Source organism: Heptranchias perlo, chromosome 5, assembly GCF_035084215.1.
Source record: "Heptranchias perlo isolate sHepPer1 chromosome 5, sHepPer1.hap1, whole genome shotgun sequence".
NCBI lineage: Eukaryota > Metazoa > Chordata > Chondrichthyes > Hexanchiformes > Hexanchidae > Heptranchias > Heptranchias perlo.
This window is the reverse complement of record NC_090329.1, coordinates 81,750,679-81,894,857: the sequence shown is the minus strand read 5'-3', so window position 1 is coordinate 81,894,857 and position 144,179 is coordinate 81,750,679. Positions and strand designations below refer to the sequence as shown.

At 43.9% G+C, this 144,179-nt stretch overlaps 1 protein-coding gene across 1 annotated transcript; it reads right to left on the bottom strand.

Moving 5' to 3' along the window:
- Positions 1-24,915: 24,915 nt before the first annotated feature.
- On the bottom strand, positions 24,916-122,038 carry scara5 (scavenger receptor class A, member 5 (putative)). The gene is made up of 9 exons (XM_067984742.1): positions 121,918-122,038; positions 116,435-116,580; positions 111,023-111,154; positions 79,052-79,726; positions 76,328-76,408; positions 75,183-75,287; positions 66,484-66,537; positions 46,754-46,945; positions 24,916-25,216 (listed from the first exon to the last, which is right to left on the bottom strand). The coding sequence occupies exons 2-9, from the start codon at positions 116,553-116,555 to the stop codon at positions 25,080-25,082; spliced, it is 1,497 nt and encodes a 498-aa protein (XP_067840843.1). The 5' UTR covers positions 116,556-116,580; positions 121,918-122,038; the 3' UTR covers positions 24,916-25,079.
- Between the last annotated feature and the right edge of the window lie 22,141 nt (positions 122,039-144,179).

Below are 144,179 nucleotides of genomic sequence, written 5' to 3'. Positions count from 1 at the left end.
CCTTTCACCTGACATCATTTGGAAGTGACGGGAAACCTGAACAGGTAGGTTGAGTTAATTTTATTATTCCGATACACAAAATATTAAGTACCTCAAGTATTTCAATGAGGTACATTGCCCTTTTAAGTATCGGCCCGCCGGCTTTAAGTGGGGGCCGGACTTCCTGGTGTCTGCTGTCCACACGCATACAAACCTGCCTGGGTTAAACCCAGAAGTGGGTGAGTTGAAGCTATGATGTGGTCTCGCTCCAAAAATCTGTTATTTTAACCTCCCACCTGCCCCCAACCCACTTGTTCTTGGGGGTTAAAATTTACTTCAATTAAGACCTTAGCTGTTCCAACTGGTGCCAAAATCAAGCCTCACCCCCAAATGGTGCCAAACCTCAGTTTCCCACAGTGATGCCCCTCTACTTTGCCCAAATGCTCTGCAATTCCACCCCTCCCCACTTAGTGCTGCCTAATTCCAGCCCTCCAGCTTTTCTCCCAAACCTTGGCCTTACCCCAGGTCACCCACTGTTTTTGCTGATTCCATCCAAATATTAATTATAGGCAGCTGCTCCTCCCTCTCACTCCTTGCTGGCTTCAACCCCCAACACCTCAGTTTCTCTCCCATTTGCAAGTGTTGCACCAGCTCCCACACATCTGCACCACCACATCTGTTGGCTGCCTGTTTGCTGTGTACCTTGGGTATTAAAAAAGGTAAGACATAGAAATTGAGCGCATCAGCAAAGGAATGTATATTAGAGCAATACAGAGACATTGGGAAACATACAAAGAAGAGAAGAAACAGAAGAATGAGAAATTTACAAAAAGAGGAAAAGTTGGATACCGACAGAGAGGTACAGGCATCACAGTGAAATAAGTGTGGGGAAGCCATGGAGAGAATTATAAAACAGAGCAGAAATGCACAGAAATGAAAGAAGCAGAGAAACAGTTATAGAAAGAAAAAAAGATTTGCATTCATATAGGGTCTTGTCAAATACCTTATACATTTATTATTTTTTAAATGTTATGACATGTAACCAAACACAACAATGATTCTGTAGGAACATCCCACAAACAGCAATGAGATAAATAACCTGTTAATTTGTGTTTTTTTTGTTGTATTGGTTGAGGGAGGGAATTTGGCCAGCACCTTTAGAACCTTTGAATAGTACCATGGGATCTTTAAGAATCACTGTAACACTGAAACAGATAGATGGGACCTTGGTTCAACCTCTTGTCTTCAGGACAACACCTCCAACAATATAGCTTTCCCTCAGTACTGCACTGGAGTGTCACCCAAAATTATAGATATATATAATACATTTGCATTACATGGTATAACATATAATGTTCCTGTCATAAGACAGCATATCCTTTGACTCACCAAAGTAACAGGAGATCTACCAATCCACATTATATTGGAAAATTAAGATATTTTTAACGTTTACTTTGTGATCTGCATCAGCCTTGTTTGCTTCCCAAGTAGGGTGAATGAATCATTGCATGTGTCAGTGAAAATGTTTGCTGCTGGGTTGTTGCCATGAGAATGTAGTTGCATGGATCCACGAGCCACGTATAAGTGTTTACCCAGCTGTTTATACCTAATTGCTGCAGTTACTCCATCACAACCTTCTGCAACTCAACCAAAACTCAAACTGGGCTTTAGGCCCAAGGCTAGGATTACTGCCAAAAAGGTAACTTTATGCCTAAGACAAACATTATAAAGTGTCTGTTACTAAATATGTTTTATTTTCCAGACAATCCAGTTCCGGGTTCTCAATTTGCCATTAGAGCTTTTCTTTCGAGTCTCTACGGGACAATCTTGAATGAATTTGTGCTTGCAAATAGCCCAGTTTTATGAGAATTGAACATTTGAACTGCTAAAAAATATACTTACATTGAGCCACTTGAGCACAGTAAAGAAAGCAAATACATATTTTTATCCCTTTGGTGATTTATTTATAGAGAGTAGAGAGAACAGTTAAAGCTGACAGAATAGGGCCAATTTTCTGAATTTGTGCTGCCATCGGGGAGCCTCATCCATTGATCACACATATTAGGAAATCGATGCATAGCCATTGGCTCCCCGCTGACAAATTGAGGACAGCAAACTCATGATTTCCTGATATGGGCAGCCGGCAGGTGAGAATCCTTGCCTGCTGTCAATGTTTCTCCCCAAACTATGACATTTCATGCATTTTTCACCAGAACTAGAATTTTTGTCATGTAATTTCTCTTAAAGATTAAAGAAACCTATTTTTTTTTCTAAAACCACCTGAGTCAGGCTGAAGGTTTAATACAAGTTTGTGGATCTCCCGTGGTATGATTCATGGGTAGTCAAGGCCTGGATTGTGGTTTCCGATGTTCATCATAGTCACACTGCAGCCTAAAAACAGCAGCAGTTTGCCCATCACTGTAATGCAGCAAATTTAATAAAGTAGCATATAATGTTTCTTACATAGGGTAAAATAATACATACCATACTGGTAATGAAAGAATATGCCTCATATAGAATATTTTTATTGTAATAGTATTGACCTACACAGGTGCCAGCCTTGGCTCAGAGGTCGCACTCTCACATATGAGTCAGAAAGTTCAAGTCCCACTCCAGAGACTTGAGCACATAATGTAGGCTGACACTTCAGTGCAGTACTGAGGGATTGCTGCACCGTCAGAGCTGCTGTCTTCTGGATGAGACATTAATCCCAGGTCCTGACCACCTTTTCAGGCAGATGTAAAGATCTCGCGGCACTATTCAAAGAGGAGGGGAGATCTCCCTGTGTCCTAGCAAACATTTATCCTTCAAACAACATCACTAAAACAGATTGTGTGATCATTCATCTCATTGCTGTTTGTCTGTGTGCAATTTGTCTTGTCGTGTTTCCCTACATTACGACATCATTGACAGTGAAGCGCATTTGGACATTGACTTCAATGGAAAAGAAAATCAGGCAGGGTATAAGACGGGCTTCTGATTTGCTAACCCCCATTTTGCGCTCCCATCCAAGAACAATTTCACTCCCAACGTTTCTATTTAATGTGGTAAACAACGTAAAAATGCTGGAAAAAATTAAATATCTTTAACTTAATATTTTTTCCACTGCTCTCGCCTCAAAGTTATTTGTAAATTTTTGCCTGGTTGTTACTCTAGATTTTGTAGTTTCACAGGAGCTGGGTGAAAACTACAATTCCCATATTTCATCTCTCTCACACATGTAGAATTTGTCAACAGGAGCTAGAATTCCTTTGTCCTTGGGTCCTGTTTGTCATGTGACAGAGGTTGCTGTGGTGCATTCTGGATGTTGTAGTTCTACAAGTAGTGTGGTGGTTATGTCACTGGACTAGTAATCCAGAGGTTTGGACTAATGATGTAAGTTCAAATCCCATCATAGCAATTTGAGAGTTTGAATTCAGTTTAAAAATAAAGCTGGAAATAAAAAGCTGGTAGGAGCAGTGCCACAGGATCTTTTACATCTGCCTGAGAGGAGCAGACAAGGCCTCGGTTTAATATGTCATCCAAAAGACGGCACCTCCAACTGTGGGGCACTCCCTCAGTACTATACTGGAGCGTTAGTCTTAATTATGTGCTCAAGTATCTGGAGTGGGGCTTGAATCCATGATCTTCTAATTCAGAGGCATGAATGCTACCACTGAGCCAAGACTGACACATAAGAAACAAAATTGTGCAGCTTTGTTGGCGATCTTGTCAATAAGAGTGCTGGTTTAAAAGAAATGTTTACTAAGGAAACAACTAATTCCCCAAAGATTCATAGTATTAACTTAATAAGGGATTATTGAATAAAGGGATTCATCATAGGAATTTAGATATTAAGAGACTTCCATAGTAATTTGAATACTGTAGATACTGTTAGGCTACAGTGTGTCAGCTGTGGCTCTGTTGGTAGCACTCTTACCTCTGAGTCAGAAGGCTGTGGGTTCAAGTCCCACTCCAAAGACTTGAGCACATAATCCAGGCTGACACTCCAGTGCAATACTGAGGGAGTGCTACACTGTCAGAGGTGTCGTTTCTTGTTTGAGATATTGAACCAAGGCCCTATCTGCCCTCTCAGGTGGACAGAAAAGGTTCCTTGGCTGTATTTGAAGAAGAGCAGGGGTGTTCTCCCTGGTGTTCTGGTTGATATTGATCCCTCAGCCAACATCTCTTTAAAAAAAAAACAAATTGGGTTTGTGGGACCTAGCTGTGCACAAATTGGCTGCTGCATTTCCTACATTACAACAGCAACCACACTTCAAAAGTATTTAATTGGTTGTAAAGTGCTTTGGGACACCCTAAGGTCATGTTATTAAAGGCACTATCATAAATGCAAGTCTTTCATTGCTATTGCACCTTGTAATTAGTCACCTTTTATTGAATAAGTGTTATGACTGGATTCATATGTTATTTTAAGATAACCATCTTTCATGGAGAGTTAGATTTGTACACATTTTGGAAAAAGCAACAAAAAGATTATAGGAGCAATTTCATTGAAACACAATACCATACTAAGACTATTTTAGTTATTTAAGTAGTAAGATACTTGCTGTATTAATAGTTTATAGATTTGTTCTGTCTGACACTTATCAACAGGCATAAACTACATTTATAATGAGATTCATTAGTTCATGTGTCAGCTTGATTCAGTTGGTAGCATTCTTGCCTCTGAGTCAGAAGATTGTGGGTCCAAGCCTTATTTCAGAAATTAAGCACATAATCTAGGCTAATAAATCCCTGCAGTACTGAGGGAGTGCTACATTGTCAGAGATGCTGTCGTTCAGATGAAATTTTAAACCAAGGCTTGGTATGCCTGTTATTGTGATTTATGTGGATGTTAACAATACCATGGCTCCATTCAAAGAAGACTTTGCAGTTGTACCTGTGTGTAGCCAACTTTGTTTGCTCAACCAATACCACCAAAAATAGATTAACTGGTCATTTATCTCATTGTTGCTTGAGGGAACTTACTGTGTATAAGTTAATCGCTGGGTTTGCCAACACAACAAAAGTGAGTGAACTTCAATAGTAATTCATTGTAAAATTACATGAAGCACTTTGGGATGTTTCTGAAAGACTTACTAAGGCACTGTATATAAAAAAGCAAGTTCTTCTTTCTTTCTGACCTTGGTCACCAAACCAAGATTGGTGTGGGGTATGAAGCTCAGTTCAGTGTCAAGCAGAACATTGGGCATGATTTTAACTCAGAAAAATGGTGGGTTGGGGGTGAGGGGGCAGTAAAAATTTTTTAAATATAAAACCCGCCTCCAACCCGCCCATTTCCGGTTTAACAGAGGTGAGACGAGGGGCGGGCAACCAACCCGATCTCAGGAGGTGAGTAGGTCATTAAAAGCTTTCAAGGAGGCTGCGGTCTCCATTTTAACAGACTTTTTGTTTTTAACCCCTTGAGGCCGGGATTCCCGGGCCTTCTACATCTCGCGATGTGAGAGGAGCCAAGAAGGACCGAAACAACAGGTAAGTGTCTTTATAGCACTGCATCTGGGCCCAGAGGAGCAGGAGTGCTTCCCCCGGGCACAACAAGCCTACCTGCAGCGACCCTACAAATGCAATCGACCGACCCCCTCCATGATTTCCAACCCCCGCCCAACGATCTCTGACCCACGTAATAACTCTCGAACTCGACCCCCCCAATGACTGACCCCCCCCTGATGATTGAGCCCCCCAGTGACCCCAGATCCACCCCAATGACCCCGATGAATGACCTCCCCCCCCCCCCAATGACTGAACCTCCCCAATGACTGACCCCCCCCCACAGTGACCCCTGGACCCCCCCCCCCCGACTCCCGTGACTGAGCCACCCCTGGTGACCCCCGACCCCCTCCATCTAACTCTTACCTGTTCACATCCTCTTCTTTCCTCTTCTCCCATCCGACTGAGGCCAACCTGTCAATCAGGCCAGCCTGTCGGGTGGGAAACCATCAAAAAAAAAAAGATGTCCTTACGTCAAAATCGTAAAGACATCCAGGAAACCCATGCTTCTGGGTTTCCCGTCAGGAATTCCACTCCCTTGCCCACTTCCCGGCTCCCCTATAAAATCATGCTCATTGAGTTTAGTCTGAGTGAGCATCCAGGGAGGGGGATGGAAACGAAAGCTCAGGCATGGAATTTCTGGCATGAGCCGAACATTATGGCTTCAGTTTTGCCAGTGTTAAGCTGGAGGAAGTACTGGCTCCTTGTCAACTTGATATCCAACAAGCCATTGAATAAGCACAAGTGGAATTGAAGGCAGTTGGTGGGTAGGTAAAGTTGGGTGTTGTCAGTGTTTATATAGAAACTGACCCCCATGTTTATGGATAGTTTAATTAGGTCATTATGTATCAAAGAAAGAAGGAAAGAACCTGCATTTAGAAAGCATTTTTCACATCCTCAGGACATCCTAAAATGCTTTGAAGAGTGGGTACGGCTGGTTATGTTGGCAAATGCCAAACAATTTGCACACAGCAAAATTCCACAAAGAGCCACTAGATAAATGACCAGTTAATCTGTTTTGGTGGTGTTGGTTGAGGGAGGAATTTTGGCCAGAGCACTGGGAGAATTTTCTTGCTTTTCTTTGAATAATGCCTTGGGATCTTTTATGGCCCCTTGACCAGGCAAACAGGGACACCTTTTATCTGCACCTCCACCAGTACAACTCTGTTTCAGTATTGCACTGATGTACCAGAGTAGATTATGCTCAAAACCTAAAGAGGCATCTGAAGCCTTTGTTGTCTGACTTGAAGGTGAATTGAGCTAAGCTCAATCTGCTAGTAAATGAAGTTGCAGCCCAAGATTTGAATGAGCCTTATAACTCAAGCCCTTGAGTGCTTAGTTTACTTCCTAAGGGAAACAAGTTTGAGTTTGAAGACTTTGTCGTCTAAATATAAGTGCTTTAATTGAGTGAATTTCAGCCATCTCATCTGGCCACTAGAGAGCAGTATGGTATTCTATTACAGAACGGAAGTGGGGGAAAAGGATATTCTGCTCATTAAAAATGCAGTAGCATTGATTATAGTTATGCAGAAAACTCTGACACACGCTATCCTGATATCCTGGTTGCAGTAGACGATATAGTGGCTAAAAGGCTGTGAATAAATAAAAATTGGCAAAATATGGTACAACATAAATCACCCGACACATACAACTGCTAAATCAAGCCTTCCATATTTTTATTAATATTTTGATTGAGCCTAAGTTAGCTATGAGTGTACCTGGGGCCAACCTGTTATATAAATAGAAATAATTTGCATTTATATAGCTCCTTTCACATCCTTAGGACATCCAAAGCAGTTTACAGCCAATTAATTATCTTTGAAATGTGGTTACCATATGTACTATATCGTATGCAGGCAAACGTAGCAGCCAATTTGCACACATCAGATGAATGACCAGTTTATCTGTTTTTTGTGCTAGCTGATATTGTAAATAGATCTCTTTCTTCAGTTTCGATCCTCCTCCCTTTCAAAACCACCATCATTAACCCCCTATTCAAAAGCCCACCCTGCATTGCAGCAACTCGCCAAGGCTTCTTCGACAGCACCTCCCAAACCCGTGATTTCTACCACCTAGAAGGACAAGGGCAGCAGGCGCATGGGAACAACACTACCTGCACGTTCCCCTCCAAGTCACACACCATCCTGACTTGGAAATATATCGCCGTTCCTTCATTGTCACTGGGTCAAATCCTGGAACTCCCTACCTAACAGCACTGTGGAAGAACCTTCACCACACTGATTGCAGCGGTTCAAGAAGGCGGCTCACCACCACCGTCTCAAGGGCAATTAGGGATGGGCAATAAATGCTGGCCTTGCCGGTGACGCTCACCTCTGTCCTTGCAAATGGCTGCCCCTTCTCCAACCTCCAACCTCGCTTTCCTCTTCAAAGTCCTTGAACATGTTGTTGCCTCCCAAACCAAATGCCCACCCTTCCCACAACTCCATTTTTGTACTTCTCCATCCAGGTTTCCATCCCTCCAGAGCACTGAAAAGTCATAAATGACATCATTTGTGACTATGAACATGGTACACGAACCCTCCTCATCCTTCATGAACTCTCTACAGCCCTTGACAAGGTCGATCACACCTCCATTGCCTCTCTTCCACTATCCAGCTGAGTGGCACTGCCCTCACTTGGTTCCAATCTTATCTATGTAGCCAAAGTATCTCTACCAATGTCATCTCTTTCCGCTCCCATATCATTACTCCATTATTTAAGAAAGGTGAGATAGATGTTAGTCTAATATCTGTTGTGGAGAAATTATTGGAATCTCTAATTAAGGACAGGGTGACTGAGCACTTAGAGAAATTTGAGCTAATTAAAGAGAGCCAACATGGATTTGTAAAGGGTAGGTCATGTCTAACAAACCTAATTGAATTTTTTGAGGAAGTAACTAAAGTAATAGACAGGGGAATGTCTATGGATAGTTTATATGGACTTCCAGAAGGCATTTGATAAGGTTCCACATAAGAGACTGTTAGCTAAAATCAAACTCATAGAATTGAAGGCAAATTATTGACCTGGTTAGGAGATTGGTTAGGTGTTAGAAGCAGAGAGTGGGATAATGGGTATGAAGTCAAATTGCAAGGAAATGACTAGTGGTGTGCTACAAGGATCTGTGCTGGGCCCTCAACTATTCACTATATTTATTAATGACTTAGGTAACACAATGGAGCCATATATCCAAATTTGTCGATGACACAAAGATTGGTAGCATAGTAAGTAGTGTAGATGGGAACATAAGATTACAAAGAGACATAGCATAGTTATGGAAAAGAACAAAGATAGATCAGGAATAAAAGTTCTCAATTGGGAAGAGGCCAATTTTACTAAGCTGAGATGTGATTTGGCAAAAGTGGACTGGAAACAGCTACTTAAAGGTAAATCAGTGTCAGAGCAGTGGGAGACATTCAAGGAGGAGATATGTCAGATCAAATATGTTCCCATAAAGAAAAAGGGTGTGCTTCCCAAATCTACAGCCCTCAGGATGTCAAGAAGCATACAGGGTAGGATAAGGCAAAAAAGGGAAGCTTATGCCAGATACCGAGATCTCAATACTGCAGAAAGCCTAGAGGAGTATAGTAAGTGCAGGGTTGAAATTAAAAACAAAATTAGGAAAGCAAAGAGGGGGCATGAAAAAATATTGGCAAGTAAAATCAAGGAAAACCCAAAGATGTTTTATAAAAACATAAAGAGCAAGAGGATAACTAAGGAAAAGGTAGAGCCAATTAGAGACCAAAAAGGTAACCTGTGCTTGGAGGCGGAAGATGTGGGTTTGGTTCTTAATGAATACTTTGCATCTGTCTTCACGAAAGAGGAAGGCGATGCAGACATTGTAGTTAAGGAGGAGGAGTGTGAAATATTGGGTGGGATAAACATAGTGAGAGAGGAAGTATTAAGGGGATTAGCATCTTTGAAAGTAGATAAATCGCCAGGCCTGGATGAAATGTATCCCAGGCTGTTAAGAGAAGCCAGGGAGGAAATAATGGAGGCTCTGACCATCATTTTCCAAGCCTCTCTGGCTACAGGCATGGTGCCGGAGGACTGGAGGACTGCTAACCTTGTACCTTTGTTTAATAAGGGAGAAAGGGATAGATCGAGCAATTGCAGACCAGTCAGTCTAACCTCGGTGGTGGGCAAATTATTGGAAAAAATTCTGAGGGATAGCATTAATCATCATTTAGAAAGTCACAGATTAATCAAGGACAGTCAGCATGGATTTGTTAAAGGAATGTCGTGTCTGACTAACTGAATTGAATTTTTTGAGGAGGTAACAAGGAGGGTCGATGAGGATAGCACGTTTGATGTAGTCTACATGGATTTCAGCAAGGCTTTTGACAAGGTCCCACATGGCAGACTGGTCAGAAAAGTAAAAGCCCATGGGATCCAAGGGAAAGTTTCAAGTTGGATCCAAAATTAGCTCAGTGGCAGGAAGCAAAGGGTAATGGTCGACGGGTATTTTTGTGACTGGAAGGCTGTTCTAGTGGGGTTCCGCAGGGCTCAATACCAGGTCCCTTGCTTTTTGTGGTATAAATCAATGATTTAGACTTAAATATAGGGAGCACGATTAAGAAGTTTGCAGATGATACAAAAATTGGCCCTGTGGTTGATAGTGAGGAGGAAAGCTGTAGTCTGCAGGAAGATATCAATGGACTGGTCAGGTGGGCAGAAAAGTGGCAAATGGAATTCAATCCAGATAAGTGTGAGGTAATGCATTTGGGGAGGGTAAACAAGGCAAGGGAATACGCAATAAATGGTAGGATACTGAGAAGTGTAGAGGAACAGAGGGACCTTGGAGTGCATGTCTACGGATCCCTGAAGGTAGCAGGACAGGTAGATAAGGTGGTTAAAAAGGCATACGGGATACTTTCCTTTGTTAGCCAAGGCATAGAATATAAGAGTAGGGAGATTATGCTGGAGCTGTATAAAACACTAGTTACTAGGGTACGGTGGCATGGTGATTATGTTACTGGACTAGTAATCCAGAGGCCTGGATTAATAATCCGGAGTCATGAGTTTAAATCCCGCCACGGCAGTTGGGGAATTTAAATTCAATTAATTAAATAAAATCTGGAATTTAAAAAAAACTACGATCAGTAATGGTGAGCATGAAACTACCGGATTGTCGTAAAAACCCACCTGGTTCACTAATGTCCTTTCCCAGTCTGGCCTATATGTGACTCCAGACCCACAGCAATGTGTTTCATTCTTAATGTCCCAGCAAGCCAACCAGTTGTAAAATCTCGCTACGAAAAGTCAGAATAAGAATAAAACTGGATGGACCACCTGGCATCAGACCACTAGGCACCAGACACGACAAAGGCAAACAAAGCCCAGTCGACCCTGCAAAGTTCTCCTCACTAACATCTGGGGACTTGTGCCAAAATTGGGAGAGCTGTCTGACAGACTAGTCAAGCAACAGCCTGACATAGCCATACTCACAGAATCATACCTTTCAGCCAACATCCCAGACTCTTCCATCACCATCCCTGGGTATGTCCTGTCCCACCAGCAGGACAGACCCACCAGAGGTGGCGGTACAGTGATATACGGTCAGGAGGGAGTGGCCCTGGGAGTCCTCAACATTGACTCTGGACCCCATGAAATCTCATGGCATCAGGTCAAACATGGGCAAGGAAACCTCTTGCTGATTACCACCTACTGTCCTCCCTCAACTGACGAATCAGTCCTCCTCCATGTTGAGCACCACTTGGAGGAAGCACTGAGGGTAGCAAGGGCACAAAATGTACTCTGGGTGGGGGACTTCAATGTCCATCACCAAGAGTGGCTCGGTAGCACCACTACTGACTGAGCTGGCCGAGTCCTGAAGGACATAGCTGCCAGACTGGGCCTGCGGCAGGTGGTGAGCGAAACAACACGAGGGAAAAATCTACTTGACCTCATCCTCACCAATCTACCTGTCGCAAATGCATCTGTCCATGACAGTATTGGTAGGAGTGACCACCGCACAGTCCTCCTGGAGATGAAGTCCCATCTTCGCACTGAGGACACCATCCAACATGTTGTGTGGTACTATCACCGTACTAAATGGGATAGATTCAGAACAGATCTAGCAGCTCAAAACTGGGCATCCATGAGGCACTGTGGGCCATCAGCAGCAGCAGAATTGTATTCCAGCACAATCTGTAACCTCATGGCCCGGCATATTCCTCACTCTACCATTGCCACCAAGCCAGGGGATCAACCCTGGTTCAATGAGGAGTGTAGAAGAGCATGCCAGGAGCAGCACCAGGCGTACCTAAAAATGAGGTGCCAACCTGGTGAAGCTACAACTCAGGACTACATGCATGCTAAACAGCGGAAGCAACATGATATAGACAGAGCTAAGCAATTCCACAATCAACGGATCAGATCAAAGCTCTGCAGTCCTGCCACATTTTTTCCTGTAATTTCTAGTTCCCTTTTCAGTGATTTCTAAGGTGACACACAAGCACCTCTATGAAAATGAGTGCATGCCAAAAGTTTTGGAGAGTATCAGATTATGGAAGAAATATATTTAAATTCTTATGGACTGATGCAACTTTTGTTGTTTTGGAAGAATTCGTAATATTAGTTCCTGGCTATGTGTTTTTTCTTCAGTGTAGTTATATTACTTGTGAATAAATGTCACTATTAGTTTTAGCCTGAATAATACAGCCTGACTGCATAGTGTTTTCTATCTTTCAAAGTGGACATCAGAGTAGAGTGGGCAGGGCTTTGGTGTACCATACCATAGGTTCCTCCATGTTCTATATTGAATACCTACTTTGGATAATTACAGTACTGTTAAATGAAAAGGCCCTAAATACTTTCACTTCTGTGATTTTCCATCTTGGTGGAATCCTGGTACATCTTCAGTGGGGTGGGAGATTCGCTCACCCCAATAACTCAACTTTGATTCAGAGCAATATTCCAAATAATGTCTGCAATCCCCCATTAGGGTTCATTGGGGAGTCCACATTGGCAGGGGGTGGGGGGGGGGGGGGGTTGGTGGAGAACTGGTATAATTCCAATGGCAAATCTGTCCAACTGTCCCATAAAGATGCACAGAACACTGAATATAGAACCATATCTTCTGTAATGAGATTTGAAAAGGCTCAGCTATATTATAGGCTATGGAAGGGGAGATGTTTAATGCAGTGACTCATTCTTCCCTGGCAGTTATGTTATAAAAATGAAATTAAATTCACAAGTTTTGACCTATGTATGATCTGATTCCCTCGTGAAATTTTTTTGGCTGAATAGTCAAAATCTTGGAGTAAGTCCCTTTTTGTTAATGATAATTTTAAGATGTTTTAAAACTTGCAATGGCCCAATGGAATGCAGAAGGCAAAGTGTGTGTGGATAATAGAGTATGAAAAAAAAACCAACGGTAAACACAGGTGCCTGAACGCTGCTCAAATTAAATAGCTACAAATTCTTAGGAGGCTATTTTCAGACTGGTGGGCACTTACTCTTATGCAATGTTAAGCATATACACCTTCCACCCAGACTCGAACATCATATATTCCAAATCTTCACTCACTATTACTGGGTATCTTAACATATCAGTCTACAGCTACAATAATCACAGTTAAGCATCTACCAAATAATTAGGAAGTGAGCACTTAAACCTTCTCAGTCACTGTAAAACAATTACACTATCAGATCTAATTGGAAAATGGCAAGTCAGCTACAAAGTAGCAGAAATTCAGAACCAGACTTGATCCTCCAACCTCTGTATCTGGAGGGAGGCCTAGGAAAAAAGTTGCACAGTAATTGAATAAAGGTCTACAGAAACAAAAGTACCAAACAGGATGTATTAAAAAAGTTCATTGAAATAAAGAAAATCAAAGATTATTCAAATGGCAAATCAGGAGATAAAGTAGAGGAAGGCAGGGAAGAGAATGGTAAAGCTCTTTATCCTGGAGCATTGGAAAGTGTGGCAGAAGCTGAAGTTGGCACCTCCAAGAATAATATTGGTAAAGATTGCCACCATGCATATTTTCCCTTGTAGAATAAATTGCACAATAACACTTTTGGGATTCATTAGTAGCAAAGTACAACACCAGTAGCAATTATCCATGCATACAATAATTATCAATATATATATCACCTGTACTGTTGGTGTTCTCATCAAAGTATTGGAACTAGTATGGATCCTTCATCTTGCAACAGATGAACTGCAATTATTTTTTTTATTCGTTCATGGGATGTGGGCGTCGCAGGCAAGACCAGCATTTATTGCCCATCCCTAATTGCCCTTGAGAAGGTGGTGGTGAGGGCCGCCTTCTTGAACCGCTGCAGTCCATGTGGCGAAGGTTCTCCCATAGTGCTGTTAGGAGGAGAGTTCCAGGATTTTGACCCAGCGACGATGAAGGAACAGCGATATATTTCCAAGTCAGGATGGTGTGTGACTTGGAGGGGAACGTGCAAGTGGTGTTGTTCCCATGTGCCTGCTGCCCTTGTCCTTCTAGGTGGTAGAGGTCGCGGGTTTGGGAGGTGCTGTCGAAGAAGCCTTGGTGAGTTGCTGCAGTGCATCCTGTGGATGGTACACACTGCAGCCACGGTGCGCCAGTGGTGAAAGGAGTGAATGTTTAGGGTGGTGGATGGGGTGCCAATCAAGCGGGCGACTTTGTCCTGGATGGTGTCAAGCTTCTTGAGTGTTGTTGGAGCTGCACTCATCCAGGCAAGACCATAAGAGACCATAAGACCATAAGAGATAGGAGCAGGCGTAGGCCATTCGGCCCCTCGAGCCTGCTCCGCCATTTAATGAGATCATGGCTGATCTGATTTTTACCTCAACTCCACTTTTCCGCCCTTTCCCCATATCCTTTAATTCCCTTGCTGATCAAAAATTTGTCTAACTCAGCCTTGAATGTATTCAATGACTCGGCCTCCACAGCTTTTTGGGGTAAAGAATTCCAAAGATTCATGACCCTCTGGGAGAAGAAATTCCTTCTCATTTCTGTCTTAAACGGGCGACCCCTTATCCTGAGACTATGCCCCCTAGTTTTAGATTCCCCCATGAGGGATAACATCCTCTCAGCATCTACCCTATCGTGTCCCCTCAGGATCTTGTATGTTTCAATAAGATCTCCTCTCATTCTTCTAAACTCCAATGAGTATGGACCCAACCTGTTCAATCTTTCCTCATAAGACAAACCTTCCTTACCCGGAATCACCTTCTCTGAACTGCCTCCAATGCAAGTATGTCCTTCCTTAAATAAGGGCACCAGAACTGTATGCAGTACTCCAGGTGTGGTCTCACCAGCACCCTGTACAGTTATAGCATGACTTCCCTGCTTTTATACTCCATCCCCCTAGAAATAAAGGTCAATATTCCGTTTGCATTCCGGATTACCTGCTGCACCTGTATGTTGACTTTTTGTGTTTCATGTACGAGGACACCCAGATCCCTCTGTACCACAGCATTTTGTAGTATTTCTCCATTCAAATAATATTTTGCTTTTTTATTTTTCCTCCCAAAGTGGATGACTTCACATTTTCCCACATTATATTCCATCTGCCAAATTTTTGCCCATTCGCTTAACCTGTCAATATCCATTTGCAGACACTTTGTGTCCTCATCGCAACTTGCTTTTCCACCTATCTTTGTATCATCAGTAAATTTGGCCACAAGACACTGTTCCTTCATCCAAGTCATTGATATATATTGTAAATAGTTGAGGCCCCAGCACTGAGCCCTGCGGCACCCCACTAGTTACAGATTGCCATTTTGAAAATGACCCTTTTATCCCGACTCTTTGCTTTCTGTTAATTAGCCAATCCTCTATCCATGCCAGTATATTACCCCCAACACCATGTGCTCTTATCTTGTGCAGTAATCTTTTATGTGGCACTTTATCGAATGCCTTTTGGAAATCCAAATATACTGCATCCTTTGGTTCCCCTTTATCCACCCTGCCCGTCACTTCCTCAAAGAACTCTAATAAATTTGTCAGACATGATTTCCCCTTCATAAAACCATGTTGACTCTCCTTGATTGTATTATGAATCTGCCACTACTTCCTTAATAATGGATTCTAGCATTTTCCCAATGACAGATGTTAGGCTAACTGGTCTATAGTTACCTGCTTTCTGTCTCACTCCCTTCTTGAATAGGGGTGTTACATTTGCGGTTTTCCAATCCACTGACCTTGACCAAGACCTTGCTGCATGCGGGCATGGACTGCTTCATTTTCTGAGGGGTTGCGAATGGAACTGAACACTGTGCAATCATCAACGAACATCCCCATTTCTGACCTTATGATGAAGGGAAGGTCATTGATGAAGCAGCTGAATATGGTTGGGCCTAGGACACTGCCCTGAGGAACTCCTGCAGCAATGTTCTGGGGCTGAGATGATTGGCCTCCAACAACCACTAACATCTTCCTTTGTGCTGGGTATGACTCCAGCCACTGGAGAGTTTTCCCGCTGATTCCCATTGACTTCAATTTTACTAGGACTCCTTGGTGCCACACTCGGTCAAATGCTGCCTCTGTGTCAAGGGCATTCATGCTCACCTCACTTCTGGAATTCAGCTCTAAAGTCCAAGAACAGTCAGTATGATATATCAGGTGTCAGACTTGGCTCAGTGGTAGCACTCTTGCCCCTCAGTCAGAAGGTTGTGGGTTTAAGCCTCACCCCAGAGACTTCATCTAAGCTGATATTTCAAGTGCAGTAGTGAGAAAGTGCTGAACTCTCAGAGGTGCTGTCTTTCAGATGAAATTTTAAACTGAGGACCCATCTCGGATGGATGCAAAAGATCCCATGGCACTTTTAGAAAAAGAGCAGGAGAGTTCTCCCAGTGTCCTTGTCAACATTTATTCCTCAACCAACATCACTAAAACAGATTATTTAGTCATTTATCTTATGGCTGTTTTTGGGACTTGCTGTGTTCAAATTTCCTGCTACATTTCCCTACATTACAACAGTGACTACACTTCAAATCTACTTCATTGGCTGTGAAGCACTTTGGGACATCCTGACATCATGAGAGGAGCTAATGAAAGTATGAAAGTATGAGGTGCGAGTTGGCTATGATAGATTGGGGAACTTTACTAAAAGGGATGGTGGTGGATAGGCAATGGCTAATATTTAAAGAACGTGTGCAGGAATTACAATAATTATTCATTCCTGTCCAGCGCAAAAATAAAACAGGAAAGGTGGCTCAACCTTGGCTTATAAAAGAAATTAGGGATAGTATTAGATCCAAAGAGGAGACATATAAAATTGCCAGAAAAAGCAGCAAGCCTGAGGATTGGGAGCAGATCAGAATTCACAAAGAGGACAAAGAGATTGATTAAGAGGGGAAAAATAGAGTATGAGAATAAATTAGCAGGGATCATAAAAACTGACTGTAAAAGGTTCTATAAATATGTCAAGAGAAAAAGATTAGTGAAGACAAATGTAGGTCCCTTACGGTCAGAAATGGGGGAAATTATAATGGGGAACAAAGAAATGGTAGAACAATTAAACACATACTTTGGTTCTGTCTTCACAAAGGAGGACACAAATAACCTCCCAGAAATGTTAGGGAACCAAGGGTCTAGTGAGAGGGAGGAACTGAAGGAAACCAGTATCAGTAAAATAATAGTGCTAGGGAAATTAATGGGGCTAAAGGCTGACAAATCCCCAGGGCCTGATAATCTATATCCCAGAGTACTAAAGAAAGTGGCCCTGGAAATAGTGGATGCATTGGTGATCATCTTCCAAAATTCTATAGACTCTGGAACAGTTCCTACAGGATGGAGGGTGACAAATGTAACCCCACTACTTAAAAAAGGAGGGAGAGAAAAACAGGGAATTACAGACCAGTTAGCCTAACATCAGTAGTGGAGAAAATGCTAGAGTATTATAAAATATTTGATAACAGAACACTTGGAGGGTATTAACGGGATTGGACAAAGTCAGCATGGGTTTATGAAAGGGAAATCATGTTTGACAAATCTACTGGAGGTTTTTGAGGATGTAACTAGTAGAATAGATAGGGGAGAACCAGTGGATGTGGTGTATTTGGATTTTCAGAAGGCTTTTGATAAGGTCCCACACAAGAGGTTAGTGTGCAAAATTAAAGCACATGTGATTGGGGCAAATGTACTGGCATGGATTGAGAATTGGTTGACAGACAGGAAACAGAGAGTAGGAATAAACGGGTCTTTTTCCAGGTGGCAGGCAGTGACTAGTGGGGTACCACAGGGATCAGTGCTTGGGCCCCAGCTATTCACAATATATATCAATGATTTGGATGAGGGAACTGAATGTAACATTTCCAAGTTTGCAGACGACACAAAGCTGGGGTGGAATGTGAGCTGTGAGGAGGATGCAAAGAGGCTCCAATGTGATTTAGCCAAGTTGGGTGAGTGGGCAAGAACATGGCAGATGCAGTATAATGTGGATAAATGTGAGGTTATTCACTTTGGTTGTAAAAACAAAAAGGCAGATCATTATCTGAATGTTGATCGATTGGGAAAAGCGGAGGTGCAACAAGACCTGGGTGTCCTTGTACACCAGTCGCTGAAAGCGAGCATTCAGGTGCAGTAAGCAGTTAGGAAGGCGAATGGTATGTTGGCCTTCATTGTAAGAGGATTTGAGTACAGGAGCAGGGATGTCTTACTGCAGTTATACAGGGCCTTGGTGAGACCACATCTGGAGTATTGTGTGCAGTTTTGGTCTCCTTATCTGAGGAAGGATGTCCTTGCCATGGGGGGAGTGCAATGAAGGTTTACCAGACTGATTCCTGGGACGGCAGGAATGACGTATGAGGAGAGATTGGGCCGACTCGGCCTATATTCACTAGAGTTTAGAAGAATGAGAGGTGATCTCATTGAAACATATAAAATTCTAACAGGACTAGACAGACTAGATGCAGGGAGGATGTTCCCGATAGCTGGGGAGTCCAGAACCAGGGGTCACAGTCTCAGGATACGGGGTATGCCATTTAGAACAGAGATGAGGAGAAATTTCTTCACTCAGCGGATGGTGAACCTGTGGAATTCTCTACCACAGAGGGCAGTGGAGGCCAAGTCATTAGATGTATTCGAGAAGGAGCTAGATATATTTCTTAATGCCAAAGGGACCAAGGGATATGGGGAAAAAGTGGGAACAGGGTACTGAGTTAGACGATCAGCCATGACCATTTTGAAAGGCGTACCAGGCCCAAAGGGCCGAATGGCCTATTCTTGCTCCAATTTTCTATGTTTCTGTATAAATGTGATTTCTTTCTTTCTTTGATTCAATGCTCCCCAACCAACACAAACCACAAGAACTGCTGTAGCAGACACCAGCATAGGGAATGAGGTACCTACACCTACATATGAAACAGGGTCACCTCCCCGTACGCACTCAGTTGGCACAAATATACATACTTTATTGGTCAAAAGTGAATTGTAGAGGACATTGTGTGTTCTGGGCATCACAGTGGAAGACTAGGTGGTATGGAGCCAAGCAGGTCAGTCTTCGAGATAAGAGTACTAGAGAAACAGCAGGATATTTACAGCACCATGATCAGCTGCATAGTTTGCCAGATTAGAGACTGGGATGCGACACCCTTCCTTCTCCCCTCCCCTGAGATCATTACTGTGCTGGCACTGTAGTTTACTGTAGGGAAAATGATATCTGACATTTTCTCTATGATTGAATCATCAATGATCAGGAATTTAGACACACTGACAACATTGCAATGAGTTCTTACTGTGTCTATGATGCAGTATTGACTAGCCAGGTGGCTTTGCAATCAGTCCTGGCGGATCTTGGGAGAGATTTAGGTAAAAAAATGACGCAAAAGTTGACAGAGTTTACAGAAGTCCATTGAACTCTCCCCAACCAAATCGAAAGCTGCAGAGCACTGTAGATGGTAACTTGGGTCATAAACGCATGAACTTTGGTCTCAAGCCAGTCATGATATTGAAGAGTCGAGGTCTCATATTCACTCAAACTCCACTTGAAGTCAACACACAAAATTGACCGGCACATAGTTTGGGGCAGAAGCTGGACCTCGTTGCACCCGTTTACGAGGACCAATTTTGGGGACCAATGTCATGTTCCCCAAGAACTCCTGAAAGACATCCAACATGTTTTTCGATCAGGCCATTTTTCTAGCATATGGGGGAGTTGGCTAAAGTGAGGTGTTAGGCTCCTTGCATATGCTGATGAAAGAGCCTAACTCTTGTTTTAGGATCCCTATGGGAAATTGGACTTGAGCCTGCTCTGCTCTGGTTTTCCAGATGTAGATGTGGCCCAGTAAGCGGCCGCCACCAAAAGGGTAAGGTTTTTTAGATTTAATGTTCCACACCACTACCGACGGCTGCTGCCAGACCATGATTGGCTCCCTCCTGCCTTTTGTGTGTATTTTTTAATTCATTTATTATTTTTTGTTCACCCTGCAGATTCCTGCAATGATCGTATTTTTACATTAAAAGAAACAGAAGACCATCAAAATGATTATCAAATTTTATTTTGCATTACCTGAGGTAAGTTTTCAAGCAAATTCTTAATCGGTGCATTGTGATTGGAAACTGCTACAGACAGTGAGAAACAGGGACAGCAGAGTACTTAGTTGTTTTAACTCTCCAGAAATGAAAACTGACTGAAGTATGAAAATGGCATCAGAAATGGAAAGAGATCAAAATCTTCACAATTAAACAAGTGTAATCTTCATTATAAAAAATTAATTTGGTCATAAAAAGATCCTGCTAATAGGGCATGTTCTGTAAAACTCTCCTAAGTTCTAAAAGTTGATAACAGACTGGCGCTTTCATCACTATCATTTCTGAATTGATCTCACTGCTATTGTAAAAGATTTATAATAAATCCCTACCATATCTCCCAAGACAAGATGGAAGGGGCAATTTTTATCTTTATGTGTAAAACAGTTCTATTCCAGTTTGCACTGCTTTACGATCTGCCAGAATCCCAAGTGCTAATAAGTTGCAATTTTTGTGTCTAATCTTATTTGCATATTGATTCACAATTGCAGATAACGGAAATTGCGTGCAAATCAAATCTAATGGGATGGGGGCAATTAAAGGGGAGTGCATAAAAGGAGGGGAACAAAATTAGCTTCTGGATTGCATTAAACGGCATCTCAACCCATCAGCAATCTTTGCCAATGCTGAAGGAGCATGGGATTAAGAAGTGGCAGGCAAGAATGAAGGGAAAGAGACCCATAGGTGCAGACATGTGTCTACTGATAAGTGATGGTGCAGCATAGGACTTGGCCTCCTCTTTGATGGCTGCTGAAGTCAAGTTGGTACTGCTGTGAGGAAGGTTTTCCTCTGTGCCACTCTACAGCACTGTCCTGTAGCTCAGCACTGCAGCATGCCTGTAAGAAGGTGCAGTCAAATTTCAGGCCACAGCTGACCATTACTGTACCTGCACATGTACAAGCTCTATGCTGCATTTCAGCTGCTGGTGTTTTTGTGGCAGATGGCAGAATTTGGCATCTTCCCCTCTGCTGATCCAGACTCTGAGAAGGCAAGTTACTACAGTCATTCCCTAGTGGGTTTGCCGGATTAGTGGCATCTTGACGGGTGCTGGCTCATGATCACACTGGCATACTATATTTCATACAATACCACGTAAAGCATGACAAGCTGTGACTGGGCGGCTTCTGAAAAAACTTCCAGCATAACGGTTAGACAGAAATTCATATCTTACTGTGATGCCACCAGGAGGTCTGCTGGCACAGCCGTTATTGGGAACAGGCAGCAAGCCCGAGAGCATAACTTGTGCAGCGTAACCTGCTTATCATCATTCCACTAAGCCCCTTTTACTATGAACATATCACATCAAATGGTTCCTGGTGTCAAACTCTCTGGTGCTAATAAAGGGAGCTCAAGGTAAAATCAATAAATAACTGTACCTGATACTAAGGCTCATAAAAGGCTAACTACCAGCTGGAAACAAATCCTCACCCAAAAAGATACAAAAAAGGCCTATAAACTTGCCTCGATTGTGTGTGAGCCTTTCAAATGCCCTATCTCCCACAGCCTGCCGGTGGCATGCAAATGAGGCCTAGGCTGCAAAATAGCTTGGGCCTCACGCTGGCAACGATGAGCAGGTGGCACAACTGTTGCGCTGACTTCTCACCCATTTTGGGCAGAGGTCAAAGATCACTCCCACTGAAAGGCAACCCTGATGATGAGTCTCAAACACAGATTCTAAACAATTGTAGTGTTACTTTTAAATTTCCCACTTTGCAGGTGGTTTAAAAATTTAGTTTTAATATCTAAGAATTGGAAAGGAGTTCATTTATTGCCCCATGCACAATATCCAAGATTCCAATATTGGATTAAGTCAAACTGAAGCAAAGTCGGTGCAGTGGTCCCACAATAGATAGATAGGTTGTCCAGTTTGGACACCTTTAATACTTTCTACTATGTCACATCACATTGCTGACCATACATTTTGGACTCAAAATATATGAATATTCCAAAAAAATAATTATTCACCCACTTATAAAGAGAATTTCTTGAGGTGAACTACCTTTCTTTAAATAACTAGCTGATCTTTTCTGGCATTGCTCATGGTTAATCTGATATTTACAACACAGTTATAATGTTAAGGTGTTGGGTGTTAAAAGTCTTTAATTGATCGCAATGCTACTGTAAAAGATTTATAATAAATCCCCAACATACACGTAAGACAAGAAATAACCTGTAAGGGAACGATAACAGTTCCGCATTGCACTAGATGCTAAATTATCTCGGCCTGGACATTGGATCATGACAGAATCGAAACACACTGCACGTGCCTCATGAAGCCAGTGGCAGAACCACAGAAAATTGATCTGCTAGCCTCAATAGGATAGTAGCGGCGATCTGCAGGCTCACTAGTCTCGAGGGTGGGCGAGGTTGGCCAGCTGAGACACCGGCCGAGGGCCTAAGGTAAATCCAGGAGGGGTGGGGCTATCGGGAGGGGAAGAGCCGGCAGTGGCCCTCAGTTTTAATGTGGAACTGGGAGGAGGACTCCTCTACAAAGTAGAAAACAGCCAAACACCTACTGTACCTGGCATGGTCCGAAATCTTTATGCAGCGACAGTGGTTTACACAGGTAACCCATCATGCTTGAAGGAGTGCGATGAAGAATGACTGTGGTAAGCTCCGAGACAGTAAAGGGGCTGTTGTCCCCGAAATCTTTATTTTTTCAAAGTTGAGTTTAAAATGGAATAAAGTCATTGCATCTATTTTTAAAAATGTAGCTTAGTCTGTTCTCCAATATTTATTTTTATTTTCTTCCCACACTTTAGGGCTTTATGCCACATGTCACTGCCTAGCTCAGAGGATTAAACAACAAATTTACTCTGAGGATTTTGGCAATTCTGCTCTTGATTCAGCTGCTGGGAAATGCACATGCCTAACCATCTACCCTCTCCATCACAGGTGTACCATGGCTGCAGTATATCTACAGGATGAAGTGTAGCAACTCGCCAAGGCTTCTTCAGCAGCATCTCCCAAACCCACAACCTAGAAGGACAAGGGCAGCAGGTGCATGTGAACACAACCACCTCCTAGTTCACCTGCATGGCACACACCATCCTGACTTCAACATATATCGTTGTTCCTTCATCGTTGTTGGATCAAAATCCTAGAACTCCCTGCCTAACAACAATGTGAGAGCACCTTCACCACACGGACTGCAACGGTTCAAGAAGAAGGCCCACCACCACCTTCTTAAGGGAAACTAATGACGGGCAACAAATACGGGCCTTGTCAGCGACATCCACAACCCAAGAATTAATTCTAAAAAGGGTAGCTCAAGCAGTCTAATTCACTAGTTTTTTATTTTTACCTTCCTCCTTTCAGAAAAAAACCCGCTTGACCGTTACCGCATTGTATGAGGTTCCGCACAAGATATTATTAACAAAAATGAAAGTGCACAGAATTGGAAACAACTTTGCAGCATGGGTGGGAAATTGGTTGGGAGCTAGGAGTCAGAGAGTAGGGATAAAGGGTACATACTCTGATTGGCGCAATGTGACAAATGGTGTTCCCCAAGATCTGTAGTGGGGCCTCAACCTTTCATCATATTTATCAATGATGCAGCTATAGAGAGTTGTATATTCAAAGTATGCAGCTAACACTAAGTTGGGAGGTACAGTAAGTAGTGCAAATGGGAGCAGGAAGTTACAAAGGGACATAGACAGTGTGAGCAAGATTGAGACAAATGGAGTTCAGTGTGGGGATGTGTGAGGTCACCCACTTTGGATCCAAGAAAGACAAATTGGAGCATTTTCTTAATGGTGAAAGATTAGCAACTGTGGATGTCACTGACAAGGCCCGTATTTGTTGCCCTCATTAGTTTCCCTTAAGATTGAGGTGTCCATGTACACAAATCTCTAAAAGCTTGTGGACAGGTACAAAAAATTATCAAAAAGACTAATGGAAGGGCTTTTCTCTCAAGGGGGTTGGAATACTAAGGGAAGGAAGTTATGCTTCAGTTGTATAGAGCCTTGGTTAGACCCGATCTGGAGCACTGCGTTCAGTTCTGGGCAGGAAGGATAAATTGTCCTTGGAAGGGGTACAACAAAATGAAACCAGCATTGAAAGGGTTAAATTATGAGGACAAGTTGAAGAAACTTGGCTTGTATTCCTTTGAGTTTGGAAGATTGAAGGGTAATCTAATCAAGGTGTGTAAAATGATAAAAGGATTTGATAGGGTAGATAAAGAGAAACTATTTCCCCTGGCGGGGGAATCCAGAACAGAAGGGCATAATCTTAAAATTAGAGCCAGGCCATTCAGGAGTGAAATCAGGAAGTACTTCTCCACACAGAGGGTAGTAGAAATCTGGAAGTCTTTCTCTCAAAAGGCTGTGGATGTTGGGTCAATTAAAACTTTCAAGACTGAGATCAATAGAGTTTTGTTAGGTAACAAGAGATATGGAGTAAAGGCGGGTAAATAGGGTTAAGGCGCAGATCAGCCATGATCGAATTGAATGGCGGAACAGTCTCGAGGGGTTGAACGGTCTATTCCTGTTCCTATGTTCTTATGTTCTAATAGCTGAAATTAGGAACTCGCCATGTAAGAAGCCATTGGCATAACTTGCTTCATCCTATTGCTGCAAGATATGTTGGAGGATCAGGATATTGCACCACTGCACTGCTAAATGTGGCTAATCCCACAAAAGAAACGGTGCCATCGTGTTCTGGGTAAGAACAAAATCACTTCATCAAACATGTTAGTGAATGGACTGACTCTTATTTAAGAAGCATCTGGGAAAAATAAATATTGATACGGCAAATTAGTGAATATAGATTTTGTTTGGACATATGGAGCACCAATCTGCCCCAGGATGTTCCAGCATACACACAAGTAACATTCTCAGCATCATTACCACCAATCATCTGCACATAAATCAGCCTCCCCCCCCCCCCCCCCCCCCCCCCCTGCCCCCCCAAAAGAAAAAAACCCCTTACAAAATCAAATAACTTTTCACACATAATATTTTTTGAATATAATTGTTTTCCACAGTTGTTGTGCCATAAAATGATAAAATTATGGAAAGTAGAGAATAAGTTTGCTTTTGATAAGGTTTTTAACAATAGAAAATAAATCAAAGCAAAAACAAGAAACAAATACCATTTAAAATGAACGATGCCCTTTAAATGATTAGGGGTTCCCTTTTTGAATCAGTCAATCTTGCAGATAACCCCTGCATCTTCTGCATGCCCACAGTTAGTCTTCCCCCATCCTGAGAAGTTGCATTGAAGAATTGTGTCCTCTGCTCCTGTACAGGCAAGATCATCCATCCAGATAGGGCCAGTACCTGCAAACAAACAATCAATTCCTTTTAAGGGGCAAGTGGGATTTCTTTAAATAATACTTTAAGTAAAATTTCTCTTTGCAGACATAAATGTAAATCAAAAAGGTCGATTCACCATCTAATACTTTGGGGTGAATAGTTTTGAAGATGAAATCATATCTTAAAAAGAAGGAAGACTGGAATCATAGAATCATAGAAATTTACAACACAGAAGGTCGCCATTCGGCCCATCGTGTCTGTGCCAGCCTAAAAAGAGCTATCCAGGCTAATCCCACTTTCCAGCACTTGGTCCGTAGCCCTGTAGGCTACGGCACTTCAAATGCACATCCAAGTACTTTTTAAATGCAATGAGGGTTTCTGCCTCTACTACCCTTTCAGGCAGTGAGTTCCAGACCCCCACCACCCTCTGGGTGAAAAAAGTTTTCCTCAGCTTCCCTCTAATCCTTCTACCAATTACTTTAAATCTATGTTCCCTGGTTATTGACGCCTCTGCAAAGGGAAATTGGTCCTTCCTATCCACTCTATCTAGGCCCCTCATAATTTTATACACCTCAATTAAATCCCCCCTCAGCCTCCTCTGTTCCAAAGAAAACAACCCCAGCCTATCCAACCTTTCCTTATAGCTAAAATTCTCCAGTCCTGGCAACATCCTCGTCAATCTCCTTTGTACCCTCTCTAGTGCAATCACATCTTTCCTGTAATGTGGTGACCAGAACTGTACGCAGTACTCTAGCTGTGGCCTAACTAGTGTTATATACAGTTCTAGCATAACCCCCCAGCTCTCATACTTTATACCTCAGCTAATAAAGGCAAGTAACCCATATGCCCTCCTAACTACTTTAGCAACCAGCCCTGCTACCTTCAGGGATCTGTGTTTTAAACCAAGCTCATTTAGTTAAATTGTTCGCTTGGAGGCAGACTGTACTCAAAAATTAGAGTTTGCTACAGCGAAGACCAAGCACAGCATTGAAAGGAGAGGAGTGATACTCAGTGCTTAAGCATATACATGCATTATATTTGAATCCTGGGGCAGGAATAAGAGAACAGCAACACAAATTGGAAGATGTGATTAAACTCAGAAGAATCATAGAATCGTTACAGCACAGAAGGAGGCCATTCGGCCCATTGAGCCTGTGCCAGCTCTTTGTAAGAGCAATCCTGTTAGTCCTTTCCCCCACTCTTCCCCCGTAGCCCTGCAAATGTTTTCCTTTCAAATATTTATCCAATTCCTTTTTGAAAACCACAATTGAATCTGTATCCACCACTCTTTCAGGAAATGCATTCCAGATCATAACTACTTATAGAATCATAGAAGTTACAACATGGAAACAGGCCCTTCGGCCCAACATGTCCATGTCGCCCAGTTTATACCACTAAGCTAGTCCCAATTGCCTGCACTTGGCCCATATCCCTCGATACCCATCTTCCCCATGTAACTGTCCAAATGCTTTTTAAAAGACAAAATTGTACCCGCCTCTACTACTGCCTCTGGCAGCTCGTTCCAGACACTCACCACCCTTTGAGTGAAAAAATTGCCCCTCTGGATCCTTTTGTATCTCTCCCCTCTCACCTTAAATCTGTGCCCCCTCGTTATAGACTCCCCTACCTTTGGGAAAAGATTTTGACTATCGACCTTATCTATGCCCCTCATTATTTTATAGACTTCTATAAGGTCACCCCTAAACCTCCTACTCTCCAGGGAATAAAGTCCCAGTCTGTCTAACCTCTCCCTGTAAGTCAAACCATCAAGTCCCGGTAGCATCCTAGTAAATCTTTTCTGCACTCTTTCTAGTTTAATAATATCCTTTCTATAATAGGGTGACCAGAACTGTACACAGTACTCCAAGTGTGGCCTCACCAATGCCCTGTACAACTTCAACAAGACATCCCAACTCCTGCATTCAATGTTCTGACCAATGAAACCAAGCATGCTGAATGCCTTCTTCACCACCCTATCCACCTGTGACTCCACTTTCAAGGAGCTATGAATCTGTACTCCTAGATCTCTTTGTTCGATAACTCTCCCCAACGCCCTACCATTAACGGAGTAGGTCCTGGCCCGATTCGATCTACCAAAATGCATCACCTCACATTTATCTAAATTAAACTCCATCTGCCATTCATCGGCCCACTGGCCCAATTTATCAAGATCCCGTTGCAATCCCAGATAACCTTCTTCACTGTCCACAATGCCACCAATCTTGGTGTCATCTGCAAACTTACTAACCATGCCTCCTAAATTCTCATCCAAATCATTAATATAAATAACAAATAACAGCGGACCCAGCACCGATCCCTGAGGCACACCGCTGGACACAGGCATCCAGTTTGAAAAACAACCCTCGACAACCACCCTCTGTCTTCTGTCGTCAAGCCAATTTTGTATCCAATTGGCTACCTCACCTTGGATCCCATGAGATTTAACCTTATGTAACAACCTACCATGCGGTACCTTGTCAAATGCTTTGCTGAAGTCCATGTAGACCACGTCTACTGCACAGCCCTCATCTATCTTCTTGGTTACCCCTTCAAAAAACTCAATCAAATTCGTGAGACATGATTTTCCTCTCACAAAACCATGCTGACTGTTCCTAATTAGTCCCTGCCTCTCCAAATGCCTGTAGATCCTGTCCCTCAGAATACCCTCTAACAACTTACCCACTACAGATGTCAGGCTCACTGGTCTGTAGTTCCCAGGCTTTTCCCTGCCGCCCTTCTTAAACAAAGGCACAACATTTGCTACCCTCCAATCTTCAGGCACCTCACCTGTAGCGGTGGATGATTCAAATATCTCTGCGTAAAAAAGTTTTTCCTCATGTCGCCTTTGGTTCTTTTGCCAATCGCCTTAAATCTCTGTCCTCTGGTTCTTGACCCTTCCGCTAATGGGAACGGTTTCTCTTTATCTACACTATCTAAACCCATCATGATTTTGAACACTTCTATCAAATCTCCTCTCAACCTTCTTTGCTCTAAGAAGAACAACCCCAGCTCCTCCAGTCTATCCACATAACTGAAGTCCCTCATCCCTGGAACCATTCTCGAAAATCTTTTCTGCTCCCTCTCTAAGGCCTTCATATCCTTCCTAAAGTGCGGTGCCCAGAATTGGACACAATACTTCGGTTGTGACAGAACCAGTGTTTTAAAAAGGTTCAACATAACTTTCTTGCTTTTGTACTCAATGCCTGTATTTATAAAATCCAGGATCCCGTATGCTTTTTAAACCACTTTCTCAACCAGTTCTGTCACCTTCAAAGATTTGTGCACATAAAGCCCCAGGTTTCTCTGTTCCTGCACCCCCTTTAGAATTGTACCATTTAGTTTATATTGCCTCTCCTCGTTTTTCCTGCTATAATGTATCACTTTGCACTTCTCTGCATTAAATTTCATCTGCCATGTGTCCACCCATTCCACCAGCCTCTCTATGTCCCCTTGAAGACTATTACTATCCTCCTCATTATTTACTACACTTCCAAGTTTTGTGTCATCAGCATGTTTTGAATTTGTGCCCTGTACACCCAAGTCCAAGTCATTAATATATATAAAAAAAAACAGTGGTCCTAGTACTGACCCCTGGGGAACACCACTGTATACCTACCCCCAGTCTGAAAAACAACCGGTTACCGCTACTCTCTGTTTCCTGTCACTTAGCCAATTTCGCTGCCACTGTCCCTTTTATTCCATGGACTTCAATTTTGCTGACAAGCCTATTATGTGGTACTGTTCAAACGCCTTTGAAAGTCCACATGCACAAAATTAACCGCATTGACCTCATCAACACTTCCTATTACCTCATCAAAAAACTCAATCAAGTTAATTAAACATGATTTGCCTTTAACAAATCCGTGCTGGCTTTCCTTTATCAATCTATGCTTGTCCAAGTGACTATTAATTTTGTCCCGGATTGTCATTTCTAAAAACTTCCCCACCATCAAGTTTAAACTGACTGGCCTGTAATAGCCGGGTTTATCCTTACACCCTTTTTTGAACAAGAGCGAGACATTTGCAATTCTCCAGTCCTCTGGCACCACCCCATATCGAAGGAGGATTGGAAGATTATGGCCTGCCCCTCTGCAATTTCCACCCTTACTTCCCTCAGCAACCTAGGATGCATCCCATCTGGACCAGGTGACTTATCTACTTTAAGCATAGCCAACCTTTCTAATACCTCCTCTTTATCAATTTTTATGCCATCAAATATCCCAACTACCTCCCCTTTTACTGTGACTTTGGCAGCATCTTCTTCCTTGGTGAAGACAGATGCAAAGTATTTATTTAGTACCTCAGCCATGCCCTCTGTCTCCATGTGTAGATCTCCTTTTTGGTCCCTAATCTGTCCCACCCCTCCTCCTACTACCTGTTTACTATTTATATGCCTATAGAAGACTTTTGGATTCTCTGTTATGTTAGCTGCCAGTCTATTCTCATACTCTCTCTTTGCCCCTCTTATTTCCTTTTTCACTTCTCCTCTGTACTTTCTATATTCAGTGTGGTTCTCACTTGTATTATCAACCTAACATCTGCCGTATGCCTCCTTTTTCAGCTTCATCTTTCTCTCTATTTCCTCATCCAGGGAGCTCTGGCTTTGGTTGCCCTACCTTTCCCCTTCATGGGAATATACCTAGACTGTACCATCTCCTCTTTAAAGGCCGCCCATTGTTTGATTAGAGTTTTGCCTGCCAGTCTTTGATTCCAATTTACCCGGGCCAGATCCATTCTCAACCCATTGAAATTGGCCCTCTGCCAATTAAGTATTTTTTACTCCAGATTGCTCTTTATCCTTTTCCATAACTAATCTAAACCTTATGATACTATGATCACTGTCCCCCTAAATGTTCCCCCACTGACTCTTGCTCCTTTTGACCCACCTCATTTCCCAAAACCAGATCCAGCAAATGCCTCCTTCCTTGTTGGGCCGGAAACATACTGATCAAGAAAGTTCTCCTGAACAAACTTCAGAAATTCCTCCCCCTCTTTGCCCTTTATATTATTACTATCCCAGTCTATATTAGGATAATAGAAGTCCCCCATTATCACTACTCTATAGTTCTTGCACCTCTCTGTAATTTCCCTGCAAATTTGCTCCTCCATAGTTGGTGGCCTATAGAATACAGCCAATAGTGTAATGGCACCTTTATTGTTTCTTAACTCTAAGCAAATAGATTCTGTCCTTGACCCTTCAGGGACATCCTCTCTCTCCAGCTCTGCAATATTCTCCTTCATCAATACTGTCACTCCCCCTCCTTTTTTTCCTCCCTTATCTTTCCTGAGCACCTTGTATCCAGGAATAACTTCCTTAATAAATAATTTCTAAAAACTTAATTTACATTATAGGAAAATGGAAACTAACAAACTTAATTAGAAACACACAACGCTTGTGCTTCGAGTTAGAAATATGTTTTCTGGAATATTTCTGGTCATGGTGACAAAATGTCAATGGCCTGCATAGAATTGCATTAAGTTATTACTGTTATCTGATTGTAATGAAAACTGAGTGTTGATAATCTACTGTTAACTCACAATGAATAGTTAAATGTACCTGGCAATGAAAGATGAACTAGTAACCCGGATTTTCCAAATTTGTCTTAAATTTATTGCCTGTATTCCGGTCTGTTGTTTGCTGATTTTCCCACAATATTTAATGCAAGAGTTCCTGATTCAAAGTGCTGATAGTTTCTGGGAATGGTAAACATAACTTTGCCTGCCAGATTTAAGACACTAGCATATTTGTCTGGAACAAGATCAGCACTAAATTGAATTAGTCCAAACTTGTCCAAAATGTGCTTCTTTCAGCCTTTTTAGGAAGTCACAAAGTTTGTGCAGTTTCGATGATTTCGACTTTAGGTCAATTTTAGGTTGCAGAATTCCATATTTTTTGGTGAGCACTCTTGTTTACTTGTCTGTAAGTAAAGTGAAGTAGACTGACAAGGAGTTACACAGTGAGTGAATCATGTGGAAACTCACTGCATGTGAGTTTTGAACTAGTTTTTAATTCTAAGGTGACCTGATTGGGTTCAGTTTTGGTTAATTCACTTAATATCTGAATTTTGCCCAGTTCATATACTTCATGTTTGCTGTAGCTGATGTATGTTTAGAAAAAACAATTGTGCTCCCAGCCACAGGGGCACAAAGTGGACCTCCACACAAGTATTTGCAATTTTCCTATGTCACTGCAAGTTCACCACCCCCCCACCCCAACCCTGTCACTAGGATCTTACTATGCACAAATTGCTTAATAACAACAGTGATTAAACTTCAAACAAGGTAATTCATAATATTTTGGAATGTCATAAGATGTATGTAAGTCCAGTTCTTTTTTTAAATATTTGAATAACCAGCGGTTGACAAAAATGAGCAAAATTCAGAATACAGTGCAATGTTATACTGGAAGAGTTTGGCATAGAAATTTGATGGCACTGTCCCTGTTTGTCAGGCACTAAATGGGCACCTAAGTTTCCAATATAGCGGGCAGGAAGTGTGTGCTAATTTAGAGCCAGAAGTGTGCAGCCCGCCATATTGGTATAGTCATAAAAATAGGCGTCCATGCTTGAAACAGGCATTAAACCCTATGCATGTGCAAATAAGGGGTTTAATGCCTGTTTGAAGACCCCTGTGCAAAACTGGGTTGCCCTAAATGAAGCTGGTGTTGGTCCGGATGTGTTCAGGAAAACTGGGTCTACAGGCAGTCTAATCTGCTGTATGTTGCCACCAAAAAGGTAAGTTTGTTAAAAATACTTACCTGAATGTAGAGCTGAGAGGTACAGGAGTGCTCATGATTATCTTTAGTATTGCAAGTCCAACTTTATCACATGCCTTCATTTCAAGTTTCAGTTTAGTTTTAATCTCACTATTTATCCATGAAGCTCTATACTTTGATGAAACCCCTTTTTACCTTAACAGGAATATATTATTTTTGTATTCTATGCATCACATATTTGAAGATTTCCCACTGATGATCTGTCAACAAGTTTGCTAACTTTTCTGTCCAGTTAATTTGGGCCAGATCCCTTCTTATCTTGCTGAACTTTGCCTTTTTCCAGTCCAGACTCTTCATTGTCCTTTTCTATTCTTACATTGAACCTAACTCTGCTGTGGTTGCTATTTCCCACTTGCTTTCCCACTCTCACATCAGTTATTTACCAGAATGAAATCAATTCTCTCCTTGTTGGACTGGTAACATACTCGAAACATACTCGACTAGGAAGCAGTCCTGGATGCATTGTAAAAATTGTCCCCTACATGCATTACCTATATTACAGTCACGATTGATAGACTTTAATCCAATAAAAGAAAAACAAAGTGACATTTGGATTTTTAGCAGACTATCAATTACCTAAAAGTTACCTCAACAGTTACTCTTCCACGTCCAATGTTCCCTACTGCTCCAGTTTACAAAGGCATTGTATCCTCCCCAACCCAGTTCACAGACACACTTTAGCCTATCCAACTGATCACTTTTCACAGAGACGCTAGCCTAGAAATTAGGCCATGTAGTGCCTGCAAAACAGGCACAACGCAACCTTCTAAGGCCCCAAAGGCACTGCCCACATATTGGGTAAGAACAAACAAGAGGTGTCATTTACCCATGCCTTAAGCAGGCGTTAGGCCCTTTGCAAATGCAAATAAGGTGCCTAACACCTGCTTGAGATCCCTGCTCCAACATTGGTTTGCCCTGAGGCAGCCAGTGCCATCGCGGGCTGTACTCAGGGAAACGAGCCCTACGAATGCCTGCAACAAAGAGTCCTCCTCCCAACCCCACATTAAAGGACCCTGCCGATCGCCGCTGCCCCTGGCCACCCCACCCCCTGGCCCTGAGATCTCCCACCCCCATGGACCCGAGATCTCCCATCCCCAATCTCCCCCCCACCCCCATAGACCTGAGCTCTCCCACCCCCAATCTCCCACCCCCATGGACCTGATACCTCCGACCCCCAGTCTCTACGGCCCCCCCAGCCGCGTGATCTCTGATCCCCAATCTCCCTCCCCAGCGACTCCAGGCCCCTCCGACCTCCACAACTCCAGGACCCCCTCCCGACCCGATACCAATCCTTGGCCCGATCCATGGCCCTGCATTCTCTCACCCCCCCTCAACCCCGATTGAACCCCAGGACCCACTTACCTGAGGGCTATTGCAATGCTAGCAGCAGCTCAATTTCTTCCTAGTCCTCTCCACTCTTCGCAGGTGGGCTGTCGTGCCTCGCCGGCTGTATGGCATCGGCCATTTTCAGGAGCGCCTCGGACCTCACCATTCTGGCAAAAATGGGCACACCCAAATTTCTAGGCTACTCTCTTCTCCAACCCCCTCAGTTCATTCTGGCATTCATATTCATCTCCCTCACCTATTCAATCTGGCATTCTTCTCCCCTTCCTACCTAGTTAAGCTGGTATGAACAAAATGGCAGTGATTTTCAGCTACGGGATATCTGTTTATCACCTGAGAGAGCACCAACATCTGTAGTCTGTTCCAACCTGTCGCTGCAGGAGAAGGCAGTTAGTGCTGAGATTTGAACCCATAATCTTCTGACTCAGAAGCAAGAGAGCTATCACTGAGCCACAGCTAACACTGAGGTGGAGTTACTGCACACTGGAGAGCAGGAGGAGGAAGAAGAATAGGCCCCTTGTTAGAGGTCTCTTCTTGTACTGTGGCAGGTCGTCCTCTGGTTGCACTGACCTGCTTCTCATGCAGAGACTGGTTGGAACAGGTTGTGGATGTTGGTGCCCACTCAGGCAATAAACAGGCATCCGGCAGTTGAAAATCACCACCATTTTGTTTATCCTCTGATACATTCATCTACAATGAAAACTGGGGGCATAATATGGTGTAATTTGATTGGATGCATTTTGATGTCGGACTGAGCCTGGACTGATAAAGGAATTTGTGCTTAAGGCACATCCAAAGAGCAGTGGTTTGTATGTCAGGTACAGACACAATGGGCATGATTTTAACATTGAGAAACGGGTGGGTTGGGGGCGGGGGGGCATTGAAAGTCGCAACCATTTCAGACCCGTCTCCAACTCACCCGCAACCCACCCCCAACCCGTCCATTTCTGTTTTTCACCGGGGTGGGACAAGGGGCGGGCAACCAACCCCCTCGCAGGAGGCGGGTTGGTGACTAAAACCTTTCAAGGAGGCTGCGGGCCTCCATTTTTACAGATTTTGCAATGTCAACTTCTGGGAACCGGGATTCCTGGGCCTTCTCCTTCGTGCCTCGTGAGAGGAGGCGAGAAGGGCCGAAACTGCAGGTAAGTGCCTTTCTGACACAACTTGTGGGCCGGAGGAGCAGGAGTGCTTACCCCAGGCCCAACAAGCCTACCTGCAGCGACCCCCCAATGATTGCGGCCCCCCCCGATCTCCGACCCCCCCAAAACAATCGCAGACCCCCCGATCTCCGACCATCCTCCAAAAATCGCGGAGCCCCGTGATGACCCCGACCCCAACACCCAACAATCGTGGACCCCCACGATGACCCCCCGTCCCGACATCCACCCCGTGACTAACCCCTGATCCCATCCCCCATAACCGACTCGCCCCTTATGCCCACCCGTGCTCACCCATGCCCCGTGCCCACCCATGCCCCCCGTGCCCATCTATGCCCACCCCCATCCATACAATCAAAGATTTACATGAAGACTTACCTGACTGCTCTCCTGTCCGACTGATGCCAGCCTGGCAATCAGGCCAGTCAGTCGGACGGCAAACTGACAATAAAAAATACATCCTTACATCAAAATCGTGAGGATGTCCGGGAAACCCGTACTTCTGGGTTTCCTGTCTGCAATTTGACCCCTCCCCCCCACCCCATGCCCTTCCCGGCTCGGGGTCAAAATCATGCCCAATAGGCTGAATGGTTTAACATTTCTATAATTCTATCAGAGCAATTTTATGAGTTTGCATCACTGATAGGGAGCCTAGCCTGCTGATTGCACATAGTGGGAAATTGATGGGAAATTGTGGGCAGTATGCCCATCACTTCCTGCTGTGTACTGCTGGTGGGTGAGGCTCCCCATCAGCAGCGTGAACTTGGACAATCGTCCTTAATAAGTCATAGCAAAACTACTAAGACATTTATGTAGGATGGTTCATGGTGTTTGGAATCCTCTTCAAAGTCTCAAATAAATGCAGACATCTGTGTTTAATCACAATTTCCTTAAAAGTCTTACAGCCAACAAATATGTATCCTGTCACCCTGACAAAGCCATCTGTGTAGCTAATGCATATCTTTTTTTCTAAGGGGAAGTAAAATGTTAATGACATATTTTAAATAGCTCTCACTGGTAATGTTTCTTTGGTTTTCTGTTTCAAACAAACTATATTAAGGGAAACATTTATAACAATTCCACTTAATATATTTAAATAACATTTTTGCTTCCCCTTTGCAGCATATTCCAATTTATATCAAATGTAAAGGTCAACAATGCTGCAGAACAATTTTTTTTTTGCAAACAGAATAGTATTTGTTCCATCTGTAGAAGAAAGAAATTGTGTTAATTTTCTTTCCTCAAACTGAGAGCTATATACTAACTGTATCTCATTTCATTTGCCCACAGGGACTATAATTATAAACTAATCGGAAATATGATGAGATATGAACATCCTTAACAATCAGCCTTTTCCAAATCTCTCTATTTCAATGCCAGATTCCCTTCTGGTAGATACGCAAACAAGTCCAGTTGATCACAATTAAGTGATTTCCTTTTTCGAGGAGGTGACAAGGAGGATCGATGAGGGTAGTGCAATTGATGTAGTCTACATGGATTTTAGCAAGGCTTTTGATAAGGTCAAACATGGCAGATTGGTCAAAAAAGTAAAAGCCCATGGGATCCAAGGGAATGTGGCAAATCGGCTCCAAAATTGGCTCAGTGGCAGGAAGCAAAGGGTAATGGTCGACGGGTGTTTTTGCGACTGGAAGGCTGTTTCCAGTGGGGTGCCGCAGGGCTCGGTACTAGGTCCTTTGTTTTTTGTGGTATACATTAACGATTTGGACTTAAATGTAGGGGGCATGATTAAGAAATTTGCAGATGACACAAAGATAGGCCGTGTGGTTGATAATGAGGAGAAAAGCTGTAGACTGCAGGAAGATATCAATGGACTGGTCAGATGGGCAGAAAAGTGGCAAATGGAGTTCAATCTGGAGAAGTGTGAGGTGATGCATTTGGGGAGAACAAACAAGGCAAGGGAATACACAATAAATGGGAGGATACTGAGAAGTGTAGTGGAAGTGAGGGACCTTGGAGTGCATGTCCACAGATTCCTGAAGGTAGCAGGACAGGTAGATAAGGTGGTTAAGAAGGCATATGGAATGTTTTCCTTTATTAGCCGAGGCATAGAATATAAGAGCAGGGATGTTATGCTGGAACTGTATAAAACACTAGTTAGGCCACAGCTTGAGTGCTGCGTACAGTTCTGTTCACCACATTGCAGGAAGGATGTGATTGCTCTAGAGAAGGTACAGAGGAGATTTACGAGGATGTTGCCAGGACTGGAGAATTTTAGCTATGATGACAGATTGGATAGGCTGGGGTTATTTTCCTTGGAACAGAGGAGGCTGATGGGTGATTTGATTGAGGTGTACAAAATTATGGGGGCCCTAGATTAGTGTGGATAGGAAGGACCTATTCCCTTAGCAGAGGGATCAATAACCAGGGGGAATAGATTTAAAGTGATTGGTAGAAGGATTGGAGCGGAAATGAGGAAAAATGTTTTCACCCAGAGGGTGGTGGGGGTCTGGAACTCACTGCCTGAGAGGGTGGTAGAGGCAGAAACCCTCAACTCATTTAAAAATACCTGGATGTGCCGTGACCTGCAGGGCTACGGACCAAATGCGGGAAAGTGGGATTAGGCTGGGTGGCTCGTTTCTCAGCCGGCCTGGACACGATGAGCTGAATCGCCTCCTTCTGTGCCATAAATTTTCTATGATTCTATGATTCTATAATTCTATGATACTGAGTTAGTATAGTATAGCAAGGACTAATTTAACTTGTTTTTGTCCCTTTCTACATTCCCATTCAGTTAATGCAGCTAATATATGAGTAATTAGAAATGATAAATATTAGAATAGTCTTTTACAACTAGATAACAAATTCTAAAAAGCTTTATTATCCATCTGGCAGTCCCTTCTACATCTCCTTTTTGGGATGTGGACTGACTGAAAATGGCAGTTCAAAAACGGTCTGCGTGTCAAACCCTTCTCCTTGGCGAAGAATGGAAATGGAAATATTAGTGTATGGTGGGGTGGGGGTGGGTGGGGCTTGGGCCTCTATCAATGTTGCACTTAAAGCATATCACTGGGAAGGATAATGAAAAATGTTACTTCAGTTTCATGGTATTCCCAATCTGGGAGTGGTTAATGCGAACACTTAAGAGGTAAATTTATGAAATTGCACTCCTTCACCTGCTAGGGAGCAAATATAGGGAATTCGGATGCAATCCATGATTTTCTGTTGATTAAAATTAATGGATAAATTCCCGATATGCACCTGGAACATGATTTCATAAAATGACTCTGAGACGTGCTTTCCCTAACCCATTTCACAACGCAATGCTGGGTAATGGGATTATTTTTAGTTTTAAAGTTTTATTGCTAAATGAATCAAATAACCTTCTGAATTTACGCAGGTGCTTAACTATATTGCTATATTATGCCAAAGCTCTGAAGGTCCATTTGGAGTAAAATCTGCATTAGACCTGTAATTCTGGCGGAAAGAATTGAAGCACCATAATCCCATGGCGGCCCTGGGAAGTGACAGTAACACAGGTGGAAAGAAGGAAAATCCTACAGGACACGGGCCCCACCCCACCTTGCCTCATTGGGCAGGGAAGGGGCAGGCAGCGGCAGTCACAGTAGGGGATGGGAAATCCTGGTCAGGGCTGTGTGGTGGCAGCAGGCCACGCTGCTCCATTTTCCTGCTATTTTGGGTCATGATCCCGCCCAATTACAGAGGAAATTCCCTCCAAAATGTCTTATTCTAATAAAAGATGCCTAGTTCTAACAGATCAAAACATTCACGACCGCAGTCAATGCTTATCTAGAGATTCGAAATAATCCATTGGAATTCAAAAGTAATATCTAAAAAACATTCCCATCTTTAGAAATACAGAATCAAAGGGCTCACAAAAATAATCTGGGCCATCGCCGCTGCCCTGGGACCCCCACCCTTACCTTGCTGGCGGGTAGGGACTAAACTTAAAGCCTCAATCTGGTGAGCTGCACCGGGACGCTGGTTTGACACCCCACAGCTTGTTTACCAGATTTAAATGTGGCTGGGGCCTGAAAATGGCGGGAGCCTCCTCACCGTTGACTGCTGGTCGGTTGCCCAAAAATCAAAATAAACCCAAACAAGTTTTAAGGGGCTTGCATCCTGCAATATTGCCAGCGAAGTAGGTGTGAAAGAATATTGTTGTGTTTATCAGTTCTTTGATATAAGTACACAGCATGTTGTACATCTAAGGAAGTATTATCTAATTGATGATCTAATTCTAAAAGAACTCAATACATAGGTTCCAGGATGGTCTGTGTTTGAAAACCCCACTCTGTAAGAGAGAGGTCCATCATTAGACAGAGGAACAATAGAGAGACCTGTAAACTAAAACTGTAAAAGTCCTGCCTGGAACTTTTCTTACTTTGAGATAATCCAGGCAAGGTTTATGCTGACTCTTATCCGAGCTTCATATTTTATTGTCTGAGAAAATGCAGTAAATGTGAGGCAATGCTATGAAAAGGTAGATAGTGGGATTTTCTGAGAGAAAAAGCTGATGTTTGTAACATCATGGGTGCCAAGACCAGTAAACAGGGGGTAGGTATACTGTAATAATGGTTGATGTCTTGTACGTTTGCTATGTACATCGAGGCCTATGTGAAAGTTGCTGATATTGAGCTTTTCAATTTTTCAAGGGATAGGTCACCTAATTTAGATATAATTTAGTCAACTGCCTGGGTTTGTCTTTTTGGATCTCAAACTTTGTTCCAGTATGGGTTGGTAATTTCCTGAGAATTTCAAAATATTGAAAGTAAGTTCTGGAACATTGTTGGCCAACTCTAACCTGCATTCTGACTTGATAGAGTAGTGAATGACTACTTTGAAAGAAGGGAGCTTCCTGGTTTAAAAAGTTAAAGAACTCCTGGAGAGGGACTGTTCCAGTAATGTTGTCCTTGTGTCTATGATGTTTTATGTTACTAGCTTCTTTTTTTCTGGTCATAGTATGTATGAAGTTAAAACCAGGTGCACCCAGAGAAAGTAACTCATGTTGTTGATACTCGATAGTCCCAGAACAGACAATGGCCTTGATATTGCTCACCCTCCACTAGTGCATAGGTTAGGCAGAATCATGCAGTGCTATGGACCTTATCATATTTGTACCCCCTCCCTCTGTCTGCAGATGTCATTCTAGAGACATTAGCCATGACCACAGGGGATATCCCTGATCACCAATCAACCATACTGATACATGGTTCTGATCATCAGGGCTGGTATGTTGGATTATCATAAGAATTATCATGACAGCTAGGTAGTGATCATTAACATGCAGGATAAGGTAATAGGCATTATACAGTAGTTGGGTATTAATGGAATGAAATCCTTTCCTGTTAATAAAATTGATAGGCTAGTCATATTGAGCTTTCAAGACAACAATTACTCCCTGCACCTAAGGGAATTCTACCAGTCTGTAGAGTTGGACTGCTTAACTCTCTTTGTTTTGCAAAATGTAATGAACTGCAAGGCTCATTTAAATAGAACATTAGTGATGTTTATGCAGTGGCGACAAATACTGCCTGACTAATGTGAGAAAGGTCACCCAAGACTGCCTGGAAAGACTCAGTGGCAAAAAAAAATCAAGGCAATGGTTACTTTCACTGCTACAGATAATGCTGTGGCCCTCACTGAAGTGGGTTGTAGATCTTCATCTAACAGCTGGCACAACTCCCCAATAGCCTCTGGAGAGAAACGCAGCCTTCTGAGGTATCGATGAGTAGAAAAATCTCAGCAAGACCTTCTAGGTCTGTAAACTCTATGAAGTGGGTATCACGTTGGAAACAAGTGTCTTCTGTGATGCATTATTCTAAGTTCCTCTAATCTAGTCTCTTTCATGTCTTTATCCTTTTCCTCTTCATAACACAGGAAGAGAGGACTTCCCATTCGGAAATCCTTCTCCCCAGTGCCAAATTTTAATTTGTCCAATACTCACTTTAATGTCAAGAAACCTCTTCAGTGAAGTTGCATTGCACAAAATAACAAAAATCTCTGTCTTGGGAAAGTCATAGAAAGGTACAGTTAGGTTCACTAAAAGTGCCCTCGTGTATGCCCTCTCATCTCAAGCATACCCCTGTGGTGCTCATGCTGCCACTTACATTTTCCAATATTGGGTTGGGGCACTAATTGGGGAAAATTGAAGGGAGATCTTGACCATGTCCAACCACCCCCATTTACATGCTGGACTCAAGGCAGGCAGTTATCAGGACTGGTGGTTTTTGGAGAGGAGAATTTTGGGGCTTGATTGTGGCGGTGAGCACACCACCAGATTTTAGCATCTCGAAAACCCCCAAAAATGTGTGATATTTCAAAGGTAAAATTCTGTCCAACATTTCTAATACCTACAATACCATCGACATTTCAAAAGCGAATTCCTAGCGACGTGCAACAAACATGCTGCACTCATTACAGGCAAAGTTAAAAGGAGCCCACATGTCAGGAATAACAATGAGCTCCTGCCTCTGAAATTAAATATTAGAATAACATACTGCAGCTTTTTTCAGTTAGAAAAACAGACTGTGACTATTTCCTTCAATGTACAAAACAAAATCTGGGAAAATTCCTAAATCGGCCCTGCCAACTGGCTGTAGAACTACAAAAATACTAACCATCAAAAGTGAGATAGTGTTTAACATGTAAACAATAATAAGATATTTTAATTCCTTCATCCACCATTGGATCACCACTTTCCATCAAGCTCAACTTTGTAGCAATTTATAGGTCATCTTTGAAGCTGACTTCACACCAACCTAGGAATCTGTCATAAAACAGGATCTTTGGGGCCCTTTTTAAACTTCTAAAGCTGTAAGTCTGGATCAAATTGATACAAAATTATTACTCACATTTTCTGCAGATGTTTTTTCTGATCCATTAATGTATTAGTCACTGTATTTTTTAAGCAAGGTCGGCTTAGTACCCTTAGAAATTAAAGTGTACAAAATTCATTCAATTTTACAAAGGTGAATCAACCACGTGCTAACAATTACTGCTTGGTTTCCATTTTGATATGTGAAATACTGGAAAGAATTTCTCATTCTCTCCATAACAAGTTGTTTAACAAGATCCTGGAAAATTATTATTAACTTACTTTGTGTCATTATTTTGCTTCTTTTAGAAAATACTGATCAGTGTGTTTAATTCCCAGCATAAGGTACTTTTAGCGCATCTGTTAATGCCTTCACATAAATCCTGCCAGCTGTTTTGAAGCAGAAATGGAAATTAAAAGCAAAGACCTACTCAGCTATTGATTCTGAGATATTCTTAATGCAAGTTTCCCTGTCCTACAAAGTACAAATTACAAATATAAGAGTCCCACAGGAAATGAATTTTGTGGACCTTAATATAGTACCTAGTAGGCATGTGGTACTAGTGGGCATGGACTTCATTGACTGGGCTGCAGTTTAAAGGTAATGCAGAGGGATTATGAGCCATAACAATAGTGGGTATCTCTGGTCCCCCCGGATCCAGTTCTTTATTCACAAAGGTGTCTGCAAAAAACAGGGGCACTATTGACTGCTTCAGCATAAAATCATCATATGTGCTGCTGGGGAATCTAGCATCACATGCATAATCATATGGTGATAGTCACATACAAGCTGGACATTGACTCAGTAGAACTCCTCCACTCACTGGGTGGCTGCAAGCTGTTGAGTACCTCGGAAAGAAGGCAACCTGTGTGCTGCCACCCCTGCCTTTGCTCTGTGTGGCTTATCCATAGCATGTGGTGAATTTTACCCATCGTCTGTTTTTTAAATATGTTTGTAACTTTGAACAGTTTAACAATGCTTAAATATTTATGACGTTATAATAGAATCAAGCACCTCACTGTCAGACTATATGGGATAAAACACCAGCATCCCAACTCTTATAACTATTTGGGCTGAATTTTGAAATGGAGCCCGGAAGGGGGTTGGGGGGTCAATTTGAGGTCGGGAAACCCATTAGTACGGGTTTCCTGGGTGTCCTTACGGTTTTGACGTAAGGACGTCTTTTATTTTTTTTGTTGGTTTCCTGTCCGACTGACCGGCTGATTGACAGGCAGGACGGGAGACCCCAGCCGGGGAGAGGATGTCTGCAGGTAAGTCTGCAGGTAAGACTTTGTTTGCATGGGGGGGGGGGGTTATGGGTGGGTAAGGGGCATAGGTGGGCAAGGGGCATGGGTGGGCATAGGTGGGCACAGGGGTGGCGAGTCATGGGGGATGGGATTGGGGGTCAGTCATGGGGGAGGCGGGAATGAGGGTCATCGCAGGGGTCCGCGATCGTTGAGGGGGAGGGTCGGGGGATTGGGGTAGGAGGATCGGGGTCGGAGGATCGGATTGGAGGATCGGGGTCAGGGTCGGAGGATCGGGGTCGGGGTTGGGGTCCGCGATCAAGGGGAGGGGTCCATGATCGGGGGGGGGGGGACTCCGTGATCGGGAGTGGGGGTGGCGGTCAGTGCAGGTTGGTTTGTTGGATCTGGGAGAAGCACTCTTGCTCCCCCGGGCCCACAAGTTGTGCTTTTCTAGGCACTTACCTGCAGTCTCGGCCCTTCTCGCCTCCTTTCACGAGGCGTAAAACAGAAGGCCCGGGAATCCCGGCCCCCCGAGGTTGAAATCCGGAAGTAGTTAAAAATGGAGGCCTGAAGTCTCCTTGAAAGGTTTTAAGGCCTGACCTGCCTCCTGGAAGTGGGTCGGTCACCTGCCCCTCGTCCCACCCCGGTGAAAATCGGAAATGGGCGGGTTGGAGGCAGGTTGGGGGCGGGTCTGAAATGGTGGCAATTTTCAATGCCCCCTGCCCCTAACCACCTGTTTTTAACTTTTAAAATCAAGCCCTTTGTGTCTGACAAGATAACAACTAACTTGTTTTAAAGGAGCCATTCACAAATTGTATGAATTTTGTTTTCCACTACAATGAGGTTTTATTCTCACAAGTCACAGATAAAGTTGTTACAGGAATGAGAAATATAAGTTCATACTGATTCAATAGGGGTGTTCCTTTGGGTCTGAAATTGAGGTGAAAGCATCTTATTATAGCAGACTAGAGGTAGCAGTAGTGTATCTCACCTTACTGGATGCCCAAAGTAGAAAAGTGTTTCATTTTCCAACACTGACACAACCTCCCTTGATGAGCACAGAAGTTTATTAAAATTAATGGGGTATTCCATTAACATGATTACAATTGAAATCATTTAATGTGAGTGCAGCTCTATTATACAAATGTTACTATTATAAAACAAAGAGTATTACTGAGTCCCTTAATATTAATAGAAATATAGTGAAATGTTTGAAATACTGGAAGAGTACTAAAGAGGTAATGGTCAAGTGGGCATGCTTCTGCACACCTTCTGATCTTATCTCAAATTTAACAAATATGGTTAGTGGTCCATGAAGCCATAAAGTAAATGAATGACACATGAATTAGCATTGTAATCCCATCAGACCTATTCCCTTATCTGCTGTGTTTGTGCTCCAGGGAATTAAGGATTCCTCACAATGGGGAGATTAGCACAATTTTTGTCATTTATGGTGAGAAAATGGATACCTCTGCTGGAGCAAAGTTTCACCCATCTCACCATAAACATGTGGTTAAAATATCTATAGTACACTGAAATTCTTACATTGGTCACACAACCCATTGAAACCTGCTATGTAAACATTTCTTATGGGAATTCCAATGTTAAAATGTCAACACTTACCTATTATACTTACCTCTAACTATTGTCTCTCTCACCACTTGGTGGTGCTTTAAGGGGAATTCAAATGTTAAATGAAAACACTGACTAGTAATGACTCCCCATCATGCTACCTGGTACTGCTGTATTATCTTTTCCCCACAAAGTAGTCAAAATGCTTTCTGAAAAAATAACGACTGACATTTTTTCCTCATTGACTGAAATTTCTAGTATCCAAAATAAGATTTTAAACAAAGTGAAAAATTCAAAACAAAATCAAATACTTCACAATAACATGTTTAAATTTATCCATTGATTTGTCTTTTGTGTTTAATGCTTACATTAAAGTTTTTACTCTCCCAACAGCTTGGGTTTGGGCTTGATATCTTTGCTCAGGGCAGCAACTCTGTTAGCTGAATGCAAATTGTGTTGTCTGAGCATGTGCGGTATACTTAATTTACCAGAATGCATCACTATCATTTAGTCAGATGAACTGCTGGAATATTTTTCTTTGCGTTTACAAGTTTCTGCCCAGTTATTTTTCAAAATTATTTGAGAAAAGCAAGAAGAGCTATAGGACAAACTTCAAAAGCTTTACTCATGCAAAGTTTATATTGAGTGTTTTAAAAATAGCAGAGAGGGCTCATGTGTGTGTATGTGTGTATATGTATTTGTGTGTGTGAATAGCATTGTAATCCCATCAGACATTTCCTATTTGTGTGTGTATGCATATGTTTGTGTGCAAGAAAAGAAAAAATTAACATACTGCACTGATTGTACACTTGTAGCTTTCATTTTGTACCCTATAAGCTTCTGAAAGCATATTGAGGTAAAAAATAGTAAGCATTGTTCTTCTAATTTGAGTTTATTTTTTAAAACAAAACAGGAGTTGAATATGAAGCAAACAGTCTCTAATTCTCACCTGTACTTTGGTCAGTGAAAAATGTAAAGATTGTAATTACTGACACCTGTGAGACAGAATGACAGACAGACAAAGAGAGAGGCAGACAGATTCGTTTTAATTTGAGTTTGTTTTAAAAAAAACAAAGTTGAATTTTGAAATCAAACAAAGCTTCTTTGAGAGAAATAAATAGGGGAGGAAGATAGGATGGAAAAGGGAGGAGGGAAACAGGTGGAGTATAAGGGTGAGAGGGCCTCTGGCCTCTTAACACTTGTCCTTGAGGGGACCAAGTGGGAGTGAGAGTAAAGTGAAGGGTAAGGTGAGTGATAGTAGAGTGTGGGTGAGGGTAGGATACACAGGTCTGGTGGATAGTTCAAAGTGAAAAAGGTAAGGATAAAATGCTGAGAGTAGAAATAGTGATGGGAGTGATGGGGAATAGGAAAGAGAGGGGATGGTAAGAATATGAAGAGGTAGAGAATGTGATGGGAGCGAGAGGACGAGAGGAAGCATGAGTGATATGGGGAAGGGAATGAGAAGGAAGTCGCAGAGGGGTGCAGGCCACAACTATCCTGCAATCGCCACTAGGAAATGCAGCTTGCAGTCATCAGTGCTATCTTTCCATGCACAGCATGCTATTCTAACCACCATCTCCCACTTGAAAGAAAAGAAGAAAAGACAGAGGGAGAAGCAAAGAAAAGAGTTAGAGAAAGAGGAATAAAAGAGAAGAGAAAGAGAGAGACAGAAGCAGAAGAGGAAGAGGAGGGGGCAGAGAAAGGGACAGCAACTCAAAAGCAACAGAGACAGGTAGGAAAGATATCATATTCTCCGACCTAGCTCATTTAGTCGATATAATATGTGCCAGTTGGAATAAATGATGTTCAGGCTCTTTCTAAGACTGAAAAAGTAACCAGCAGTCTGGCCCCCTTCCTGAAGGATAATAATACAAGGTTTCCACCCATAAAAACGACAGCACACCCTTGTAAAGGAGAAGTAATCTAACCAGATAGGAAGCCAGGAGTAAACCCTACACCTTCCGCAGGGACCACAAACATTGAAAGCCAACCTAACTGCCCTGCCCAGATATCACTATCCTTGTGGCCACCAGCAAAAATCCTGATCCTGAAATGTTCGTGTGCTAATGTAAGAGTATTAAAACATATCATGTCATAGGATCATAGAAAAATATGCTCCTGCAAATGCACATTATACAACTCCATCATGAAACATGATTTTGATTACAAATCAACAATAAAGTGTGGCAGGGCAGGACTTCCACTTGCTGTCCAAAATCCCAGGGTCAACAAATTAACATATTTTGGACAGGCATTCACAATGGGGGCTTGACATAGAATCATAGAAAGGTTACAGCACGGAAGGAGGCCATTCGGCCCATCAAGTCTGTGCCGATGCAAGAGCAATCAAGCTAATCCCACTTCCCTTGTCGGGAACGGGAGTCCCATCTCCTCCTCTTACTCTGGTATCGGGAGGTGGGGGGAGGATGGAGAGGTGCCAGTGCCCCCTACCATAAGATTATCTCATTGGGCCAGAAAAGGGGCAGAGACCTAGCTGGGTTTCACCCCAAATTCCGTCCCCGCCCACATTATGTAATTTTTATGTTACAAAGGCACAGGAATTTCTAACTCAAATCTTTTTTGAGGATATAAATTTAAATGGAAAATGGTTGACCAAAACAGAAAACCCAATACTCATTTACATTTTCATTTTCTGAAAAATAAAATGTTACCTTGTCCAAATTTCTTTGCAGTATGAGTTTCAGAAGCTTCTTTATAACCAAGCATCCTGCAGACCACTTCTCCATCCTGCTTGTCCCATTTATCATCGCACACTGTTCCCCATAGCTTGTCATAGAAAACCTCCACCCTGCCTTCATGAGGTCCTGAGCCATTCACCAGTCTTATGACAGGTTCAATTTCTCCTAATGAAAACATGTATTAACAAACTGATTAACGTCCAACCAAGATAAATAAATCTCCAGGATCTGATGATTTCCACCCCAGAGTGTTAAAGGAAATAGGTCAGGAAATTGCAGATTCCTTGTTCATGAATCACAGAAAGTTAACATGCAGGTACAGCAAGCAAATAGGGAAGCAAACGCTATGTTGGCCTTTATTGCAAGGGAGTTGGAGTATAAGAGTAAGGAAGTCTTGCTACAATTTGGTGAGATCACACCAGGAGTACTGTGTACAGTTTTGGTCTCCTTACCCGAGGAAGGATATTCTTGTCTTAGAGGGGGTGCAACAAAGGTTCATTAGATGGATTCCTGGGATGAGAGGATTGTCCTATGGCAAGAGATTGAGTAGAATGGGGCTATATTCTCTGGAGTTCAGAAGAATGAGAGGTGATCTAATTGAAACGTAAAAAATTCTTAGAGGGCGTGACAGAGTAGATGCTGAGAGGCTGTTTCCCCTGGCAGGAGAGTCTAGAACTAGGGACCATAGTCTCAGGATAAGGGGTCAGCCATTTAGGACTGCGATGAGGAAACATTTCTTCACTCAGAGGGTTGTGAATCTTTGGAATTCTCTACCCCAGAGGGCTGTGGATGCCCATTCGTTGAGTATATTCAAAACTGAGATCGATAGATTTTTGGACACTAAGGGAATCAAGAGATATGGGGATAGGGTGGGAAAGTGGAGTTGAGGTAGAAGATCAGCCATGATCTTATTGAATGGTGGAGCAGGCTCGAGGGGCCGTATGGCCTACTCCTGCTCCTATTTCTTATGTTCTTATGTTATACATAATTTTCCAAAGCTCTCTAGATTCAAGAATTGTGCCCTTGGATTGGAAAATTCCAAATATCACTCCTTTACTTGGACGGAGAAGATCCAGGTAGTGGATGCGAGAAGGTAAGTCTTAGATTGGGAGGGGGGTCGGTCATGGGGCGGGGGGGGGGTTCAGGGTCGGGAGTCATCGGGGGTTTGGTTATCAGGTGGGTCGGTCACCGGGGTCGGGGTCACCGGGGGTGTGTCAGAGGCTGTTGCGGGGGGGGGGGGTTCGGAGATTGTGGTGGGTGGAGTTCAGAAATTGTGGTGGGGGGGGATCAGAGATCATGAGGGGGGTCAGGGATCGTGGAGGGGGGTCGGAGATTGTGGGGGGCTGTCAGAGATCGAGATGGGGGGTGGCGGTCAGTCGATCGCATGTGTGGGATCGCTGCAGGTAGACTTGTTTGGCCTGGGGGAAGCACTCCTGCTCCTCCGGGCCCACAAGCGGTGCAATAAAGGCACTTATCTGCTGATCTGGCCCTTCTCGCCTCCTCTCACGTAGTGTGTAGCAGAAGGCCCAGGAATCCCGGCCCCCAGGAGTTAAAAATAAAAAACCTGTCAAAATGGAAGCCCACAGCCTTTTTAAAAGCTTTCACTGACTGACCCGCCTCCTGAGAGCAGGTAGGTCACCCCGCCCTCGACCTGCCTCTGTTAAAACCATAACTGGGCAGGTTGGAGGCAAATTGGGATTGGATTTTAGTTTTTTTTACAATTTTTACCTTCCCACCTGCTCCTAACCCATTTGTGGGGTTAAAATTTAGGTCAGAGAGAAGGGGTAAAAGGAATGTTCTCTGATTGGTGGGAAGTGACAAGCATTCCCCAGGGATCTGTACTGGGGCCTCAGCTTTTCATCATATATATTAATGACTTGGATGAAGGAATGGAGAGAGTTGTATATCTAAGTTTGCAGATGACACTGTTAGGAGGCATAGTAAGTTGTGTTGATGGGAGCTAGGAAGTTACAAAGGGACAGAAACAGACTAAGGTGTTTTAAATTTGATAGCACCCGATAACAGGAACAAAATGGTTGGCTCGTTGGACTCATGCTACAATTGTGTATAGCGCAGATGCATCAGAATAATATTGGGGCTTAAAGGGTTAAATTATGAGGACAGATTGCATAAACTTGGTTTGTATTCTGTTGAGTTTAGAAGGTTCAGGGGTAATCTAAGCAAGGTCTTTAGAATGATAAAGGGATTCAATAGAATAGATACAGATAAACTATTTCCTCTTGTGGGGGAATCCAGAACAAGGGGACATAATCTTAAAATTAGACTAGGCCATTAGGAGAGCAGTTGGGAAACACTTTTTCACAGAAAGGGTCGTGGAAATCTGAATGCTGGGTCAATTGAAATTTTCAAGACTGATATCGATAGATTTTTGTTAGGTAAGGGTATCAGGGGATATGGAGCAAAGGCAGATAAATGGAGCTGAGATACAGATCAGCCATGATCTAATTGAATGGCGGAATGGGCTAAACAGCCTACTCCTGTTCCTAGATTTGTAGGAGATTAGCTTATCACTAAATTTCAAAAAATTCTACGCTCTCCTCTCTGCATCATGGCAACAAGGTTAGCTTGCTGGGCTGCTGCAGTCATAATTAAGGCCTAAACTCCTGAGGCATGATTTTAGCATGTTTCCACTGGCAGAAGGGTCAGTAACCAGAGGACAAAGATTTAAGGTAATTGGCAAAATCATAGAATCATAGAAAATTTATGGCACCGAAGGAGGCCATTCGGCCCATCGTGTCTGCGCCGGCTGAGAAACGAGCCACCTAGCCTAATCCCACTTTCCCGCATCTGATCCGTAGTCCTGTAGGTCACGGCTCTTCAGGTGCACATCCAGGTATTTTTTAAATGAGTTGAGGGTTTCTGCCTCTACCACTCTCTCAGGCAGTGAGTTCCAGACCCCGACCACCCTCTGGGTGAAAAAGTTTTTCCTAATTTCCGCTCTAATCCTTCTACCAATCACCTTAAATCTATACCCCCTGGTTATTGACCCCTCTGCTAAGGGAATAGGTCCTTCCTATCCACTCTACCTAGGCCCCTCATAATTTTGTACACCTCAATCAAATCACCCCTCAGCTTCCTCTATTCCATGGAAAACAACCCCAGCCTATCCAATCTGTTACCATAGCTAAAATTCTCCAATCCTGGCAACATCCTCGTAAATCTCTTCTGCACCCTCTCTAGTGCAATTACATCCTTCCTGTAATGTGGTGACCAGAACTGTGCACAGTACTCAAGCTGTGGCCTAACTAGTGTTTTATACAGTTCCAGCATAACATCCCTGCTTTTATATTCTATGCCTTGGCTAATAAAGGAAAGCATTCCATATGCCTTCTTAACCACCTTATCTACCTGTTCTGCTACCTTCAGGGATCTGTGGACATGCACTCCAAGGGCCCTCACTTCCTCTACACCTCTCAGTATCCTCCCATTTATTGTGTATTCCTTTGCCTTGTTTGCTTTCCCCAAATGCATCACCTCACACTTCTCCAGATTGAACTCCATTTGCCACTTTTCTGTCCATCTGACCAGTCCATTGATATCTTTCTGCAATCTACAGGTTTCCTCCTCACTATCAACCACATGGCCTATCTTCGTGTCATCTGCAAATTTCTTAATCATGCCCCCTTTGTTTAAGTCCAAATCGCTAATGTATACCACAAAAAGCAAAGGACCTAGTACTGAATCCTGCGGCACCCCACTGGAAACAGCCTTCCAATCGCAAAAAAAAGAACCAGAGGAGAGATGAAGATTATTTTTTTTATACAGCGAGTTGTTATGATCTGGAATGCACTGTCTGAAAGGGTGGTGGAAGGAGATTCAATAGTAAAAGGGAAACAGATTATATACTTGAAAAGGAAAAATGTGCAGGGTTATGGGGAAAGAGCAGAGCACTTGGACTAATTGGATAGCTCTTTCAAAGAGCTGGCACAGGCAATATGTGCTAAATGGCCTCCTTCTGTGCTGTATGATTCTGTGATTCTATGAACTGCTGTATCTCTGAACTAACTTTAACGCAAAAATAGAAATGAGGAAATTAGTAAAAAAACTCTGAGTCACTGCGAGTAAAGCTCTATTCCATCATCAGCTGGTATCTGCAGTTTCCTTTCCATACTTAAAAGTGTAAACAATCTTACAACACCAGGTTATAGTCCAACAATTTTATTTAAAAATCACAAGCTTTCGATTTTTAAATAAAATTGTTGGACTATAACCTGGTGTTGTAAGATTGTTTACATTTGTCAACCCCAGTCCATCACCGGCATCTCCACATCATACTTAAAAGTGCTAAGGAAAATGAAGCAAACAAAGCCTTGCTGGTTGAGGATTGATCTGCATGGACAACTAAACGAAGTACAGCCATTTACTCACAGTAAACTTGCAAGTAACTAATGCAGAATATGGCAAAATGTCAGTGCACAACACTGCTGGAAGTGAACATAACTGCACAATTTTAATCATTACAGCATGGGCTCATCAACTGCATCACCAGCACATGAACCACAGCAGTGTGGGAGGCTGTTCGTGTGCTGTGCAACTGTGCACCATAAAAGTACAATGCACATATTTATAGGAATTGAACTACATGTTGTTATATCTGATTAGTTGGGCTAAATAATTCCCTGGGGCCAGTTAGGTGTAATTTTCAGCAAAAGAAATTTCCTTTACAGCACATTAAAGAATAGCAAACTACAAAAAAAATCCAAGAAATGTAATTTTACTTAATGAATTATTAAAGTACTTATAATATGTGAATGCACAAGATATTGCAGTTTAAGTGGTGTCACAGTGCTTGTAGGGTGAATATTTATAGACTTTTGCTAGAATGTTTGAATTAGCACTTGTGGTTCTTTAACTTCTACATCTAAGTGCTGTTTTTACAAATGCACACTCGTGGAGAGTGAGGATCACCATCGAGAACTGTGCCTTCATTAAATCAGCCAGCTTATTTCTTTATGTACCTTATGCCAAAGTGCTCCCCCAGCTGACAGTGTAGAAATGTGGGCTAAAGGCTAACTAAGCTATTTATTGGAATTCCAGTCATTTGTAGCAGTAATTACCTCTAATGGACATGCATCAGCATCTGGACTATGACCTTTGCTGCTGTCACTGTTCGATCACTGCTTTCTGGTCCTGTGGGCTTGGGGAGTACTGCGTGCAGGATTGCACTCTGCGCTATAGGGAGGATGTTGACGTAACACAGAGGGTAAAGCATAGATTCACTAGGATGCTGCCTGGTATGAGGAAATATAAATATGAAGAAAGACTTGAAAAATTGGAGTTGTTTTCATTAGACCAGGAGAGATTCTGGGGTCATTTGGTGTTTAAAATTATGAAGGGATGGGATGGAATAGATAGAAGCAGATTGTTTCCAGTGATTGACAAGTCTAGAAGGAAGGAACATATATATAAGATTAAATATAAGATATTTATGACAGAAAGCAGAAACATTTCTTTTTACACAGAGAGTTGTGAAGTTGTGGAATGCACTGCTGGAGTTAGTGATTGAAGCAGAGACTGTGTCAACATTTAAGAATACCTTAGATAGGTGGCTCAAAGGAGAAGGGAATAAAGCAATGGGAACAGGGCAGGTACATGGGATTAGAACTACTACTCATATGGAGGATAAACACCAACATGGACTGGCTGGGCCATGGTGTATGGCAGCATAGTGGATATGTTATTGGACTAGTAATCCAGAGGCATGGGTTAATAATCCAGAGAATGTTGAGTTCAAATCAGACCAGTTTGAGAACTTGAATTCAAAATTTTTAAAAATCTGTATCAGTAAAAGTGATCATGAAACTGTCAGAATGTTGTAAAAACCCAACTGGTTCACTAATGTCCTTTAGGAAATGAAACTTGCTCTCCTCACCTGGTGACTGCAGTCCCAAACCAATGTGGTTGACTCTTAACTGACCTCTGAAGTGGCCTAACAAGCCATTCAGTTGTATCAAACTACTTTCAGGGAGAAAGTCCACCACCACTCAGGGCAACTAGGGATGGGCAATAATTGCCAACCTTGCCAGCGATGCCCATATCCCAAGAATGAATTTTATAAAGTCTGTTTCCATGTTGTAATTTCTATGTAATTCTATGGCTTAGAAATTCCTCAGAGTTGCTGCCGTTCCATCGACATTACTTCACTGGAAGTGTGGCGCACGTACGTAAACGGGGTTTCTGCCACACTTCCAGCAAAGTAACACCTTTGGAACGGTGATATCTCCGAGGAATTTCCTGGCTTGTGTTTCAATCACTGCACCTTTCTGTTTCTGTGCTCTGTGGTTATAGTACATTCATTTTCTTCACTAAATATCTGGCTAAATGAACTGTCCATGATTTATTTCACTTAAAGCAACTTTACTTGCTTAAGAGGAGAGTTAAGATGATTATTAAAAACTTCTCTGGATTGGTTGGACATTTCCAATCATCACAACAGATTCAGAAAGCATTCAACAAATCGGGGAAAATGTGATTTTTACTATACAGGCACATTCCTCCATTGCTAACCTGGCTGATGTGGACTATTAGTTTCTTTGAAAAGAGAAAGAAGAAAGAGCTTGATTTTATATAGCACTTATCATGTCCTCAGGTCATCCCAAGATGCTTTACAACCAATGGATTATTTTTGAAGTGTATTTACTGTTATGTAGGCGAATGATTCTACAAACAGCAAATGAGTGAAGGACAAGATAATCTGTTTTTAGTGTTGCTGGTTGAGGGAAGAATGTTGGCCAGGACACTAGCAGAACTCCTTGCCCCTCTTTGATTAGTGCCAAGGAATCTTTTATGACCAGCTGAGCAGGCAGGCAGTGCCTTGGTTTATCGTCTCATTCGAAAGTCAGCACCTCTGACAATGCAGCACTCCCTTAGTGCTGCACTGAAGTGTCAGCCTAGATTATGTGCTGCAGTCGATAGTGAGGATTTAACCCATAATATTTTGAAAGTGTTACTAACTGAGCCAAACTAACACTAACAAAATATGTGAGAGGCAGATACTTCCATGTGTGTTGTCTGTATAAATATGCCAAATATATTGGTGGAGAAATAGCCCAGGTTCACACTAGTAATAGGGTAACATTCCAATCCAATTCATCACATATACCCAAACGCTATTATTACCAGTGCTCATGGCTGATCCCTGTTCAACATATAGTCCATGCTAGAAGACCTAAGTGGTAAATGTGGATTATTTTGATTGTGTGGGAGTTCCTGGCAGGGCTTTACAGCTTGTAATTTATGACTAGCAGATGGCACTGCTGGAAGCACTTTCATTTACTAGTCAAAGCAGCCCCACAGGGCCCCTTTACATGATATCACGATGAAAAAATCCACATGCCACGTTACAAATCCAGCCAAAGTGGGCAGAAAGGCATTATAGATGTTTAACAAATATCGTCAAAACATGGATTGACAGTCTTCATAATAAAACATTCAAAAAGTAAGAAAGAAATAATGAAGCTTTTGGGAAGAGTATACAACTTGCACTTGTATAGCGCCTCTCATGTAGAATAATCACCAATCTCACCTCATATAAATACTTCAAAAAAATTTCTTATTTTGCTTCAATATTGTCCCTGCCCTGTTGTTCCTACCATACCTTTTGATCAGGGTGAGCAATCATACGTAGTTTAACAAGCTTTCTGGGTGCAGAAGTATTTTATTTCAATAAGGTGGGGCCCATTACAAGATTGCTAATCATGCAAACAGGTCAAATTGATATAATTAGCCTTAAGTCATTCAGGACAGAGCAGCTTGTTGCCACTGGATTCCATATCCACCACCTCTATCACTGGTGCTCTGTGGCTGCAGTATGTGCTCTCTATAGGACACACTGCAGAAACTCACCAAGGTTACTTTGACAATACCTTCCTCCCCAAGAAGGATAGGAGGATTAATGTTATGAAAACACTATCACCTCCAAGTTCCCCTCCAAGTCACACATCACCTTGATTTGAACATATATCACTGTTCCTTCATCATTGTTGGATCAAAGTCCTGGAATTCCCAAGCTAATACCATCATGGCAGCACCATCAGCGCAAGAACAGCAGCAGTTCAAGATGAAGGCCCACCGTCACCTTCTCAGGGCAACAAGGGATGGAAAATAAATGGCCTTTCCAGTATTGTCCTCATCCAGGGAACAATTATGAAAAAGAAAAAAAAAATCTAACCTCCCAATTTAGAAATAACCAAATTAATCCTCCTTGTTAAAGTTATTTTTCAAGGAGTCTTCAATTTTATCAGATGTTGTGGCAAAGTGAGTGGAAGCAAACTCAGACATACATAAATGATCCGGACTTGGGAATTGATGGAACAATATTAAAATTTGCTGATGATACCAAATTTGGGGGTGGGGGTATGGTATGATAAATTTTGACAATGTAATTGTTCTGCCACTTCAATAATTGCCATCAGTTCTCTTCCTGGCAACAAGATAATGGCCCGAATTTGAGGGCCTCCGTCCAACAGGAACAGAGTAATGATGCTCCAAAAATCATGGGGAATCACTTAATGGGTATGGGGAGCAATAGGAGGCTGTGACTAGGTGGCTCATGTGAAGAAAAGCAGCTGCACGGACTTGAAAAAGAGCTGATTCTGGAAATGAAAATCAGAGTTTCTATAATGGGTAGCCTATCCACAGTGCCAGTTTTACACCCTGGTGGCAAGTTGAAATTCGATCCCACTGATACATGTATCGCTTCTATTCTTGACTACAGTCTCCACATAGCCATCATACGTTTTTCCTCAACTTTTTTCCATTTTCTCCCCTTTTCTAAAGCTGGTGACAGCCCCGTTTGTTATCTCATATAAATGGCTGTTCTTGATGTGGAAGCCTAGACGGTAAGAATATGTAGGACACTTTCCAATGGGTGCAATTCAGCTATACCCAATCCTGTCCTCACTCAACACTATCAATTGTTTACTACCCTGTTCCCACTTCCGATCTGCCACCGGCATTTTCGTTAGGGCCTTCACAAGGTCAGCTCAGTGCCTGCCTGTTTCAGGCATGAGCCTACATGTAATATGCTAATTGGGCCCTACGACGTACATAGGACCCCAACGCAATTTTGTGACATCAGTGGGCAGAGCGTACAGCAACAACAGCAACTTGCGTTTATGTAGCGCCTTAGACATAGTAAAACATCCCAAGGCGCTTCACGGGAGAGATTATCAAACAAAATTTGACACCGAGCCCAGAGAAAGCATGGGAATCCTCTCCAGTGGCCCGGTATAAAGGAGCAGCGGAGAGGGGAGAGAGAGCAGCCCAGAGAAAGCATGGGAATCCCCCCCAGCGGCCCGGGCGTATAAATCATGGGAATCCCCCCCAGCGACCTGGGGATATAAAGCACAGGAATCCCCTCCAGCGACCTGGGGCTATAAAGCACAGGAATCCCCCCCAGCGGCCTGGGGATATAAAGCACAGGAATCCCCCCCAGCGACCTGGGGATATAAAGCACGGGAATCCCCCCCAACAGCCCGGGAATATAAAGCACAGGAATCCCCCCCAGCGGCCCGGGGGTATAAATCATGGGAATCCCCCCCAGCGGCCCGGGAATATAAAGCACAGGAATCCCCCCCAGCGGCCCGGGGATATAAAGCACGGGAATCCCCCCCCAGCGACCTGGGGATATAAAGCACAGGAATCCCCCCCAGCGGCCCGGGGATATAAAGCACGGGAATCCCCCCCAGCGACCTGGGGATATAAAGCACAGGAATCCCCCCCAGCGGCCCGGGGATATAAAGCACAGGAATCCCCCCCAGCGGCCCGGGGATATAAAGCACAGGAATCCCCCCCAGCGGCCCGGGGGTATAAAGCACGGGAATCCCCCCCCAGCGACCCGGGGATATAAAGCACAGAATCCCCCCCAGCGGCCCGGGGGTATAAAGCACGGGAATCCCCCCCCAGCGACCCGGGGATATAAAGCACAGAATCCCCCCCAGCGGCCCGGGGGTATAAAGCACGGGAATCCCCCCCCAGCGACCTGGGGATATAAAGCACAGGAATCCCCCCCCAGCGACCTGGGGATATAAAGCATGGGAATCCCCCCCCAGCGACCTGGGGATATAAAGCATGGGAATCCCCCCCCCAGCGAACTGGGGATATAAAGCACGGGAATCCCCCCCCAGCGACCTGGGGATATAAAGCATGGGAATCCCCCCCCCAGCGAACTGGGGATATAAAGCACGGGAATCCCCCCCCAGCGACCTGGGGATATAAAGCATGGGAATCCCCCCCCAGCGGCCCGGGGATATAAAGCACGGGAATCCCCCCCCAGCGACCTGGGGATATAAAGCACAGGAATCCCCCCCCCAGCGACCGGGGATATAAAGCACGGGAATCCCCCCCAGCGACCTGGGGATATAAAGCACAGGAATCCCCCCCAGCGGCCCGGGGATATAAAGCACAGGAATCCCCCCCAGCGACCCGGGGATATAAAGCACAGAATCCCCCCCAGCGGCCCGGGGGTATAAAGCACGGGAATCCCCCCCCAGCGACCCGGGGATATAAAGCACAGAATCCCCCCCAGCGGCCCGGGGGTATAAAGCACGGGAATCCCCCCCCAGCGACCTGGGGATATAAAGCACAGGAATCCCCCCCCAGCGACCTGGGGATATAAAGCATGGGAATCCCCCCCCCAGCGAACTGGGGATATAAAGCACGGGAATCCCCCCCCAGCGACCTGGGGATATAAAGCATGGGAATCCCCCCCCCAGCGAACTGGGGATATAAAGCATGGGAATCCCCCCCCAGCGACCTGGGGATATAAAGCATGGGAATCCCCCCCCCAGCGAACTGGGGATATAAAGCACAGGAATCCCCCCCCAGCGACCTGGGGATATAAAGCACAGGAATCCCCCCCCCAGCGACCTGGGGATATAAAGCACGGGAATCCCCCCCCAGCGACCTGGGGATATAAAGCACAGGAATCCCCCCCAGCGGCCCGGGGATATAAAGCACAGAATCCCCCCCAGCGGCCCGGGGATATAAAGCACGGGAATCCCCCCCCAGCGACCTGGGGATATAAAGCACGGGAATCCCCCCCCAGCGACCTGGGGATATAAAGCACAGGAATCCCCCCCCAGCGACCTGGGGATATAAAGCACAGGAATCCCCCCCAGCGGCCCGGGAATATAAATCAGGGGAATCCCCCCCAGCGACCTGGGGATATAAAGCACGGGAATCCCCCCCCCAGCGAACTGGGGGTATAAAGCATAGGAATCCCCCCCAGCGACCTGGGGATATAAAGCACGGGAATCCCCCCCCAGCGACCTGGGGATATAAAGCACGGGAATCCCCCCCCAGCGACCTGGGGATATAAAGCACAGGAATCCCCCCCCCAGCGACCTGGGGATATAAAGCACGGGAATCCCCCCCCAGCGACCTGGGGATATAAAGCACAGGAATCCCCCCCAGCGGCCCGGGGATATAAAGCACAGAATCCCCCCCAGCGGCCCGGGGATATAAAGCACGGGAATCCCCCCCCAGCGACCTGGGGATATAAAGCACGGGAATCCCCCCCCAGCGACCTGGGGATATAAAGCACAGGAATCCCCCCCCAGCGACCTGGGGATATAAAGCACAGGAATCCCCCCCAGCGGCCCGGGAATATAAATCACGGGAATCCCCCCCAGCGACCTGGGGATATAAAGCACGGGAATCCCCCCCCCAGCGAACTGGGGGTATAAAGCACAGGAATCCCCCCCAGCGACCTGGGGATATAAAGCACGGGAATCCCCCCCCAGCGACCTGGGGATATAAAGCACGGGAATCCCCCCCAGCGGCCCGGGGATATAAAGCACAGGAATCCCCCCCCCAGCGGCCCGGGGATATAAAGCACAGAATCCCCCCCAGCGGCCCGGGGATATAAAGCACAGAATCCCCCCCAGCGGCCCGGGGGTATAAAGCACAGGAATCCCCCCCAGCGACCCGGGTATATAAAGCACAGGAATCCCCCCCAGAATAACTAGGGCGCTAGATAGGGCTCTAAACTAAAAAGTGGGAGGGAGGGTTCGGTAAGAGTAAATTTATAAATCTAAAGGGAAAAATGTAAGGATTTGGATAACGATAAGCAGAGTGTGTCAGGAGGGACACACTCTGCTTAACGGTAATAGAGCATCAGTGAATAAGATCAAATCAGGGAAAAATAGTAAAATGTTAAAATTAAAGGCGCTTTATCTGAATGCACGAAGCATTAATGGCACAAATAGAGATAAATGGGTTTGATCTAGTAATCATCTCTGAGACATGGTTGCAGGGTGACCAAGGTTGGGACTAAATATTCCAGGGTACTTGACTTTTCGAAAAGACAGACAAAATGGAAAAGGAGCGGGGGCAGCTCTAGTAAAATAATAAAGGATGACATGAAGTAGTGAGGAAGGATCTTGGCTCGGAAGATCAGGAAATAGAATCAGTATGGGTGGTGATAAGAAATATCAAGGGGAAGAAAACATTGGTGGGAGTAGTTTATAGGCCCCTAACTGTAGTTATACTGTTGGACAGAATATTAATCAATAGATAAGAGTAACTTGTAACAAAGATAATGCAATAATCATGGGGGACTTTAATCTTCATAGAGACTGGGCAAATCAAATTGGCAAAAGTAGTTTGGAGGACGAGTTAATGGAATGCATTCGAGACAGTTTCCGAGAACAATACGTCGTGGAACCAACCAGGGAACGGGCTATTTTAGATCTTGTCTTGTGTAATGAGACAGGCTTAATTAGTAATCTCATAGTAAGGGATCGTCTGGTGATCATAATATGATAGAATTTCATATTGAGTTTGAGAGTGACATACGTAAGTCGGAAACTAGAGTTTTAAACTTAAATAAAGCCAATTACACATTGGTATGAGGGGCGAGTTGGCTAAGGTTGATTGGGAAATTAGATTAAAAGATGTGACGGTAGATAAGCAATGGCAAACATTTAAAGAAATATTTCATAATTCTCAACAAATATATATTCCACTGAGAAATAAAAACTCGACGGGAAAAGTGATCCATCTGTGGCTAACCAAAGAAGTTAAGGATAGTATTAGATGGAAAGAAGAGACTTATAATGTTGCCGAGACGAGTAGCAAACCTGAGAATTGGGAGAGTTTTAGAATCTAGCAAAGGATGATCAAAAAATTGTTAAAGAGGGAGAAAATAGAATAGGAGAGTAAACTAGCAAGTAATATAAAAACAGATTGTAAGAGCTTCTACAATTATGTAAAAAGGAAGAGAGTAGCGAAAATAAACGTGGGCCCCTTAGAGGCTGAGACAGGAGAAATTATAATGGAGAATAAGGAAATGTCAGAGACATTAAACAAATATTTTGTATCTGCCTTCACAGTAGAAGACTCAAAAAACATACCAGAAATAGTGGAGAATCAAGGGTCTAATGAGAGTGAGGAACTTAAAGTAATTAATATTAGTAAAGAAACAGCACTGGAGAAATTAATGGTACTAAAAGCCACCAAATCCCCTGGACCTGATGGCCTTCATCCTAGGGTTCTAAAAGAGGTGGCTGCAGAGATAGTGGAATCGTTGGTTGTGATCTTCCAGAATTCCCTAGATTCTATAATGGTCCCAATGGATTGGAAGGTAGCAAATGTAACCCCGCTATTCAAGAAAGGAGGGAGAGAGAAAACAGGGAAGTACAGGCCAGTTACCCTGACATCTGTAGTCGGGAATATGCTGGAATCCATTATTAAGAACGTGGTAATGGGGCAGTTAGAAAATCATAATATGATTAGGCAGAGTCAACATGGTTTTACGAAAGGGAAATGGTGTTTGACAAATCTATTGGAGTTTTTTGAGGATGTAATTAGCAGGGTAGATAAAGGGGAACCAGTGGATGTAGTATATTTGGATGTTCAAAAGGCATCCGATAAGGTGCCACACAAAAGGTTGTTACACAAGATAAGGGCTCATGGGGTTGGGAGTAATATATTAGCATGGATAGAGGATTGGTTAATGGACAGTAAACAGAAAGTAGGAATAAACGGGTCATTTTCAGGTTGGCAGTCGGTAACTAGTGGGGTGCCACAAGGATCAGTGCTTGGGCTTCCGCTATTTACAATCTATATTAATGACTTAGACGAAGCGACTGAGTGTAATGTATCCAAGTTTGCTGATGATACAAAGCTAGGTGGGAAAGTAAGCTGTGATGAGGGCACAAAGAGTCTGCAAAGAGATATAAACAGGTTAAGTGAGTGGGCAAGAAGGTGGCAGATGAAGTATAATATGAGGAAATGTGAGGTTATTCACTTTGGTAGGAAGAATAGAAAAACAATATTTATTAAATGGTGAGAAACTATTAAATGTTGGTGTTCAGAGGGATTTGGGTGTCCTTGCACACAAAACACAGAAAGTTAACATTATGGTACAGTAGGCAATTAAGAAGGCAAATGGTATGTTTTTTTTTATTCGTTCATGGAATGTGGGCATCGCTGGTAAGGCCAGCATTTATTGCCCATCCCTAATTGCCCTTGAGAAGGTGGTGGTGAGCCGCCTCCTTGAACCACTGCATGCAGTCCGTGTGGTGAAGGTTCTCCCACAGTGCTGTTAGGTAGGGAGTTGCAGGATTTTGACCCAGTGACAATGAAGGAACGGCGATATATTTCCAAGTCGGGATGGTGTGTGACTTGGAGGGGAACGTGCAGGTGGTGCTGTTCCCATGTGCCTGCTGCCCTTGTCCTTCTAGGTGGTAGAGGTTGCGGGTTTGGGAGGTGCTGTCGAAGAAGCCTTGGCATGTTGCTGCAGTGCATCCTGTGGATGGTACACACTGCAGCCACAGTGCGCCGGTGGTGAAGGGAGTGAATGTTTAGGGTGGTGAATGGGGTGTCAATCAAGCGGGCTGCTTTGTCCTGGAAGGTGTCGAGCTTCTTGAGTGTTGTTAGAATCATAGAAAAGACACAGCACAGAAGGGGGCCATTCGGCCCATCGTGTCCTCGCCGGCTCGAAGAACAACCAGGTGCTCATTCTAATCCCACCTTCCAGCACCCGGTTCATAGCCCTGCAGCTTACAGCACTTTAGGTATAGGCCCAGGTACTTTTAAAAAGCGTTGAGGGTCCCTGCCTCTACCACCAATTCGGGCAGCGAATTCCATACACCCACCACCCTCTGGGTAAAAATGTTTTTCCCCATGTCCCCTCTATTCCTTCCGCCAATCATCTTAAATCTATGTTCTCTAGTTCTTGAACTCTCTGCTAGGGGAAACAGGTACTTCCTGTCTACTCGATCTGGGCCCCCCGTAATTTTGTACACCTCAATCAAGTCACCCCTCAGCCTCCTCTGCTCCAAGGAAAACAACCCCAGCCTATCCAATCTCTCCTCGGAGCTGCAATTTTCAAGCCCTGGCAACATTTTTGTAAATCTTCTCTGCACTCTCTCCAGAGCAATTACGTCCTTCCTGTAATGTGGTGACCAGAACTGCGCAGAATACTCCAGCTGTGGCCTTACCAGCGTTTTATAAAGTTCCATCATTACATCCCTGCATTCATATTCTATACCTCGGCTAATAACAGGGAGCATTCCATATGCCTTCTTCACAACCTTATTTACACGAACTGCCACCTTTAGGGACCTGTGCACATGCACTCCAAGGTCTCTCACTTCCTCTACTCCTCTCAATATATTCCCGTTTACTGCGTATTCCCTTTTACTGTTTGCCCTCCCTAAGTGCATTACCTCACACTTCTCCAGGTTGAACTCCATTTGTCACTTTTCCGCCCACTCCATCAACCCATTGATATCTTTTTGGAGTCTATAGCTATCCTCTTCACTATCAACTACGCGGTCAATTTTTGTGTCATCTGCAAATTTGCCAATTATGCCCCCTACATTCAAGTTCAAATCATTAATATATACCACAAACAACAAGGGACCCAACACTGAGCCCTATGGCACACCACTGGAAACGGATTTCCATTCGCAAAGACATCCATCGACTTTTACCATTTGTTTCCTGTTACTAAGCCAATTTTGGATCCAATTCACCACATTTCCCTGTATCCCATGGGCTTTTGCCTTTCTGACCAGTCTGCCATGTGGGACCTTGTCTTACTAAAATCCATGTAGACAACATCCACTGCACTGCCCTCTTCAATCCTCCTTGTCACTTCCTCAAAGAATTTAATCAGATTTGTAAGGCATGACCTTCCCTGAACAAATCCATGCTGACTATCCCTGATTAAACCATGCCTTTCCAAGTGACAGTTTATCCTATCTCTCGGTATTGATTCTAATAGTTTGCCCACCACCGAGATAAGACTGACCGGCCTATATTTGTTCAGCCTTTCCCTCGTACCCTTTTTAAACAATGGTACTATGTTTGCAGTCTTCCAGTCCTCCAGTATCTCCCCTGTATCCGGTGAGGATTGGAAAATGATCCTCAGAGCATCCGCTATTTCCTCCCTGGCTTCCTTCAATAGCCTAGGAAACAATCCATCCGGCCCTGGTGACTTATCACCTTTCAAGGATTCCAGTCCCTCTAGTACTTCCTCTCTCGTTATGTTTAGCTTATCCAATATTTCACACCTCTCCTCTTTAACTACTACGTCCGGGTCATCCCGTTCCTTTGTGAATACGGGGACAAAATATTCATTTAAAACCCTACCCACATCCTCTGCTTCTACTCACAAGTTACCCTTATCATCCCTGATAGGTCCCACCTTTTCCTTAGCTATCCTCTTGTTCTTAATGTACTGATAAAACATCTTTGGGTTTTCTTTAATCTTACTAGCTAATATTTTTTCATGCCCTCTCTTTGCTTTCCTTATTTCCTTTTTTACATCATCCCTGTACTTTCTATACTCCTCTAGTCTTTCTGCAGTATTTAGTTTTCTGTGACAGTCATAAGCTTTCTTTTTCTGCTTTATTTTGCCTCGCATACTTCTAGACAACCAGGGGGCTCTAAATTTGGCAGTGCCACCCTTTTTCTTTGAAGGGACGTGTCTGCATTGTACCCATAGAATTTCACTTTTTAGGGCCTCCCACTGGCTTGCCACTGATTTCTCCTCAAGTAGTTGTGTCCAGTCCACTTCTGCCAAATCACCTCTAAGTTCTGTAAAATTTGCCTTCCCCCAATTTAAAACGTTTACTCCTGATTTAACTCTGTCCTTTTCCATAATAAAATGCTAAAACTAACTGAATTGTGGTCACAATCCCCAATATAGTCACTCACTGTCACTTCACCCACTTGCCCAGCTTCATTTCTCAGGACTAAATCTAGAATTGCATCCCCTCTTGTTGGGCTTGTCACATACTGGCTAAAAAAGTTCTCCTGGACACCGATCAAGAATTTTGCACTTTCTGTGTCCCTCACACTGTTTGAATCCCAGTTGATGTTAGGGTAGTTGAAGTCCCCTACTATTATTGCCCTCTTATTTTTGCACTCAGAATTTGCCTACATATTTATTCTTCTATCCCCCTTTTGCTATTCAGGGGGCTATGGTACACTCCTAGTAGTGTGACTGCCCCTTTTTTATTTCTTAGCTCAACCCATATGGCCTCAATTGATGATCCATTTAGCATATCATCCCTTCCCACAACTGTAATTGATTCTTTAGCCAATAATATTGGAGCTGCACTCATCCAGGCAAGTGGAGAGTATTCCATCACACTCCTGACTTGTGCCTTGTAGATGGTGGAAAGGCTTTGGGGAGTCAGGAGGTGAGTCACTCACTGCAGAATATCCAGCCTCTGACCTGCTCTTGTAGCCACAGTATTTATGTGGCTGGTCCAGTTAAGTTTCTGGTCAATGGTGACCCCCAGGATGTTGATGGTGGGGGATTTGGTGATGGTTATGCCGTTGAATGTCAAGGGGAGGTGGTTAGACTCTTTTGTGTTAAAGATGGTAATTGCCTGGCACTTGTCTGGCGTGAATGTTACTTGCCACTTATTAGCCCAAGGTCTTGCTGCATGTGGGCATGGACTGCTTCATTATCTGAGGGGTTGCGAATGAACTGGACACTGTGCAATCATCAGCAAACATCCCCATTTCTAACCTTCTGATGGAGGGAAGGTCATTGTTGGCCTTTATTGCAAGGGGGTTGGAGTATAAGTATTGTTGCAATTGTACAGGGCTTTGATGAGACTACACCTGGAGTACTGTATACTGTTTTGGTCTCCTTACCTAAGGAAGGATGTACTTGTCTTAGAGGCGGTGCAATGAAGGTTCATTGGATTGATTCCTGGGATGAGAGGATTATCCTATGAGGAGAGATTGAGTAGAATGGGCCTATACTCTCTGGAGTTTAGAAGAATGAGAGGTGATCTCATTGAAACAAATAAGATTCTGAGCGGGCTTGACAGGGTAGATGCTGAGAGGCTGTTCCCCCTGGCTGGAGAGTCAGGGTAAGGGGTTGGCCATTTAGGACTGAGATGAGGAGAAATTTCTTCACTCAGATGGTTGTGAATCTTTGGAATTCTCTACCTCAGAGGGCTGTAGATGCTCAGTCATTGAGTATATTCAAGGCTGAGTTGGATAGATTTTTGGACTCTAATGGAATGAAGGGATATGGGGACCAGCCGGGAAAGTAGAGTTGAGGTAAAAGATGAGCCATCATCTTACTGAATGGCAGAGCAGTCTCAAGGGGCCAAATGGCCTACTCCTGCTTCTATTTCTTATAAGGAGATATTAGGACAGTTGACCAAAAACTTGGTCAAGAGGTAGGTTTAAGGAGTGTCTTAAAAGAGGAGAGAGAGGTAGAGTGGCGGATAGGTTTAGGTAGGGAATTCCAGAGCTTGGAGCCTAGGCAACTGAAGGCACGGTCACCAATGGTGGAGCGATTAAAATCAGGAATGCGCAAGAGACCAGAATTGGAGGAGCGCAGAGATCTCTCTCGGAGAGTTGTAGGGCTGGAGGAGGTTACAGAGATAGGGGCGAGGCCATGGAGAGATTTGAAAACAAGGATGAGAATTTTCAAGTTGAAGTGTTCCCGGACCAGGAGCCAATGTAGGTCAAAGGACTGCTGCAGGCCCAACAGAAAAAGGTAAGTACAAGTTTTGTTATGATTTTTGTTGGGCCAGGAATAGCATGATTGTTCCTGTTGAGCCCACAAAAAACTTCTGCCTCATTTCTGGCCTGTGAGCCAGTAGTAAACAAGTAAGGCCCAGTCCTCAAAATAGCGTGGGCTTCTTGGCAAGGACTTTGGGTGGGTGGCGTGAGCTCTCCTCCCGCTGCCCACCTGAAATCTGGCCAAAGTTAAAATCACACTAGTGTCTTTCTACAGTACAGAGAGACCACCTATTCTTATCCAACCAATCTGGTTGCTTCAATAGGCACATTACCACTTCTATGTCTAGAATGAATATATCTTATTTGATGAAAAAGCTACTGTGACAAATAAAGGGATTTTGTCCCATTAGGATTGTATGTATTTGTTTTTTAAATTGTTGTAATCCACAGTTAAAATGGATTCTGTTCCATTAATTTTAAAATATCTACTCATACCAATTTGTTTTGTTGGAGCCTTCTTTGATCTAGGGTATAATTGGAGGACACTGGAGCCAATATTCTGGTAAATGATGGGATTAGATTAGGTGGCTCATGTGGAGAAAAACACTGGATGGGCGAAATGGCCTGATCTGTGCTCTAATGCTCTATAATTATACAGTAAGCTCTACCTCAGCACCGTGCAGTGGGTGTTTACTACCACTGCATTTTTTAAAAGAATGATCCACTAAGGCACTCACCCTTCTCACCCTTCTCCCCCTTTTCTCCTTTTCTTCCTCTGTCACCTCTGCGACCTTTAAAAGAAATCACAAAAAGCATAAGTCTTAGCAAACAAGAATGTTCATGTTGTAAACTGAATGTAAACTTGCGCTTCCTATGCTATCGCCAGCAATCATAAGACATGTTAATGATAAAAGAAAGAATTAGAAATTACCATGATGTTGAAAAGATGTTTGTTTACCATGGGTTTTACCTTGCTGGTGATTGTTTTGGCATGAGGTGAGGCTTAGTACTAAATTATTACTGACTTGTAAAATTAGACCCCAATGTATCCACAACATTTGTTGAATATTGCCGTTAGTTGAGTAGATTTTAAATAAGTCGGTTATAAGAAAATAATGCACAAAATATTAAATTATGTTTAAAAATGACACTTATCTGCATCAGTAGAATGAGCAAGAGTGTACAATTCAAATTTCAAGTGAGTATTCTGAACATAGAAGAGTTAATAACAATAGAAATGGTCAATCATAGCATTGTTGCAGTTTCACCAACGAGTTAAATTAGTCAGATAAATTGTTCAGTTCCTATGAACATTTCTTGTAACAGCGATTTATTTACCTCAAATCAGTGGTGGTGGAAAACTGCTATATTGAATTCAGATGAATAAAATTAAGTATATATTATCTATCAGCGACAAACAGTGTGTGCAGACAGTGATAGGTACAACTCAATCTTTAATACAGGGCAGAATATAGATTTAAAAAATACACCTTGAGTTTGAAAAAGCCACAGATAGCTCAGGGGAAGGGAGTGAATACATCCAAGTGACAAGTAAATTGAAATGTTTGTTGTTGAGATTTAAGTTTCAACTGCCATTATGGGAGTTGATTCAGTGTTATTGCACACAGCACAAACAGGTCACTATATTACCTTAAGGCACTGAGTGACCTAGTTAATGCTTGAATGTGTATAAGTAATTGGCTGAGAGGAAACAGGGTGTCCAGATAGGAGCGTGATGTTAGGCTAGGGGATGTACTACGTAGAATGCTGGGCCTCTCCTGTTTCTAATGTTTTTAAAAATGATTGTTTTGTCTGTGTAGAGCTAAACCTGGTAGAGATTTTTCATCTCCGTTCATTTTCCTATAAACGTAATGATTGTTATGACGGAGGGAGGGAGTCCTGTGACAAGTAACCCAATGGGAAGCCCTGCCAGTAGACAGGCCCAGTTTGATATGGATAACAACCTTGATAGGAATCCATTGTTGGAAACTATGGCTAGGGTTTTCTGGTGTGTGCTTACCAATCCACGATTTTTCTATCCATTAAATGAATGGTGGAAAACTGAAGGCTGGCAAGGGCACAAGTGGAAAATCCCAGCCCATTCGTCTTATATCAAGAACTGGTAAATTCAAAGAATTGATCGTTAGGAGCAAACTTGAGGATTAGTATATGAAAATAACCTAGTAAAAAGGACTAAGCAACCCATAACTCATATAAAAGATAGCAATCATACAGAAACTCAAATGGTTGATTATCTACGAAGCTCGTGGGCCAGATTGGATATATCCTGGAATCCTTAAGGAATTAAAGGAGAGTACTTAATGGTGCTTTGGTTGATATTTTTCAGAATTCCATAAATACTGGAATCATATCTGAGGACTAAAGGATAACAATTGTAGGTCCTATATTCAAAAAGGAATAAGGCACACACCTGGTAATGACAGGCTGATTAATCTAACATCAATACTGGAAAACTGGTTGAGGACATTCTATTTATGAGTGTTCTGATTTAGGCTCTCTCCCAATACTTTTTACTCGTGCTTAACGCAAAGGTCAGCTTCCATTGGTAAAGATGCACTGCTTATTAATCAAAACTTGTTCGTATGTGCAAAGTATCTGATGAACAACAAATCTTTTTACTGTTTGGAAATAGCTTGCTGATACAGTTCTCATGCCTCTAGATTAAAGGAAAACTACCACAATGGGTGAGTTATCTCACTTTGAGCCAGTCTCTTACACACTAACCAGGATTGAGCATTCCCAACTTTCTCTCAATACTGTAAGATTCTCAAAATTCACAGATCCCCCAAAACTCGGAGAAAAACCCTAACAAAATGTACCTTTTCCCTGAGTATGGAAAACTTTGGCTATTGACTGAAATCCTAAGATGGAAGGATAGGTGAGAGGTCACCAGACGAATCCACAACCCACACGTGGAATGTGGGAGAATTTACTGCTTCAGACATGTCTCTGTTTTAATGCAAAACAGAGACATCGCCTGAGGAAGGGGGAAGACCCCGAAAGCTTGTGGGATTAAAAATAAAATTGTTGGACTATAACTTGGTGTTGTAAAATTGTTTACAAATGCAAAACCGACAGCAGGGGGTCGACACTCAAGGCCATTGAAAGAGGTAACTGCTCCAGACATGGTGGGGCCATGCCTTTGTTTTAATGCAAAACCCATCAACACCTAGGACGTTGGATACAAAAGGAAGCCTTGTGTGACAAGCTCTAAAAATCGGAATTAACAATGACCCATCGGGAGAAGCAATTGCAACATGATGAGGGACCATCAAAAAGCCATCAAAGATTCTTAAGGACTTTGTAAGAACTGTTTAAACAGACATGAAGTGTTTTTTTAAAGTGTCGAAGAACATTGTAAGAGAGGTTATTAGAAGTGGAAACTCGAAACCCCTCTCTGGCTCTCTCTCTCTCTGGCTTGCTGGCTCTGGTGGGCTGCTTGTCTTGGTTCTGCCTGTGTCAGGAAGGAAGGGCAGCTTCCAGCGAACAACAAAGAAAGCAGTTCAACAGGGAAGGCCAGCAGCTCTAGAAGCAGGCTGACACACAAGAAGAAACCAGAGCAACAGCCCCAGTGACCATCGAACACCTCGCGGCAACAAGGGCCTTACGAAACAACCAACCGAATATTGCCACCAACCAACCGGGTAATATTGGGCCACCGCGACCAAAGAAAACCAACTCGGGAGAAAACCGAAGATCCGCAAAGTTTCCACTCTACAATCTATTTCTGACTTACCTCTGGGTGAATTACTGTCAAGGATTCGTTTGGTGAGCATTATCCCTGGTCCTTTAGAGTCCAACTTAGCTAGTACAGTGGGATTGGGAGGGGTGAGGTATCTTTCTACTGTAATTTCCCTCGTGTGTACCGAAGTGTTCCCCATTTTATTAGAGTGTTAAAATTGTTGTGTTGTATTTTCTCTCTTGAATAAAGGTCAAAATTTCTTGCACTAAAACCAGTTGTCTGCTGCACTTTGTCACAACCCCCAAATAAGTCCAAGGTCTAGAACCCAGGGAGTGGGAGCGATTCGGACCGCTCAGAAGTCAGAGGTGAAGCTGACACACACCACCACCCCCTACAATACAGAGAAACAAATACAGCAAAAAATCTCTCCAGTCGCAATCGCAGAAGCCATTTTAAAAATTGTAACAATACCATTGCAGCTACAAATTGCTATAAAATATATCATGATGTGGAGATGCCGGTGATGGACTGGGGTTGACAATTGTAAACAATTTTACAACACCAAGTTATAGTCCAGCAATTTTATTTTAAATTCACAAGCTTTCGGAGGCTTCCTCCTTCGTCAGGTGAACGATGTGAAAATGAAATCCTCGAAATGAAATCGCATTTATAATTCACAGAACAATGCTTGGTGAGTACAGACAGTTTTTTCAACTGCCCGTTGCCAAGGCAATCAGTGTGCAGACAGACAGGTGTTACCTGCCAGGTCTCACAGAATATACAAATCACCAAAAAAAAACAACAAACAAAAAAAAAACAGAGATAGAGAGGTAGAAACATAGAAAAGACAGCAACTGACCCGTTATATTAAAAACAGATAACATTTGTTCGCTGGTGGGGTAACGTGTAGTGTGACATGAACCCAAGATCCCGGTTGAGGCCGTCCTCATGGGTGCGGAACTTGGCTATCAATTTCTGCTCGACGATTTTGCGTTGTCGTGTGTCTCGAAGGCCGCCTTGGAGTACGCTTACCCGAAGGTCGGTGGATGAATGTCCATGACTGCTGAAGTGTTCCCCGACTGGGAGGGAACCCTCCTGTTTGGCGATTGTTGCGCGGTGTCCGTTCATCCGTTGTCGCAGCGTCTGCATGGTCTCGCCAATGTACCATGCTCTGGGGCATCCTTTCCTGCAACGTATGAGGTAGACAACATTGGCCGAGTCACAGGAGTATGAACCATGCACCTGGTGGGTGGTGTCCTCTCGTGTGATGGTGGTATCTGTGTCGATGATCTGGCATGTCTTGCAGAGGTTACCGTGGCAGGGTTGTGTGGTGTCGTGGACGCTGTTCTCTTGAAAGCTAGGTAATTTGCTGCGAACGATGGTCTGTTTGAGGTTGGGTGACTGTTTAAAGGCGAGTAGTGGAGGTGTGGGGATGGCCATAGCGAGGTGTTTGTCCTCATTGATGTCATGTTGAAGGCTGCGGAGAACATGGCGTAGTTTCTCCGCTCCGGGGAAGTACTGGACGACAAAGGGTACTCTGTTGGTTGCGTCCCGTGTTAGTCTCCTGAGGAGGTCTATGCGATTTTTTGCTGTGGCCCGTCGGAACTGTCGATCGATGAGTCGAGCGTCATATCCCGTTCTTACTAGGGCGTCTTTCAGCGTCTGTAGGTGTCCATCGCGTTCCTCCTCGTCTGAGCAGACCCTGTGTCTTCGCAGGGCCTGTCCATAGGGGATGGCCTCTTTGACGTGGTTAGGGTGGAAGCTGGAAAAGTGGAGCATCATGAGGTTGTCCGTGGGCTTGCGGTAGAGTGAGGTGCTGAGGTGCCCGTCTTTGATGGAGATTCGTGTGTCCAAGAAAGAAACTGATTCTGAGGAGTAGTCCATGGTGAGCTTGATGGTGGGATGGAACTTGTTGATGTTATCGTGTAGTCTCTTTAGTGATTCCTTGTCGTGGGTCCATAGAAAGAAAATGTCGTCGATGTATCTGGTGTATAGTGTTGGTTGGAGGTCTTGTGCAGTGAAGAAGTCCTGCTCGAACTTGTGCATGAAAATGTTGGCGTATTGGGGTGCGAATTTGGTCCCCATGGCAGTTCCGTGTGTTTGGGTAAAGAACTGGTTATCGAAGGTGAAGACATTGTGATCCAGGATGAAGCGGATGAGTTGTAGGATGGCGTCCGGAGATTGGCTGTTGTTGGTGTTGAGTATTGATGCTGTCGCAGCGATGCCGTCATCGTGGGGGATACTGGTGTATAGTGCCGAGACGTCCATCGTGGTGAGAAGTGTTCCTGGTTCAACTGGTCCGTGGGTACTGAGTTTTTGTAGGAAGTCTGTAGTGTCGCGACAGAAACTGGGGGTTCCCTGTACGATGGGTTCCCTGTACCCATCGTACAGGGAACCCCCAGCTTCTGTCGCGACACTACAGACTTCCTACAAAAACTCAGTACCCACGGACCAGTTGAACCAGGAACACTTCTCACCACGATGGACGTCTCGGCACTATACGCCAGTATCCCCCACGATGACGGCATCGCTGCGACAGCATCAATACTCAACACCAACAACAGCCAATCTCCGGACGCCATCCTACAACTCATCCGCTTCATCCTGGATCACAATGTCTTCACCTTCGATAACCAGTTCTTTACCCAAACACACGGAACAGCCATGGGGACCAAATTCGCACCCCAATACGCCAACATTTTCATGCACAAGTTCGAGCAGGACTTCTTCACTGCACAAGACCTCCAACCAACACTATACACCAGATACATCGACGACATTTTCTTTCTATGGACCCACGGCAAGGAATCACTAAAGAGACTACACGATAACATCAACAAGTTCCATCCCACCATCAAGCTCACCATGGACTACTCCTCAGAATCAGTTTCTTTCTTGGACACACGAATCTCCAACAAAGACGGGCACCTCAGCACCTCACTCTACCGCAAGCCCACGGACAACCTCACGATGCTCCACTTTTCCAGCTTCCACCCTAACCACGTCAAAGAGGCCATCCCCTATGGACAGGCCCTGCGAAGACACAGGGTCTGCTCAGACGAGGAGGAACGCGATGGACACCTACAGACGCTGAAAGACGCCCTAGTAAGAACGGGATATAACGCTCGACTCATTGATCGACAGTTCCGACGGGCCACAGCAAAAAATCGCATAGACCTCCTCAGGAGACTAACACGGGACGCAACCAACAGAGTACCCTTTGTCGTCCAGTACTTCCCCGGAGCGGAGAAACTACGCCATGTTCTCCGCAGCCTTCAACATGTCATCAATGAGGACAAACACCTCGCTATGGCCATCCCCACACCTCCACTACTCGCCTTTAAACAGCCACCCAACCTCAAACAGACCATCGTTCGCAGCAAATTACCTAGCTTTCAAGAGAACAGCGTCCACGACACCACACAACCCTGCCACAGTAACCTCTGCAAGACATGCCAGATCATCGACACAGATACCACCATCACACGAGAGGACACCACCCACCAGGTGCATGGTTCATACTCCTGTGACTCGGCCAACGTTGTCTACCTCATACGTTGCAGGAAAGGATGCCCCAGAGCATGGTACATTGGCGAGACCATGCAGACGCTGCGACAACGGATGAACAGACACCGCGCAACAATCGCCAAACAGGAGGGTTCCCTCCCAGTCGGGGAACACTTCAGCAGTCATGGACATTCATCCACCGACCTTCGGGTAAGCGTACTCCAAGGCGGCCTTCGAGACACACGACAACGCAAAATCGTCGAGCAGAAATTGATAGCCAAGTTCCGCACCCATGAGGACGGCCTCAACCGGGATCTTGGGTTCATGTCACGCTACACGTTACCCCACCAGCGAACAAATGTTATCTGTTTTTAATATAACAGGTCAGTTGCTGTCTTTTCTATGTTTCTACCTCTCTATCTCTGTTTTTTTTTTGTTTGTTGTTTTTTTTTGGTGATTTGTATATTCTGTGAGACCTGGCAGGTAACACCTGTCTGTCTGCACACTGATTGCCTTGGCAACGGGCAGTTGAAAAAACTGTCTGTACTCACCAAGCATTGTTCTGTGAATTATAAATGCGATTTCATTTCGAGGATTTCATTTTCACATCGTTCACCTGACGAAGGAGGAAGCCTCCGAAAGCTTGTGAATTTAAAATAAAATTGCTGGACTATAACTTGGTGTTGTAAAATTGTTTACAATAAAATATATCATATAGGGATTCTTCGGATCTGAAACAGTACAGATCTGGTTTTCCAAATGAACATCTAAAACAGGGAAAAATCAGCATTGCTTCAGAAGCAACAGGCCATGCCCCTCGACCACGGATTGATGGTGAATGAATAATTCCAATTCTGTTTTATTACATAGGTTTTTTATCACTGTTTTAGGGATTGAATTCTCCAATTCTGTCTGTTTATAATTAGGGCTGTTGGTTAATCCAGACTAAATAAATCAAATTCCATTTTTATTACATGGGATTTTGGGATTTTCATTGGTATTTTGGGGATCAAGTTATGCAATGTGATCCATTTGTGGAAAGTGTAAATCTGTGGCCTTGGCTTTACAAATCTGTTGGAATTCTTTGAAAAGGTAACTAAATAGATGTAATTTACTTGGATTTGCAAAAGGCATTTAATGAAGTATTAGTTTAGGAGGGAGGGTTAAGGGTCATTGAATAAATGACACATTGTCTAAATGACTTAACAGAATCCCAGAAGGTTGTGATCAATGGAAAGTGCTTTGCCTGGGAAAAAGCAACTTACTGTGTTCCACAGGGATCTGTTCTGGGACTCCTGCAATTACTGAATGATATGAAACACAGTGTATATAGTATTATTGTTAAATTTATTGATGAAGCAAAAACCTGTTTGCAGGTAATAAGTTGAAAAGAGATTAATTATTTTAGAGAAGCATGCACCAAGTAGATATTGCAGAAGGATTTTGATCTGGATAAAGGTAGACTAATGTATATATGAACAATGGTGAGGCCAGTTCTGGAGTTGTGGTCACCATAACCTAAAAAGGATATAGATGCAATAGGAATGGTTCTGAGAAGATTCGGCAGGATGGAGAAATGCCTAAACTTATTTCTGCTGGAGAATAGAAGACAGACAGCAGACGTGATACAGATCTTCAAAATAATGAAAGGTATAGATGAGTTGACAAAAAAAAACATTTCACGAACAATAAGCATAGCACTAGACGATATAGGTACAAAATCCACAAGCCTTGTGCAATTTTATGGACGACAAAAAACTTTCTTCCCCAACAGGACACTGGAAATGTGGAACAGACTCTCAGAGAAGGAAATTGAGCCAATTTGCTCTTTTAAGAAGGAGGTGGATCTATATCTGTTGAGGAGAGGATTGGGTTAGAAACATATTAATAGCACTGCTCAATCTTATTTCCAAGGGAGGTGGGGGAAGGAACTTATATTTCCTTCAAGCAGGCGATCAATAGATGGTCTGGTGGTGGGAGGGGGATGAGATCCATAATAGAATAATTATACATGGAGTTTGATTGGCTGAATGAATTTCTCACTCTTTCCTTTTTTATATCTAGTGCCTGACTCTAGTTAGCATCTCTCTGGAAAGCCAGCTGAATTTGGAAATTCATCACATAGGGAATATTCAAAGAGAACTACAATACCTTGGTGAAATGAATCAGAGCACTAATGTGCTACAGTGATAATGCAGCTATGGGTATGTATAGCTAATAACATACCCCACGATCCTTTTTGTCCCTTGACTGAGAATCCAGGTGCTCCACGCTCTCCTGGATCTCCTTTGAGGCCTTTTTCTCCAGGTTCTCCTGGCAGACCAGGTAACCCTAAAACAGAAAAATACAACAATGCCTGATTGTACTATATTTCTACCAACACAGGTTACATTTCTATATTGAAATAAAACTAAAAGGAGATAATATTACAAAGAGGAACATAAAAGGTGACTCATATTTTGAATGCAGCAATAAAGAGACTACAAAAGTGACACAAAATAAATAGGGATGATTTTACTTCCCTTGCGAGCCTCACTCCTGACCTTAAATTGAAGAAAGGTCATTAATGAAGCAGCTGAAGATGTTTGGGTCAAGGATGTTTCACTAAGAATTTCCAGCAGCAACTTCTGCCTGTCCCAAACATGGTCCCCTGTGTTAGGGTGGTGTGGCAGGGGGAAGGGAATCCTAGGCCAGGAGTTTCCTCAGTTCTGGCCTGGGATCTTCTGGATAGCTGGTCCATCAGGTGAAAGGAGACTTACCGACCTCCCAGCCAGTGAACGTAAAACCCACTTGGGGTGTAGTTCTTGGTCTTGAGTTGAAATCGTCCAGCAACTAACCTGTAAGTACTTCATGTCCCCTTTAAATAGTGCTGGTGGGGGGTCCTTCAAGCCGTTCAACGTTGTGTTCAGCTGTGTGAGGTTACGTAGGCTGAAGTGTGCAGATCCAAAATGTCTTCGGTGACTTCAAATCAGCGTTGCACATTGATTCGCGTCATGATCTCTCTACTCTACATGCTGCCGGCGGTTGTTAGACGCGCGCGCAAACCCCTTTACCAAGATGGCGTCCTGCGCACTTCCTGTCAGAAGTGTGCGCATGCATCTCGGACTCCATTTTCTGGACTTAGGTGTCCAAGTAGCACCTAAAAAACGGGTGCTAAATGACCAATTTCAACCCCAATATCTGTTTTTGACTATTATTAGAAGTGTCAGGAAATACTTTTCCTTTAATCTACTTTGTAAAATCTACAGTTGTGCAAAATTTGCTTTTGCAACTTTAGTGATCTTGCTCAGCTGATAAAGGCTTTGCCTAAAGAAGATCAATTCTTCAATATCATAATTTATTTCCTGCTCACCACTTTTTATTAGACTCACCTTCTAGTCCAGGAAATCCAGTGGGTCCTGAAGCTCCCTCCAATCCTTGATCACCTTTGTCACCTTTTGGTCCAGGAGGTCCTAAAATATTAAATACTCAATAAACCAACTGAAATGCAGTTATTTGACCTATGTAGGTAATTTTATTTCATTAGGGAATGTAAGAGGTTTAGACCTGACCGGTTATTTCAAAAATTACTGTTCTTGGATCTTTTTGTTACCCATTGAGTTCTCAAATTCTACATGTATATTGTAATATTACTGTAAATTAACATCCTAAGAAATGAAAATTCCTTTTGCAAGGCCCCGGATCACCAGTGGGGCCTCACATATAGCCAGCATATATCAGGTAATCACAGGCACATTTTCACCAATCACCAATTTAATAAAAAAGGATTTAACATTTTTTCTTTGTGACTTTGCTTTGATCATTTTTAATGTTTTGTCCCAACAGTTAATATTGATGGCATCATTGAGGAAACTGATATTGCAGTAGGACCTGTATTGCATCTTTTATCATCTTCAGCAGTTTTTATACATATCACCAAGGGACCATTATTTAATATTATATCCCTATCTCAACAAATCCTCCCTACATCGTCTGATGTTGAAGCTTTCAGTAATGTCATTGAATACTTTCCTTTCCATAACCACCACACAAACCACCAGCCAATCTATTCATTCATGCTTTATTATAGACCTTATATAAGGCACCCATGGTGGAATCGTGTTGAGGTACACTTTACCTTTCAAAGTAACTGTTTGTCAGTTGCAAAGTTAATGTTAGCACTTAACTTTGGCATTCTCCTTAAGTTTTGCTAAGTTCCTTTTATTGCCAAGTTTGTGGTTTCTAAAGAATGGTGAGCCTCCTGGCCTCAGGTTCATAAAGTGTAACTCTACTACTTGTAAAGTACCTTGTACTTGGCTGTGTTAGTCACTAACAAGACACAAAGGAACAGTGTATGAAGGAGTTAGTACAATATGTGGAATCCAGCATGGTATGGTTAAGGCGAAGGTCATGCGATAAATAAGCAAGTGACACAAACCAAAGATTAAAATTACTTCTACATACTAAAAACTTGTTCTCAAACTTCTTTACATTTTTATGTTGCTCTGGAACAGTACAATGTAGAGGAGGGTATATAAAGACTGCAGAGATTAATTTAAGGCTTCCAAGTAAGGGATTATGCTTGGTCACCGAGCAGTTGATTTTAAAGCGGCATTGAAGGAAGCCAGGAAGCAGGCAGCCTGTCCACTTTCCTCGCCCAGTATGGAAAGTGCTTGAGGAGACTCAACCAGGAAGAAGGGAGAAAAAAAACTTAAAATAATAGGGAAGTTTACATTCAGCAGCAACATAATAAATGCCTGTACTGTAAATTAAGTAAAACAAAATATGATTCAACTTTAAAATGTTTAGCTCATTGAAAATGCTTTAGCACTGATCATTGATCATTGAAGCCACGCCCATTTCACAGACATAAAATGGGCACCAAAGCTGCCAACGTGGCGGGTGGTGTGTGCATGCACATTCCACGCAAGAAGCGTGCAGTTTGCCATATTGGTAAAGGCAGAAAAATATTCATGCAGGGCGGCACCTGAGAAAGGCATTAGGCCATTTGCAAATAAGGGGCCTAATGCCAGTTTGAGGCCCCCATTGAACAGAATTCAGGAAATGTGTTCTACATGCGGCATGACCAACGGTCCTTAAAGGGACCGCCGGAGGCCGCCACCAAAAAGGTAAGTTTGTTGAAAATACTAACCTGGTTGCTCCTCCAGGCTCCACTGCAATGCTGAAAACTGTTGGCAGCACCACTTGGCCCACTCCTGATTGCCTCCCCCCTCCCAATTGTTTCCCCCCTTCTGTCAATTGCCTGCCCCCCTCGATCACCTCCTCCCTCCTGATTGCTTCCGTTCCTCCTGATTGTCTCCCCTCTCCTGATTAGCCCCCCTCCCGATCACCTTCCCCTCTCTACCGATTGGCTCCCCCCCGATTGCCTCCTCCCTCTCCTAATCACCCTTGATCGCCCCTCCCTCCTGATCGTCCCCCCCCTCCCGATTGCCTCCCCTCTCCCTATCACCTCCTCCCATCCCGATCGTTTACCCTCGACTCCAAATCACTTCCTCCTCTTCCCGATCGCCTCCCCTCTTCCCAGGACCTACCTGAGGGCCGAGGCTGATGACCCAGTGGCTCAAAATCCAATCCCGATTCACCAGCGAGCAGTCTGGGGATGCCCAGCATGTGTCCACAGCTTGCCCTGGTCTAATAGGACGTGCCTTGGGGGTCTACCCATTCTGACGCAGGTATCATTCCCTGTGTCCAATTGGCACAAACCTATTTCCGGGCCAATATTTCCTTTGGCTGAACCATGCTCTCCTTACCAGGCAGGGCTGTGCCTGTCTCCTGTGTTTGGTCATTGCCAAGACAGGGAGCTGTAGGTCCTCTGGTATCATATCCATAAAGCACTTCCTAATAGAGAAGCAACATGTGCTCATAAAGATACTGATAGTAAGTCAATCCAAAAAGGTATGTTCCTTACACAAGATGAATTAAGAGAAAACAAAATAAAATGAATGCTTCAGAGAAAAAATAATGATGGTAAGTTGAAGATATCCTTAAAATTGCTCGGTCATCTTTCGCCGTATCTATACTTACCTTTCACCAGGAGCATTCTTTAAATGGAGGAATAAAAGGTATAAGTGCATTAAATTAAAAACATCTCATACCCTGCACTAAGGTAAGATTTTTCAGAGTAAGAGAATGTTCCCAGTCCTTCAGCCTCAGGTCCTCTGTGACATTGCTTAGTGTGGCTACCTCATCTTTCAGTTGTTTCTCCATGTTTTGTTGAACGACTTTCAAGATCTTTGCATCTTCTGATACATTTGCTAATTGTATCTGAAGCTGCTGAAGGCTCATGCGGTGGAAGCCAATGCCCTCTGTGAAGGTGCCATTCACTCTATTTAGTGTCCAACGTACTTCCTTTATCTGACCACTCAAATTTCCTACATTTGATGTTATTTGTTTCAAGTTTGCTTGTTGGTGTTGGAGTGCACCCTGTGCACTGTTTAAACTTATAGACAAATTGTAAATCTCTTGTCTGTTTGTTGAACTAAACTGTTGTAAATCATCTTCTAAATCATTCACAGATGCATTAATGTCATCCATGCGTGCCTCGAAGCTCTGTGACTTGTTTTCCAGTCTGTGAACAGAGTTACTCAGTTGAAGCAATAAGATTGAGCAATTCTGGAAAAGTTCATGCAGTTTCAAAATATTATCCATGACATCTTCCTTGGGTGCCTTCTGCTCCATTGTTTGACGCATGTCTTTGAAGCCTTCACCTAAGGTTGTAACATTGTCTGTCAATATTTTCCAATCAGCAGATGGACGTTGATATCTGGGAACTGAAAAATATTAAATCAAGAGTTATGTAAAAACATCCTGCAGCTATTTGATCTTATGTTCCTTGCACAAAAGTTTCTTTAAACTCCAGATAAAAGTGAGTAATTTACAATTGTTTGTATATCAGTTCATCTAAATAGTTATTCAGCAATTCAGTCTTAAAAAGTGTATATTTTATACAAAACATTTAAACTTGTAAACACATTGCCGTCTCCAAAAGATTCATTTATTGTGTTCATTGAATTCATTGAAAATAATTGGTGGATATTTTATGCTTGGATGGGGAATTTAATATGATTTTTTGAAACATTGGATGAGAAATATATTTGGACCAAGTACAAGTATACCTAGGTATGACTTCAGTAGTTTTTCATTAGAAACAGGTGATTATATATTTCTGATAAACACGCTACCTCTTCTGGGTGACCAATTTAGTTGCAAGAGTTTTATTTTGCACAGCAATTTACTTGCTTTTTCATGCCATCTCTCCTGAGGTGGTGAGTTATGCTGGGATACAGTGCCACTAGTGCCAGAAGCCCTCTGGTGCCTCATCCAAGTGGCTATTCTTCATGAGTGAACCTAGAAATGAGCGTCAGTAGAGTACTTGAATGTTGGAATCAAACAGCCAACATTATCGTCAACAGATGTCAACACATTCACAGATATATAGGCACCGAGATAGTAATAAGAAATGGGAAACATGTCTTATTTTCTTGTTCTAGCCCAAGGACCCAGAGGCAAATTCTAGAGGGGGTGAAATTGGTCTTCGCCAGTAGCACGAAATGGGCTCACAGTGAATTGGCAATGCATTTTACACTGCGCCCTTTTCTTTTCCATTGAAGTTGCTATGAGCCCATTTCGCAATACTGGCAAAGGCCAATTTCACCTCCTCGTACCCTCATCACTCTCCTGGCTGAGATCAGCTCATGGAATATAGGCCAATAATTGAACCTGGGACCTTCTTGCTTTTGTGACTCAATGGTGGTTAAATTGGTTAACCCCCAAAACTGGGCGGAGGTATCTCACTGTCGGAGGCAGGGCGAGGCATTTGTCCTGCCTGAACACTCACCTCCGCCAAGCATTAAAAACCTGCGTTGACACAAGGATTGAATGACATTCGAACTTTCCACCAGCAGGGGGAGCCAGAATCTCTTAAAGGCAGGCTGTCTCTCTGACAGCCAGCCAAAATCACTTAAAGGTAGCCGGTACCTGTAATATGCTAAAAATAACAGTCTACTGTCTGCATGGAGTCTGAACAGAGATCAGACATTGCACACGTAAAACACAGATCCGATCCCGTCTCTATATTTACAAACTGTTGAGCTATTTTAAAACATTGAATAAAGGTTGCACACCACTAAATCCCACACCCCACCAATCTGCCAGTCCGAGTTTGTACTAAGCCTGCGAGAATGCGTGCACCAAGGTTCTCTGCTGATGCACTAGAGGCCTTGGTGCAAGAGGTGGACAGAAGGAGGGGCATCCGATATCCACGGAGGTGGGGTGGAGGTGGGTGGTGGGGGGGGCGCAAGAGACCCTCCAGACATATGCCCAAAAGACAGTGGGAGGCAGTGGGGGACGAAGTCAATGCCAGGCGCACAGCACCACAAACATGGATGCAGTGCAGGAAGAAGTTCAATGCTTTGACATGAGTGGTCAAGGTGAGTGAGGTCAACTGTCAAGTGGCATCTCCTACCAACTGCACCACGCACTACACCCCCCCATCACCCACATACCAACAAACTCTTTCCATCAGTGCGCAACTCTTCCAATCAGATGCTTCCTCTCACCCTTACACATTATCACTGTTGCAAGCCGCCCACCCACAACTCACAGGCCACACACACTGGCAGCTATTCAATCATGACAGGCATATCACCCAGACACACATCCCACTTTCTTGCAGGAGAAGGTGGTGCATGACAGGAGGCAGCAAATGACAGTGGCATTTAGCCCCTTGAGCTTGTTCTTCCATTCGCGAGATCACGATTGATCTGTGACCTAACTCCATATACCCACCTTAGCTCCATATCCCTTAATACCCTTGGTTCACAGAAATCTGTCAATCTCAGATTTAAAATTGACAATTGAGCTAGCATCAACTGCCGTTTGCAGAAGAGCGTTCCAAACTTCTGTAGAAGCATTTCCTAACTTCACTCCTGCATGTCCTGGCTCTAAATGTTAGGCTATGATCCCTCGTCATAGTGTTCAAGTATAGGAGACCTCCAAAAACAGTAACAAATGCATCAACAGCCAGAAGCCATAATCCAGCAACTAACCTGAAAATCCTGTAATGACCCTTTAAGTAGTGCTGGTGGGAGGTCCTCCAGGCACTCTACGACATGTTTAGATGGTCGTGGTTAAGACAATGCATTGAGTGGAGCGTTAAGTGTCAAAATGGTGTGTGTCGCTTTAAATCAGCATTGCACGCTGATCAAATGCATTTTCTCCCTACTTCGTTACTTCGTTCGTTACTTTCGCACGCGCTAAACCCTTTACCAAGATGGCCTCCGCTGCATGTCACGCTAGAAATGTGCGTGCGCATCCAAGACGCCATCTGGGATGTCCGGGAGGCCGCATAGCAGTGAAACAATGGGCATTACACAACCCAATTTAGCGCCCAGTATCTCTCCACAGTTTACTTCTTCCCACTGAATAACAGGGAAAGCCCCATTCCTGGGTTTTTTTTATTTAAAACTACTGGCTTTCAAATGAAACTATACAAATGCATTTATCTAAAATTCCTCCCCGTGCTATTTTAGTGGAGGAATTTACTCATTAACCATGATGTAATATCAAGGCTAATGTTTTTTTACTATTTTACTGTGGAAAATGGAGCAAGGTGGTCTGAACTCAAGGGATATGATTTTATCGGGGAGTCGGGAAGGGGGCGAATGTGGGCCGGGGGGGTGGGGGGGGGGGGGTTGGAATTCCCGATGGGAAACCCAGAAGTAAAGGTTTCCCAGAATTCCTTACGATTTTGACAGGCAGGCCTGATTGACAGGCTGGCCTCAGTCGGACGGGAGAAGAAGAAGGAAGCGGATGTGAACAGGTAAGTGTTAGATGTGGGGTGTGGATCATCGGGGGGGGGGATTGCTCAGTCATCAGGGGGCTGGGGATCTATAGGTGGGTGTAAGTCATTGGGAGGGGGGGTCAGTCATCAGGGTCATTGGGAGGGGGCAGTCATCGTTGGGCTCAGTAATTGGGGGGCTTAGTCATCAGGGGTTATCGGAGGGCTCAGTCATTAGTGGTCATCGGGGGGGGGGTCAGTCATCAGGGGGTCGGGGATCTCTGGGTGGGGGTCAGTCATCGGGAGAGGGTCAGTCATCGGGCAACTCAGTCATCTGGGGGCGCCTGGTCATCGGGGTGGGGGGGTTGGGGACAGGGTCATTGCGGGGGTCGGAGATCGTGTGGGGGGGTCATAGATCATTGGGGGGGGTTGGAGATCATGGGGGGGGTCAGAGATCATGGGGACGGCTTCAGACATTGTGGGGTGGTTGCTGCAGGTAGGCTTATTTAGCCTGGGGGAAGCAGTCCTGCTCCCCCGGGCCCACAGGCGGTGCTATAAAGGCACTTACCTGCTGTTTTGGGCCTTTTCGCCTCCTCTCTCGTGGAGTGAGGTAGAAGGCCCGGGAATCCCGGCCCCCAGGGGTTAAAAACAAAAAATCTGTCAAAATGGAGGCCAGCAGCCTCCTTGAAAGCGTTTAATGACCAACCCGCCTCCTGAGAGCGGGTTGGTTGCCCTTTTCTCGCCCCGCCTCCGTTAAAACCGAAAATAGGCGGGTTGGGGGTGGGTTTTAGATTTTTAGGATTTTTACTGCCCTCCCTGCTCCCAACCCACCCGTTTTTCTGAGTTAAAGTCATACCCATGGTCTTGACTATTACTAGACTCAGGTTGAGTCCTTAATTGATGTGTTGTTCTGACCAAAAACAAAGAAAACTCAATATTGAATGAATGATGCGTAAGAAATTGAGATAATTGAAAGAACGAGAAGAGGTAGGGAAATTGTTTCAAAATAGAAAGAGAAAGGAAAGATAAGCGAGCTATAAAATGAATAACCACCACCTGTAAATTGCCTTTCTGACATTTACATAATGTTTGACTAACCAGATAGAATTCTTCTGGACAATAACAGCAAGTATAGGCAGGAGGATATGGTAAATGAATCATTTTTGTTCTCTATATATGTAAATGATCTGGGCTTAGATATAAAGAGATATCAAAGTTCGTGGATGATGTCAAACTGGGAGATGTAACAAACTGCCTAGAAGAAGCAGGAGATTATAACATATATGAAAAGGCTTGGAGGATGGGTAGCTAAGTGGCAGATGTAGTTTCATACAGAAAAATTATGAAGTAATATACCTTGGGAAAAAGAATAAAGAATGGAAATATACCTTAAATGATAATTTTCTCAATGCAGTAAAAGGGCAAAGGGATCCAGGTTTGCAGATTCATAAATCCTTAAAAGTATGTCGACAGATTTTTTAAAAAGCCATGAAAAAGCAAATTAGATTTTTTAGTTTATATTGAGAAGGATTGAATACAAAAACAAAGAGGGTGATTCTGTACAAAACCGTGGTTAGGCCACATTTGGAATAAAAGGTATAATTTTACAAATTAGAGTGAGTCTGAATCCCCAATATACACCCTTGGGAGCATGATTTTATAAAATTATCCCATTGTGTGCAGTTCTAGGATCCTCACTTTAGGAGGGACATAATAGTCCAGGACAAGGTACAGTACAGATTTGTGAGGATGATAACATGGGTAAGGGGTCTGAATTACTAGGAAAGGCTAGAGCAACTGAATTTAGTAACTTGAGGAGCATTAAATAGAGGTGCTAAAATTATAAAAGGAATAAACAAGTTCAAAATAACTAATTTCCATTAAAACCTAAAGCAACAAAAAGAAGCTATGATCTCAAGGTAAGCCCCAGAGATCTAAAGTGGGAGATTAAAATAAACCTTCTCATGAAAAATTTTATTGGAATGTGGAATGTATCGCCACAGTGATGATCAATGCTAAACTTGATTATTGTACATTAACTACAGCATCATGCTTTCCTGCACATGAGCTATAAAATTATATAATTTTATTTTAAGAATTCTGATGACACACATGATTATAATCACTGCGATGAGATTGCAACCTTGGTCTCACCCACTAACATCCAATATTTAAAAAAAAGTAATCCCCCGTTTCTGGGTGGGAACGAGGCGGTGGTGGGCGAAAATGGAAGTCCACCAGTTACCACCTGTTCTCGCTTATGTCCTGCCCGCCATAATTTTGTCCTCCTAATTTAACCCTTTAAGCCCCTTGTGAATCTGCACTGCACCCCCCCCCCACCCCCACAATGACAATATATCCTTCCTGAGGTCCAGTGCACAGAACTGAACGCAAAGGCTCTGTACAACCGAAGCATCACTTCCTACCCTTGGTATTCCAGCCCCCTTGAGATAAAGGCTAACATTCCATTAGCCTGTTTGATAACTTTTTGTACCTGTCCACTAGCTTTTAACGATTTGTGTACATGGACACATAAATCTCTTTGCTCCTCCATAGTTTCTAGTTTCTCACCATTTAGAAAATACTCCGATTTATCTTTCTTGGATCCAAAGTGGATGACCTCACATTTCCCTACATTGAACTCCATTTGTCACAGTTTTGCCCACTCACTTAATCTGTCTATGTCCCTTTGCAACTTTCTGGTCTCATCTGCACTACTTACTGAGCCTCCCAACTTAGTGTCATCCAAGTCACTGATTTATATGGTGAAAAGCTGAGGCCCCAGTACAGATCCATGGGGAGCACCACTTGTCACATCCTGCCAATCAGAGAATGAGCCCTTTGTCCCTACTCTCCATCTCCTAGCTCACAACTCATTTCCCACCATGTCACATGGCTACCTCCAATTCTGTGCACATTCACTTTTGCTAATAAGTTCATCTATTGTGTATTTCAAGCATTTTCTGTTTTTATTTCAGATTTCCAGCATCTGCAGGTTTTTTCTTTCTATTTATTTTCTAGTTTAATTTCCCAAAAGATGCAAAACAATCTGAATATGTTTACATTTTTCTTTATTATTTATCTCCAAATGTATTAACATCTGTAAACTTAGAAAAGCTATTATTATGTAGCAAAAAGACCAATTACAGTAAGGCATTAAATTATATGGGGTCAATTTTCCTGACCTGAGGAATGCCCATTTACCAGTGCAAAGGCAAAAGTAAAGGAGGTGCCACCCATTAAATCAGGTCTTCACCATTTTACATTGCCAAAGCATTATCAGGGCTTCGGGGCAGGGTGGGTCTGGGTATGCAGATCTCTTGATCTCATATAAATGAGATGGAAGGTGGTGTTCCTGGCCTTATGCCCCTATTTCCTCTTCTCATGTTTATTGGACAATTATTTTCAGGCGGTCCCATAGAAACTAGGATGGAATTTATTGCCAGGGCCCAGCGGAATGGATGGTCTGTGAAGGTCCTAGGGTTAGCCTGAAGAGAAAAGATTCCGGTGGCCAGAAGCATAACTGCAATCATCTCTACAACAATAATAACATGCATTTATATAGCGCCTTTAACGTAGTAAAACATCCCAAGGCATTTTGCAGAAGCATTATCAAACAAAATCTCAGACTTACAGCCTGCCCTGCTTTCCAAAGTAGGGCCCAGGGTAGGAAATGGCAATGGCGGGAGGGGAGCGAGGGTGAGGATGGTATGGGGGGGGGGCGGGAAAATCAGCTCATTTTTTGTCGTGTATATAGAGGTGGTAGGATTAATAGTGCTTTTTATTCATTAATTAAATCCCAATTAATATCAACTTGGAAAATATATTCACTGGGAATTTAGGTTTGAAGCTGTTTTAAATTCCAATTCTCAGAATTCTTATTATTCATTAGAGATAGAAAGAACATCATTGCCTCTGCCTATATTTCAAGACAGGTTGACAGGATGATGAACTCTGAATACTTTGACAACGTCCACACAGTCTCTAGGGGCAATGTGAACTGTAATCATTTGACTTCCTAAAGTAAGTTGAATGTGTATTCTACATTTGTGGTTAGATTAATGGGTCACTGATTTAATTTAATGTTTTTATATGTTCATATTTTGCCAGATTGGAGCCAATTGCTTCAACACACTGGGAATCCTTTTATCCTCATAACCTATGGATTCTGATGGTCAATTGCTTGTGACCGAAATTGGATTACTTCCATTTTGACTAAGTGTGCTCCAGATAAGTACCAGAGCGTTAACTCATTTATTGGCCTCAGTTCAGTTAAGTTTTGACTAATGTGAAGTTATTTTTCAATATTGCATTTTTTTTCTGATGCTTACTGAGAAGCAGTTCTCACAAAGGATTTAGCCTCGTAACATTAACCTGCTTTTCTCTTTTCAGATGTTGATGCACCTGCTTTGTAGTTTCATCTGTTTCTGTTTTTATTCAAAATTTTTTTGCTAAAATTTCCAACAAGCTGCATCTGATCTACGTTGCTTTCATTCATACAATGTCACTTGAATGTGACAGTTTCATACTTAAATTAAAACAATGTAGATATAGATAACATCGTATGAAGTGGATTATGTTCAAACCTAACAACCAAATTATGGTAGTGAAAGGATTAAAGCATCATCATTTAGAGAAGCTGCAGTATCTCCTCAGAGAACTCCCCCTCTTTAATTCTGAGTGCTCCTCAACAACGAAATGTAAGAAAATAATTTGCCAGTCTGTTAGGTGTAACACATCCGTTCCCCTAGCCTGTCATATATTGTTAACTGTCACATAAAGATAATTTATTTCAGTTCAATAACATGACAGAGATGAAGTGAAAACAGGACTGACAAAGTCATTAGATCAGAGTGTCTCATTGCATGTACTATTTCGACTGCTAGACTATTCAGCTCCCTCACAATGTAAGGCTCAATAACATCTCCAGAAACCTCCTCGAAATATAAGATCCCAGGGACATCCCCAGTCACCTCGTCAACATATGACATCCTCAGTTATCTCTTCTATATATGACATCCTCAGTCACCTCCTCAATATATGACATCCCCAGTCACCTCCTCTATATATGACATCCCCAGTCACCTCCTCTATATATGACACCCTCAGTCACCTCCTCTATATATGACATCCCCAGTCACCTCCTCTATATATGACATCCCCAGTCACCTCCTCTATATATGACATCCCCAGTCACCTCCTCTATATATGACACCCTCAGTCACCTCCTCTATATATGACATCCCCATTCACTGCCTCAATATATGACACCCTCAGTCACCCCCTCTATATATGACATCCCCAGTTACCTCCTCTATATATGACACCCTCAGTCACCTCCTCTATATATGACATCCCCAGTTACCTCCTCTATATATGACACCCTCAGTCACCTCCTCTATATATGATATCCTCAGTCACCTCCTCTATATATGACATCCCCAGTCACCTCCTCTATATATGACACCCTCAGTCACCTCCTCTATATATGACATCCCCAGTCACCTCCTCTATATATGACACCCTCAGTCACCTCCTCTATATATGACATCCCCAGTCACCTCCTCTATATATGACATCCCCAGTCACCTCCTCTATATATGACACCCTCAGTCACCTCCTCTACATATGACATCCCCAGTCACCCCCTCTATATATGACATCCCCAGTCACCCCCTCTATATATGACATCCCAGTCACCTCCTCTATATATGACATCCTCAGTCACCTCCTCTATATATGACATCCCCAGTCACCTCCTCTATATATGACACCCTCAGTCACCTCCTCTATATATGACATCCCCAGTCACCTCCTCTATATATGACACCCTCAGTCACCTCCTCTATATATGACATCCCCAGTCACCTCCTCTATATATGACACCCTCAGTCACCTCCTCTATATATGACATCCCCAGTCACCCCCTCTATATATGACATCCCAGTCACCTCCTCTATATATGACATCCCCAGTCACCCCCTCTATATATGACATCCCCAGTCACCCCCTCTATATATGACATCCCAGTCACCTCCTCTATATATGCATCCCCAGTCACCTCCCCTATATATGACATCCCCAGTCACCTCCTCTATATATGACATCCCCAGTCACCTCCTCTATATATGATATCCTCAGTCACCTCCTCTATATATGACATCCCCAGTCACCTCCTCTATATATGACATCCTCAGTCACCTCCTCTATATATGACACCCTCAGTCACCTCCTCTATATATGACACCCTCAGTCACCTCCTCTATATATGACACCCTCAGTCACCCCCTCTATATATGACATCCCCAGTTACCTCCTCTATATATGACACCCTCAGTCACCTCCTCTATATATGACATCCTCAGTCACCTCCTCTATATATGACATCCCCAGTCACCGCCTCTATATATGACACCCTCAGTCACCTCCTCTATATATGACACCCTCAGTCACCCCCTCAATATATGACATCCCCAGTCACCTCCTCTATATATGACACCCTCAGTCACCTCCTCTATATATGATATCCTCAGTCACCTCCTCTATATATGACATCCCCAGTCACCTCCTCTATATATGACACCCTCAGTCACCTCCTCTATATATGACATCCCCAGTCACCTCCTCTATATATGACATCCCCAGTCACCTCCTCTATATATGACACCCTCAGTCACCTCCTCTATATATGACATCCCCAGTCACCTCCTCTATATATGACATCCCCAGTCACCTCCTCTATATATGACATCCCCAGTCACCTCCTCTATATATGACATCCCCAGTCACCCCCTCTATATATGCATCCCCAGTCACCTCCCCTATATATGACATCCCCAGTCACCTCGTCTATATATGACATCCCCAGTCACCTCCTCTATATATGACATCCCCAGTCACCTCCTCTATATATGACATCCCCAGTCACCTCCTCTATATATGACATCCCCAGTCACCCCCTCTATATATGCATCCCCAGTCACCTCCCCTATATATGACATCCCCAGTCACCTCGTCTATATATGACATCCCCAGTCACCTCCTCTATATATGACATCCCCAGTCACCTCCTCTATATATGACATCCCCAGTCACCTCCTCTATATATGACATCCCCAGTCACCCCCTCTATATATGACATCCCAGTCACCTCCTCTATATATGACACCCTCAGTCACCCCCTCTATATATGACATCCCCAGTTACCTCCCCTATATATGACATCCCCAGTCACCTCCTCTATATATGACATCCCCAGTCACCCCCTCTATATATGACATCCCAGTCACCTCCTCTATATATGACACCCTCAGTCACCTCGTCTATATATGACATCCCCAGTCACCTCCTCTATATATGACATCCCCAGTCACCCCCTCTATATATGACATCCCAGTCACCTCCTCTATATATGACACCCTCAGTCACCCCCTCTATATATGACATCCCCAGTCACCTCCTCTATATATGCATCCCCAGTCACCTCCCCTATATATGACATCCCCAGTCACCTCGTCTATATATGACATCCCCTTTCACCTCCTCTATATATGACATCCCCAGTCACCTCCTCTATATATGACATCCCCGGGTCACCTCTTCTATAGATGACATTCCCAGTCCCCTCTATATATGTAAGGAATCTTACAACACCAGGTTATAGTCCAACAGTTTTATTTGAAAATCACAAGCTTTCGGAGATTATCTCCTTCGTCAGGTGAGTGAGTGAAAGGTTCTCAAATCGCATATCTTATATTAGGCTGGGACACGATCACACCAATCAAAGGTATCGTTGGTGTTCAGACAGGTTAGCCACGGAAAACAGTACATCCCAGTATACTGAATACACAATGGGTCAGATTACAAAGCCAGAGAGAGAAAGAGACCCGAAAGGCAGAGAGAGAGAGAGAGAATGTCTAGTTGTATTAAAAACAGATAACTTTTTTTTCCTGCTGGTGGGGTTACGTGTAGTGTGACCCCACCAGCAGGAAAAAAAAGTTATCTGGAGTTCAGAAGAATGAGAGGCGATCTTATTGAAACGTATAAGATTGTGAAGGGGCTTGATCAGGTGGATGCGGTAAGGATGTTCCCAAAGATGGGTGAAACTAGAATAGGGGGCATAATCTTAGAATAAGGGGCTGCTCTTTCAAAACTGAGATGAGGAGAAACTTCTTCACTCAGAGGGTAGTAGGTGTGTGGAATTTGCTGCCCCAGGAAGCTGTGGAAGCTACATCATTAAATAAATTTAAAACAGAAATAGACAGTTTCCTAGAAGTAAAGGGAATTAGGGGTTACGGGGAGCGGGCAGGAAATTGGACATGAATTTAGATTTGAGGTTAGGATCAGATCAGCCATGATCTTATTAAATGGCAGAGCAGGCTGGAAGGGCTGATTGGCCTACTCCTGCTCCTATTTCTTATGTTCTTATATCTTTTTTAATCAAGTTTATTGGATGATCTGTTTAGAACTTTCAATCCTTTCAGCTCAAACATTCTCATGGATAATGTGAATAAGCAAAAATATTCTTAAAAAGCTCCTTTTTCTTCCTCAAAAAATTTGGTGATATTTGTCAGATTCAAAACACATAACAGCTGTTCCTGAGCTGCCACATGGAGGTGGAGCAGAGAGTGACTATGTTAACAGATAAAGACACAAACCCATGAATTTTAATTTTGTAATATAAAATAATGATATTTAACCAGTCACAGAGCTAGATATTTAAACTAACTGCAAGACAGCAAACTGAAGTCATCTTTTCAGCAAACTGAAGAGAGGGGAATATTCTTATTATTTCTGAGGCAAGAGTTGAGTGGTTTACTTTCATATTGATGATAATGCTGACACATTGATATTACACATTGGGTTAGAAATACTTAGCAGCTCTTTGACAGCTTATTGAAATAATGGGCTCGATTTTGGCGTCGGGTTTCGGGCGGGTTTCCAGCGGGGGGGCCCGGAAAATCCCGATATCCGGTCACGTGACCGGATCGCGACGAAATCCCGGCCATTTCCGGGTACCGCGCTGATGTGCGGGGCTGCGCGCGCAAGCCCCGCTGGTGGGAATCCCGCAGGCAATTAAAGCCAGCGGGGTTCCACTTGAGAGTACTTACCTTGCTTGTTGAGGTCAGTTAATGAGCTGAATCAGCTGTCAAAAGAGGAAGTGTGGGATTTTTGCTTCAAGGCAGTGAGCTTCACACACTGGGGGAAACAGTCTCTGTCCAACCAGGCGTGTTGCAGCCAGCAGCCTGTGGCAGGTGCCAAGGTGCACTCCACAGGGGACAGCCCTCACCCACGCAGGAGGCCACCGCGTCACATAGGGCAACCCCTGCCCCCCACCACCCCCCGCCAAGCCAGAGGACAGACCGACATGAAACCGCAGCCCCAGTCCGAGGAACCACCCACCTACCCTGCACAACCCCTCAGACCAACACCTGCCAGATGGGTGGTGTGTGGACACCCTCGGAGGACGAAGAGCATGACCAGCACCAGCAGCCTCACAGTCCACGCCGTCCGCCGCAGAGACGTGGATCCCCCCAACACGGTGTTGTTGCACGCCCACCTGCACAGCAGGAGGGAGGGCTACCGCAGAGAGAGACGCGTCGCAGAGGGCACTAGCCTCGCCACAGGGTCCACAGACCGAGGCGCAGCTCCCCGGACCTCTCCGAGCAGCAGTGCACAGGGAGGCGCAGATTCGCTCGACATCTAGTCGTGGAGATCTGCAGCCTCTTTCATGCCGAGCTGCTCCTGGCTGGCCCCAGCACCAACTGCTTACCTGTCGCTGTCAAAGTCACCACTGCCCTCCACACCTTCTCCTCCGCATCCTTCCAGGGTGCAGCCGGCTACACCGCCGATGTCTCTCAGTCGTCTGCGCGGACGAGCCCTGCAAATACACCTGCACCTACTCTGCAGTAACACGATGGGTGGCATCAGTGGTGGGTCCTCATAGTGATACCCAGGAGCGGGCATTATTGGACACAACGGACAGGATTCGCGGAGACATGGCAGTGGTGGTGTCAATATAATGTGTGCTGTTTGTTGCTCTGAAATTCAATATAGGTAACACCCATGACAAACCCTCAGACACCCTTGTGCACCCCCTTCATGCTCACGACACGTTTGCCTTACGCTGCCTACTGCACTTATGTGATGCATGCCCTGTGGCTGCAGCACAGGTGGTGGCAGGTTGAGTGAGGCTGGCCGTGAGGGAGATGCACGAGAGGGTGAGTATGGGATGGAGCAATGAGATTGTATGAGGATTGGGTTGCGTGTTAGTGGCAGGATGAGTACTGGAGAGGTGAGTAGGTGGAGGTAAGATGAGGATGGGGTTTGAGTGGGTATGAAGGGTGATGTGACAGTGTAGTGTTGGCGGTGCCGAAGGAGATGTGGGGTGGGGGCAGTGTTGTGGCAGACGGAGTGTAGGGGAAAGACTTTGTGTTCTCACTGCGGCTGACTTACTGCGGTCATTGCAGTGCCTCCTGCACTGTATGCAGGTGGGCCATATGTTGGTGGCGCAGGTGACACCCTCTGCCACCTCGAGCCAGGCCTTCTTGGTGGCAGAGGCAGGCCGCTTCCTCCCGCCCGCCGGGGGGAAGATCTGTGTCCTCCCCCTCCTCCTCACCCCATCTGATGATACCTAGGGTGAGGCATCATTAAACTGGGAGCAGCCTTCCCCCTGGGCTGCTCCATGCTGCAATTTGTTCCATTGGTTGCAGCATCTGTCAGTGAAGGACTGCCCCTTTAACTCGAGAGCCTCCAGCTGACAGATCGTACTGCGCATGCGCAGCCCGACCGACGCGCAGGCCAGCGCCGTGGACCCCGGAGGAGCAGGTAATTGATTCCTATTAGTGGGTTGCCTGCTACGATCGCGCGGGCAACCCACTAATTTCACCGAGCGTGTTGACCACGCTCCCGGAGGACCACCCGCTGGGAACCCGCAGGCCTGGTAAATTCGAGCCCAATGTTTTTTCAGCTGCACTCACTCACTCACTAAAGGGATTTTACAAAGTTGCAGTTAAATACTTAAGAACATAAGAATTTTAAGGAACAGGAAGAGGCCATTACGCCCAACAAGCCCATCCTTTCTGGAGTGATGTGAAAGGCAGGTCGCATTAACTAATGGGAATATGATAGCCACCACTCTTTAATAGCCCTGATTAAAATTAATAAAAAGTAAAATCGAATATAAACAAAATCACTTTCAGATGATAGCAGTGGAATACAGAAGACAGCATCATTCCAGTAAATCTCAGCTATCCGTGGCTTTAATGCACTTTCTATAATAGGGCACCTAAGACTGCACACAGCGACCTAACTGGGCCTAAGCCATGCCATGTGCAATTTTATCATTACTTCTTAACCATCATACGATATGCCCCTATTTAGAAAACCCCAAATTCTATTGGCCTTCCTTATGGCTTTATCTATCTGTAGTCACATGCTCAAGGAATTATGGGGGAGAAATTAGACCCTGTAGCACCTGTTGTTTGGACAAAGAAAGAACATTTCAGGATGCAATCTCTCGCGCCCGATCTCCCCTAGAAGTGCATTGGTTTTCAAATTGGAAGCTGGTGTCTTCCAAGTGTTCAAGGAGTCTGTCTGAAACAGGCATTTGGTGCCTTGAATATGCAAATCAGAACCAAACGCCTGTTTTAGGACCCCATTCCAAATTCGAAATCAACTGAGCAGAGTTTGTCACGCGAATGCTCCACCCACTTATTTCAGGTCTTCTGTGGCGTAACCAGCAATTCTGAAAGTGACCGCTGGAGGCCACCCACAAAAAGCAAAGTGAATTTTTTTATAGCTTCATTTCTATGGAGCCAGGAGGAGAAGGAGCGCTCTTCCTGGCTCTACAAAAATACTGTGGGCCACTGCCGGCCCACGTTCACCCTCCTCCCACCCCAGGACCGGCAGGGGGCTGAATTTCCTAAAGCCCCACCTGATGAGCTTTATCAGGACATCTAATTGGAGTCTGCAGCTCGCCGGTTTTATGCAGGTGAGGCCCGAGGACAAATGTCCAGCCGGCCTCAGGCCGACTTCTTTGGTGGTGCATTCACTTGCTGATAACCGTTTGTGCCAGTTCCTAGCTCTACTCCAATTTTTCAGCCTTTATATTTGAACACCTAGTCCCTCTGTTCACCCATACCCTTCAGCATTGATTTTATACTCTTACTCCATGTTTCTCTTTCCAAAATTGCCTCACACTTCATCTGTCACCTGTCTTGCCCATTTCACTAACCTGTCCATGTCTTCCTGAAGTATTTTACAGTCATTCTCGGTTTTTGCCAAACTCCCTACTTTTGTGTCATCAGCAAATTTTGAGATTGTGTTCCCTATACCCAAATCCAAATCATTTCTACTTACCGAGAACAAAGATGGACCCAGCGCTGACCCATGGGATACATCAGTTTCAACCCTTATTCAATCCAAAAAATGTCCATTTACCCTAACTCTTTGTTTACTATCCATCAAACAACTTTCTATCCAAACTGTTACAATTACTCTTACGCCATACACCTGAATTTTTATTACAAGCCTCTTGTGAAACATCTTATCTTTTGAAAATCTATATACATTACATCTACTGCATTCTATTCATCAAATCAAACAGTCACTTCCTCAAAAAATTCTATTAAATTTGTTAAACATAAGTTGCCTTTAACAAATCCCTGCTGGCGGCAAAAATACGTTCACCAAGCTGGCGGGTCCTCTTTAAATATGCATATTGGGCTCCAATTACGTCATCTGCCATTTTAACCTAAAGCCTGAGCGGGAGAGCAGTGGTGGTCTCTCCAACACCACCCCCCCCCACCCCCACCCCCACCCCAGGAAAACCTGCCAGAGCCCGAGCCAGAAGAGGCCCAGAAAGGGAAGTTTTTTTTTAGTTTCCAAGTGGGGCTTGGAGGAGCACCTCTGCGGAGGAGTACTCCCCCAGGCCCCAAAAGGAAACTTTGGACCTCCTCTGCTCCAGGCTTCACCCCCTGATAATTATTCCCCTCCCGGAGTACTTACCTTATGCCAGGGAACTGTACCCCTGGGTTCTTGGCAGTGGCCTCCTGCCGCCTGATTTTAATGGCTGGGCAGTCGCTTCCCACTGACTTCCCGGCCGTTTAGTTTGGGAAGCCAGCAGCATGTTAATGAGACCCGGCATGCTGCTCGTTCTGCCACATTCCCGCCCGGGAGTTAAAATCGAGCCCTAAGAGTTTGCCCAGAACTGACACTAGACTAACTGGTCTATAGTTACCTCAAGGAAAGGCAAGGAAACCTCCTGCTGATTACCATCTACCGTCCTCCCTCAGCTGATGAATCAGTCCTCCTCCACATTGAGCACCACTTGGAGGAAGCACTGAGGGTAGCAAGGACACACAATATACTCTGGGTGGGAGACTTCAATGTCCATCACCAAGCGTGGCTCAGTAGCACCACTACTGACCGAGCTGGCCAAGTCCTGAAGGACATAGCTGCCAGACTGGACCTGCGGCAGGTGGTGAGCGAACCAACATGAGGGAGAAACCTACTTGACCTCGTCCTCACCAATCCACCTGTCATAGATGCATCTGTCCATGACAGTATTGGTAGGAATGACCACCGCACAGTCCTCGCGGAGATGAAGTCCCGTCTTTGCACTGAGGACACCATCCAATGTGTTGTGTGGCATTATCACCATGCTAAATGGGATAGATTCAGAACAGATCTAGCAGCTCAAAACTGGGCATCCATGAGGTGCTGTGGGCCATCATCAGCAGCAGAACTGTATTCCAGCACAATCTGTAACCTCATGGCCCGGCATATTCCTCACTCTACCATTACCAACAAACCAGGGGATCAACCCTGGTTCAATGAGGAGTGCAGAAGAGCATGCCAGGAGCAGCACCAGACGTACCTAAAAATGAGGTGCCAATCTGGTGAAGCTACAACTCAGGACTACATGCATGCTAAACAGCGGAAGCAACATGCTATAGACAGAGCTAAGCGATTCCACAACCAACGGATCAGATCAAAGCTCTGCAGCCCTGTCACATCCAGTCGTGAGTGGTGGTGGACAATTAAACAACTAACGGCAGGAGGAGGCTCTGCAAACATCCCCATCCTCAAAAACGGTGGAGTCCAGCACGTGAGTGCAAAAGACAAAGCTGAAGTGTTTGCAACCATCTTCAGCCAAAAGTGCTGAGTGGATGATCCATCTCGGCCTCCTCCCGATATCCCCACCATCACAGAAGCCAGTCTTCAGCCAATTCAGTTCACTCCACGTGATAGCAAGAAACGGCTGAGTGCATTGGATACAGCAAAGGCTATGGGTCCCGACAACATCCCGGCTGTAGTGCTGAAGACGTGTGCTCCAGAACTAGCTGCGCCTCTAGCCAAACTGTTCCAGTATAGCATCTACCCAACAATGTGGAAAATTGCCCAGGATATGTCCTGTCCACAAAAGCACGACAAATCCAATCCGGCCAATTACCGCCCCATCAGTCTACTCTCAATCATCAGCAAAGTGATGAAAGGTGTCGTCAACTGTGCTATCAAGCGGCACTTACTCACCAATAACCTGCTCACCAATGCTCAGTTTGGGTTCCGCCAGGACCACTCGACTCCAGACCTCATTACAGCCATGGTCCAAACATGGACAAAAGAGCTGAATTCCAGAGGTGAGGTGAGAGTGACTGCCCTTGACATCAAGGCAGCATTTGACCGAGTGTGGCACCAAGGAGCCCGAGTAAAATTGAAGTCAATGGGAATCAGGGGGAAACCTCTCCAGTGGCTGGAGTCATACATAGCACAAAGGAAGATGGTTGTGGTTGTTGGAGGCCAATCATCTCAGCCCCAGGACATTGCTGCAGGAGTTCCTCAGGGCAGTGTCCTAGGCCCAACCATCTTCAGCTGCTTCATCAATGACCTTCCCTCCATCATAAGGTCAGAAATGGAGATGTTCATTGATGATTGCACAGTGTTCAATTCCATTCGCAACCCCTTAGATAATGAAGCAGTCCGTGCCCACTTGCAGCAAGACCTGGACAACAACCAGGCTTGGGCTGATAAGTGGCAAGTAACATTCGTGCCAGACAAGTGCCAGGCAATGACCATCTCCAACAAGAGAGAGTCTAACCACCTCCCCTTGACATTCAATGGCATTACCATTGCCGAATCCCCCACCATCAACATCCTGGGGGTCACCATTGACCAGAAACTTAACTGGACCAGCCATATAAATACTATGGCTACAAGAGCAGGTCAGAGGCTGGGTATTCCGAGGCGAGTGACTCACCTCCTGACTCTCCAAAGCCTTTCCACCATCTACAAGGCACAAGTCAGGAGTGTGATGGAATACTCTCCACTTGCCTGGATGAGTGCAGTTCCAACAACACTCAAGAAGCTCAACAACATCCAGGTGAAAGCAGCCCACTTGATTGGCACCCCATCCACCACCCTAAACATTCACTCCCTTCACCACCGGCGCACAGTGGCTGCAATGTGTACCATCCACAAGATGCAGTGCAGCAACTCGCCAAGGCTTCTTCGACAGCACCTCCCAAACCCGTGACCTCTACCACCTACAAGAACAAGAGCAGCAGGCACATGGGAACAACACCACCTGCATGTTCCCCTTCAAGTCACACACCATCCCAACTTGGAAATATATCGCCGTTCCTTCATCGTCACTGGGTCAAAATGCTGGAACTCCCTTCCTAACAGCACTGTTGGAGAACCTTCATCACACGGACTGCAGCGGTTGAAGAATGCAGCTCACCACCACCTTCTCAAGGGCAATTAGGGATGGGCAATAAATGCTGGTCTTGCCAGCGACACCCACATCCCATGAATGAATAAAAAAAACTGGCTTTTTACTGCATGCCATAGAAGGAAATGATCACTTTTTGCATTGTTTTGAAGGTCAAGACAACCCATAACAGCTTGGAGGGATTGGTGATAGGTGACAGATCTCTAAAGCTCAGACCTCTGACCCTTATAATGAGGGAGCCGTGTAGATTCTGGGGAGGGAGGTCATAGAGGGTATTGGAATGGAGAAGTACGAGGACACCTGCCAGTTGAGGTTCATTTTGGCATTTTGTTTTTCTCCCTTCTTTTCCGGTTGTACCTTTCATTAATCATTAAGAACCATATCGTGAAATCTTATGCTACTCCCTCTACTGAAATGTGAGATCTACTACCATTCTAACCGCTCATCCTCCAAAGGAAGAAGCAGGCTCCTCAGCATCTGTCAATGCCAGCATTTCACAACATTTCACAGCACTCACTCTATTCGTCCCAAGCACCATCTCAGAGAGCTAGTGAGTTAGAGAGTGAGCCAGAGTGCATGGGATGATACACAGAGCACCAGTCAGCAGGTGCGGCTGGTGGTGCTCATCAGCAGGAAGTCATTGCTGGAGAATCTGCAGCTTGCAGGTCCTTTGTTTAAATGAACGATGCCCATTTTCCGCTATCAGTTGTCTGATTTACGTTGCTACATCATGAAAAGAGCAGAAAATACAGGCTCCAATATCATTAGAAAGTTGAACTACAACCTTCATGGTTTATGACATCTTCTAAACCCCCCACAACCCCATTTCCCATTTTTATAGAATCATATAATTTTAAAGCGCAGAAGAACATAAGAACATAAGAGCATAAGAAATAGGAGCAGGAGTAGGCCAATCGGCCCCTCGAGCCTGCTCCGCCATTCAATAAGATCATGGCTGATCTGATCCTAACCTCAAATCTAAATTCATGTCCAATTTCCTGCCCGCTCCCCGTAACCCCTAATTCCCTTTACTTCGAGGAAACTGTCTATTTCTGTTTTAAATTTATTTAATGATGTAGCTTCCACAGCTTCCTGGGGCAGCAAATTCCACACACCTACTACCCTCTGAGTGAAGAAGTTTCTCCTCATCTCAGTTTTGAAAGAGCAGCCCCTTATTCTAAGATTATGCCCCCTAGTTCTAGTTTCACCCATCCTTGGGAACATCCTCACCGCATCCACCCGATCAAGCCCCTTCACAATCTTATATGTTTCAATAAGATCGCCTCTCATTCTTCTGAACTCCAATGAGTAGAGTCCCAATATACTCAACCTCTCCTCATATGTCCGCCTCCTCATCCCCGGGATTAACCGAGTGAACCTTCTTTGTACTGCCTTGAGAGTAAGTATGTCTTTTCTTAAGTATGGACACCAAAACTGTATGCAGTATTCCAGGTGCGGTCTCACCAATACCTTATATAACTGCAGCAATACCTCCCTGTTTTTGTATTCTATCCCCCTAGCAATAAAAGCCAACATTCCGTTGGCCTTCTTGATCACCTGCTGCACCTGCATACTAACTTTTTGATTTTCTTGCACTAGGACCCCCAGATCCCTTTGTACTGCAGTACTTTCCAGTTTCTTGCCATTAAGATAATAACTTGCTCTCTGATTTTTCCTGCCAAAGTGCATAACCTCACATTTTCCAATATTGTATTGCATCTGCCAAATCTCCGCCCACTCACCCAGCCTGTCTATATCCCCTTGTAGGTTTTTTATGTCCTCCTCACTCTCCACTTTCCCTCCCATCTTTGTATCATCTGCAAACTTTGATATGTTACACTCGGTCCCCTCCTCCAAATCGTTAATATAGATTGTAAAGAGTTGGGGACCCAGCACCGACCCCTGCGGAACACCACTGGCTACTGGTTGCCAGTCCGAGAATGAACTATTTATCCCAACTCTCTGCTTCCTGTTAGATAACCAATCCTCCACCCATGCCAGAATATTACCCCCAATCCAGTGATTCTTTATCTTGAGCAATAATCTTTTATGTGGCACCTTGTCGAATGCCTTCTGGAAGTCTAAATACACTACGTCCACTGGTTCCCCTTTATCCACCCTGTATATTATGTCCTCTAAGGAGGAGGCCATATCGCCTATCATGCTTGTGTAGTACTCTGAAAGGGCTATCCATTTCATCTCATTTCCCCGCCTGTTCCTCATACCATGGCTTCTTGCATTCCCAGCTAACTGTTATAACATTTTAGCTTATTCATGTTGTTTATTTTTGAGTTAAACTGCTTAGGATTTTCAATTTTGCAAGGGATAATATTTTCAGTTGTTTGTCTTCATGGGGTTGGTTACAGAATCAAAGATCCTTAGTGAGATTATAATTTCCCATTTAGTGCTGTTGTAGTCACTAAGGACCAGCTCACGCCAGCTAGGACTGATTTGATTTGTCATTAATGAAAGTTATGACGCATTTCTCATATTTAATCCAGATGCAGCCAACTTTCCACCATTGAAAGATGTTGCTTGGTGGGGATAAGTAGCAAATTGCATGTCACAAGTTTCATGAAATGTAATGATATTTTTGTGATTCAACAAACTTGCATTACTTCAGGTTTGAATAGACTCGTACATTTCAAAAAAATGTGTCATTTTTTTTCGTAATGTTATGCCATTGTAATACATTCTATGGGGGTAGATTTTCAACTTGCTGCCCGGGTGTAAAACTGTCGTTGTGGATCAGCCACCCATTATAGAAACAGCCCTACTTTCATTCCCATTGATTTTAGTTTTACGCCCAGGGCGGCAAGTTGAAAATCTACCCCGTTAAGTGATGGATGATATCCAAGGCGCAGATTGGATGGAGAGATATCAAACATGGAGTATCTGTAAGGATGTCGGAGATACAACAAAGCAGAGAGACTTCAGTGACATGTAGGCAGTATCGTGAATTCAGAGACACAAGAAGAGAAGCATGAAGAGAGTAGACGACCGGCAAGACATAGAGCCCCTGAATTTCCTTGGAGATGGGGCGAACCGCTGACACAATAGGGGCAGGTGGGGAGTAGTAGGGGTGGAAAATAGGGTGGGTTCTGATAGCGATAGGTCTCCACCCTGTAGAAATGGATGCTGGGATTTCTTGTGGGGGCGGGGCAGCACCTGCAGCCTGACGTAGTAAAAGGAGGCTGGATTGGCAGGTTGGCATCACCTTCCAGAATTCCCATTAGTCTCATCTCCTGTGGCCACAGTGTATTCTACATCTGCAAGATACAGGCAGAATTGATACCTAGAGGAGTGTTCTAAGCTGGGTTTATGGCCTGGAACACTCAGAAGAAAGACATTTAGCCTCAAGGTCAGCAGCTTACCTGAAGAGGGGTAATCATGGCATTTTTGATATAGTCCTCTGCTGGACCTACAGGCTTCCCCCTCACCCCATCTGGTGGATGCCCAAGATGCACTGATACTGGTGCTGGGGCCTTCTGCCATTATGTAAATTGCCTGATCAAGGGAAATCTGATGGGGTCAGGCAATTGGGTCACTGATGAGTCACAAATCCCACTCTGCCATTGCTAGCAGCAGAGCAGGATTTGGGGTTTTTGAGCCTGGTGTCTCCAAAATCCACATTCACGTCTATTCCCATGCCCATCTCAATCCTATGCCTTTGATGTCTCCGGGTTTCCCCTCACTCTCTTTGTGTCCATCAACCCACATTTTGGGTGCCCACTGGATGGACTTCCGGCAAGTAACACCATTCTGCTGGTCCTGCCTCCTTTCACTATGTCAGGCTGCGAGGGAGTGGACACTACTACTACCTGCCCCTGCCCCTGATGTATATCTGTACAGAACACAAAAATACTGAGCAAAGGCAAGTTACCCAAAACATCTAAATATTATCAAATTATCAATAGTTCTTCCAAAACAAGTCTTTCAAACCAGTTATTGGGGTAAATTTTAACCCCCAAGAATGGTTGGGTTGGGGGCGGGAGGTTAAAACAACAGTTTTTTGGAGCAGGACCGCATCCCGGCTCCAATTTGCCCACTTCTGGGTTTAACTCATGATGTGGAGATGCCGGTGATGGACTGGGGTGGACAAATGTAAGGAATCTTGCAACATCAGGTTATAGTCCAACAGTTTTATTTGAAAATCGCAAGCTTTCGGAGATTATCTCCTTCGTCAGGCAGATTTGTCTGTGTGTGGACAGCAGACACCAGGAAGTCCCGCCCCCACTTAAATCTGGCGGGCCGATACTTACAAGGGCAATGTACCTCATTGAGATACTTGAGGTACTTAATATTTTGTGTATTGGAAAATTAAAATGAATTTAATTGTACCTGTTCGAATTTCCCATCACTTCCGAGTTTCAGCAGGTGAAAGCAGGTGGGAAAGGCGGGATCCATGAGGTAAGTGCCTTTACTGCAGTGCTTGTGGGCCCAGAGGAGCAGCAGTGCTTCTCCCAGGCCCAACAAGCTCACCTGGCTTACAGGACCCCCACGATTAACTGCCCCAAACCCCCCACCCCCGATGGTGGACATCCCCCCCCCCCACCTCACCACGCCACCTATTTCCGACTCTTAACCCAATCTCCAGCGACCTCCAATCTCCAAGTCCTGGCCCATCCGACCACTTCCGCAGTCCCCTGATCATCTTCCTGGCCCCCGATATTCTTCCCGGCCCCCGATTTTCTTCCTGGTCCCCGATCTCCTCCCTGGCCCTCCGATCTCCTCCCTGGCCCTCCGATCTCCTCCCCGGCCCCCGATCTCCTCCCCGGCCCCCGATCTCCTCTCTGGCCCCCCGATCTCCTCCCCGGCCCCCAATTTCCTTCCTGGACCCCCGATCTCCTTCCCGGACCCCTGATCTCCTTCCCAGCCATCCCGATCTTCTTCCCCGGCTCCTCCATCTTCTTCCCATCCTCCCCCGATCTTCTTCCCAGCCCCCCCCCCCCCCCCCCCGATCTCCTCCCCAGCCCCTGATCTTCTTTCTGGCACCCCCCCCACTGCCCCATCTCCTCCTTGGCCCCCGACCTTCTTCCCGCCCCCCGACCTTCTTCCCCGCCCCCCCCACCCCAGGTCTTCTTCCCGGGCCCCCCCGACCTTCTCCCCACCCCCCCCATTCTTATTCCGGGCTCCCCCGATCTCCTCCCCGGCGCATGATTCCTCCCTATCTCCCTTCAATCCCCAGGTGTGGTCTGCTGCAGGAGAACATGCTGTCTGACAGCCAGCCTGACTGTCAATCAGGCTGGCTGCAGGGTTCAAAACCCAGTAGTAAAATTTATTGGCCTCATTAAGATCGCGATTGCGATTCTGCCAAGTTACCTTCCGGGTTTCACACCTGAAAATCTTCCCCCCCACCACCCCCTCCACCTCACCTGCTTCCCAGCTCAAAGTGAAAATTCTGCCCATGGTCTTTGCTGCCAAGAGTCAATTCTTGAACTTGATGCAATAATTTTAGCCACAAAATCCACCTTTGGAACAACCTCTGAGGAGTTCAGGCCTGTGAACTAATGACCCTTTTCAAATGTGTCTTGGGCAGTAGTTTAAAACAGGTCACAGCGAATTGGAAACCTGTTTTGCATTCAGCCCATTTGCCTTTTCCGTTGAAAAGTTCACTAACGCCGGTTTTGTGCTGTACCATCTGAGACAAATTTATACCCCGATGATCTTTGAAAAGAGTCATTAGTTCACACGCCTAAACTGCCCAGAGCTTGCTCCAAAGATGTTTACTAACTTCTCCAGATAGGTGGCATAGTAACCTTTACACATAATAAAGTAGATTAAACTGCTGGAATGTACCAGAATTTCTGAAAGACATATTAATGTTGCAAGGGAAACGCCAAGCTGCTTGGCAAGGAATGTTACCTTGAGAATAGGAACGATAGCAAGTTAAGAGAGGCCAGGACTAGTAGGTTTTGGGAATCCGTGACAGAAGAGAACAAATGGTTCTAGAAAGAAGTTTTGGGTTTGGTGGTTGGTTAATAGAATAGGAATGTTCTACTTGATAGTCCTTTGACCTTTGAAAGTAAGATGACAGGATGGAAACGAATCATATCGGGCCTAATTTTAGTGCAAGACATTTGCTGAGGTGAAATTTCAAGGGGTGGTAGATAACCTGGCCCTGAAACTCCATCATAACTCCAGAGCGATACCTGTAAGATCCCGGTGGAATTTCAGGGCTCCGATATTGACAAAAGTATGATGCATTATTTAACTTTTGGACTCTGAAGTCAATATTCTTACTCAGGTGGAAACAGCAGTATAAGAAATTTGAAGTAATCTATCAGTCTGTAAATTGCTCAGTATAGATTCAAGGAGACAGTGGCATTCAGAAAAGACAATTTGCTGAGGAAACTAACATGGTTTATTGGAGGAAAGGATGAAACATTATGAATTTGCCAAGTAAATCCTGGAGCACCTCTCTGGAACAGGAAGTGGCTGCAACACCATTGTCAATATAAATTTGCAGAGGGGAAAGGGCAATACAAGAAAGCAATTAAAGGAATGCTTTTCAAAATTTTTACAGTGCCAAACTCGATTGTCGTCTCCTATTATAGTTCACTCACCAGACTTTACTACATTTTCATGACACTCATCATTTATAAATCATACAGAGCTTCAAAGAAATAACATTGCTGGTACCCATGACAACCCCTGAAGGTAACTGTTAAAAACTGAAAAATCATTCCTTTCAAACACATTTGGCTGGTTGGATGGTTCCAGGATCAAACTCTCTTGAATGTTTTCAGCGGTGAACAGCCAGCACTATGGGGAATGACACATGGCCCCGATATTAGCGGGGAGGCGGGATGGCAGTGGCGGGAGTGATTGGGCATGCGGGTAATCTGCCCAATAAAAAATGTCTGCTCCTCACGCGATCACGATTCAATTGGTGCCACTTAACGTGGCTTCCGGGTTTGCCGTCTGAAAGCTGCGCAGCGGGTGGACTGCACACCCGCATCACAGGCTGTCAGCTGGAGGGGCTCTATTTAAAGGGGCAGTCCTCCAATGGCTTTTCCTGGAGCAAACATCCACATACCACAATGGAGCAGCACAGGGGCAAGGCTGCTCCAAGATTCAATGATGCCTCACTCCAGGTGCTACTGAATGGGGTGAGGAGGAGGAGGGATCTGCTTTAGCCGGCAGACGGGAGGAAGTGGCCTGCCTCTGCCACCAAGAAGGCCTGGCTCGAGGTGGCAGAGGAGGTCACCAGCAGCAGCAACATCTCCCGCACCTGGGTCCAGTGCAGGAAGCGCTGCAATGACCTAACTAGGTCAGCCAAAGTGAGTACACTTATTGATTCATTCTGTCTTCCACATCACCGCCCCCACCCCCCAACTCATTCTGCATTGCCAACACTACTCTATCACATCACTCCTCACACCCACTTAAGGCTCATCCTCAACTTACCTGCACTTTCTCAGCACTTCCTTACCTCCCCATTACTCACCCCACCACTACCACTTAACCCACTCCTCATCCAATGTCATGGCTCTGTCTCATATTCACCCTCTGATGCATCTCTTTCACAGTCAGCCACACCCAAACCAATGCATTAATTGGTTGGCCACGTCAGCATCACTCTCTCACACGTCTGTTCTTTCTCCCCTTCTAGGAAAAGAGAACCCAAAATGCACAGGAGAGGGCTAGGACTGAAGTGGGGGGGCCGCAACAAATCATCGTCCTCACAGACCCAGAGCAGGAGGCACTCGAGCTCAGCCGAACCCTCGAGTGCCTGTCCATTGGGACGCCGAGACTGGCAACGTACAAACATCTGGTGACACAACTTTAACATTCATCACACACAATATGAAGTGATGTTAACATGCCTTGCCACCTCAGTATGCTCATCGCAACATGACACATCTGTGATGATGCTTGATATTGCCTTCTGTTCTCTTACAGGGCCTTCAGCAACCACTGTGACGGCAGAGGGCGATTCCTCAGAAGATCTGCCGGCCTCGGTGTCGGTGGGAGCACTCCTCTCGAGGCTCTGCTCAGCTGGACACATATGCAGAACCCTGGGAGCCATCCTTTAAAAGGAGAATGATCGAAGGACAGCAGCACGTTTGTGGAATGGTGGCACAGGTACGGGAAGGAATCTCTGAGATACTGTTACAGGGATGTGAGGAAATCTCTGAGATCGTTTCACAGTGACATGAGGAATCTCTGAGATACTGTCACAGGTAAGTGCGGGAATGTCTGCGATGGAGAGAAGGCTAGCCTCCATTGAGCTTCAAGCACGGCTCACAAATGAGTCCATTCAGGCCCTGACAATGGCCATTCGGACTCAGGCTGAACAACATTTTGCTGTTTAAACAGGCAGACCAATACACTAGCACCGGCCTTACAAGGCATCACACATGTCCTCCAAACTGTCGTCCAGCAGAGTGGTAGGAGTGATGTGGCCCTGGCCACCCAGGGGAGGGATGATGGCGAAAGGGGACATGGAAGTGGGGACACCACTCAAATCGCTCCCACGTCTCACCCGTTGCCCCCTCTCAACCAGTACCTGAAATGCTGTTTCCTCTCCAGGTGGCCAAATCTACCCCTGCACAGGTGCAAGTGGAGCAGTCTTTGGAGGGGCCCTCATGGGCTCCAGAACCCAGACGGCATAGGCCCAAAGCATCTAAGCAGTCAGGGCATGAACATAAGCAACCTGCCATTACATCTGCTGCAGCCACAGGGGATGCATCACGTAGAAGTAGGCGTAAGAGAAAGGCAAAGGTTTTGTGAGCACAAAGGGTATGCACAAGGTTGTTTGACAGACTGTCATGTTTTTCATTTTTATTTAGTTTTTGTTAAAATGACATTAAATTTTATGATTGTCACCACTGCCGCCACGTCTTGCCCATTCTTGACTGGCTTTTGTGATCGGGCCCTTTCATGAGGTTCACCATGAGCGGTGACACTTGATGCCACTCATTGGGTCACTTTACGGTGGGTGTATGTTTGGTTGCAGGATTGTTTTGTGCAGGGAGGGGTGGGCGGCCTGGTGTGGGCACTGCTCTTTCCAGGTGGTGTGAGGACTGGACTGTTCACACTTTCTGATGTTAGGAGAACCGTTCACATATGAGTGACTCACTGGCCTCATGAGCAGCCAGGTGAGCTGCTGCTCTGCCCATGGGTTCCTCCCCCTCCTTCTCCACCATGTGGGCGGCTGATGTGGATGGGGCCTCCTCAAGCGGCACCCCTCTCTGTTGTTGCCCTCTGTGGTCTTGGGCAGGTGCCTGTGGCGTAGCACAGTGCCGTTGAGCTCCAAGTGGTGGAGGTGGACACCGTGCCTGGCGAGGCTGGTAATGTTGCCCGTCCTCGGATGTAGAGGTGAATGCAGCCATGGCGGCCCCCTATTCTGATGGTGCGAGTTTGAGGGGGTCCGCAAAGTAGTTAAATATGTGTGAACAGAAGAACTTTGAGTGGAAAATAAGAATTTTCAGTGAAAACACAAAGATCTCGCAGTCATAACTTTGTCTGAAAGACCTGAGTGCCCTGCTGCAATAAGTGACCTTTTCTCCCCATGTGTCAAATATGCATTTGAATGTCCCACTGGCTGCTGGCTGAGCATGTCTGTTGCAACATGGAGTGTTTCCCACAGCACGGGAAACACGCTGAGGATGCTTCAAAATCATACCCCTGGCTCAATATGGAGAAAATTAAGTAGTTCAACTACTTAGATTATCTAAACAACTGTGTCAAGTATCATCCCGACAGCTTTAATTGCCAGTGGGACTTCCACGTGCACACCCAGACGCATCAGTGGGGAACCCGGAAGTTTGCGGGTCGGAGCCGGATTCCGAACCCGAATAAGATTTCCCCGATTTTCGGAGCCCCCCTGTCCCCAATGCACCCACAATTTCCCAGGAAAATTGAGCCCATGGTTACTGCCCAAGTTTAGAACGTGAGTTGTGGATTGTGGTGCCAGTTCATTTCCATCGATTGAAACAAGCTGAGAGCAGAGTGCTGAGAGAAATAACCAGCATTGCCAGCATTAGTTATATTTCAGATTCAACTCCACCTAGAAATCTGAGCACAGGTTTTTGGTGCGTTTCAAATACTGAGAACCCCAGTGAGAAATGTTTCCCTTATTGTTCTGAACAATATCTTGCCAGACTAATTGTGTCAGTACAAGATATTTATCTGATCATTTATCTGTCACATTAGTGACACCCAACTCCCACTATCAGCACTGCTTTCTCTCTCTGGTCAGAGACTGCCTCAGGGAAGCACAATACTGTGGGTACCAACTGGAGGGCAAGAACAGTGCTGAGTGGGTGAGTCTCAGCGGGTAGGCTTCTGCTGAGAGGGCCAGAAGCGCTGGATGTGTGTTTTATGCAACACTGCAGCTTTTTTTTCCAGAGGTGCTCACCTCATTCTATGCTGAGAGCTGGAGGCACCACTTCATGGGCAGACCAATTTTTTGGGTGGGCCGGATGAAATTAGGAAGTGGGCCAGATTTGGCCTACAGACTGTGGATTGGAGACCCCAGCCTCAGGGCAAATGCTAGGAGTTTATCAGGCTTACCGCCCTCACATCAATGTCATGTGATCAGTGGCTCTGTTTGGATATGGAAGAAAGAGTCCAATTTTCTTTTGGCCTGTACAAAGGCCTCATGTACTTTTTGGGAGTGGCCAGCTTTATAGAACCTTAATTTCTATGATTCTAAAGCAGGAAAGTGGGATTACAGTAGATATGTCTGATTTGGCACTAGCACTGGAACATACACAATAGGCTGAATGACCTCCTTCTGTAATGAAATTGCCATGATTCTATGCAGCTGTTCAAGGCTGCATATCTCTTCTTCCAATCTATTTCGGGGAAATGTTTCTTTAAAAAAATAAAGCAACAGTGTGTACTGGTAAGCTTATTATCTGTGTAATATCAACTATGTATTGTTCAGTAGTTGTGTATCACTGATGCATAAGGCTGTTTGTACAGATCCAAATAATTTATATGGCTGCTTTACCTATTGATACTTCAAATATTGGTAGCAAATGAGAAAATAATGCCTGATTTGGCATCTGTTGGCACCATAAAGATTGCAATTGCCAAAAAGCTGAGTTCATAAGTGTCAAGCAGGGAAATGAGTGAGATTTATGATCAAAATGTGAGTCCAATTGCAAATATATTTTCTGTGTTTATTTTTAAGCATGAGTTACATTAAATAAGTGACATTTTTAAACCAAGATGAGTGACAGCTTATATGTTTGTGACTTAAACAAAAACTAATCATTTTAGTGTATTTTCTGAAAAGTCAGAAACACGAGACATCACTTCAGATTTCCCTTTCCTGCCACTTCAAACTGTAATAGTAGCAACGTCAAAGTCAATGTAGCTGGCACCAGCCACACTGCCCCAAACCCTTCTGCTCCTCCCCTTATTGGAAGTAGAATGCTTTTTCAACCATTTATGAGCTTTGGCTACCTTTTGATACTGATTAAATCTGTACTAAAAGTAATTGAGAACTTGGGGCAGCCTGGCTGGTGCTGATCAGGATTATTGGCCTCTGCTTTCACGTCCCTTTTGGTGAACTGACACTGCACTACAAACTGAAGGATCTCACCAGTGGGAGGGTGGAACTTCAAATGCACACAGCCTCATACAAATGCAGTTCTCTACTATAAACACAGTATAGGATGTCAGACAAATAAATACCAGCTGTTTTCTCACCAAGATAGCTTGTCCTGCTTTTAAACCTCATCTATTTTGCTATTGTGGGTCTATAAACTAGGCCATTACACTACAGATACCAGTCTCAAACTTGTGTGGTACAACTCATAGCTGGCAAAAACACTGTTGGTTGCATCCCTTATGAAGTTCAGTGGTGAAGCAGAATGTGTTTGCATAGGTGGACTCTTCTACATTAGCAACTAATTTTTAATGTTATGAAGTGTAGCTTCTTTCCTAACATCAAAAAAAGTCAAAAATAAAGTTCCCAGTATGTCCAATAGACTACCTGAGCCTTTAAGATGTGGCTTTGCACTGGACTGAAGTTATACTGCATCGGGTGTGCACCCTTAGTGGTATGAGGCTACCACAACTCTTATTTCAGATGACCAACCTGATTCCTATGTTATACTGCCACCTTTGTTTTGATGCGCACCCAAAACCACTTTACATCAACACGAAAGTGATAGTATTATGGCAGCCTTAGCTAGCTGAGACACGCACAAGCATTGACATTAAGATATTTATGAAACACACAGTACCACATGTGAGAAATGTTTTTTTTTTACTTTCTATGTACTATAAGCCATTAACCTTCATCTTTTTAAAAATGTAACTTATTATTAAATTTGTGGTTAAAAACAGAACTTATTCTGCATTTCACTCAGAGTTTACATTTAGATGTGCTTTCTTATATATATTATAACTATTTGAGAAATAGCCTTTTCGTATTGTCAAAGCTACTCATGTTCTGTGAAAATGAGAGGAAACATTTGATCTACTGGCTGAGTTGGATCACTTAGATTTTTAACAACGATTCAATGCATGTTCATAATATCTACCGGCTACCCCAAGAGGGGGAAGCTGCCCTGTGAAAACAGGATGTGTTACCTGCAACAATGAAAATTCCAATACAAATGAGGAAAACAAGAAGATACAGGACGGCTATCGCACACTTGATTCCTGCCATTGACTTCCAGTGGTTGCAAAAATTGCTTGCTATCCTTCGCCTTCCAGCTGGTCCTTAACAAAATGAAAGAAACAGTTAGAGGCTCTTCATTTTCCCTCTTGCCACAACTTGTTTCTATTTACACAGTGACACGTTACCAAAAATACTGCACAAATCCTGTGTGAAATAATATGCATAAAAATCCCTTTACAAAACCATCATTACAGAATGAACCATAAATATGTAATACTCCTACCAAATACCGAACCCTCCCCCTCTGCCCAAGGCAGCATTGTAGCGCACACATGCTTGTGAGAATCCATGGACATTCCTTCTTCATGTTGTGAAAAATTTAAAATTTATATTAAAGATGATTAATTGAATTTTATAATAGGTTTAGCAATTGGCAGATTTTTAATTTAAAAAAAATGTTTCGAGTCAATTTATAAAAGGTTAGTCATTACAATGGAGAGAATTTAAGCAGAGGTTCCCTGATCTCCCCCTCATGATTTCAACAGAAGATTAGCGGAAACTCTGGAGAGATGGGATAAACAGCTGATTATGCCGTTTCTCTGGGGCCTCTGCCAATCTTCCGCCAAAGTTACAGTGGACAATCGGGACCTTGAAATCGGTCATAGACAGCTACAAATATAGCACTAGTGCCAGAACTGTGTTCTAAACCCAGGTTCTAGAACCAGAGATAGAAAGAAAGAAAGAACTTGTATGTATATAGTCCCTTTCATGACCTCAGGATGTCCCAAAGCGCTTTACTTTTGAAGTGTAGTCATTGTTGTAATGTAGGAATCGCGGCAGCCAATTTGCACACAGCAAAACACACAGGTCAGGAGTACACTGTGCAGCTGCTGCAGAGACTCATTACACTGTTCAGTTTTTCAACAGTCCTTGATGATAACCCAAAGTTGTTTCTTTGCACCAAAAAAATTTAATTATCCAATAATTTGAATGAAGATACGTAAATAACTTGGCAAAATGATAATTTAATGTTAAAAAAAGTTGAATTATGCGATAATTTGACTTAAGTGACTTTGAATTAAGAGTAGACGGTACTGGATATCTATGCTTTGGTTTTGATAGTGGGTATTTTTTGCAGAAATAGATGATTGCTTCATGTTGTAATGTGTGGTACCCATTTTTTAGGCATTAAGATAATTATTTTAAAAGTTGTTATCCTTTTGGAGGGGACTATTGGGTATATTTGGTGTAAATTAAACTGCTGCTATAGCAACTGGAAAGATTTCTTTTTTTGTTCAACAGGAAAATAGCATTATAGTGACACTGTTAATGAATGACACATTTCAAGTCTTTTGTAAACAGGAGCTCCAAGTTGTCAAGTAAACCTGTCAGTCAGAACACTTCAGCATCAAAACAAAGTAAGGGTCCTTCACTCAGCTGTATATACACTTGAAATATATCCCTAAGTATGAACAAACTGAAATACACCATGATAGGAAAAAGCTGCAGGATTCTTTTTTTTTGCTGATCCATAGGTTTCATGGACACCAAGGCAATATAAACAGTGGAAATTTTCACCCAGATGCAAGTTTCTCACATTAAGAAATGTTAAAGTACAAAACTTCCGTCAAACCTTTCCAATTTTCTCTGCTGTTCTACTGAGATCATGTATATTTAAATAGAAGTGCAGAGCTCTGCTCATTGCTCTGCACAGGAATGTCAGTGAAACTATTTTTCTTCATGGCTCCAAAAATTCACGGGCCTGTGACCCCAAAAGGATTCTACCCACCAGCAACATCTGCTGCTGGGTTCAGGTGGAGATTCCCTGTTTAGCATGCCAGCAGTGGGCACCAGCATCACTTGGGAAGCATCTAGGCAGCCCACCATGTTAAAGCCACAAAAAGTCCAGCAGACGGGTGATGGGTCCACTCCTCCCGTGCAGCCCCCTTACAAAGGGAGCCACGTTAAAGTTAAAAAATATTCAGAGGTCCAGGCCTTAATCCCAGTCTGGAGCCCCAGGTAGTCTCCACACACACCAGCTGTCAGGACGATACTACTGGTATAGCCAGGCATACATCTGCCTACCATATACCAGAACCCTCTGAGGCTCCAGGGTGTAGGAACTTTTGATGTGGGGACACCCAGCCTTGGCCCTGTCCTGCCATATGATGATAGCTTTGTTTGGGGCAGGTGGAGGCTCTGGTCCTTCAGGGCCATTCCAGAAATTTGGGTGCAAGGTCAGGACCCAGCCTAGGGTACAGCCATTCTGGTAAATTCCTGATGAAGTTTCAGCAAGAGTACATCAGAATAACTGCAGTTTTCAAGTCATCTTGTTTTTCTTCTCTGACCTCCTGGATGCAGTTTACACCTTGCTTGAATTCAGTTCCATGGGTTTGGTATATCAACCAAGTGGCTATTATTCATGTGTGGGTTTTGACGATAGCCTTGACATGATCAAGCTTAGCAAGCCATTCAATCACAGGTGTTATCATAGCCAAGCTTGATCGTGTCCTCTCTTGTTGTTCACATGTGTACTTTTGACATGGTCGCTGGATGGAAATTGTTGTTAAATGCCTAGGTAACCTGGCAATGACAAATCCCTGCAGGGCGATAACTACAGAGCTGTGCCATCAGCTGCAAGCAAACCATTAGCCAACTTTATCAGTCAATTTACTATCCATAAATGTATTCAATAGAACCAATGCCTTCAATTCCTTTCCCACTGAATAGCAACTACAGCATGACAGGATGGCCCAAATGAAAGTACAGAGATTGATAGCAGCCTATATGACCACTTGAGCTGTGTGGCGCAATGCACTGACCTACATGAACAGAAAGGGATTCAACTCCATCAACTTGAAGCTAATCAGTGACCAACATACCATATCATGCAGGTCAATGCCTGTTTCCCATGATACTTCAATTTTGTAACAATCAGTTGTGCCAGGCTTATTTGATGGCAAAGAGATTCTGGAAGGTATTGCTGTTTAGAGACCAGGGCTATCCTCTTTAATGCTGACTAATGCAGCAGCCACAGCCAGAGATAGAGCACAAAAACAACAAGGCCCAAGCAACCAGCATATCACTGGCACCTTGAAGCAGCACTTCAGATAGCTCGATAGACCAAGGGGCAACTAACGGTGCAGCCCCTCTCTTCCCAGGTCTTCAAGATCACTGTCATATGCCACACATAAAGGTCTAACTATGGAGGAGGAGGCCAATCTGGGAGCAAGGCCAGAGCAGGATGCAAGCATTGATCATGAGGATGTAGCTGCAGTCAGCCAAGAAAACTAGTTAATCAGGCAATCATCCAAGATCAATTCAGTTAAGTGCCTGAACTACCAATAAAAGCAAGCTTTCATCCACATGCAACTAGGAAAGTGCCTCAAAGTTCCTTCTGCAATACAATCCTTTGTACTTCAGAAAGGAAATCTTTAGACAAAGTTCAAATACTATGAAACCTACTTTGTGTTGAATGAATAATATCTTTTCCCACAGAGCTTCCCCTCAGTACTGATGTATTGTGTGCATCATCTAAATTTAACCTGTGATTTCTTCTAAGTAATTCTCCAATGGAAGTAATAAGTATGCTGGCCTGTTTCAGGGTTTCAGTGTCAGGCAGTTGGAATTGAGGGGACCCAGTACCTTTTTCTGCTGGTTCCTAAGATCACTCTTCAACTGATTCAGCAAAGCTCACTGGTCCTGGCCATTTTTTGGCACATCAACTGATGGGTAGAGTGAATGTGGTGTTGTCCTGAGAGACAACAGCCTCATCCATGCCTACTCCAGTCATGCAACTGCTGCTGGACATTCCCTCAGCATTTCGCCTGACCTCGTATGAGAGCAGAAATGTAGGCAGAGTAAGGTTCCTACCAGTGAGGTCTGTGAATCCTGGCCTGAAGCCTGTCTTCATCTGATTCCCCCAGCACATTGAAGCTGCAAAAGAGGATCTCTTGTATACTAGAGTCAAACCCCCCATAACATCAGTGTGAGCATTCATGAAGGATACTCCGACTGTGTTTACTACCTGTGCCAATGAGGGCTCTACAGCAGATGCTCTGGAGCTGTCACATGCTCTATGGTAGATAAGCGTGGGCATCAATGACTGCACAGATGTGGCTGGCAGACTCCTCCTTACTCCTATCCAAACCTTGCAAGGTATCTTGGGCAGATTCAAATGACTCCAGTAGATAATCCTGCTCAGAAAGCAATCTCCTTTTATAACAAAGTCCTGTATAGCCAGAATCCATAGGCACTGTCGCTGAGAAAGGAACAGAGTTGGCCCTCTGTCAGCTCATTTGCCACCAATGCTTGCTCCTCCTCATGTGTGCACTGTGCTTCATCCAGAGCTATCTACTCAAGCTCACTATCTATATTTTCTCGACTATGTGTAACTGTCTTGGTGCTTGCTAAATTTACTGAGGGTGACGTATACTGCTGTGAGGTGCTGTCTTGCTCAGGGACACAGCAGTGCTGGCAGTCTGCTCTCCTCTCGATTACAAACAGATAAAGAAACAAATGTCATAATGTTGGCTCCAACCAGCACTTTCAAACAGTGCTTTCATTGCAATACACTGCTGTATGATGTTTTTATGCTTAAGGCCTAGAATTTCCTTAAAACAAGCTATGTCACTGTTGCCCCTTTAAAAAAAAATGGTACCATCCGGTGGCCTGCAGAGGGAGTTACAGGCGGATTTCCCAGCGGAAACAGATGGATTTCCTGCACACTTTGCAGTCTGGGGAACAGACAGAGGAACAAACATGTAGGAGAGGAACAGTGCATGGCTCTCTCACTGCAGCTGCATAAATCTTTGCTCAAATGATCCAAACTCTTCTGTGACAGGAACTCCTGACAGCTGCTGTGCATCTTAAACTCAGTTACCCAGCATGCATTAACAGTGCAAATCCAGGAAAGTCACAGCTGCTGCACCCACTGGCTCTCACTGTAGCATATGCAAAGTAGGCCAGTAGGGAATCAGTGGTAGTCCCACACTAATGTGGTTGACTCTTAACTGCCTGCTGAAGTGGTCATAGGCAATAAATGCTGGCCTTGCCAGTGATATCCATATCCAGAGAATATCTTTTTAAAACTGCAATCTTGTTAGGAATACCATAACTGAAGGAATGTACTGTGGCTTCATTCATTAATAACAAGACCTGCATAGTTCTAAAGCTGCAAAGGAGGTTCAGGAAATGGTGAATTTGGGTACTCTTTCAACCAAGCACATTTACGGAAATCACCTAGGGCTTCAAAGTCTTAACCCTCAAATAATAATTGAAAAACAGCAAATAGTGGAGAATAGAAAATGATTAATCCTTCAATGAAAACAATGCTGTTTTGATATAAAATTCCAATTCTCTTCATAAGGAAATATACGTACTTTCTTCACAAAGGTTCAGCTTTGAGAGGTTCCTTCCATCAAACTCATCAAGTGATTCTTCATACATTGACCCATTCTCCAGAAACTCATTTGAGATGAGAGGCAGGTCTTTGTTCTCCATTTATTCTGAACACTGAAGACTTCACCTGAGAAATGCATAGCTCAATTACTCAGTTGCAGAAATAAAAATTTTGCTGCAGATACTAAATCAGTAATCTTTTAGCTGTATTAATTTAATAATGAACTATTTTAATAAGTCAGTTCTTGTTCATATTGTGACTGCACTTTCTTAACCTTCAGTAAGAGAAAATTTCCATCCCCTTACTTGTGCATGCAATGGTCGACAGGTTCAAAACCATGACTCAGCAACGACAATAACTGGCATTTATATTATACCTTTAGTGTAGAAAAACATCCTAAGGCACTTTATAGAGGTGTGATAAAAAAATATGAATGTCTAGCCAAGGGAGGAGATACTAGGAGGGGTGACCAAGAGCTTGTTCAAAGAGGTGAGTTTTAAAGGAAGAGGGGGTAGAGGAGAGGTGGAGGGGTTTATGGAGAGAATTCCAAAGTATAGGGCTTAGGGGACTGAAGGCATAGCCATCAATTGTGGGGCAAAGGGAGGGGGGATGCACAAGAGGCCAGGGTCAAAGGAACAGAGATTTCCGGGATGAGTGGGTTATCGGGCTGTAGGAGGTTACAGGCATAGAGAGGATCAAGACCATGAAGGGATTTAAACATGAGGATGAGAACTTTAAATTTAAGGTATTGGGGGACAGGGAGTCAATGTAGGTCAGCAAGGGGTAGTGGGTGAGCGGGACTTGGTGCGAGATAAGATATGGGCAGCAGAGTTTTGGATGAGCTGAAGCTTACAAAGGATGGGAGGCTAGCTAGGTGAGCATTGGAATAACATTGGAGGTGACAAAGACATGGATGAGGATTTCAGCAACAGATGGGTTAATGTAGAGCTGTAGGAGGGCAATCATAGAATCATAGAATCATAGAAGTTACAACATGGAAACAGGCCCTTCGGCCCAACATGTCCATGTTGCCCAGTTTATACCACTAAGCTAGTCCCAATTGCCTGCACTTGGCCCATATCCCTCTATACCCATCTTACCCATGTAACTGTCCAAATGCTTTTTAAAAGACAAAATTGTACCCGCCTCTACTACTGCCTCTGGCAGCTCGTTCCAGACACTCACCACCCTTTGAGTGAAAAAATTGCCCCTCTGGACCCTTTTGTATCTCTCCCCTCTCATCTTAAATCTATGCCCCCTCGTTATAGACTCCCCTACCTTTGGGAAAAGATTTTGACTATCTACCTTATCTATGCCCCTCATTATTTTATAGACTTCTATAAGATCACCCCTTAACCTCCTACTCTCCAGGGAAAAAAGTCCCAGTCTGTCTAACCTCTCCCTGTAAGTCAAACCATCAAGTCCCGGTAGCATCCTAGTAAATCTTTTCTGCACTCTTTCTAGTTTAATAATATCCTTTCTATAATAGGGTGACCAGAACTGTACACAGTACTCCAAGTGTGGCCTCACCAATGCCCTGTACAACTTCAACAAGACATCCCAACTCCTGCATTCAATGTTCTGACCAATGAAACCAAGCATGCCGAATGCCTTCTTCACCACCCTATCCACCTGTGACTCCACTTTCAAGGAATGTTATGGCGATGGAAGTAAGTGGTCTTTGTGATGGAGGGGATATGGGGATGGAAGTTCAGCCCAAGTTGAATAGGATGCTGAGATTGTAAACACTTAAAATAAGTGAAAAATAGCAAATAATGGAAAACTATAAAACATTTTCTTCCAAATATAGACTCACGGGGCTCTTACTGATAAACGCAGCAGTCTGTATTGCTGGGGATTTCCACAGATTGTTTCTGGGAAACCCTCAAGTACAACACTCTGAAGAGACTGAATTTGGTAAATAATCCCAGGGTGGATATTTTTCACCATCCTCTAATTTTAGTGAAAAAATAGACACAAGCGTTACATTGGTAAGAAAGCAATAACATTCATTTTCAGGGTTATTCTTAGGATGTTTAGAAGTACAAGCCTCTATTGCTGATTGAGCTTAGTTTGCATAGGGATAACTAATCGTTTTATAAATTAATAAAACTGAGATGAGACAAGATCTTAGAATATGAAAATTAATGCAACAAGTTCTCATAATAATTAAATAAATTGAAGACATTACCTCAGTTTCTCAACTTAAAAGCTGTAACCTCCTCCAGCCCTACAACCCTCCAAGAACTCTACATTCCTCCAACTCTGGCCTCTTGTGCGTCCCCCAATTCCTTCGCCCCATCATTTGCAGCCGTGCTGTCAGCTGTCTAGCCTTAAGCTCTGGAATTCCCTCCCCAAACCTCTTTGTCTCTCCACCTCTCTCCTCCTTTAAGACTCTACTTAAAACCTACCTCTTTGACCAAACGTTTGGTTACCTGTCTCCTTCTTTGGCTCGGTGTCAATTTTTGTTTGATTTACACTCCTGAAAAGCACTTTGGGATGTTTTACTATGTTAAAAGTGCAATATAAATGCAACTTGTTGTTATTGTTTAAAATGACTATTCAATAACTGATAGTATAAAGACAAATATCATGATGTTTTGAAATCACATTTGTTTGCAAAATGTATGAAAAGATTTTGATGTTTATTCATAGAACAGAATTTCAACAAATATAACTTATTTGTTGGGAAGACTTATTTTGTACATTCTCTTTTTCTCATGGACCATTCCTTAGCTGAAAAGACAGTCCCAGTACACCAATGGGTTGAGTTCCATACCCATACAACTCAGCATGAGTTAAACCACTGTATAAACTATAGAACTTTTCACATTCCTTAAAAACACTATTGCAATTGCATTTACTTATAGTCATTGCTGTTTATAGCAAAGAAAATAACAAATTGGAACTCTGCAGAGGAAGTGTAAATCAATAAGAAAAAGAAACAAAATGTTAGAATAGCTTTTTGTTAGAACATATAAGATTTTTTAAACAAGAAAAAATTGCAGTGTTATCCTGCATAAGTATATGTGATGATGTTATTATGGCATTTCATATGTTCATATAAAAGGAAAAATACAATCTGTCAGTTAAAATAAAGATCATTTTTAAAACTGCACAGAGGGAGAAAGCTTCATGTCAGTGTTAGTATAAACTGTGTCTGGCTGATCGAAGACCAGCTCATGGTAAATACGCCCCTAAATAACAACGGTGCTTCTTCAACTGAAATGTTTTAGTGAGGATTTCAGCCTGCCATTATTCATTACCTAATCCAGACATTGTCATTTAAATAGCATAAAAGTGAGATACGTGTGAAAGTAACAGGGCCCCACCACTGCCATGGACACTGCAGAGGAATATTTATTCTTGCTGAACAGGCATATGGCCATTTTTCAAATCTTGCCATGGTTTTTTCGCTGTCCTGGTAAACAAGCAGTTGCTGGAGCTATGACAAAGATGTTTTCCCCTTTTTTTTAATGAAAACATATAGCTGTTAATCTGTAGTGGGTCAGTTCTTGGCAGTCCAGGGATTTGGGTGCATGATCTTTGATAATCACATCTTGCCAGTTTTGTTGGTAGGGAGAGATTTTTTTTCATACTTTCCCAAGCAGCACAGTGAAAGGAACGCATCTGTGTTCCCTAATGGTTTAAAGATGTTATGTGCTTAAAGGCGCATATTATGATTGGAGTTTGGACACTGGCTCACAAATACCACAGTTTCTTGGCCTCCAAAACCACTACTCCCCCCCAAAAAATACATTCCCAAGTTGAAGATCATCCATGATCATCAGAGTTCTCTGAATCTAATAAACTTATTTCTATGTTTACATTTCACGCAGTTCATAGAAATTTAGTTCAGTTACAATGAATGAAAAAGACTGTGCATTAATCATACTTGTGCAAGGGAGTATTTTCTCTTGGCCAATATTCTGTTACATTCAATAGGCATTATTTTATTTTATTGGCTGGTATTTGGGATGGTACACAGCTGGCAACAACAGCAACTTGCATTTATATAGCGCCATTAATGTACTAAAAACGTCCCAAATCGCATCACAAGAGCGTTAACAGACAAAAATTGTCACCGAGCCACATAAAGAGGTATTAGGACAGGCGACCAAAAGCTTGGTCAAAGATGTAGGTTTTAAGGAGCGACTTAAAGGAGATGGAGATGTTTAGGGATGAAATTGCAGAGCTTAGGGCCTAGGCAGTTGAAGGCACTGCTGGCAATGGTGGAGCGATTAAAATTGGGGAAGTGCAAGAGGCAAGAATTGGAGGAGCTCAGCGATCTCGGAGGGTTGAAGGGCTGGTTGAGTTTACAGAGATAGGGAGGGGTGGACCTGCCTTTCTTATGCCACATTCCTGGGCCACAGGAGCATTCTCTGCTTTTCCAGATTTTCCATGCTTCCCTACCACTCTGCTATTCTGTAACCATTCACATATCCACTGGACACATTTTTAATTTCTCTAATATCTCTCATTGTCACCTCCTTTTGCCTTGCACTATCATCACTTCTGCAATTTAATCAACTGCTGCCTCCACCCAATCACAGACCTCTCCCTTTTTCTTTCTCCTGCCCCCTTTTGCCTGGCTCTGTACCTGCTTAAAAGCTGTTCATCTGTAACATCTTCCAGTTCTAACGATAGGTTATTGACCTGAAACGTTAACCTACGTTTCTGTCTCCATAGATGCTGCCTGGCTGGCTGATTGTTTCCAGCATTTTCTGTTTTAATTTTTGAGTTTTATTTTTCCTGGCCCAGGGGCACTAAGACTAAATGCAGCACATCTACTGCCATCCAACTGAGATCAACTAACTCAACACAGGCCAAGGATCACACCTGGGACCTTCCTGGGCTGAAGAATTCCTCTGTCACTCGGTGCAGTAACATTTTAAATTTTTTTGTGAAGATTTCCTGCGTTCAGTATTTCGAATGAAACTGTAAAGATGCCCTTTTAGAACATGTTTCTAATTCTGTTGGAACTAGCTCGCAGAGAAAACTTCACAAATATTTTAAAAATGTTGCTACACATAACATCCAAAAGAATTCTTACCCCTGGCTTGAGCTGCTCAGTGCCACCGCATGTGGTGCATTTACCCACTAGAGTTATTCCGAGATCCCGTGCTTCCAACGGGGAGCCACAAGCACAGTAATTGCAGGCTACAATGTTGCAGCCCAATCTCCAATGCTTGATCCCTATGAGTGCAACTTCCCTGCTGGGAAGCACAAGATTGCGGAAGGCTCTCATCATAGAAGCCCATATTTTGTTTTTTATAAGTGTGCAAAAATCTTATAGTACTTTTTAATGATAATATCTATATTTTTGAATAGTAAAAAGTTGCTTTGCATGTCCTGCATTTACATAATGTTAGAGCAACAATCAAAGTTTAGACAGATTTCTGTTTTTACTAAATTTATATAGAAACACAGCACATAATTTATCATAAAGTTAAAATGACTTACCTTTGTATTAAAGAATCTTTTGTGTTTTTTCCTTGCAGTTAAAGTTAAACCAATGTTGCATCATTTAAACCGAAGAACAGTAAATGTTAAAACCATTATGCTGATTCACATTATTTTAGTTTTGAACTTTTCCACATTTCCATAAAGTGATGTGGACATAGTCTATCATTAAATACGGTGCATGATCCTACAACAACATTATACCAGTGTTGTCACTAGAATGGTCCTGTTCTTAATCCAAAAAATCTCTTCGCAGAAAGGAAATTGTGAACTAATGGGAGGTGGAAAAGATTTAAGGGAGGAGACGGAATCTGCATCAGGCTTGTGTTCCAAGAGTTCTGTAACTCAAGAAGTTGCTATTACTACAAATGTTAAAACGTCTGCTCTTCTGACTGAGAAGTGTATTGGTGCTCCCTGCTGATGTTGTTTGTCATAGATGTATTATGGTCGTTTTAACTGTCAATTAAAAATACTATTTAATTCAGGTATGTCCATAATAAAATGTTGCTGCATTTCTCTGTTGCTGGATTCTTGGCGCTAACTCGCGTTGCTGGCAAAAACAGGGCACAATATTAATGCAGGCTGTAATGTTAACCTCACAGCTTATCGTGTGCCTATAAAAATCATTTAGCATGTTGCTGTTTTCTTCATTGAAAGAAGTATGAGGATTGTTAGGGATTTCTTTTGAGATATAATAGTCTTACGTTGTCAGAGTAGCTTTTAGTGTTTTTTTTCTCCACAACTTACTTCTTTTTTTCCTGTAGAATCAGGGCCATTGGTTCTGTCTTTCACTTTTACCGTCTGCTATTTATTATTTTTCTTTCTTAAGAAGACAAGAATTTTGAAATAGATTTCTAACAATTTTGATGGCACCAGTCAACCATAAAGCATATTTTCATCAGGTGAGATTAAAGCCGTTGCTGTCAGCTTTGGGAGGGTCAGTGCATGTTACACTGTATATATATATATATAACTATGATTTGTACAAAATGTTACATGAACTTGTTTGCACATGGTGATTTCAACCAAGTGCATAATCAGACATGTACAATTCAGTATCCATATGGATAAATGTACTTATTTACCATAATGTATCATCTGCTCTGTTCACAGAACAAGAAAAACAGAATCATCCTTCAGCTAATCCAAGTAGCATCACTCACTGGACCATCAACTGTTATCACTTATCAGGAATTGGTCATCAGCACTGATACAGACACTTTGATGGAAGTAAATTGTGGCATTCAGGAGGAATCACAGGGTAAGGCACTAAGAATTTGTGATGAAAGGGCAATAATGGTCAGCTGTGGATGAAGATCCAATGTACAAAGTGCCCATACTGAGCTGCATGGGGGATATAGCCTTAATGCGCCTGCTTTGAAACACAGACTACTACAGCAGCAGTCCAACATGGATGAGTCCTCGAACATGATAGTGGAGGATGGTCTAGATAGTGCAGTCCAACACCTGAATATGCATTGCCATTTCTGACATGAATAATGTCATGAAGCAATACTGTTTGCACTGCAATCTGCCACTAAGCAATACCAGTGACATCTTCAGTAGAGACCTCGCATAAATAGTCCATAATCACAGAAGGACATCTCATGAATGGTGCTATGGAGGCTTTGGAGTTCAAATTCCAAGTTGTAGTCATAGTTGGCTTCAATTCACTTGGAGATCAAATAAAGAGAAAACCATGAAGGCAGGAATTTCAAGGTGCCTACAGCTCTCTGCTTGGACAGTTTCCTGAGCAATTGGAGCAGATACATTGCAGCAGTGGCATGTACAAAGTAGCACTGGAGCAGCCAGTTGGCATCTACGTCAGTTCTGTGCCACCATGTAGCCCTGCAGAAGACACAGTAGGTGCCGATTCTGAAAGCAATGAGCAAAGAAGATTTTCACCACTGATGCAGATGCTTCAGGGCTAGTTGAAGGTTCAGGTAGTGGGCCTTTTGTATTGCCTGCAGCACACCAGTTGCATCTAAGGTAACCTACTACCACTACTCCATTAATCATAGAAGCTTGTAGTAGTAGGGTGTGTGCACAGCTAGCATAGAAAAATTTATCCACACAAGAGGCAAATGCATCAGCAAAACATGTTAACCTCATAGACTGTTACAATTGTACAACTGAATACAATTAATTCATTTTGACTACATCTTGCAGTCTGTCATTCTTTAATTGGGCAGTAAACTTAACTGGACCAGCCATATAAATACTGTGGCTACAAGAGCAGGTCAGAGGCTGGGTATTCTGCGGCGAGTGACTCACCACCTGACTCCCCAAAGCCTTTCCACCATCTACAAGGCACAAGTCAGGAGTGTGATGGAATACTCTCCACTTGCCTGGATGAGTGCAGTCTCAACAACACTCAAGAAGTCGACACCATCCAGAACAAAGCAGCCTGCTTGATTGGCACCCCATCCACCGCCCGAAACATTCCCTCCTTTACCACTGGCGCACAGTGGCTGCAGTGTGTACCATCCACAGGATGCACTGCAGCAACTTGCCAAAGCTTCTTCGACAGCACCTCCCAAACCCACGACCTCTACCATCTAGAAGGACAAGAGCAGCAGGTACATGGGAACAACACCACCTGCACGTTCCCCTCCAAGTCCCAACTTGGAAATATATCGCCGTTCCTTCATCGTTGCCGGGTCAAAATCCTGGAACTCCCTTCCTAGCAGCACTGTGGGAGAACCTTCACCACATGGACTGCAGCGGTTCAAGAAGGCAGCTCACCACCACCTTCTCAAGGGCAATTAGGGATGGGCAATAAATGCCGGCCTCGCCAGTGATGCCCACATCCCATGAGCGAAAAAAAAGAAAGAAATTACCAATTGCACGAAAGGCAAACAAAGTGTTGACTCCTGTAACATTTCCTGAAAGTTTCCAGGAAGGTTCCTGCATTATAAAGTTGATGACGGTGGTACTTTCACTGCCACTAGTGATGCATTACAGACAATCGACTGTCCATAAAGGTCTTAATAGACTATGTGGTACATCTCAGTCACAGCCACCCTAGTAAGCCGGCTTCCTCATGCTCTTCCCTCCATGATGCTTAGCATCTGCTATGAGTATCTCACCTCTTATGCCCTCTGCGCTTCCAGATCTCTCTCCCCTCTTCCTCTTCCTTGTGCTCTACTGTAATTTATCCACTAATGGTTGCTACACATATTCCCTGATAAAAATTCCCATGTACAATTCACTTCTGACACTGCTGTAGTGATACTTTAAATTCTCCAGTTTGTTAAGCCCACTAATACCAAGTCTGAACTGGAGTAAAATACTTTTTGTTTTGATTCTGCATCAGCGAAATGCTGGACAAGTTTCCCATTAATAACTTTTACATAATCTCGATAAACAAAAAATGTTTTATTTTCTCACTGTTTGCTAATGTTTGGTAATACATATTTGAAGCTGTAGAAATGCTTAAAGTGACACCAAACATGGAAAAATAGCCTCTTAATCCTTTCTACCCACATTACACCACTTATGGACTCAAACCTACTTTTTCTGTTAAAATTAGCGAAGTCAGGAATTTCAACCCCTTTATGACTTAACATTTCCTATTCAAAACCTTGAGAACTACAAAGAATGGCAGATACCACCTGAACACTTGTACCAGTGAACTTTTTCTAAATTCATTCCAGTACAAGACAGGATTTTCAGTTATAACTTTATAACTGAGTTAATGCATCCCATGCGCATACCAATATAATAGTGGTAGTATAAATGTACTTTAATTGAATCAATGTGTGTGTGGTTAGGGAGAAAGGCAGCTTAGTCTAATTGAGCTACAGCTGGTTTATGTACTGAAAAGAGAAATGGCAAGCCAAACCTTGTAGATATTGACTTTATTTAACTCTTTTTTTTGCCCTAATGCATTTTGTTTTCATTCCAATTAGAGTATGAGAAATCCATGTTTGTTTTACAAGATTTATTGAAGGGTCTTACCTCAGTTTTATTCTGGAGGCTCCCTCAGCACAGCAGTTCTTGAATCATTAGTTGCAGTTACAGCTTCAAACGCCTATGCCTATTTTCTGTAAAATCATACAAGGCAGAAGATGACTATTGAGAAGGGGCCTACTCGCTGTAGTTAGACACCTCCTTTAAGTTGAACTCTTTTCTGGCCGAAGCAGTACAGTTGTTGTCAATAGTACCACATTTAATTGAAAACAGGCTTGTTAAACTACATCTGGAAAATCTGATGTTGATCCAATCTATAATCTAAATGTTTGCCCTTTGGCCATGGGATGAATGATTTTCACCACATTATTATCTCTTAGGCAGCAGGTGTTTAGTATCCCGGTGAGAAGCAAAAGCAGACTTTTGTTGTCTGGTTTGATTTTAATTCAAATTCAATAGTTTGAGGCTTTGTTCTTGAAAGGAGCCGGCACATGTTTAAAAGAACTGCACTGTAACTAACCAGAAAACAACACCACTAGTCCGAACACCAGCTTCTTTTATTTCTTTCCAAAAGGATGATTCTTCAGCTTCTGTTGTGAGTGAGTAAGCACATCTGAGAGAAAAAGGAAGTGACATCTTCACCTTCCTCATCTGGAATGTTGAATTGAAGCTTCAAACTCAAGATGGGAGGAGGGTGAAATGGTAATGAAAACAAAGGGAACTATAGTGGATAATAAAATAAACTCTCAGAAGATGTATCCCCCAGAGACAAGGAAACAGCAAGCCGACAACAAAAATATAACACCATCTGCACTTGTCTTTTTTGCTCACACTGTGAGCAACCCTGAGGTTCTAGGTCTAATGTGTAATATGTATGTGTGTTAAGCCCTACAGAACTTAATACTATGTAGTCTGGATTGCTAAAGCATCTTATCTCAGTTTTGATATTGTCTGGAAACTTTACTAACAACTTGCTGCTGAATATGGTATGCTCCCGTATAAGTATATTGCCACTTCTGCTCATTATCACCACTCGGCAAAGTTATGGTGGTGAAACAGGAGCAGCTCCGAGAATATTCTCAGCCATAGTGTCTTATCATATCCCCAGAACATCCCAAAGGGCGTCACATCAATAAATTAGATTTTTAAAATGTAGTTACTGTTGTCCTGAAGCAAACGCAGTAGCCAATTTGTGCATAGCAAGATCAACAGCAAATGAGATGAATGAGATTTAATCTGTTTTCAGTGGCTCTTGGTACAGTAATACCTTGGAATCTTTTACATGCACCTGAACCACTAAAACAGGAAAAGCCTTGATTTAACATCTCATCTGAAAGGTGACACTCCCAACAATGCAGCACTCCCTCAGTAGTGTACTGAAGTGTCTTCCTAAATTAAAAACAGAAAATCCTGGAACACTCAGCAGGCCAGGCAGCATCTGTGCAGAGAGAAACAGAGATAACGTTTCAGGTCGATGACCTTTCATCAGAACTTCCTAAATTACATGCTTAAGCAGGACTTAAACCCATAATATTTTAGCTCAGAGTTCAGAGTTCTACTAACTTAGCCAAACTGGCACTTTATGGAATTATTGAATGTTACAGCACAGAAACAGGCTATTAGTCTATCAAGTGTTTCTCTCCACATACTCCTACTCTCCTGCTAGTTTGTAGCAGAGAATTCCATATTTTAACCACTTTCTCTATAAAGATTTTTTTTCTAACCCCCCATTTAACTTATTTTGTGGTTATCTTAAATTTGTGAAAGAAAAAAGAAAAGAACTTGCATTTTTATAGCACCTTTCACAAGCTCATGCTTTCCAGAGCACTGCATGAATCCAGAGAACTTGGTGTTATCTTCTTTTCTTCTCTGTAAAGTGCCTTAGGCCATTTTTTCTCGATTAAAGATGCCATTTAATGGCGAGCTTGTTATTAACATTTAGAGGTATAGCGGCCAAAAATCCACAACTGTTGCAGCAGCCTCCCACCATAACTTTGGAGGAGGTCTGATGAAACGTCCACAAGCTCAGCTGGAACCGTGATACGCAGGGTCCTGGCATTGCACTGCAGCCCCTGCTTGGCCTTGTGGGACCAGACCCTCTTCACAACTTTGCAAAACCATCAATGTTAGGGGGAGGGGGCAGGCGTGGGGTTGGGGACTTCCTAGGTTAAGGGTTCCTGTGCCATCGTCTCACAGTTGGGACCAAGAATGGTGTTGTCAGAGGTACACCTGCTCTCACTAGGCATACCTCATCGAATGCTGACAAAAGTTGGGCTCACCTGGGGTCTCAGGGTGAGATTGGGGCCTGGATCCCAGAAGATGAGGGAGTTAAAACAAATTCAATAGTGCGATTGGCACAGGGAGCATTTGGGGCAATTTTACATACAGAAGAAAGTATTGGGTCAAAAATCCATGGCGGAACATACAATGTATGTGTTTATCACGTAGATGAAAACCATATTTTCTTTCTAATTTTCTTCAATTTTGGCCCTTCGTCTCCTGAAGGTATTGGGCGTCATTTTAGCACCCGCTATCGGGTGCGTTCCTGGCGGGGGGGCTCCGAAAATCGGAGAATCCCGGAGCAGGACCGGAGCCCGCCCCGAACCTGTGCACTTCCGGGTTCCCCACTGATGCGCCGGCATGCGCGCGCAGCCCCCGCTGGTGGGAATCCCGCAGGCAATTAAAGCCAGCGGGATGCCACTTGACAGTATTTATTTAGGTATTTCAGGTCATTAACTGACCTGATTAAGGGATTATGTGAGGAGGGGTGGGATTTTAGAGCAAACTGGGACTGTTTCCCACGCTGGGGGAAACACTCCCAGGTCAAATGGACGTGTTGCAGCTGTCAGCCTGTGGCAGCTGCAAAGGTCCATTTGATAGGTGGGGAGGGGGAGACCCTCACCCATTGCAGGAGGCCACTCTGTCACTTGGGACAAAGTTTGGCCTCCACCACCCTCCTCCTGACAGTCAAAGTCACCAACCTGCACACTTACCCTGGGGTCCGGAGACATGTACCTACCTTGCAGACCCCCTCAGATGTATATCTTGCGGATGGGGGCCGCCGTAGCTGCAGTCATGACCTCCTCGGAGGGCGAACAGCATCACCAGCCTCACCAGCCTCGCCATCCATGCCGTCCACCTCTGACACGTGGAGCTCCACAACAGAGTGCTGTGACACATCCACCTGTACAGCAGGAGGGAGGGCGACCGCAGAGAGAGATGCGTCGCAGGGGGCACTACCCTTGCCACAGGGTCCACAGACCAAGGCTCAGCCTCCTGGACCTCTCTGAGCAGCAGTGCGCACGGAGGCTCAGAGTCACTCGACATGTAGTCGTGGACATCTGCAGCCTCTTTCATGCCGAGCTGCTCCTGGCTGGCCCAAGCACCATCTTCTTACCTGTCGCTGTCAAAGTCACCACTGCCCTCAACAACTTCTCCTCCGCATCCTTCCAGGGTGCAACCGGGGACATCGCCGATGTCTCTCAGTCGTCTGCGCAAAAGAGCCCTGCAAATACACCTACACCCACTCTGCAGTGACACAATGGGTGGCATCAGTTGTGGGTCCTCATAGTGATCCTCAGGAGCGGGCATTATTGCACAAACCAGACAGGATTCGCGAAGACATGGCAGTAGTGGTGCCAATATAATATGTAATGTGAGTTGGTCAGAAATTCAATACAAGTAACACCCATGACAAACCCTCAAACACCCTTGTGCATCCCCTTCATGCTCACGACATGTTTGCCTTACGCTGTCTACTGCACATATGTGATGCATGCCCTGTGGCTGCAGCACAGGTAGTGGCAGGTTGAGTGAGGCGAGGTGAGTAGATGCAGGTAAGATGAGGATGAGGTTTGAGTGGGTATGAGGGGTGATGTGACAGAGTAGTGTTGGCAGTGCTGAAGGAGATGAGGGGTGGGGGCAGTGATGTGGCAGACGGAGTGTAGGGGAAAGACTACGTGTACTTACTTTGGCTGACCTACTGAGGTCATTGAAGCGCCTCCTGCACTATATGCAGGTGGGCGATATGTTGGTTGTGCTGGTGACCTCCTCTGCCACCTCGAGCCAGGCCTTCCTGGTGGCAGTGGCAGGCCGCTTCCTCCCGCACGCCGGGAGAAAGATCTCTGTCCTCCCCCTCCTCCTCACCCCATGTATTGATACCTGGAGTGAGGCATCATTAAACTGGGAGCAGCCTTCCCCCTGGGCTGCTCCATGCTGTAATTTTTGCTATTTGTTGCAACATCAGTGGAGGACTGCCCCTTTAAATAGAGCTCCTCCAGCTGACAGATCTTACTGTGCATGCGCAGCCCGCCTGATGCGCAGATCAGCAGTGGGGAACCCGGAGGGCCAGGTAAGTGGATCCAATTAGTGGATTGGATGCTACAATCACGCGGGAAGCTGACTAATTTCACCGGGCGCGTTACCCACGCGCCCGATAGCCCCCCCCGCCGAGAACCCGCAGCCCTGCTAACATCGGGCCCATTGACTCTCTCACTCAGGTACAGCTCCACAGACACCACTTTTGTTTGGTATCATGTCCAAGTGGCCAATATTCATATGTGAGCCTTGACAGTGGCTGTCAGCAGGCTATCTGACCGTGGAGAACTGATCCTACTACACCTGCGTACGGTTCGCTGTATAATAATTATATTGAGTGGCAAACCTGGACCACTTGGATCACAGAAAAGTAGCAGAAGGACCAATCAGTGCTGAGTGAAGCCAACGCTACATGCAGCTCATGCTGACAACACACAAGAAAATATCCGCTTGTTTTTATCAGGAAACTACGTCCTTCCTTCTCCTTTTATCCTCTGAAATCACAGGAAGAAAAAATAAATTAAGGACACCAACTGAGCAGCTGTGCTTTGGTTTCACAGCACTCCTCCAAGTGCGGGCTCTGGCTCCCTCACAATTAGACCCTCCACATACTGCAGCTCTACAATTCTGTTCTCTGCCAGAACCTGAGGCAGCTAAGGGAATAGAAAAAAAGCTAAATAAAATCTGGAAATGGACAGAACAATGGCAGCTAAAATTCAGCACAAATAAGTGTACGGTACTGCACAGTCACAGAACACAAATGGCTGACCTTTATCCTTTCTGAATGGTGTTGAACTGTGACAACAGTTGAAAGATCTAGGGATTGTGGTAGACATGGCATTAAAGATGTTCAGTCACAGTGCAGCAACAATCAACAAAACAGACAAAATATTACACTGAATGGCTAAATCAGTAGAATACATGTCAGAGGATGAAACCGTACAGTTCTCTGGTCAAACCGCAGCTTGAGTACAATGTCCAGTCTTGATTTCTGAGACACAAGGGAAATGGTCAAACCCTGGAGGCAATACAGAGAAGAGCCTCAAGGCTGATACCTAGGGGGTAATTTTCACCTTCATCTTGGTCGGTAAACTGGCGGAGCAGATCGCCCGCCCGTTATAGAACATGCTCAATTTTCATTTCCATTGAAATCAATGAATATGATTATCAGGCGGGTTGAATAATGGATGGAGATCTGCTTCACTAGTTTGCCGTCCCAAGCAGTGATGGTGCCCTCCTGGTGTTGGAAGACTGCATTGTGAAAGATACAAGAACACTTACACTTAGAAAAGAGATAGTTGAGGAGTAACATTATCACAGTTTATAAGGGATGTGGTAGTGTAATGGTTATGTTACTTGCCTAGTAAACCAGAGGGCTGGACTATGTAAATTTCAATGCAACATGAGTTCAAATCCCACTTTGAGAATTTGAATTTAGTTAAAAAAAAACTGGATGTGACTGCAAAGCTGACAGATCCCCTTTAGGGAAGGAAACCTGCCATACTTGCCTCTATTCAGCATATGTGGGACACCAATGTGGTTGACATTTAATTGCCTTCTGAAGTGGCTTAGCAACCCAGTTATACCAAACCCAGAAGAAGACCCACCACCACCTTTTTAGGCCAACTAGGGATGGGTAATAAATGCCTGCCTTGTCAGCGATGCCCACATCCTGGGAATGAACAAAAAGAAAAATCATGTAGTATAGAAAAAGTAAATTGGAGCTCTATTTCAAGGTAAACCTGGATAGTAGGACAAAGGGTCTGATGTCTTCTTCAAGAGACACACCATGGATGAATCAAGAAATAAAGGCAAAATTGAAACTGAAGAAAAAGTCATAATCTAAGTACATAGACAAAAAGGATGACAAAAGGGAAAATGAAAAGGTTAGGAAGAAGTAAAAAAAACAATTAGGAAGGCAAAGAGAAAATACAAAATTAAATTACCAAGGAATATAAAAAGAAATACTGACACATAAATAACAAAAGACAAATCAGAATAGGATCAGGCCACTAAGGGATACACACGATAAACTCACAGGTAAAGACAGCGAAATGGCAGAAGTATTGAATAATTATTTTGCCTCATTATATATAGGGTGTAAGGTATTTGCCCTTCCCCAATGATCCACGTGACTCCAATATGGTACAATGGTGTTTTATTAAGCTTTACACAATGGTCAGCACCTATATGTGCCTAAGCAGTAACTAACAGTACAGAACGAGAACTACATCACCTGTTCCGTGCTGGGTAGAGTTCGTGCCCACTTTGTAGGAGTCTTGAAGGAAGCTTCCGCCCCACCCGGGGTTCCTTCTGTCTGTCGGCCCTTCCCCGCCTGGGGTTCCTTCTGTCCGTCAGCCCTTCCCTCCCTGGGGTTCCTTCTATCCGTCAGCCCTTCCCTACCTGGGGTTCCTTCTGTCCATCGGCCTTCCCTACCTGGGGTTTCCACTGTTTGTCACCCCTTCCCTGCCTGGGGTTTCCACTGTTTGGATCTGGATCCTCTCCTTGTTTGGCCACTGCTGCCTGGTTCCTCTCCAGGGTCAGCTCTCACTCCTGTCCTGGTTCTCTACACTCTATCTCTCGCAATGGTCTCTCTTTTATGCTACTTTTGAGGGCAGGCACAAAGCTGATATTGACACAGGTCATCACCCTATCAGGGTCTTTCCAAAGGGTGAGGTGACCAGTAACATTTCATGTATCTTCCTAACAAAGGGAGAAGAGTCGACCTACTCCTTATCTCTACCTTTCATGGGCAGAGGATGATTGAATGGCCCTCAAGATGCCATACCCCTTAGTCAGCTTACAACTCCAGAAAGGGGCTGCCTCTCCATCCTATCTCATTATGCTTTTCCCACGGCTGGAGTCAGCAACTTTGGGCCTGTTATCTCACATTCTATGTCTGCCCTCAAGCTAACAATTCTAGAGTTCCATAGTCGTGTTTAAGGTTGACCTTTGGCAGTTTCGACAGCTATCTCATCTTGTGGATAGAACGGCATTTTGTTAGTGCGGCTCCAGCTACTGCTACGTTAGCAATTTCACAATTCTGTTAATTATATTCGAATCAAAATGCTTTGTTTCTCATATGTACACTCAATGGCTTTGTAAGACTTACAAAACACACTTGTGTAAGTTAGCTACTATATACTGTCTGATTAATACAAAAGGTAAAACAGAAAAGGTTACATATCAAAGATACATGTGGTAGCAGACTAACAGTCATCTATGCTTGATTAATATAAGAGTGACTACGCAAAATACACATGTGATACAGGTTTGACATATAGCGGTATAGTCTTTCAAGGGAGACTAACATAATGGGCATGACATTAGAAGAAGAGATCAAAAAAGATAGAATTAACTTAAGATAGAAAGGGGGGAAATAATTGATAAACTAATTCAAATTAGAGAGGATAAAACCCCTGGTCTGGATGGATTGCATCCGCGCATATTAAAAGAAGTTAGGCAAGAGATAGCAGAGACACAATTACATATATATAAAAATTCATTAGAAAAGGGAATAGTGCCAGAGGACTGGTGGACAGCTAATGTGATTCCTATATTAAAAAGGGAGATAGAACCAGTCCAGGGAACTATAGACCAATTAGCTTGATGTTGGTGGTAGGAAAGATAATGGAATCCTTACTCAAAGATGTAATAGAAAAACATCTAGAAACCAAAAATATAATAAAGAATAGTCAGCATGGATTTCAAAAGGGAAGATGATGCTTGACCAATCTCATTGAATTCTTTGAAGAAGTAACAGAAAGGGTGGACAAGGGTAAAGTTGTAGATGTAATATATTTGGACTTTCAAACAGCCTTACATAAGGTCATAGCCATAGCAACCTCATGATTAAAGTCAGAGCATGTGGAGTCAGGAAACAAGTAGCAGAATGAATACCAAACTGGCCACAAAACAGAAAACAGAGAGTAGTGGTTAAAGGTAGTTACTCAGACTGGCAAAAGGTAGGAAGCGGTGTTCCATAGGGATCGGTGCTGGGACCACTGTTGTTCATCTTTCACATTAACGATTTGGACTCGGGAATCGGAAGTACAATTTCAAAATTTGTGGACAACACTAAATTGGGAGGAATATTTAATACTGAGGAGGGCTGCGACAAAATATAGGAAGACATTAATAAGCTTGCACGATGGGTGTGTAATTAGCAAATGAATTACAGTACAGATAAGTGTGAGGTGGAACATTTTGGTAGGAAGAATAAGGAGGCCACACACTCTTTGGGAAATAAGAGTCTGAATGGGGTAGAGGAGCAGAGGGATCTGGGGCTACAGATACACAAATCACTAAAAGTAGAGACGCAAGTTAATAAGGCCATAAAAAAAGCAAACAAAGCACTGGGGTTCATTTTTATAGGGATAGAATTGAAAAGCAGAGAAGTTATATTAAACTTGTATACAACCTTGGATAGACCACATTTGGACAACTGTGAACGGTTCTGGTCTCCATCTTATAAAAAGGATTTAGAGGTACTAGAGAAGATGCAAAAATGATATACTAGAATGATACCAGAACTGAGAGGCTATACCTATCAGAAAAGATTGAGCAGGCTGGGGCTTTTTTCTCTAGAAAAGAGAAGACTGAGGGGTGACTTGATAGGGGTCTTTTAGATTATGAAAGGGTTTGATAGGGTAAACAATTGTAAACAATTTTACAACACCAAGTTATAGTCCAACGATTTTATTTTTAATCCCACAAGCTTTCGGGGGCTTTCCCCTTCCTCAGGCGGTGTGGAAATGGCAATTTCGAATCCTTCGCATTTTAAGATCACATAACAATGCCTGGTGATTGCCTTCATCGTGCTGCGGTCCAACGTGCCAGCTATCTTTCACCCGACTCAGCAAGTCAAAGGCTGGCTACTGGACGACAAGGGCTATCCCCTCACGCCATGGCTCATTACTCTGGTCAGGAACCCATGCACACGTGCACAGCAGGCCTATAATGAGAGCCATGCTGCCACATGCAACATCGTGGAGCACACCATAGGCCTCCTCAAACAACGCATCCGCTGCCTGGACCAGTCTGGAGGTACCCTGCAGTATTCCCCTGAGTGGGTGGGCAGATTCATGGTGGTATGCTGCATAACCTCGCCATCATGAGGGACTAGCCTTTGCCACCAATGATCGGAGAAGACCCTGAGTCATAGGTGGAGGACGAGGAGGCTGAGGAGGAAGAGGCTGAGGAGGAGGAGGGGGTGGAGCCGGAAGAGGAAGTGGAGGAAGACGCAGTGGTGCAACAGGGAACACACACCTTGTCTGCAAGGGTTCTGCGTGCTCACCTGATACGTGCCTGCTATCAATAATGTCAACTACATCCCTCAACTCACCAACAGTCCCACTCTCTCCACCTTTCTACTCCCACAAGACAATCAAATCGCCCCCTATCTGATTGCACGGTGGTTTCCCCCTCATCGCATCACACAAATATAAACCACCACCAAATGCAAATTCAAAGTCTCATTTATCAATGAATAAATGAAATTATGGAAACAGAATAGAACTATTCACCTTTGTGCATTCCCTTAGTGCCTTTTGTTCTTGTGCCTTTACCTATCCTAATGCTCTTCCGAGGTGCTTCCCCAGTGGCTGGAGCATGGGTGGTGGGAGGCTGCTGGCCTTCAATAGAGGAGCGTGTAAATGGCCTTGGAGGATGACCTCAAGCAGCTCTGGGCCGGGAGGGCCTGGCTTCAGACTGCATCATCTCAACATGGGCTGCAGCAGTCTGACCAAGTTGGAGCTGGACTCCTCCTTGCCCCTTCTCATTGTGTGCAGGCTTTCTGGCAGGCTTTCCAGTGCCCCAAGCACTTGGTGGTGTGCGTCCATCAGCCGTCTTCTATAGCCTGGCCCATCGAAGTCCTCATCTGACTCCTCTGCAGCAGAACTAGTGAGTGACCTTGCCCTCCAGCGGTATCCACTCCCCTCATCCGGGCTCCAGTGCACTTGTGCCAAGTGTCTCACCACGTGCAGATCTCTGCTCTAAACTAGCCTTTAAACAACGCGCAGTGTCAGTCTCTGAGCTGGTGGAAGCAAGTGTCAGATCTAGTGATGCTGTGCCTTTAGTGTAACCCTCCTCCTCCTCCTCGGACGGTGCCGCCACGTATTCTTGGGTATCTGAAATGACAAAGGGAAACAGGTTGAGTTGTGGAGTCGGGCAAGGAGCATGTATGACATGCGTGTCGACAGCATCTGCAGCACGTGAGTCAGAAAAGATTATGGGAGGAGGGAAACGAGAAGGAGCATTAGCTATGCAGAGACCCCCTTCATCAGGACCTCCAGCGTGGTATGTTGTCATGGCTGCAGCGACGGCCTGCCCAATGATCCGAAGCACAGTCTCCTCTAGGGGGGTGAGGACGTATAAGCGTCCCCGTCCACCCTCAAGTCTCTCCTGCTGCTGGCTGTTATGTGTCACCTTCTCCTGCAAGAAAGAGGACAGTATGTCAGTGAATATCCTGCAAGGTGCGTGGGTGATCTGCCTGTCGTGGTCGTATAGCTGCCATTGTGTGCGACCTTTTTTTTATTCATTCATGGGATGTGGGCATCGCTGGCAAGGCCGGCATTTATTGCCCATCCCTAATTGCCCTTGAGAAGGTGGTGGTGAGCCACCTTCTTGAACCACTGCAGTCCGTGTGGTGAAGGTTCTCCCACAGTGCTGTTAGGTAGGGAGTACCAGGATTTTGACCCAGTGATGATGAAGGAACAGCGATATATTTCCAAGTCGGGATGGTGTGTGACTTGGAGGGGAACGTGCAGGTGGTAGTGAGAGTGGTAGTTATGTGGCCTGCAAGTGTGGTACTAAATGCTGGTGAGATGCAGCATGCCAAGTACAGCATTGCATATGGATGAGCAGTGTTTGATGGTGTGTGGGTGACAGGGAGTGTGATGCGTGGAGCAGTGGTGAAGTTGGTAGGATGTGCCACTTGACACTTGCATTCACTCACCTTGACCAGTCATGTCAAATCATTAAACTTCTTTCAGCACTGCACCCACGTGTGTGGTGCCATGCTCCTGGCGTTCACTTCCTGCGCCACAGCCTGCCAATGCCTGCAGAGCTGCAGTCTGGAGGGTCTCCTGCCAACCTGCGGGTACATGTTGGCCCTCCTTTTGTCCACCCCTTTCACCAGGTCCTCCAGTGCATCATCTCAGAAACGTGGGACCCTCTCTCGTGCCTGTCCTGCAATCCTTGTGGCCATCTTTCCCTCCTCCTAGTAGACTGTGCATGTCCCATTTAAAATGTGCACCTGCACCTTTAAGCGGTTCAGGCTGCCAATGACGTGCGCTGAGGACGCCCCATTTCCGACTTCCTCATTCTCCGTGCAGCCGCTCAGCAATCTGGGTAGCGCTGCTGCACGGAGATATTATGGTAAGTAGCAGGCAGCTCGAAATTCACATGCTGCCTGCGTAGGGGCCATTGGGCGCAGCTTAATAGCGGATTACGCTATTCGTGCTGAAAATGGGCCCTATCGAATTTTTCCTTGGATGTTTCCACTAGTCGGGTAGACCAGAACTAGGGGCCATAAATATAAGATAGTCACTAATAAATCCAATAGAGAATTCTGGAGAAACCTCTTTACCCAGAGAGTAGTTAGAATGTGGAACTCGCTAGCACATGGGGTAGTTGAGGTGACGAGCATAGATGCATTTAAGGAAAAAAGGGAGAAGGGAATAGAAGGAAATGTTGATGGGGTTAGATGAAGAAAGGTGGGAGGAGGTTCTTGTGGAGCATGAACCTGTTGGACTGAATCGCCTGTTTCTGTGCTGAACATTCTATCTAATTCTATGATTAATACTCAAAATGGACTTGCAGGTAGATTACTTGGAGGCAAGTATCTATGAGTTATTTCAGAACGATGATGTTTTGATGGTATGACTGTAGTTCTGCTGAATGGATAACCTAAGTGAGCTGAATTAAATTCCTCGTCTATAATTATTTTGTAATCTTGATTAATAGTGCATTACACTCCTTTATAATTCACAGTGCAGCTGGAGGCAACTGGAGGCAACTGATGAGTCATTTGTGTTTTGAACATTCTTTTCAAAACCAATTATCAAAATAGTTCCAGAAATCCAAGTTAATGTTCTCAATTTAATAATGTAAACACCTTGCATAATATCAAAACAAGTCCTCAACCTGGTTTCCAATATCAAATACTGTAGCCAGAATCATATCTTGGTGTTATGGTGCACTGTGAATTGTAATCCTGAATGATATTGCAGTGAAAGGTGGGCAGTACAGAATTGTTAAAAATATAGAAGATCAAAGGCTCTTCTGATGGTTTTGTTGGTGAGAAACTACCTCTGTTCACATGCATTTTCTGTTTTCCGATGCTGATGCACCTGCTTCATATTTCCAGTTTTATTAACATCAGAGTTTGTTACATGAAGGACATTTGAGATTGTTAAAACCAGTACAGCTACAACACTGGCATCTACCCGACAATGTGGAAAATTGCCCAGGTATGTCTTGTCCACAAAAAGCAGGACAAATCCAATCCGGCCAATTACCGTCCCATCAGTCTACTCTCAATCATCAGCAAAGTGATGGAAGGTGTCGTCGAAAGTGCTATCAAGCGGCACTTACTCACCAATAACCTGCTCAGCAATGCTCAGTTTGGGTTCCACCAGGACCTCTCGGCTCCAGACCTCATTACAGCCTTGGTCCAAACATAGACAAAAGAGTTGAATTCCAGGGGTGAGGTGAGAGTGACTGCCCTTGACATAAAGACAGCATTTGACCGAGTGTGGCACCAAGGAGCCCTAGTAAAATTGAAGTCAGTGGGAATCAGGGGGAAAACTCTCCAGTGGCTGGAGTCATACCTAGCACAAAGGAAGATGGTTGTGGTTGTTGGTGGCCAATCATCTCAGCCCCAGGACATTGCTGCAGGAGTTCCTCAGGTCAGTGTCCTAGGCCCAACCATCTTCAGCTGCTTCATCAATGACCTTCCCTCCATCATAAGGTCAGACATGGGGATGTTCACTGATGATTGTACAGTGTTCAGTTCCATTCGCAACCCCTCAGATAATGAAGCAGTCCGAGCCCACATGCAGCAAGACCTGGACAGCATCCAGGCTTGGGCTGATAAGTGGCAAGTACCATTTGCGCCAGACAAGTGCCAGGCAATGACCATCTCCAACAAGAGAGAGTCTAACCACCTCCCCTTGGCATTCAACAGCCATTAACATTAATTTCCCCCCCCACCCCACTCTCCATTGCCTCCACACCTAAAATTTGCAGTCTTGTCTACTCAAAGATCCTCAAAGGTGTTATACTTGTTGTTCCCCTTCCTGTCTTGCAATTGTGTAGCACCTTTAATGTCAAAAAACATCCCAAAGCACTTCACAGAGATGTAATGGTTAAGTGGACAATGAGCCAAGGGAGAGGTTAGGAGGGATGAGGTGGTTTTTAAGGATGATGTTAAAGAAGGAGAGGGAAGTGGAGGGGTAGAAGGGTTTAGAGAACAAATTCGAAGTGTGCGGCCTAGGCAGCTGAAGGCATGGCCTTAAGTGGTGGGATAAGGGAAGGGAGGATGCACAATAGACCAGAGTCTGAGGAATGGAGAGTTCAGGGAGTGGTTAAGGGCTGGACATTACAAAAGTAGGGAGCGGTGAGGCCATGGAGAGATTTAAACACAATGATGAGAATTTTAAGCTTGAGGAGTTTAGGGACTGGGAGCAGATGTACTCAGCAAGGTCAGAGGTGATGAGGAAGTGGGATTTGGAGTGGGGTAGCACGCAGGCAGCAAAGCTTTGGATGACCTAAAGCTGAAGGACGGTGGAGGATGGGAGGCTGGCCAGGAGATATTGGAGTAATTGAGTCTGGAGATGATAACGGCATGGATGAGAGATTCAGTAGCAGATGGGCTGAATTGGACGCATGGGATGGGTGATATTACAGAGGTGAAAGTAAGGAGGTCTTTGTGATGGTGAGGGTAGAAGCTCAGCTCAGAGCTGAATAGGATACCGAGTTTGCAAACAGTCTGGCTTAGCCTGAGATAATGGCCGGAGAGGGGGTTGGAGTCGATGGCAAGGGTACAGATTTTGTGGTGGAGGAAAAAGATGGTGGCTTCAGTGTACCCAATAAGGAAAATGAGAGATGTTTATGACTCAAGTGTGCAAACAAAATCCTATTTTATGTTATTTTGTGAACATTAAGAATGCAGGTAGCTTGTGTGGCCAACGTTTGCACCTTGCTACGTTTCAGTGGCCACAGTAACATTTCAGAGTGGGCATGCATGTACATTTTGGAAGTAGGTGAACATTTGGCCGAACTGGTCATTTTCTCTCTATGACACTTACAGTGAAGTGCTGTGAGCAGGCATTGTATGGCAATATTGTAAAATTTGTGCCGAAGCTCACCTTGGAAACTCTTCAGACACCTACATATTTCTTACATACCTGCTCCCACACTTTGTGGACAGGTGAAATAGCATTAGCCTTTTCTGCCACCTTCATACATGGCACTCTTACACTGGTCTTCACAGCAGAATGCCTCTCACCACTATAAAGTAATGCCCTTCTGACCAGCACCTCCTGCAGCATAACCTCTAGAGGTGTATCTGGAAATAGCACAGCTTTACTGCTTGGCCTTGTTGCAGCCATTTCTCCCCCTCAGCAGCAGTGCAGCTTTATGATAATCAGTTTGATAAGCTGGTTGTTCACTGAGGTCAAAGGTGGGCTATTAAAAAAGCCTTTTACTAGCTGCAGATAATCCACCTTTGATCCTGGTGTTTAACCAATGCATCAGGTATTGAATATCTGCAGCATCATGATATTATGCAAAATAATTGATCTTACGTTATGGGGCTACAGCATGCGCATTGCCCAAAAAGTAGCAATCCAACGTTCACAGTATGGGGCCACGTTATAGGCTCCATAGTTACCATAGAAATTCCTACTATGTTACATGTTAATGGAATTGCTGGATACTATTTTCGGCAAAGACATGGTGGGTAAGCATTTTGCAGCTTCTATTGCCAAAATGCTTTAAAAAAAAATTTGGATTATCTTTGTAGTGACCTAAAAATTATGCCACCAGCACCTCATTAATATTAGAAACAAAATACAAGTTCTTGCATCATCAGTTTTATTTTTCTTTGCACAGCTGACTTGTCAACTCCATATCGTTTTAATTAAAGAAAACCTTTACGTTACGACGTTGTTACATTTGTAAAGTTATTATGCATCCCTCTCTAATATTTATTCATTGGGAATATCTTTTTGACCGTATGCCATCAATGTACCAGATTGACATGATGTAATGAAAACAAAGCCGCAGAGACAAAAGAGCCATGTTTTTCTTGTTAAATTGATCTGCAATGTCAACCTTCCAGAATTGTAGAAAAGAACTTTTAAAATAACATGCAGAAAAATACCCCCAAAATACATGCATTCTCCCTCAAGCATTTTTTAAAATCAACTCTCAGTGCAAATCTTTAAATTCTCTGATGATCACTTTAGTTAAAGGTACTGATGCTAATAACTCAAAAGGTGAGAAAACTGTAAATAATCTACGTTAAGTATATTAGTGGAGGGATTCATTGTGAAGCTGACTGTGTTACTTTACTTTGAATATCCTTTCAAGTTGCTTATTCTTCATCTGCTGTGATTCTTAGTGACAAGTTTAAATTTGCAACATTTTGTAAGAACCATTCCAAATGATCTTTACCAGAGTAAAACCACGGCCAGGCTTGTTCAAGTTTCCCCCTGGATTGGGTTGGAGCAATTTCAGTTGATGACGAGTGTGGTCGGTCTGGAATTGATCATTTCTTTGCAGAAGTGGAGAAGTATTAGCGTGTGGGTTTCCTTCCAAGAACTAATCCCTGTACACTTACCCGACAAAGGCACAGATGGCAGACTTAAAGAATTGACGGACACTGTTGTGAATTCAACAGCTCAAGTCATTATTCCCTTTTCAATAGGGGCCCAAGTTGTTAAACCAGTTAGGAGAATTATTTCCTTACAAAATAAATAGGACAAGGATTGTAAGTAATGCTTGGTCTACAACAAAAAATGTGGCCACACTGCTAAACAGTTACAACTTTTGGACAGTGGTTGAGATTTTATTTAAGAAAGGAAATATTTCAAAATTTAGCAGCTACATAAAACAATTATATCCTGATCCAACTGCAGAGAACTGTTTTTAAAAACAATATTTCAATCTTTGTTCACAGTGTCTGAACAATGACAGTGATTGAATACAATTGTGTATTAGAAACATTCCTCTGAGCACTCAGTATTCCTGAGGAGTCATAGACAATAAACGATTGAGCTAAGATGGTGATTATTTAGTAGATAATATCAAGTCAGGTGATGCTTATAGTGCTCATCTTGCGGTTACAGCTGCAGCTCATGCTCTGGGGAACCAAACAACATCAACCCGCATTTATATAGCGTCTTTATGTAGTAAAACGTCCCACGACACTTCTTAAATGCAATGAAAAAACATGCAACAAAAATTTGATTGTTCACCATGGCGGGTAATTGTATATTTTTTCAGCTTTTAAAAAAATGATGCCTTTGGGAAGATTAAAAAGAAAAAAGCTGCAAATTTATAATCAAAACACAAAACACCGGATACACAGCAGGCCAGTCAGTATCTGTAAAGAGGGAAGACAGGTTAATTGTGTTGGGTGTAGATTCCTTTGTCAGGACCATAAGCTGGAAGATAAGTAAGTCTCTTTATCTCTCTGTAATATTGAAAAAAACTAAGGGAGTCATTTTCACATTCACCGCTTGGGCATGGCTCAATTGGTAGCACTCTCAGTCAGAAGGTTGTGGGTTCAAGTCCCACTCCAGAGACTTGAGCACAAAATTTGGGCTGACACTCCAGTGCAGTACTGAGGGAGTGCTGCACTGTCAGTGGTGCTGTCTTTCGGATGAGACATTAAACCGAGGCCCCATCTGCCCTCTCAAGTAGCTGTAAAAGATTCTGTGGTACTATTTCGAAGAAGAGCAGGGGAGTTCTCTCTGGTGTCCTGGCCAATATTTACCCCTCAACCAACATCACTAAAACAGATTATCTGGTCATTATCACATGGCAGTTTATAGGAGCTTGTTCTGTGCAAATTGGCTGCTGCATTTCCTACATTACAACAATGACTACACTTCAAAGATACTTCATAAGCTGTAAAGTGCTTTGGGGCATCCTGAGGTCATGAAAGGCGCTATATAAATGCAAGTCTTTCTTTTCTTTATTTAATCTGATGGAGTGGATCGCCTGCCTGTAATAAAACCCACCCGATTCACATTTCCATTGATTTAACGCTCAAATGATGAAGGTGAAAATTACCCTCTAAGAGAGGAAAGAGAAAAGATAAAAATTAAAAGTGTTTTGATGAAGGTTCACACCCGAAGTGCTAGCTCCTCCGTTCTCTCCACGGATGCCGCCTGACCTGTTGGGTGTTTCCAGCATTTTCTGTTTTCGTAAAAATTAAAAGCTAGGCATACTAACTCGTATCAGAGAAGCAGATAATGGATTTAATGGTCTGCGAACAGGCTTTTTTTTAAAAAAAAACTGCTAAAAAGTGAATATTGCTGAATGGTATGCAAAGATCATCTGAGCTAGGAATTGATAAAGCCATTAACAAAAGGATGTGAAAATGGTGAAGTAAAACAGTGAAAGTAAGAAGGGAGCAAAACTGTTGCTCACAGTAGGGTACTTTTACAAACCTGCTCTCCTGGCGAGCCTCTTCACATGCTGAGAATTTATATCTGGAATTCAGGCACAGAAGTCAATGGGCTCTGCAGGATTTCCTGCCCATTATTAGCAATAAATGCTGGCCTCGCCAGCCACGCCCATATCCCATGAACAAATAAAAAAAATATTTTGTTTTGCAGTACTTTTTAAAAATATGCTTTTGTTATTAACCTTTGTTAGTTTTTTTATTTTTAAACATTTCATCGATTTAAACATATTTTTCTGCAGAATTTTTTTTCTTTTTTTCCACCCCAATTGCATTACCTCATGGCTGATGCGATTCAAAATGAAAGAAGGTTTGTTAGGGAGAATGACAGATTCCA

Bases quoted from the DNA above. Each gene is read 5' to 3' on its own strand.
- scara5 (XM_067984742.1), bottom strand. From the start codon at position 116,555: ATGGAGAACAAAGACCTGCCTCTCATCTCAAATGAGTTTCTGGAGAAT. The intron at 79,727-111,022 runs GTAACACATCCT...AATATTTTTCAG, and splicing joins TGGAATTTTCATTGTTGCAG to TTCCCAGATATCAACGTCCA. The intron at 46,946-66,483 runs GTGAGTGCCTTA...TGTTTTCATTAG, and splicing joins GGGGGAGAAGGGTGAGAAGG to GAGAAATTGAACCTGTCATA.